The following is a 112,420-nucleotide window of genomic DNA, read 5'->3' on the forward strand; positions in this document are numbered from 1 at the left end:
GTCCAATGGGACATTTTCAGGATGTCCCTGAGGACACTACTCTGCATTTGCCAAACCAACCACTTAGTCCTGTTGTCTGTTAAAAATGCTGTTTGGAAACACTTATCATAAAACATAACTCACACACAAACCCCTTAAAAGCATTCGTTAAAAAACTAAAAACAATATTTTATGTATAATATGAATATTTTCTTGGCCGCCACATTGAAAGCTGCAAACAAAAAACCGAGTAAAGCCGACCAGCCAGAGCTTTCATTGGTCCAGTGCGTCCACGCGTTAACCTGCAGTGCCTGGCTGTGGGTCTCCAAACAGCCTCTGATGCTCTGACCTGAGGGGTCTGGAAGCAGAATAAGGGGTTAAGAGTTCTGTGTTAAGTGAAGTCAGACCATGGAGGGATTTAACAGTAATCAATGCAATCGTAAATTGAATTCTGCAAGGAATGAGGAGCCGGCGTCGTTCGGCCCAGACTGCAGTGATGTGCTCCTACGAGGCAACTGAATAATGAATCACAAAGTCGTTTCACTTTCAGGAGCAGTGCTTTGACTTTGGCAGCTGAAGCTGAGGGTGCTGATCAAAAACAGCTCTCACATTGTGCTTCGTGTCAGCTGTTGATGGTCTGAGGTGCTGCTGGGTGACGCTGTTGGAAATATGATGAGGACCAATAGCCAGTACTGATAAAAGTTTATTTTTCTCTCTTATTTTATGGTGATTGCTGTTGTTCTTCATCTGTTTTGCCCCCATTTTATTTATTTCATTTCTCATCCCACGCCTAATATTAATTGTATTAAAGCAAACACTTAGTAAATGAAGGTTACTGTAATTCAAATGGGGGTCAGCATGCAGCAGTCCAGCCTGCTGGAATCCCACATAGCACAAATCAATAAACTGAAAACAGAAAATCAAAGATTAAGGAGCAAATAAGAGAAATAATAAAATCACCTGAAAAACGTTGTTACTGCAAGCAGATACTTTGCAATATTACAAACAGGTATACATTTTTAGAAATGATAGGAAGAAGATGAATCTAATGCCTCGCTCTCCAAATTCAAGGTGCCCTGAGGCTCAAAAAGTAAATCAGCGTAATGTCAGACTTATTAACTGTAAGAAAGTCCAGATCCTGAAAACTGTTTCAGTGTGAAGCAGTTTAATTCACATTCATGTCCACACAGAGGCTGAGCTGTGTGTCATCAGCAGAATCTTGTGCTAAATGTTAAGTTTTGGCTCTTTTTTTTTTTTTTTGCTGAGTCATGATTTTTGTCCATGACGGTGGATATCTGTGAATATCCTGCAGGAAAGTTATTAGTGATCCAGCGAAGGCTCCATCTGTGAGCCACATGTCATGAAAAGGGTCGTCTTCAACACTGGAATACAACATAAGTATAAGTATAGTAATACAACATACGTATTCATGTATGAAGAGAACGCAGACAAAGACAAGCATCGCCTGACTTTAGTTCCTCACAGCTGTGCAAAGCTTTTTATTTTGCTTATTTTAAGTTACTTTAAGTTCTTTAAACTTCCTTCATGTGCTCTGTTTCACTGACTGTTAAGAAGTCAGGTTACATTATAATTCCCGACACAATCGATGCATCTTGAAATGAAGTGCAATAAGAAGCGGACGTTCAGACAGAAAACCTCAGACTCGTATCAGGCCAGTTTGTTACGCGTCTCATTACTGTTACTGGCACTCGTCCCCTCTTCTTCCATTTGCTGTGGACATATGGTCTTCTATATTTAAAAGCGCTGGACTCGAGGACTGTGGGGCACGACTTTCTTGGCAAAGCGCCATCTATCCCGCGTGTCACTCAGGATGTGCTTTCACTCAATTTGCACAACCTTGGCCGGGGATTTGATGTGAGCTGGAGGCGGCACAGTGCTGCCTCTCCCCGGAGCAATGATGACAACTCCAAATTCCACCCAAAGTTGTATTTCATGCTAATGAATTAATGTACCCTTTCCCATTTCAGCCTGAAAATATGCTCCTCTCCCATGCCAGAATGAAAAATCAAATCAGTCTTGTCATTTGCAGCTGATTTGTTAAGGTCCCAGCTCGCTTTCCTTCTTGTCCCTCGGCACGGCTGATGAGACAGCACAGCTGTGTTCCTGTTAGCGCTTCTGATAACACCAAATTAAATGCCGTCTGAGAGAGCTGGGCCAATAATATGGAATCGCAAACGTCAAGCTGACTCAGATCAATAAATTAACACTGTATAAATTCACCATCCACCTCCGTCTCACTGTCGCATTACAAACGAAGAGGCCTGACTGGCTTTAAGCAGGAAGAGCTGTGATGCTCAGATAAACATCACCGCTGTCCTCGCTTTGGTTTTTTAAAATTCATGACGCTGTTAAACAAGAAGCTGACAAATCACTGACATTATTAGAAGTTTATCCAAAAAATAAATCCGTCAAAACATCAAACTGAGGGAAGATGCTGCGAGAGGCGAAAGGTTCAGGAGCACGCTGGCATTTGAAACAACTGGAAGTTATTGATCGTGTTGATTTGATCACTCATCAACAGAATCTACAGCAGCAGGTGACAAAACCAGGGAAGGTACTTCAACCTTTGCATGAAAAAGTCAGTCAAATACACACGTTTCAGATTCACTGACACGTTCCCAGATATCGTCATCTGCCTTCTATCATGAATAACTCGCCAAGAAATTCTACCAAGAAGATGCTCCTTAACTCCAGCAGTTACCTCAGACTCATGACAATAATGCAGCGACAGCTGTCTGCACATTCACTGTAGACAGGAACAGCTAGTCGCTAACTAGCCACATTTTAATGGCACTAATTTGCTGAAATGTAAACAAATATCGGCTAAAACACACAACTCACTGACTCCATGACATCATCCCACTTCCTGTTACAGCCAGAGTGTGTGACAGGGGTGTTGACAGGATTTTGTGGGGGGGTCAGCCTGTAAATTAAACTCTGCCCAGGAAGCTTTGTAGTTTTCAAGTGAGAATCTGATGTTTTCACCTCTCAGATGGCGAACGATGGCGAGTCTTGTTATCTAGTTTAGTTACAGAGTTTAGTGTGGGGCTGCTGCTCTGCAGGTGGGCTGCACTGTAACTGGGAGGCTGCCATGAATAACACATTGGTCATCATCGTGGCTGTTTTGAAGAAAAATCCATCAGTAATAATGTTGAGTATTTGCAAAGACAGAAAAGCAGAAACAAAACAGAACCTCCACCCACGGTGCAGCCCTGCATGGTGCATATCTCCATATTAATTTGTGTTTAATCAAATTACCACACGGTGAACCTGAGGCCAGGTAATATTCAAGAATGGAAAATGCGTCCACAAAGCGCTGAGAGTGACGGGAACAAGGGGTTAATAGAGGTGCAGCTGCTCAGCGCTGCTCCGGGGCCCCTCACAGGTTACTGCGGCCCCGGTGTCGGTACAGTGCGACAACGTTTCACAGGTTTTTTAATCTTTGTTGCTGCTCATCAGCGTTCAGGGGAGGACGCCGTCGCTTGGAGGCCTCAGGCACGCCCGAGGGCGGGACCTCACTCCTGCCTTATTTTCATGCTATCGAGAATATTACTGTATTAAGCTTGTTGCTGATTGATGTGGACGCAGTTTATTCTAATTTATTCAATTAAATTGTTTTTCTCTGCTTCTCTGACATTGTCTGCTCACAGTGGTGGAAAGCAGCTGAATGCATCAACTCCACTGAGTTAATCTCATACTGCATAAAACATGTATATGAACACAGTTGTGTTATCACAAATACTCTGATAAACACTTAAAAATGTCTTAACTCCAGAAATGTTCACTAATGTTTATATAGCTGTGTTTGAATGCTAACTAGGTGCATTGTACTCAAGTCAAAGTACATCAAAATATATGCAAAATACCACAACTGAAGTACTCATTATGCAGAATGGCCCTTTGCAGAATAATATACATTATTGGACTGTAAGTGCGGATGCATTAATGTGTGAGCAGTGCTTCAATGCTGCAGCTGCTGAATGTATATTTGTGGGCAGCTTAATTTATTAAGAACTCATCAACTCATTAGATGGTTAGATTTTGTATTAATAATTTGAATCTGCAAATTAATGACGAGCTGCAGAAGTCAAATAAACGTAACGCAGTGAAAAGTTCCCTCTGTGATGTAGTGAAGTAAAGGATAAAGTAGCAGAAGAGAGAGTTAGTCTATACCTCCCCAGGTCAAAAAGTACTTTAGTGTACTGTAAATATTACTGAAGTACAGAAAAGTCATCAGTAGCATTTTATGTTTTGTGCTGAATTTAAAGTATGTGTGACATGTACTTTTAAAAAGTGTTATTAGATGTATTAAAATGAATATTCTGCAATACTTAAAGTGGTATTCCAAAGTAATAAAAGTGTACTTTATTGTACGTGGTAAGCTTAATCAAAGTGTACTTTAATTTCACTTAATTTTAAGTATATTTAAGCTTATTTCCAACATATTGGTGATATAATACAATTGTACTGCAAGCGTGTTTTGAATACTCATGAATCTCACTTGTGTACTTCAGTAGATTTGTACAAAAACTATCATTTAAGTAATATTCCAATATTTTTCACCTGGGTCAAAATTGTAAAGTACTTGAGTAAATGTACGGACAGTTTTTTGATCTGGTGAGCGGTGGAAAGCTACTGTTAGCTGGCAGAAGATATGTGATTACACTCAGCTCTACGAGTAAACAAACACAAACACTGCCGTCGGTTTAACCTTTGCTGAACAGCCCTGCGGCGTCGGTGTCGGCGTGGGCGCCCTCGCTGATTTACAGCTCCTGCAAACTTAAGTTCAAATCTTAAGTGAGTATTAAATATTCATGATTGAAGAAGCAGCGTGTTCAGTTAAAGTTTGGTGTAAAAAGTCCTCAGGTATTTTTCATTAAACATTTAACACTCCAAAACTTTGGTAATCTGCTTCAGCAGGACTCTGTGTGTGTGTGTGTGTGTGTGTGTGTGTGTGTGTGTGTGTGTGTGTGTGTGTGTGTGTTCTCATGGGTAGAAATTTAAGTTAGAATCACTGAATCGTGCTGAATCGTGGATGTTCCTCCTGCTGCGTGCAGACAGGTAGATGGGCGGTGAGTGAACAGGTGGGGGACGTCTGGGGGTCATTTTCTGGTCAAAGCTGCAGAGATCAGAGGGGCAGTGTTGGCGCTGAAGCATCCCTGAGTTAACGCTGTATCATCACGAGTGTGTTCCTGCGTGTGTGTGTGTTGCATGTTGTGTAAATCCGTCAGCGTGATCTTCTTCTTTCTGCTCAGCCGGAGCCGATTGATTCTCCACAGGCTGGTGGGCCGGGAACCACTACTTTCTGTCAGAGCCTTGAATGAGCTGGTGGGCGGATGGATTACTGCTTTGTAGCGTGGGGCACGCAGCTAGAGATTTCACATTATATTCAATTAAAACCTGTAATTAGGAAAACAATGGCCTGAAAATTGTGCAACCTATTTCATTTTAATGATTGATTTGATTTTGCGTCAGAAAATGGAGCCGTGGCGTTCGAGCAGGGCAGACGCAGTTTAGTGCAGCAGGCATCGATCATGGGAGGACACGTCAGCTGTTTATTCATGAGGATAATTCGGAGAAAACCTCCGCCCTGCCTCAAACATTGTGAATTTAATAATGAAGTGATGGTGCTGCTGAGCTGAGGAGGGGCTGCCTGGCTTCTGACAGTGATTCATATTCAGAAAGAAAGCTGGAGAAGAGCAGATAGTCGAGAACTTTGTCAGCATCTGTGTAACTGCTGCAAGCGTGAGCCAGAAAATCACCGTCTTCTTCATTTGCATGTTGAGAAACACATGAAGTTCAGTCCCTTAAATGGAAGTCACAGCACGCGCACTGAGATGTTGAACAATTAAATGTTTCCACGATGTGAAAAAGCATCATTTTCAAGCACGGAGTCTTAACGAGCTCTGAGAGGGGAGAGTCTCAGGCAGTGTTTCAGGTGGAATCAACGGTTGCTCATGAGCTTTGAGCTGCACATGACAGTCCTGCAGACGGACACTGGAGATGCAGCTCAGCTAAAGTTAGTAAAACCGGCCACGTAATGCTTATTCAAACATTGATCAGATGTGGAGCTTAATTCAGATTCTTCTGGAGTCTTTCTTGGGACCTGATGTCCTTTAGTCTCCTGAGAATCACACCTGTCTCCTGAGATGCTAAATGTTCGCTCGCTAGTCGCTAACTGTGTCTTCTTATGTGGTTTTGTGCAGCTGTGCTTCTCCTGCCATGACCTGTTAAAATGTGCACAGATGATGCGATGGAGGGTTGAGAAAGGAGGCCGACACGTGTGCTGATTGGAGGATTGGGAGCAGGTGAGGAGTCAGGTGAAGGTGGGAAAGACTGCAGGACAAGGAGGGACCTGCAGAGTCTGAAGAGACAGGACGAAGGGGAGCGATGCAGGTCTGAGCCTGTGATCCATCCGAGAGTATTTCTGAATGCAGATTTGAGATGTTGGATTGCAGCTCTGGTCAAAGACCACCACCACACACACACACACACACACACACACACACACACACACACACACACACACACTCTAACAAAGCTCCACTTTCGTTCCTTCGAATCTTATTTACACACTTCATATAACATCCTCTGAACTGAGCCGACGGCTAAAATTGGAAACTTCACTCAAGCAAGGAGAAATATCTATTTGAAAACATGAATTTCTCATTCCGATCAGTAATCTGCTGTACACGCTTCCCTCTGCAGCTCCAAAATCCCCTTGATCTTTCAGTCATTTAGTGCCAGTCCACTTCCACTCGTTCGCTTCTCTCTGTGTAATTCTCACAGTCAATAAGGAGTCCGCCATCAGATAAAATGCAAGAATTTTGACTTTTCGCTCGCGTCGGGGGGTTTGACCCTGCGTGTGATTCTCAGAAATAATCTGGAAAATGTTTTTGTGCCTGCTCTGACAGTTTGAACTGCTGATTTACAGAGTGGTACAGTGACGGCGGCCTCGTCCAACGTGACGTAATCTAAGAATGAATATCACAGCAAATCTGAGCTGCTCTCGTTTACTCGGTTCCTATATTCGTCCTTTTTGTTCTTTTCAGAGACGTTCGAGGTTGTCACTGGAAGCGTAGAGCATCTTATTTTACAATCTGTGCTTGCCGCGCTTCTGCTGACTTTACTTCTTCTTTACTCCCATTAATGTACTCAAGTACAACATAAGTACAAAGTGAAGGTACTTGTATTTTACTTCAGTATTTCCATTTCACACAGCTTCATATTTCAGCTTCATCACATCTCAGAGCCAAATGTCGCCCTTCTTGCTCCATTACATTTGTCTCACAGCTTTAGTTACTCGTTACTTTTCAGATTACGATTTTTCACACCCTTCTCATCCACTGAAAACCACGTATCTCCAAGTCTGGTGGTTCTGAAGTTTTTATGATAATCTGTGGGATTAAGCGTTACTGTGTGGGTCTCCTCCTCCTTAAACACGTTTTTAAAGGCCTCCTGGATTGGCAGGAAAATGCAGAATGTGATGCGCTGCTGTCAGATACAATAGTTAAAGTTATAGTTAAACACTGACAGGGACTATAATAAGTAAAGGATGTAAAAACTTCTTCCACTACCCTGCAGTTTATTTCCTCTTATTTCAGGACGTATATCTTTAAAAAATATCCCTGCAGATTCAACAGTGACAGGCCATGGCAGCACTGGCAATTTAATTACCCCACTTTCTAACCCTGTTTTCAGATGTGAGCAAAATGATTACATGGACATGGCTGATGTAAATGTATAACGACTGCTCTCGCCTCTCGCCAGGAGCTCTCCTCTTTATCTGCTCTCTCTCCGTCCTTCATTCTTCATATTTCTTCATCTATCCTCTTCTTGTTCTCCCTGTCTCCGTTTCTCTCTGTAACCTTGTGAGTTTGCTTTAATATTCACGGTGATTGAACCTGAGGGGAATTCAGCGTGTCTCTCTAATTTATGTGAGATAGGCTTCATTATTCACCCCGTGATTTAATATGCATCATAGGAGTGGTGAGCGAACATATGAGCGAGGAAGTCTGAGAAACCTGCTCTCAGGACGGCTTTGCTGTGGAGTTAAACTTGTGAAGAGCTGACTGATAGTTTTGCCCCCAGGCGGATGACTCTGTGCTCCTCTTTTGTCATTCCTGCCCCTTATGATGTCTCCCTCGCTTTCTTCTCCTCTTTCATTTTTTTTTTTTATTTCCCACATGCAAGCGGTGCGGCTCTATGAATAACAATGTCTGCCACTGTGCTGCAGAAGGAAACATCTGACATGCTGGACAGATTGCTGTGAAATTCTGCACGTTCATGGGTCCCAAACAACTTATCCTGATGGCTTTGGCGACCCCTGACCTTTCCTACAGCTGCACCGTGAGGCTGGCATTTCAAGTGCTGGATGTATTTCTATGAAATGTGGTCCATTCGTTCACGCCCTCCTCACATCACACGCTAAAAAGAGCTAACTGCTGTTTTTACACTTCAGAAGCTCTGGCTCTGTTACTGCTGCACAGAGCCAGGCAGTGTTCCCTGTCTTTGTGCTAAGCTAAGCTAACCAGCCATGACAAACATGACTGTAACTCACCAGGAGACCAAGGCTGTCTTCCATGAGAAATGAGATGATGTTTGAAGGCGATGAGACGTCAGTGTTTTTGCTAAGAGAAGAAGCTACAGTTAGCTCGCTGCGCTAACATGCCCTCACCTCTCGTAGACAGCAGTTGTAATGTGAAGTTAGTTGGACTGTTCTTGATTAAATGCAGACTTGGAACTGGGACAGAGCCTCGGGCCGTGATTGATGATGTTTCCAGACCATATAATTCTTACACTGTATTTCCATTATTCAGTGTTGTTATTTTTATTTTTATTGGCAACCTGGTTAGTGAAAACCTGTATTTTGAAGGTTGGTTCTTCTAACACTAAGGAAACCCGGAAGTAAGATTAGTTTTCAGTGGCCGTGCTCATGAAATAAGCACCTTTACATTTGCACTGTGCAGATAATAGGCCCACTGGCTGAAATGTTCTATTTAACAAAGTGCCAGAATCAATATCATATTTCAGCAGACCCATTTATCACCCCGACGTTCCACATCTCCTTTGCATATGTAGCCGGTCTCTTCCTTCATTGCTTTGCCATCAGGTCTACATTCATGCAGACTCTCCCCTCTGACACGTTCCCTCTGTGTTATCTTCCCTTTTTCACCCCCTATGCTAAGAAGGGCATTTGTATTCCAGAGTCAGATTGGCAGGGTACGCTTATCTTTTCAGAGGGCCTTTGAAAAGGCTCTGATTCTGCATGAAAAGGAGATTCCACAGGCAACCTGTGTGACATCTCATGACACCTTAACAGGCAGAGTTCAGAGCGGGGGCTAACCAGACAGCTATTGGCAGCAAATCCCAGGTTATGATGGCAGACAAAGTCTCTGGTGAAGCATCAAACAAAGTGCGTTATTCCTCAGTGTGCAGAGGAAGAATGTGCAGAGCGCGAGGCCTCGCTTTCAAACGTGTTGGAGCAGACTGCTGCTCTTATACTGTGACATTGTCAGACAGAGTGAACATTGAACTGGTAATTGAAGCTGTAGGAGCTCTGACGGAGGTTTATGGTGAGGAGTTGAGTTAAAGAAATACACAGACTGCAGGCTACATAGCACCCATCACAGCGTGAATTACATATGTCAAATAACGCCTGTGCTATTTCCCATAGGTTAAAAGGTTCAGGCAAGATTCAGTAGTCTCCCCAGAGAAAAGCCTACAGAGCTGCACCTTTCTTTATCAAACACATAAAAGCAGGAATCAACGGTGCCTGATCAAAGTGTTTTATTCAAATGAATTACTGTGAGCAGATTTGTTCCCAGGAACGAAGAAAATCTGCACAATTAACACGTTGGTGAACTTAGACACACAAAACAGTTGACAAACAGCAAACCATCTTTGCGTAGGTGATGTGTGAAGGAACAGAGCATCCAAAATCAAGGACGCTATCGTAGCTTATTAGCCGTGCTGTTGGAGTATTTCACACAAGATACCTGGACCATTAAGAGACAGGAGTTAGTTGTATAAATATGTCGCTTGAATGAAGTGTGTGAGTTTATTTTCCCATATTACCAACCAGGCTAACACTTCTGACTGTTAGCAAACAGGCTAACGTGCTTCTGACTGTTAGCAACCAGGCTAACGTGCTTCTGACTGTTACCAACCAGGATAATGTGCTTCACACTGTTAGCCACCAGGCTAACATGCTCCTGACTGTTAGTAACCAGGATAACATGCTTCGGACTGTTAGCAACCAGGCTAACATGCTTCTGTTAGTTAGCATTAGCACGGATAGCATCTCATCTGAGGAACAAGACGAGACAGCTCCAGGAAGATTTTCTCTTTCTGTCAGACTGTTTGTAAAGACTTTGTTGAACACAAATGTTTGAACACAACATCATTATAATACAGGAAATTCAACCAAGAAGTATTAAATTTAAAATAACACCTGTTGATATGTGCGTTGCATCATTTCCTGTTTACAGCTCATCAATATGTAGATGTCTGAGACACAGCTCAGCGTTGTGCTGATTCAGTGTCACTGAATCAAATACGTGCACACATACATGAAGCCTGTGTCCTGCATGTGCGTGTGAGTGCGTGTGTGTGTGCGTGTGCGTGTGTGTGTGCCTGTCCCTGTCCTCTGCTGACAGCACTGTTATGTGTGGACAGGCTGCAGGGCCACATCTCGTCCTGCATGCTCTCCTGGATAATGTTTTCTCAGAGATGTGGAGGCTGTCAGGGCTTCACTGCTTACTGGGGCATATATCATCTCTGAGCAGCCCTCGCTGCCTCTTTCCTCTCTCTCGTCTCTTTTCTGCTTCCACCCAATCGTTCTCTCACTCTTTTAGTCTATTAATGTGTGCGCTCTGCTTTTCCCTCTATTTCGTCTTTATAATGATCCCCCATGGGAAATTACTTTCGGAGTGAAAATGGAATTAGGCTCACACAGATTCTCTCGTTTTGAGCTATCGTTTATTCATTAGTTATTGTTTTCTCTGTGTGATTGGAGAGTTTGATTGTCGCAGGCCTGTAGTGGTTTCGCATGTTACGCTCTTTACATGCCGCCGCTCACGCCTCAGATTTCCTCAGATGGATCTGGTGTTACGCTCAATGACGGCTGTTTCCACTGGTTGGAGATCACAGTCGACCAATCAGAGCTTTTGTAGGAGGGATTAAGAGTCTTCCTACATAACCAGCAGCTACATTCATGGAAACTGTGTTTGTTTCGACTCAGCTTCTGACGGAGCTCAGACCTCATCAGAAACTCTGGATCTGTCTGTCATTACTCTCCAGACGTTCTCCGTTTTCCTCGTCACAAACATTTTCATCTTGCTCAGACGAGTCTAATCACAGCTCTCTGCTGACGTTGCTTGCCATCTGAACATCTCTGTAAATGGCTTTGTTTTCTCTGTGAACACTCAGTGAGCGCCTTTCACACCCAATCATGATCCTCTCACCTGTTACCAATGAGCCTGTTTACCTGTGGAATGATCCAAAAACATGATGCTGCATCAGATTCACAATGAGCAGATATTTACAAAAACATGTTTGTGCTGCTTTCAGATGAGTTTGTGTAAACATAAATGTCACAGTATGTTGTGTGCAAACGTCCTTCAGAACAAAGCTGGATGTTCCCGTTCAAATGAAGTCCAAATTTCAAGGAAATTGGCAAAAGAAAATGGAAATTAATGGCTGCTTCCGCCAAACTTTTGAAGCACTTTCTGATCTTACACCACTGTGTTAAAATACGGTTCATTTTAAGCACAGAAACAACTTCGAAATGGTTTAAATCTCTAAACTGGGAAACAATCACAGCTGTGGTTAAAAGAAACGTAAAGTTGATGAGAAGCAAACCGCGATCCAAGTTAAAATCGGACGTGTTGTTGACCCATCCAACCAGCCAGCCTCCTCCATCTGCGCTCTGTGCTCTGCAGCATCCATTTCCTTTCCTCGCCAAGCAGTTTGATCCCAGTAGTGCCCCTCAGTGCATCGTAACATAACACTGTACGCTGGTTTTGGGAATTTGCTGAAATTATATTTCTAAAAGAAATGGTGAAAGCCTGATCCAGACGTAAACTGTGCACAATGTGAGCGGTGCAGACTAAACAAAATAACCCCCCGGTGATGTGATGTTACCCAATGTGCACAAGAATAGGTTTATTATTACAGTTAATGAGACATTTTGAAGGAAGGCAGGATGAGCATCATGTGTTTCTTTAGACTGTTTTCCGCCGTCCATGAAGAAAACTGTAAACTCAATACTTTTATTCGTATATATTCACACATGTTGAATAGAAGCATCAGATAATGGCTACTGGCATCTGCAGTCCAGAAATAAGCAGCACTGCTAGTGTTTCTCTGTGTTGCGCCCTCCAACAGAGCTTGTCAACAAGACATGCAGTACCAGGAGGGAAAGCTGGGCACTCAATCAGATGAAAAGTGTGAAACTGACGCCAGGAAAGTGTTGTAACCGGAGGAGAGATGCCATGCACCCCTATCTCCTCTGCATACATATTCATCACTGTCAGCATCTTTAAAATGTTCGAGTCGGGCATAGAGTGAACATATCAGCCCTCAAAGACGTGCATTGATGGAAACAGCAGAGTTGTGCTGAGGGCTAATTTACCATATATTCTGATGAAATTATGCGCCGTCACGTATGAAAAAGATGAACGTCTGCTTTGCCGCTGTGAGGATGTGAGAATGCTTCCCCCTGGAGCAGAGGTTGCATTTCCGCTGAGACATGAAAAAGAGGAGCGTTTCTTCTTTTCTCCTCCTCTGCTTTGCATAACCAATAATTTGCACAACACAGAATTCAATTTATTATTTCTCTGAAGAAGCTTTCAGGTCCTAACAGGGTGGAGGAACAGAGGAAACGTAAAAAAGCAGAAGCTGCACGTTTTCCCTAAAGAATCAAAGGAGACTGGTCTCAAAGGAGGCAAACGCTCATTTTATAGGTGGGTGTACTTTCGCCATAGAAAAGTGGCTGGAAGGACGAGCCGAAGCTCACCCTGTGATCCCGACTGCATGACGAAGCATCCACCCAAAGAAAGGCGCGTGGAAAGGTTAAAGAAAATGAAAACAACACATGTACACTAACTTTCAGACCAGCTGGCACTTTTATTCTCTCCTGCTGCAAAGCAATATACACGAGCCGGTCGATGCTGACGGCTGAATGTATTTGGAAGAAAAGGGCAGCAGAGTGGGAGTGAGTCGGGGTGGTTGTCCTGATTGTGTTTGAGTGGGGGCCCGCAGTGATTTAAAGGAGTAGTTTTGGTATATATACAGACCTGGAGTTTGTTGTTATCTCAGCTCACCATACTGACTGCGGGGGGGCTTGGCTCTGCAGGGTTAAGAATACACCCACCAGCACCTCCAAAGTCCACTCATTTACATGATGTATCTCATTTGTGTAATCTGTACAAACGCTTTAGGCAACAAAACACAGCACAGTCGTTGCTGAACTCATCCAAGATCTGACCCAGAAACTGAATCCATGGAAGCTGCTCAGCTGCTCAACGCTGCAACTTTTCCACTCGGTGTTCGCGGCGCAGGAAGCAGGACTTTAAGCTCTGGGATTGGATGTTTGGGAGCCATAGTTAACGTTTTGATTTGCCTGTACCACTGACTCTTTAATCAAAGAAGCAGATATTTTCTAAAGAATGTCTTTTTTCTTTCTACCGCAGAGTTCATGTCCATCCAAGTCGTAAAGGTGCTGCAGCTGTGAGTCATCTGACATTGTCTGTGGAGAAGATGAGCAGGACTTTTACTTCCTGAACCAGGGGCCCATCATCTCTTCTATATTAGCGCTCTCTACTTACATTTGTGGTCTTTTGGCCTGAAAGTACCACATGCAGCGGTGGAAACCAGCCACCGCCTGGAGCTGCTTTCGTCTTGTGTTTTTTTTTTTTTTTTTTGATATTAACACCAGATATGTTTCCTCACAGGCGAAAACACAGCAGCTCCCTCGCGTTTAGCCACAGAAGCAGGAATCACATTTGTTCCGACTGCATTACTCAGAGTTAAAGTGCAGCCTGGAGACAATCAAAAGCTAATTTCTTCTGACTTCAAACTTTACACAGTGAACGCTCACCTGCTTCCTTGTGTTACCAGTAAATTGAACTTCGTGGGCAGATTAAGAAGGGCAGCTTGTGTTTGTTGTTTCATCAGCGGAAGGGGAGGCGAGCTTTGCACCTCCTGGACATCAGGGAGCCGGCAGCTTCAGCTGCAGCTGAGTTTTTACTTCGAGTGATCTCGTGCAGGTGCAGCGTTTTTGGGCTGAGCTGCAGAAATGAGCACGATCAGAGAAGCATGCAGAGGAGGACACACGTCTCAGCGTCTCTGAGGTATTTTTCTTACTTTTAATGGCTCACAGCAGGAAAGGTTCTGTGCGTTAGGACTGAATCAGTCATCACCAATAAGAAGCCTTTTGGATATTTTTGTCTGTTGAATCTTGTTTGAAGAGCCAACAACAATGCTTGATTATTCATAACTTCAGGGGAATTTTAAATTGAATTATTGCTCTCTTGTTGAGACTGTTCAGCTGATACTTTCTCACTGTTGCAGAAACAAACACAGAATTTCAGCTAATTGAAAAATGTCTTCTGTTCGATCAATAGTCCAAATTCAGCAGCAGAAAGCAGTTTCTCTGCAATCCGTCGCTCTCCAGACATCCTCAGTGTGTGTCCAAAGGGTCTGCGTGGCGTAAGGGAAACATACAGAGTGCAGAGTCTGAGTCAGGAGGTGGTTTCAGCCAGTTTAGCATTAATACTCTTCTTCATTGAATAAATTATGTCACCCTGACAGCGAAATACAAGAGCCAAACAAACAAGCGTCACTGCAGAGGAAATAGAGACAAACACCCACATGTCTATTATCTCATGCGATGAAAAAACAAATTCAGAGCTGAGAACGTGGCGGCGCATAAAAAGAGGACGCTGACAGAGGAGAGAGCGGCGGACCATCAGGGTGGAAGTGACACATACACACACATGCATCATATTATGCCCACACATGCTGTCGTCTCAGTCAGCGTCTCTGTAATCATGGAGACCTCTGTGTCTCCGTCCTCGGAAACTTCCTCATGATTCCCAATAACAGGTTTTAGGTTAATGCAAAACCAGGAATGTAACTGGACCTCAAGAATATAACATCTGGAGCCCAAAGCACATGTGTTTGTGTGGCTTTAGTTAACACAAGCGCGCGCGCACACATTGATTGATTAGGCTCATCAGTAGCGTGATGCTGTGACAGAGCCAGGCTAGTGTGCCCCCCCGCTTACTGTCTTTATGCTGAGCTAGGCTAATCATCACAGATATGACATCGTGTTTTCCAAAATGTAAAGCTCTTCTGATCTGAGGATTCGGGTTGTTGCTTTAATATTATCAGTGTTAATCGGCAGTTTGTCCATTTTCCCTCCAACAGGCCTCACAGGTATTTCCTCGTGTAAACACTGATATGCTAATTAGCTTTCTGACTTGCTGTATCTCTCTCATCATCACACACCACCATCAGCTGCTTTCATTTTACTTCCTGCAGTTCCACCTTTAGCTGCCGATCCTTGACTCTGTGCTCGATTAAAGCTCATCCTCTGTCTCCTGAATGCTAATGTGTCCCAACCAGGCAGCTGCTCCCTGTTTTATTCAAAGCCCCTTTGTCAAGGTGCAAATTAAAATCTAGTGCATGAATTACATTTTCCGGTGTGTCTGCTGAGGTTAGCCGAGGAGGGTCTGAAAGGATTCTGATTTTGAAGAATTACAGTTAGCTTCAGACCTCATCGTCCCTCATCTCATTATATTAACGTCCCTCGTTTTCAGGTGTTAGCTGTATGACTGGTCTGACCAGAAGTCAGAAATATATTTTCTCCCTGATGTTGATGTGATGGATTTATTATTTTCAGACTAAACTAGACAGCTCCCTGAGGCTGTGGCAGCCATGCTCGGAGTCAGATGCTTAAGTGAGCATGCTAATGTGCCTCCAATGACAATGGTAACATGATGATCATGTTAAGCAGCTTGTTTTCCACATTCCCCACCTTAGATGTGCATGTTGGCAAGCTAACATTATTAGCACAAGATACAAAGTAAAGCTGAGGCTGATGGGAATGATTCACCAGATTAAAAGTCAGTCACTGAAGTTATTCCATGACATGATTTCAGGCATCCATCCAACTCTTTCACCCAAAAGCACAAATGGTGATGCTGGTGGAGAAGTCTGGAGGACGCATAGTTTCCACAGATATCTGTGGAAAATGTCTTTCATCCCATATTTTTTGAGATATTTCATCTCGACAGACCCGTCAGCCATGCTGCTACCATGATGGAAAACTGTTTGGCTGATTAGACCTCCACCCCGCTTCCTTTAACACTCATCCACCACATCATTAACCTTTGGCCTCCACCGTCATGTCGACCCTTACGATCAGGTGCAGTGAGCCACCTGTGTTGACGGTTTCAGCGTCACGTCTGACAGGTGAAGGTTTGTCGAAGCCGAAGCAGCGACTGCAGTCGCGCCGTTGTTGGCTCAGCTGACTCAGCTGTTGCTTCGCTCCTGCTTTGATGAAAGCAGCGCTTGCTGGGTGGTGGGATTACAGTATTTTATGTGATGCCTCAGCACTAAAGCCTTCTGTACCTGGTTGCAGCTCTACTGATAATGTGTTTTTCTTACAGCGGGACTCCAGCATATCCCCAAAGACGAGCCTATTTCACTCAAATGCACTGACCGAGGATTATCTGTGGGTACGATGGAGAAATATAACCCCTCCCTGCCGAGTAGCTGCATGAGCCTCCTGAATATGCACCCAAAACGCTATCCGGGCTGTCATTAATAATTTGCATTGCAGCCTCATTAAGGTGGATATATGCTTGTGTCTCCTGGTGTACAGACGCCTCCAGCGTAGCAAATGATTTATAGTTCAGCAGCAGATTTCACACACTGATAACACGACGACAGCACAGGAGGGATCTGCTGCACATTGGAAACCAGCCATGATTAACAGCCTAATGTTTACGTTCTGTCAAACTGCGTCTCATGCAGCTGAAGAAGAGCAGCTTATTGAACTTTCTTCATGTTGTCTTCACTTTCAACAACATCCACTGACCCAGGAAATGTAGTCACGTTTGTACTTCGTACCAGTAAAAAAAGTATGAAGGGCAAAAGTGTTTAAGAGCCAAAGGAAAGAAAATGACACAACTACGTTATTCCTGAATTACCAGCCAGAGTCCATTGACTTTATAGTTATGTTGGACAGTTTTGCAACACATGATTTATGTCCATCGCAGTCATAAAATGGATGATTCAACAGTCATCCACCAATCACAAGGTTGGCAGTTAAATCCCTGACTCCTCCTGCCCACTTTGGGCAAGATGCTGAATCCCAACAGCTCCCGATGGTCCAGGCGGCCCTTTGCATGTTAGCTCGCTGCCATCTGTGAATGAGAAGTTCTTTGGACAAAGCTGCCACTTAGGCACAGTCCATTTACTGTCTACCAATGCAGGAAGTAGTGCTGATTTAGCGGCAGGGGTGGGGGGTCGTGGTGGAGTAGGACCATGTTGCACATCTGACTTTCATGCATGAAACGAGAGTCTGCAGCTCATCACAATCCACCACTGAACACATATTCAGATCACACTGATCTCTGCGATGGCTGGAGCTGCTTCTCTTTGGCGAGGCGTCTGATGTCGGCTGGTAGTGATGATGATGATGATGATGATGATGATGATGATGATGATGATGATGATGGTGTTCGCAGCTGGTTGGTGTTTGACGGGGACAGTTTGAACAGAGCTGATCTCAGTAGCAGGTTGTTTCTTTGCAGCTCAGTGATTCCATGTTGTAGGTTGTCAGACACGTCAGCTGGTTAAACAGCTTAACGTTACATTAACATTAACATTAACATTAACATTAACATTAACATTAACATTAGCATTAAACAGCAAATATGTTTCCTGTGTCGACTCTCCCTCTCACCAAACTCCTGCCTGTATAACACAGTGAAAGCTGCTTCTTGGCCTCGCAAACTCCTCAGAGGAGCGTTAACTTTATCTAAGCACATTTTCCTTGTAGCTCACTTCCCGTTTGGCATGTTTGTATCTTCTTCTGTTGAAATGACAGTCAGCGTGATGCAGTGACGTGACATCATCAACCCCTACATCCATGTTGCGTTCAGGGACCATTCGAAAGTACGTGTTATTGTCCTTTATCGCTGAAAAAGAGTAATTTCTGGAGTGATGCACAGACAGAGCAGATTTTTCAAACATTGCCATTGGATGTTAAATAACCCAATTAGGGGGCAGGTGTGGCTCACTAATCCACATGATTTGACATCTTTGGTGAAACATGGTAGGTATTATTTCACAGATGACCTCTGCAGTGATTAGATACCACATCAGACCCACAGCTAACACCCCTGTGAGCAGGGCTCTAGTAATCATATGCTTTGTGAGAAACTAATAGGATGTGCTCGCTGTCCCTAAATTACAGTCAAGGTTGCTGACCAGAGGTTGCTGACTCATGAATGAGGAAATCCCTTTTTATTGCACCTTGAATGTTTTAATTTCCTTCCATCTGTTTTTTTTCTCTCTCAGAGGGTTCCTGAGATGATTATTCATACATTTACAGCTGCTCTGCTTTCACACATTAGTTCTGCTGTGTTGTTTGAGAGTACGCAGATACTGCTCGTGGATCTCTGCAGCGCCTCGCCACAGAAGTGAGAATCACCCACACGGTGCTGCTCGGGAAGATAATGCAACACAAATACAATCAGCTGCTGCCAATGAGCAAAAATTAGCATTTGCACATGCTAATTACTAATTATGATAAGGACACAAAAATTAACCGAGAGCGCCGAGGAAGTGGGTCGTAACAATGATGACATCCTGATGGCGATAACAAGAGATCCATTGATCCCTGATGGTGACGCTGATGAAGAAAGCAATGCTACTAGAAATGACTGGATTATTATAATGCCAATATGCAGCTCTATCCAGCATATTAGCTCATCCTCCACTCTGATGAGCATGTATGAGTGCAGTGGTGGGATTATGCAAATGGAAAATTGAAGAAGCTGGCGGTTTCCCTGGCAGTCGACTTCAAAGCTTCTAGGACTGGAGATGGAATTAGTGCTCTGCCTAATCCCACTGGAGGAGGGCGGGAGGGGGGGCTGCACTTTATTAATGCACCAACAAGTTTAATCAGAGACAGGGAGGGAGAGGAAGGAGTGGAGCTGAGAAAGAAAAAAAACGTATAAAATGGTGACAGAATGAGAAAAGAGGAAGTAAAGGAGGTGAGGATGAGTGGGAGGGCGAAGAGAATAAGAGATGTGGTTGTGAACAGGGAGGGGGAGAAAAAGAAGTGCAACACAACGAGGATCAAAGAGAATTTTTATGGCAGACCTGGAACGCTGTGATTTCCCACAGACGCCCAAACACGAATCCTTCTCCTGCCAAAGCATCACACCTGAAACTCACTCCAACAGCCAGAGCCGAGATCAGGACGACGGCAGAGCCTTCAGGGCGGATCGATGGAAGCGCTGCGCCGTGTGTACGGCCTAATGTCAGGAAGCTGTTCTCAATGCAGTGACCCCAAACACACACACACACACACACACACACACACACACACACACACACACACACACACACACACATACACACACACACACACACACACAGTGAAACAGTGCAGGATCTTCCAACCAGCTCCACAGTGAATCACACAGCATGACTTTTATTATCATTAGAGATTATTGTCCAGCATCTCCATGAATCTAAGAGACCGTAGGACTTTATTAGTCACGCTTTAATTGCTTAAATTCATGTGGCTGTGACCTTTACGGACTACATGATGAACTGTAAATTACTGCTGCTGATGACTTCCTGTGACTGATGACCCTCCCGTGACTCTCCATTTCCTTTTGCTGCACATGCCTTTTCTTTGCAGCCTACCTGAGGCAGCACCTCAAGGTGCTTTCAAATGCCTCCTCTGCTGAAACACAGCGGCTGCTTTGCCACGCAGGGAGAGGGAGGGCGGCTGCTGCTGGTGTCCGAGTTGATGATGGTTCAGCTTTTTCAACTTGCAGCTGTCACAGAAAGATTAGATCGGATTAGATTAGATTTATTTGTCCTTCTGCAAGGAAAATAGTTTCCACCTTCTGGACAGCCTCAGAGTACACAAATACATCAAACCTGACAGAATACATCAGATCAGAAGAACATCAGAAACTGCAGCCAATGACGCGCAGCTCTTTTATCATATTTGATTTCCAGCAAAGACATCAGACGACCATGAGATCTCTTATGATTATTCATGGTCCTGACAGGGAGAATCGTGCCGTGGACTGAGTATCTTTGCTTCAGAACCACCATCAGGTCGAAATTTCCACCAACGGGTTGAAATGTTTTCATCGCGTTCATGTAACGATTGTCACTGTCGAGTAATCTGATGTTTGCTGTGTTGATTCTACAAACAGTCTATAACCCAAAGATATTCAGCTTACTGTTAGAAACAACAAAGAAAAGCAGCAGATGTTCGCCTCTGCTGAATTTTGACTTTTTTGCTTGAAAAATTACTAAAACAATGAATCACTCAAAGTAGTTGCCGTTTATTTTGCTGTCACATTGGCAGTCTCATAATCTGTCACAATAAGCGAGACGCAGACTCAGATGACAGATTTAGTTGAATTGAAACAAACAACAAAAGGTGGGTTTGCATTCAGAGAAGGTAGAAGGAAGCAGGCAAAAGTCTGTGAACTCGAAGGCAACAGGTCACCAACAAAAGCTGAGCAGCGAACAGACAGAGAGCTGAAGGACTGAAGGACAGGCTTAGAGATGCTGCAGCTAATAAGGTAACGAGGGGCAGGTGTGCAGGCAGGTGCAGGAGCGGCAGGTCTGAAGTGACGGGGGGGGGGATTAAACAGAAGATGCAGGTGACTGTGATGACGATGCTGCCTTCACTGACACACTGTAATCTGACAGAGAGTCTGACATCGAATCGACTCGTATCTTCAATCTTTAAGTCCCAGAACTTCATAATAGTATTACAAAAAGAAAAAAATACAAATTACATAAACAAGCTAATCCACTTGAAACATTTTCTATTTTCTATCAGAAAAACAGCCAAAGAAGTGGCCGTGCGTGAAGCCACGCAGCTCAATCTGCAACTAAAGGAACGAAACATTCACAGGGTCACATGCTGTCAGCGTAACATCACGAATAAAAGCACTAAACTCCACGCTCGCAAACACAGTCTCAACAGCACACGTTAGCATGACAAGCTACGCTTCAGCCCCATGACGAGCACGTCAACGCACCTCTCCCCTCCCCGGTTAGCAGGTGTCTGCATGAGAGGACGCCAAAGTTACATCACGTGTTTTTATGTAACTTAGCTTCACATTTACTACCAAAAACAAAACATTGGAATAAATCCATAAAAGTTAAAGTCCTAAAATTAAAGAGAAGTAAAGCCAGCTGAAGTGCAGCAAGTACAGTTTGCAGAATAAAATGCTCGTGTAACTTCCTTTTCAGAAAGGTATCATGAAACCCAAAATACTCGCCTAAATACCCATAATTATGGATAACTTCAAGCCTCAATATAGTTTAAACGAATGAGTGATACCCTTGCATAGTTGCCATTAGAGGAGAAATTAGCTAAAGAGACCAAAAGTGTTTTCGTACCAAGCTGTAAACATCCAATGTAAAGTTTGGCATTTTATGGGGGTCTATGGGGATTAACTCATTTTGGAGCCAGCCTCAAGTGGCCATTCAAGGAACTGCAGCTTTTGGCACTTCTGTGTCAGTTGCTTGGACCGACTGTGAAACAGTAAATCCTGTTTTTTCCCTTGATAAATGACACAAACGATTACTCAGTCATCAGCTAATTGATCAGTCGATTAATTGTTTCAGCACGGGTTGATTTTATTTTTAATTTCTGTGTGGATGTCATTAATGGTTGGAGCTGTCAGATTCAAGCCATTTACTTATTGGAAAAGGGGGATTGAACTGTGTGTTAATGATGGTAATTAGGTCAGATCAGTTTGTTGTCCTGCCTTCAGCTCAGAAAGAGAAACAAATTAGAGAGCGGCTCACATGTACAGCAGCATGCAGGAAACCACGGCCGGCCCCCGACTCAAAAATCAGCCCGTTTGGACTCATATATTAAAGTATAAATCAGCCCACTCTGCTGGTGACTCTTTGATATGCACCCGTCTGATTGGCTCACTCTGCTGTATAACATTATATGTGCATGAGAGCCTGGAACAGCTGCCTGTGCTTAATCAATAAGGCAGCGTTGATGAATTTAACATAATTAGAGCTGCAAATATGAAATCTGTGGCAGCATTTTCCTGCTTCCTGGCATGAAATTGATCGCCTTGGAAAACAGAAATATCGATTTTCTTGGAAAACAAGATGCTTCTCTGCATTCTGAAGAGACTGTTAAACACAGTCAGATCACCATTTTTTACAAAATGTGTGTGCAGGCGCGTTAGATATCGATAGAAAACAGCCGTGTGGAGACAAACAGCGGTGAAACTACCAGAGTGCAGACTCATTTTTCTGACAGTAGCTTTACATGATGAGATGTGCTGCAGGTACAGTCAGCTGCTGCAGTCAGCTGAAGGTGAAGCAGGGACATAACGCTGCCCAGCAGCGCCTTCACGTGGTCGTTTTAAGGTGCCGTTTAACTGCCTGCAACAATAACAAGCCCTGCTGAAACAGCCTGTCAGAGGAGGAAAATGCAGCTTTTGTCTCAAGCTTTCGTCGGTTGTGATGAATTAGAAGAGTTAAACCATGAAGAGAGGCCGTCCGTCTCTCCACCACACACATTTTCTTCTTCTGTTCATTTCTGTTATTTACTTTTTTGGTCCCTTGAGGCTGCAGGACAAGTTGTTCTGTCGGATGTGTGTAAACAGCGAGCGGCGGCTTATTTACATTCAGCACAGAGCAGCGTTCGTTTGGAGTCGTGTTTCTGTTGACATGATGAATGTGCGTCCAGATTTCACTAAACTATTTGCTCTGTTTTGGTCCCTGCCAGCTCCTGTGGAAAACAGCTTTTAGCTCTTTAGCTCTAAATGCTCCACTGTGTTCTGTCTGCTGTTTGGTGCAGGACAGGTGGTGCACAGTGGGCCTATCAGAGGCTCTAAAACAGTGAGTTTGTAAAGCTTTATAGCATCTTTCAGCTCATTGTTTCTATCCTACGGCTTTAATGTTTCGGTCTCAATACTCTCATAGCGTTATTTTCGGCTGCAGCAGCGAGCTGTTAGCAGCACAGAAGCTCTAAAAGCCCCTCGTCTGCTACCTGCTCAGCACCAAACTGACAAAGTTAGAGAGTAGCTGGTGAACATAGTGGAGCATTTAGCAGCTAAAGAGACAGATGAGCTGGTGGAGACCAAAAACAGAGTTAAAGAGAGAGAATATTGGACTTACATTCACCAGGTGGACAAAACGAGACTCCAAATCGATAATAATATGACTGCTGGATGTGTCCATAAACAGCTGTTCCTTAAAAGTTCACCATATTAACCATACGTCAATGATCACATCTCGTTTCTGTCGCCCCCCAGTGGCCAAAAAACATCACTTATCGCCACTTTAACCTTCAAATGCAGTCGGCGGTGTCCTCCCTCAGTTGGCTTCGTATCAGCGATGGTTGCTTGAAGATACCCTCCCCCACCAAGCTCGGCCAGCGATGGAGGAAAGCCCACACCCTTGAATTACCTGTCTGTCATTTCTCTTACCAAGTCTACCCAGCATGCATTTCATCTGATAGATTGCCTCCTCAGTGAAAGGTCACAGGAGAGATGTGGAGGAGCTGCAGAGAGGAGGCGGCCTGGCTCTGCTCTCTGAACTGAAATGTCATCGCTTGCATCACACTGAAGTGATATCTGCTGCGTGTAATTGAGGCTCCGCCCACACTGGGTGCTCACCTTTGACACCTGTTGAATTATTCTGAACTGAACCAAACAGGGCTGCACGGTGGCGCAGCAGGTAGTGCGCGTGCCTCACAGCAAGAAGGTTGCCGGTTCGATCCCCGGGTCAGACGGGGCCTTTCTGTGTGAAGTTTGCATGTTCTTCTCGTGCATGCGTGGGTTCTCTCCGGGTACTCCGGCTTCCTCCCACAGACCAAAAACATGCTCATTGCTCGTTAATTGATGACTCTAAATTGTCCGTAGGTGTGAGTGTGAGCGTGAATGGTTGTCTGTCTTTGCATGTGGCCCTGCAATCGGCTGGCGACCGGCTCAGGGTGTACCCCGCCTCTCGCCCATTGTAGCTGGGATAGGCTCCAGCCCCCCGCAACCCCGAAAGGGATAGGCGGTATAGATAATGGATGGATGGATGAACCAAACAGAAAGATTTAATGCAGGAATCGTCTCGTGCTTTTCATGTTTCAGCCACTGGTTTCTCTCCTTCGGCTCGCAGAGACTCGAAACTCATTTCGGTTTTGGAGAAAACTGTTTTGAAAGCAGAGTTGAGTGTTTTCGAGAGGGACTGCCCCTTTTTGGGTGTTTCTTCTTTTTTGTTTTTGATTCATGGTGTGACTTTTATTTTGGATTTTCAACTCCTTTAATATAATTAAATAAAATTATAACTAGACATTACGTGCAAAGCACCAGATGCCTCTGCCTCCTTTAACTCGTCACTGCGGACTGTTAGCACTCTCAAGCTAACGAGCAGCTTCCTCATTATCAAACATTGTGTAATTGAACAACCTAAAAGGAGTCATGTGACTTTTGTTTTTATCTTAGAGATGAGGGAAATCTCGGGTCTTCATAGTTAGCCTACTATTTCTTAAAGGACAGTTAAGTTGTGTGCTTCCTCACTGATTCACCTTTCAAAGAACATGCAGACAAGCTAGCGAGGCTAACAAAAGCTAGCTCACTGACGCCTTCAGCCATCTCTGTCGGACATGTGAGCGTCATAGTGAAGGTCATTGTGGTCCATCAGCTGATTAGACCTCAGTTCAGGCTGAAATTGAGCAGAGTAAAGTCATAGTACTTACGTGGTGTATTAGAGGGAACGATAAAGGTGTATTGAGCCCTGAAGAGAGCCTTTAACAGCAGCTTTGTGACTCCATGTCTTGAGGGCTGCATGAATAAAGTTCTTGCACTAGAACATAGAAAAACATGTTTTTGTTTGCATCAGTGAGTGCAGTTTGTTCAGGCAGGAAGCTTAAGAAGTGCTGACTAAAGCGAGGATTGCCGGCGCTGACGTCGATGTGTCAGGCTCGAGCGCTGCCCTGCAGTTTTGACTTAGCTCTCATTAGCACAGAGTTTGTCTGGAGCTGATCCTCACTAATCCACTGCTTTGATGTGATGTGCATGTGTCTCCACTCGCAGTATCAGGAGACGCCGTAGCCTCCACTCTCTCCAAACCGGAGACGCTCCTTCGTTTGCTAACATCCCTCTGACAAACTGTCAGCCGAGCGTGTTTGTGTTAGCGTGCTTGTGTACTTGTGACAAGCATTTGAGTTTTAAAGATAGAAGACTGAAAGCGTGAGCTTTATTGACAAGGTTGAAAATGTTCATTATGCTCCTGCACACTGAGGATTTTGCTGCTCGCTGAGATGCGTGCTGACACGCGGTCGAGCTCTTTGTTTGAAGCTGGAGCTTCCGTTTGAGCTTTGGGAAAATTTGATCTGCAGAAATCTGTTCAGATGAAACGCGACCTCGAACCTAAACGACGGAGCGGCATGAAAACGACGTGTCACCGCTGGAGACTAGCAGTGACAGGCGGACCAGACCTTCATCGTTAGTGGTCATGATCTTTAGATTTAGCCAACAAAACTACTTGTTAGCTTGAGATCATAGTTTATTTAATAAAATAAAATAAAATTTGGTTGAACACTTGACATGAGCTGCGTTCTCCTGCATCAGCATCTAACTAACTGTGTTAGTTTGACTCATCCATCCACCTCCTCCATAGTGACTTTTTTGCTCTTTATACTACGTCACCTGACTTCCTTCTTTGCTCCCACTGGCCACTAGAGGTCGCCACCTAACAATAAACATGAATATGGATCATAACAACCTGCGTGTACAGACGATAAGACAGGAGAGCATTTACTCCTCCACCACAGCTAACTAAGATGCTAATGACTGCACCATTTTTCCAGTCTGGCATCCATCCTCTCTGATATTTTCTGCCATGCTGGAGATTTTTTTTTTTTTGTCTTTATCTGATCTGGAGAGAGAGACAGGAAAAGGGGAAGAGAGTTGAGATGACGGCTTCAGGTTTTCAGAAGCAAAATGAACTGGATGAGCCGAAGAGCCTAAGAGCCGGGGCTACAGTGTGAACAGCACCTTCAAGTGTTCCTCCATTAGCATGAGGTCTGATCAGCTGATACAACACTGCAGCAAAATGGCAGCGTGACTAAAACAGCAGCATCCTTATTCCATCAGATACCGACACAGGACACCTCAGCGAGCCCCTGCATCGCTTTTGTTTGTTTGTTTCAGGCAGTGAAAAAAGAAAGCGTCTCGGGCTGGAGATAATGTAACATCATAAAGTCGACATTAATCTTCTTTGCAAACAGAGAGCAGCAGAGGTGGCTGAGAGCACGAAACACATGTTCAGGACTGCACTGTTTATTTTCCACATGTCATCAATTACACAGCGATAAGAGACGGGGAGCCAGCTGATGTGTGTGAGGATCCAACCAGTAAGCTTCCAAGATTAGCATCTTTAATATTATTATTGTGAGTAATAATATGACGACCCCCGAGGACAGGCAATATGAGGAGTCCATTTGTTCAGTATTTCAGTCTTTTATTGGCAAATATAGAAGCTCAAATGAAACCTCAGGGAGAAGCTGGCAGAAGTATAGTCACAGCACTAAATTAGATACCAAAAAGTAAAGATGCAGTAAGCAAAACGCTCGATCAACACCAGAAAACAGGACGAAGGGAAATATAGTCATAAAATAATTCACTGATTAACTGAAGTCAAAGACCAGAACCATCACGTTTCTGACATTAACCAGATAATAACATACAAAACGGCTACTAAAATGCTCCAATTTTAGCTCAAACTAGGCAGAAAGAAGGTCAACACAGGTAGCTCCTCAGGCTTCATCCAGGTGGACTGTGATTGGCTGCAGGACCCCAGATTCACCAGCCAATAGCAGGAGAGAGCGAGAGATGACTCTTTATTTTCACCTTTTCAAAACCGTGTGTGTCAGTCAGAAAATCTATTCAGCGATTTTACTTCTCAAACTGTTGGTGGGAGAAACTGGAGCACCTGCAGAAAACCAGTACAGACACCATGACCCTCCACAGAGCAATGAGCCCACGCCCCGTGAAGCCACGGTGTTGACCTCTGACCTCGTGCTCCTCCTTAATCCTTAGTCCTGCTGGCACTTTGCAGAAACACCAGGCTTGACACTGAGCCGATGGTCAAAGATGAGGAGAAGCCCACGACCCTCCGCTGTTGGTCAAAAATCCACCTGGTCCACGTGGGAGGCCTCCGGTGGAGCTCTTTGATACGAGCCAGCGAGGCCTTGACGGTGGCGGCGTCCACAGCTGGACTGTGGGCTCCGATCAAGAAGCCGATCCGAAACAGACTCCTTCACGCCCGGGCAGCTTTCAGCTGAAAGCCCCTCCAGTGGTCCGACCAGTCCGCCTGGCTGAGGCCGTCCAAAGCAAAGGACTTCGTGAACAACCTCACCGTCACCATGGTAACAAAGATATGGGCCTCCTTCTTACCTGCATCAGGTGTGGACTCCCTGCTAGACATGGTGATGGTCTTTGATGACTACTTTATATCCTGTTGGTGCTTTAATCTACAGCAATGCATCATGTTATATAAGATCATCATATGTTTGCAGCGTGGCCGTCCTGTGAGAACCACATATCTCCAAAAGGTTTGACGAACTCAGAAAAAAACAGGCTGTTTTCAGCTATCGATGCATTTTCAGCTGATCCAAGAGTATATTGAGCTGAAGAAGGAGGAGAATTCTTCATCCTTCAGTTTATCACAAACACTCAGCACATCTGGAGATACGAGGTTTTCACTGGACAGGAATGGGATGAATGATTGTAATCTGAAAAGTAACTAAAGCTGTCAGACAAAAGTAATGGAGTAAAAATAATCAGCTCTGAGATGTAGTCGAGTAAAAGTTGCGTTAAAGGGAAATACTGAAGTACTTTGAGTTTGTACTTGCTGTAAGCAGAGTACTTGAGTAAATGTACTCAGTTACTTTCAGTCGTTTGTTATCTGCTGTATCGTTTTGCTGCTGCAATGCGTCAAGTGTTTGAACAGGAATCACTGAAACTGTTCACCACACGCCACATGTGCCTGTCGTGCGCTGGTGTGTAAAACAAACACTCCTCATCCCGTGATGAAACGGACCCTTGTGAAAAACCGGCGAGCTCGTCTGAAACGTCCACATTTCTCCTGTCACACATCAGCGTTGACAGTTCTTCATGTGTCTGCAGCCTTCAGCCTCTCTGATGGGAGCTTACTGACCTCTGCTGTTCACAGAAACTACAGCAACGTGCCGCCATGAGTTTTCCTTCAGTGCACGTCAAGGCCCAAAATGAGGTTTAACAAAGTCCACCTGACTGTGCAAAGCCGTCCAAACCAGCTCGTATTGACCTGCACTGATCAATACTTTGATGTTGACTGATCAAAGGCTCGTCCCTGTCAGCCCAGCAGAGATCTGTGGCTTCTTTCAGCTCTTTGTTGTGATTTTAGAACATTTTTTTCTCATCAGCTTTGTTTCCAGCTGAAGCAGGAAGTCTAAAACCAACAGCTGTTCGTTACCTGCTGCCTCCAAATGGCAGAAAAACAACATGAGCAACGAGCTTTCATCTGCTCACCTGCTCAGCCAGCAGGTTCACTGTCACTCCCCTGCCAGCCACGCCCACCTGCCCACTCACCTGATCACACACCTGAGATTCGTTCAATCAGTCCAGGATTTAAGCTAAGAAAAGAAAAAGGCAAACAAATAATTAACAGTGCTTTAAATGGCAGTATTTTCAGATAAGCACACCTGTATGTCTGATTTTTTTGGGCCACTTGGAGGCAACAGAACAAGTTGTAAACTCATGTTGTCAGAGGACGAACTTGTCTGTTCGCCGCAGAGCAACATGATCGCTCACCTGGAGTCGTATTTCTGTTCAGTTTATGGACATTAGTCCAATATTCTCCCTCCTTTTAGCTGCTAAATGCTCCACTGTGTTCAGCAGCTCATTGCTGGGTTGCACACGGTGGAAACAGCTTTAAACACCAGTTTAATACCAGTTTAATGCTCATTAACTGACAGCCAAAGACTTCACAGCAATGTGACTCAGTACATACTTAAGTACAGATTTGAAGTACTTTAAGTATTTCTGTTTTATATTTCTTTATACTTCTGTATTGCAGAGGGAAATATCGTACTTTTTACTCCACTACATGTATTTAACATTAATAAATACTTTTCAGTTAAAGATTTCACAGTTAAAAAACATCTAAAGTCGACAAACTACAAGATTAAAATGCTGTTACAGAAAATTATGATAACTGTAATGAAATAACACTTTGAAAGGAGTCATTCTGCATAAAAAGTACTTTTACTTTGAATACTTTAAGTACATTTTGCTCTGAATACTTCATGGTAACACCCACAGAGTTTGTGTCAGAGGCACCGCAGCATGAATATATGAATAAATAAAGAGTCACGTGTACTTTAACTGACATTTAAGTTTTATTGTGGTCTCAAAAAGTACAGCACAGACAAATGAAGCACACAGTTACAATATCGAGAAGTTCTTCAGGCCTTAGTGAAGAATACAGATGTCACATCAGTGACAGTGAAAACATCCTCATGCAGATCGTGTGGTCTCACAGACCGTTTCAAAGCACAATGTACAGCAGCAGGTACTTAACTTCATCTACAGTATCGTGGGACACATTGGCCCTTATACTCCTAATACCACAAAGTACTGATTTATCATCATAAAGGAAACTGCATCTTCATGTTTACAATAGTGCAAAGCTGACCATAGCAAAGCGAAACAAAACGCGAGCAGGAGATGGAAGCAGCGGCGACATTCACTGAAGTAAACAGCTGCAAAACACTGACGGAGCTTCACTGCAATGGGACCAAGATATCAACACGACTAAAACACAACCAACAGTGCAAGCATGGCCGGGAAGTAAGAGCGCACGGCTCCACGTGTGCGCCGAGGACGCTCGTGAACGTTAAATCCGATGGTCACATGATCACGTGAGGCAGCACTGCCGTGAAGAACGAGGGTGGGGGTGAGGGGGTGGGGGGTCAGATTCATTTATTTTACACTGAAGCCTAAAAGTATGACTCAGAGCTGAGATAACAATCAGAATGATGCTGCAAAAGATGTTCAGTTTACTGTCACAAAAGAGCCAAAAAATTAATTTCCTTTAGTCAAACCGATGAATCGATTATCGAAACAGCTAATCGACGAATCGTTGCAGCTCTTCGGGACGTTGCTGCTTTTTAATCTTCTGTGTTCTACGAGCACACAGATTTCTTATCTCAGTGGGGCTTTGTGGGTAAAACAGACAAAGTGAATGATTAAATATGCTCTCAGTCCACAGCAGGGAGCCGACAGCGACACCTGGGTGTTGGTAAAAAGTGCTTTTTAAAAGGTGATTGTTGAAGCGTGGAGCTCTGCGTTGACTGGCTGGTCAACGTCTCTGTCTTCACTCTCGGCTCTCTGCTGTTTGTGTGAAACGCTTCATTCATCCCCTGTGCAGCGACTCTACAGTCTAATTTATTTATATTATGAGCAGCACTTTTAGCACAGGTAGGACCATGTTCATGCTCAGTCACATTAAAACTACGCTGTCCATGAACTCCCCTGCTTCCTGTCCCATCCTGCCGACAAAGACGTTCAGCAGGTTTCAGGCTGGGACGCTGTAAAATGGCAGACTTCTGAGGACATTTGTTTACTATAATTAAAGTTCACGTGGTGATATTTTACCTCCGTTAACGCCACGTGGAGCAGCTGCAAAGCGATCGGCAGTCCAGCTCTGAGTCGGACAGTAAAAGGAGACGCAGGCACGCACGGTGCAAATCAATACATTTAAAGAAATGTGCAGTGTCATGGATGTAAATTATTGCTTTGGCTGATACAACAGTGGACTCAGTGTCACATTCAATGGATTAAAACAGAATCAAACAATCGTGAGCGCGAGGAACATTCAGAACAGAAACTGTGCAGGGGTCAAATCAAAGGTCTGCAAACCTGAAAAAATGTTCATAAAATGTTCCCAGATGAGTTTTCTGCCTGTGAATGCGAGTGTAAATAAATATTTTAGCGTCCAAAGCGGGAACAGTGCTGCGTAATGCCACACCTTCAACATGTGTCTTATATACATTTCTGAACATCATTTAGCAGGTTTACAAAACTTACATCTGAGCTCACAAGAAACAAACTGCTGCCGTGATTGAAGCTTCTCCACATTCGATATTTTGGCAAGGAGAAGTCTCAGGCGTGGACGTCACGATGACATAAAAAGTACAGTACAATCTACTTCAGTGACCTAACACAGACAGAGGTGGCCTGGCCCGGCGTCCTTTGACAAATCATTGTGACTGTAGCTCTTCATCTGGAATACAAAATACTGCTTTGACACGTTTGAGCTCGACTCGCTGCGGTCTGAGAGGGGTTTTTGGCTGAGAAAGTAAATTTGGTTTGATATGAGAAGAAGCACAGGGTCCATAACTGAGGCGTAACGGCTGTGATACAATCGTCATGAATCATTAAAGCAACGCTAACGATGAGTCGGGATGGTGTGGTGCGGCCTCCTCATGCACAGCTACAATCGCTATGGTCATCTCTGATGCTGGTGGTGTAACGCTGCAGTGAGGGCGTAGAGGCAGTGTGTGTGTGCGTGTGTGTGCGTGTGTGTGCGTGTGTGTGCGTGTGTGTGTGTGTGTGTGTGGAGTGAGCTTTTGGCAGTGACGCGACATGACGTTAGCTGGGAGGAGGTGGGCTGAGCAGGGAAGGAAGAGCGTCTCCCCAGATGTGTCCAGCAGTTTGAGGGTGAAGTTTTCTGATTTCTGATTTTTACTGGGCCTACCGGACATCCGGGGGAGACCTCTGTGAGGACGTGGGGGGGCTCAGTGAGGGCCGTGGGGAGGTCACGGGGCGGGGGGGTGTGTTTAGAGGTTGACCAGGTGGAGGTCGGAGGCGGAGAAGTGGGGGCACAGAGCCATGTCCGGGTTCTTCAGCTGTCGCAGGATCCTCCGGTGGAACTTGGAGCGGACCCGGTTGAACTCCATGATGTCGCTGGGATCCTCCTCGATCCAGAAACGGTGAAACTCCTGCATCAGGTAACCTGCCAAGAAGGAAAGGTCTTTAAGTTCATGGTCTTTGAAGTGAGTGTAATTTCTCTTTCTATATTAACAATGGATCACTTGTGCATGAACGCAGTGAATCTTCAAAGAATTGTGCCTTTGTAGACTCTTTCACATCATCGGCTTTGGCTTCCTGCAGGTCTGATGTTTCAGACATTACAATCACAGGTGAACCAAAACAGGCCAACATCGGTCGACAACGGTCGATCCTGATTAATATCTGACTTTGCTGGAAAGCAAGAGAACATTGAAAACCCGTCCCGATGAGCTGGACTCACAGAAGGTCTGCTGGAAGTGCAGCAGGCTCGGCATCTCCGGGGCCACGTTGTACAGGTGTGTCTTCAGAGCTCCGCTCACCAGCAGAGAGTAGGCCAGGTCTGTGATGTTGATGCCCACGATGGCGAAAGAGTAGCTGCATGAAGACACACAGACGTTAGTTTGGAGGAAGCTGCTTCTTCCTCGTTTGATGGTTTTATTGGTTGAGTGATTTTTAACAGACCTCAGATCAGATCAGATCACAGATGAAGAGGAGAGTGTTGGTGAACGTTGTAGGTATGAACGAAACGAAACTTCTGCAACCAAACCAGGTTAGAAGGTTTCTGCAGCTGCTTTAAGATGATTAAATTAAAGTTTGTCAAAATCACACAAAACTTCAACTTCTAACAGCGACCTCTGTGACGGACGTTAATCTGTCTTAGGATGTGGAAACACTTTTTCACAAACAGTGGTGAAACAAATGCAGAGGAAGCGACTGCAATAGAAGCTGAAGGTGTTAAAATCATGGTTTCCTTGCAAAAATCTACCCTAGTCATAAAGATCTGAATGTAAAAACTAATTCTAAACATCCAAATTTTCATCAAACTTTGTGTCCCAGCAGCCACTTTTTGTGAAGGCTCGCCATCGTTTTGAGTTTAAAACCTCCCAGCTGCCCCTTCATGAACCATCCCTTTAGTTTGGACGCTGTACAGTCGTCAGACTCGACGGGACAGGAAGTGACGGGCAGTTTACAGCTTGCTGCTCTGCTGGCGCGTCCTCACAGGACTCGGTGAGCAGAAGACGATTTTCCCTAACTTTTTACAGTCAGTGCTTATCGCAGCTGCTGGAGATCAATCATCAGCTCTCGCCTGATGGTGGTGTAGCGTCCTCTCCTGCTCACCACACAGACTGTTTACCTGCAGGTAACCAAAGCCTGCTCGAACATGATTGGTCAATACTCTTGTACTGTGACCTAATACAACAAAGAAGCTTCCAGTAGCCGAGTCTCGTCTCTTTCTGTCAGAGTCTGCGTTCATAAGCAGATATCTGTTTCTGGAGATTAGATGGAGGCTGGAGGCAGAAGGACACGCAGCGTAAACACCTCCTGCCTGTTAACACACACACACACACACACACACACACACACACACACACACACATCACAGCCACATCACCCCCCCTACTGAAACAGCTCTGTATTGAGGCCAAACCTCACACAGATGCAGCAGCAGTAGCCCAGTTCTGCCTCCACCACACACACACACACACACACACACACACACACACACACACACACACACACTTACCCAATAGCTTTGTCGAAGTTCTTCTGTTCCCATTCAGGCTTGTTGATCTCGCTGTGAAGGACACACACACACACACACACACACTTCAGTCGACACGTGAGCCAACACTGAGTGCATCAAAGTTTAATCAACGGCTACGCTCACATCTCAATTAATTTACATTGAAAGGATTTTGATCTAAAAATAAACTGCAGATGAATAAGAAGTGCAGATAATTACAAGGACTTTTAATCCTCAGCTCATTGTGACTTTAAAGTTTGTACCAAAGGAGCGTGATTTAAGCACGAGTCTGTTTCTGTACATAGATTTTAATTAACAGGAAATGTTTTGTTTGTTAACTCTGTTTGTTTCTGGGCTTAATTCCCACTAACGATATGAGGCTGAACCAATTAAATAATGTTATATTTTTAGCTTTTGCAGATGTCCATTAAGAGATAAGGCCGATGTTATTCTATAATGTTCTTATTGTCCAGAAAAAGACCGTCTCAGTTCTTTCTGACTTCTCTTTCCCTTCTCAGGTGGGTTCATTTGTTCTGACTGTAGATGTTAATCTTTAAAAACGGGTCAATGCATAGTTTCACTTTAAAAACTGATCAGTAATTGACACAGTGCTGTCTCGTCCCTGTTTCAGATTAGAGCGGGTGTTTACACGTCGGTAAATTGTGCTTAGAGCAGCTTTAAAAGCATGAAACAACAACCAAAACAAAGCTATGAATGCAGTGAAAGAATGAAAGTGAAACCAGGTACCTTGGCTTTCTGTGTGTGCTCCTACAGTGCATGTGAGAGTCAGAGAGGGAGGCATGGGCAGAGGGGTGGAGGTGGAGGAGAGAAAGAAGGTGAATCTTCATTTGTGAAATGGGACAGCTCACTGAGAAGCCGATGACAAGCAACACAAGCAGCAGCGCTCGATAAGAGATGACGCAGTGAATGACATCAAGCTGTAGGAATGAATATAATCACGCAGAGTATGAATGAGTGAGTGCAGTTAAAGGGTGAGGGGATACACCACGTGTCGGCATGGATGAATAAAGCTTGAGCTCTTTAAGCTCTTCATGCACTCCACTCGTCTGCTGTAAAGCTAGTTTCAGCTAACATTTTCTCTTACCGAGTTGCTTTACATCTGCTAAAAACTGCCATTTCTTCAGAGAGACTTTCTACAAAAACACTTGGTGTATTCCTTTAATTTTATCATGCTTCAGTCAAAGTGGAGAAAAACATGGCTGCCGTACTTGTGCTTTGGTTGCAGGGAGTCGTGGAGCATCTGCAGAGCGGTGGCCTTGTCATGTTCTGCGAAATACCTGCGAAGAGACGAGAGACGCTTCAGGAAAAGGGAGTGTGATCGCACTCAGCCTTTAACCTGTGCACGGTGTAGATTATGAACGATCGATCGCATAAAACACATCAGTGTTTAACAGGGTTCACACAGTTTAAGGTTGTCTGACTGTTTGTTTGGATTATGATCGGTGTCTAAGGAGCCGAGGTGATGGGAGCTCACAGCAGGTTGTGCAGACCCAGCAGGCCCATCCCTCTGAAGTCAGTCTTAGGATCGCTGCCTTGAAAACCAATTTCACACCACTGTTTAGAGATGCGGCCGGTGAGGGGAGTGTCAGGACGCAGCTCCTTCCACAGCTACAACACACACACACACACACACGCACATACACACACACACACACACACACACACACACACACACACAGAGCTTAGCACAATTCTTGACAAGACAGCTTTCTAAATATGACGGCCAGCAGCTGATGAACAGCAAAAACATGTCAAAGAACAGTTGAAATACCTGAAAGTAATGTTGAAACTGTTTGATAAAAAGCATTGGATAAATACTTTAAACAGACGGCTAATGTTACTGCATGAACAGCTGAAGTACTCAGCTAAAAGTAAAGGTTAAATGGTTGAAAAGGCTAATGGATAAACGGCTGTAATAACTAGCTAAAGGGTAAATAGTTCAAATCATACCTACATTTAATTCATAGAGAGCTGAAATAGCTCAAATTAAATATCAGAAATACTGTAGTTCGCTTTATGAAATGGATAAATAGTTGAAATGCATCGCTAAAATTAATGGGAACTCACGAGCTGTGACTGATTAAAGAGTTTCAATAGTTAAATTAGCTTTAAGTCTTGAATAGTTCAAATCAGTGAACAGTTCACATAGTGCGACAAATCTGAAGTTAACAAACAATTAGCTAAATAGCAGAATAGCTAATGGCTAAAGGGCTAAAATAGCTAGCTATAAGTAATGGATAAATAATTGAAATGCTAAAACAAATGGATGAAGAGTTGACAAAGCTGAAAGTAATGGATGAATGTTTGGAACCACTGGATATGAAAGGCTGAGCATTTTAAATAGTTAGCTAAAAAAAATAAGAAGAAGAATAAGAAATAAATGGCCGTGTCGGTAAAGGGGTGTTTGAGGTTGGGGGCATCCTGTCAGTGGCTGGGGGTGAACCACAGGAGGTTATATATAGGGATTATTCCTGTTGTTGTTTTTGCACTTCAGACAGCCTCAGAGAGCGGCGCACCTTCATCAGTTTATCCTCATGTTCTGCGTTTTCACAGTCGTAGGGCTCCCGGCGCAGCTTCTCCACCTCGGCCACCAGGCTCCTGTAGCCCACGATCTGCAGCAGGCTGGCCTGAAGAGAGATGCCCAGCCTGGGGACAGACGGGGAGAGGAAGGCTGTCTGTTACAGGGGATTCAGGCCTCTTAACGCAGTGACCTGCCATGTATAAGAACAGTGTTTGGGTCTGGGGGGTTCACTGGCTCGCTGAGGAGGACGTATGTGTTACTTTCACAGCTCGTCAGGTGATAACCTCTAATTTACCACAACACCCTCCAATTAGTGCTGAAGTAACACAAACGAGACGTGAACTGTAGCGTCTCACTGAGGGTTGGTGTCGGGGTTGATCTTCTTCAAGGCCATGATGTCGTCGATGGTTTTCTCCACTTTGTCTGGATGGACGCTGAGGGCGGACTGCAGCAGCTAGAGACGACGGCAAGACGGCAGAAAGGAGAGGGAAGCGGGAATATAAGGAAGCGTGGAAGATTGAGCGTCACACCTGGGTTACATTGGACATATGTTGAGCTTATTCGTAGATTTAGAGACCCGTACCTCATTCTTGGAGTACCTCAGAGATGATTCTGGAAAGAAATGGTTGCAAAGTGAGACAACTGCATTTATTTTGAATATGGTTCAAGGCAGATATGGACATTCATTCACTTCATGGTCCTTCTGAAACCTGAACTACAGATAAAATAGAAGTAAACTCAGGGAATGAACACATTTACAAACAGTCAGACAGCGTGCAGGCAGGCAGGCAGCAGCGGGTCTACCTATCTTGAGGGTCCGGCGGGCGCCATGCTTGTTGTTGTAGCAGATTCGCTGCAGCTCGCAGCGGCCCGTAAACTTCCTGACGACAAACTTCAGGCCCCGCCACAGACATTTACAGTAGAGGAACACGAAGAACTGGGTCAGCACTCTGGAGAGGAGAGCACAGCAGGAGTTAGCGAGATGTTCGCACTGAACTACAGAAGTGATTCGCAGCGTCTTTAAAGCCGGCAGGGTCTCGTCTTCACTGCATGTGAGCAGATGTTCTTCTCTCACACTGTTTCATCTGAGCAGCTTTCAGACGCCTGAGAAATATCCAGTATTTCAGAAAGAAGCTGAGAGAAATTTAGTGTAGTAGAATTGGTTCTTCCTCCCGTTTCCTGTCTCGCTCATCATCTTACCGCCTATACGACTGATCTGGTCCACGAGCCTGAGACCACGTCCACGCTGTCCCTTCAAAGGTCTGAAGCCCTGCACTGACCTCTGCAATACTGAAGCTTATTATGTCTCCTTAATCTTTAAGATATCTTCAATACATTTTATAGCTGCAATGATTATTCAATGATTAATAACTGAAGTAATTTTTCAAGCAAACATGCCAAACATTAATTTTATGGGAACATTTTCAGCTTTTCTTGGTCTTATATGATATAAACTGAATATTTTTTTGTCTTTTGAACATTTGAAGACTTTTAATGACGTCATCTTGTGCTCTCAGATACAGAGATGAGCATTATTTTCTCAGATTTTACAGACCTGATAATTAATCCAGAAAATAATTTTATTATTTTAAGTATTTGTTCGCTGCAGCTCTGATACCTTTCTTCTGAAATTGTGATTGTTTGCGAAGAACATTTGACCTTTAGCACAGTATGAATGCACGCGGATGCAGAGGATGAAGTCAGTATGAAGATCACGGCGGAACAGAAGCAGGATGAACACATGAAGCCATAAAGCTGCAGCTCGTCTTGTCTGTCGGGTTCGACTTGCAGCGAATCAAAGTGTTCTATTTTTACAGGTGACACCGAGAATGAAAATGGAGATTTGCGTCTTGGGAAATGCACAGTGACCCATTAAGAGAGTGAGACTGAATGATTTCCAGCCTTCACCTGCTTCCCTCTGCACACATGTCATGTTATTTCAATGTAAAACCTTCCAGCGTCTGATTTCAGGACCCTGAAACACCAAACAGAAGAGTCAGACGCAGGTGTCATCATTTTTCACCTGTTCTCGGGGCTAACATTAGCATGAAGCTGAGAAAATACACAAGCACAAGCTGCACTTTGAGTAACGTCCAAACTTCCCTCTGAGCCACTCGAGCGGTGCCTCACTTCCCTCTTTGTTTGTTTCTGTGGAATTGAGTTTACAACCTTTTCAGGCAGGAATAAATCCTCCTGAAGCTCAGCGATCACAGCATAATATCATCTTACATCAACAAAAGAGGAGGTGTAAGTACAGTCCTGAATGATTAATTCCTCCTTCCGTAGGCCCGCGGGTGAGACTGGCATGTTAAACAGCTCATAGAGACACTCTGTCATTTTGTCAACCTTCAGGGAGGCGAGCACAAAGAGGCGCTGATGGAAGGAGGATCCAGAGGTTAGACTGAGCAGACACGTCAGGTGTCATGCAAAGAAAACGTCTGTGAGCCTCATTTTAAAGAGACGCTCCGCTAATTTTACACAATGCAGTCGTCATGTAGAGCTCAGAAAGAGTTTCAGGAGATAATGAGGATGCCCAAATGTCCTCACACGCTTCCTGTTTGTGTGATATATCTCACTTGCACAGCGCTCACTCAGAAATGCAGGACTGTTAACCAGGACTTCATCCTGATAATAATAATAATAATAATAATAATAATAATAAGAAGAAGAAGAAGAAGAAGAAGAAGAAGAAGAAGAAGAAGAAGAAGAAGAAGAAGAAGAAGAAGAAGAAGAATGTGGGTTAAGTGTCCAGTTTTTGGTGGTTATGCACATGTCAGTTTGGACTTTAATACCACTAATAGAGAAAGCCTGCGTCACAAACAGGAAGTGAGGAGTTTCTTAGAAGAGGCCGGGCGACTGTTGGCTGCATGTTGTGGGACGTTGGGTAGATTTGGACCTTCTGCTTATTTAATCTGCCTTTTGCAAGTTCTCAACTGTGCAGACGTCCATTATTAAATCACTGGAGCTCCCCTTTAAATTACTGTGAATACTCCGATCAGACAAATCTATTGAAGGCGCTGCATGAATCATTTTTCCATCAGTTAACTATTAGCAGTTCATTCCAGCACATTAGTATAATGACTGAACAAGCACAGCTGTCAGTGGGAAAAACACTTGGCAGCCTCTGCAGGACTGCACCGCTCATTAAACGCAAATGGACGTAAAAAGCTTTGAGATAAAAGGAAAACGCAGTAAAACGTCAACCATAAAATGTTTTCTAACAGATTTATTCTTTTGATTAGAAGAGCAAACCTTAATGCCTTTTTATGTCTTAATTATAAACGTCTATGTGCAAACTGGGACTGAAATAAAAATCAGTGTCTTCAGAGTTATGTAAAACCAATAACAAGGGTCATTAATGAAGATATGGCCTGCATGTTAAACACTGTGCTGCTCTGCTTTCATCAGTGCAAAATGTTTCTCATGAAAGAAATCAATCAGAAAGCAACAGGACTATTAATAGAGACACCTCCTGGTTTCCATGTGCTCCATAATGAAAAGGCCTCTTTTCTGAGCTTCACCCACAGCAAACACTTACTGGCCACATGATATCATAATCGATTGGGAAGAGCTTAAATGGGAGAACTGGGAGAAGGCAGTCAGCAGTATTTTCTGTGAACGAATCACCACCATGAATATTCTTCACCTTTTAACATACATGAATTCAGCCCCGCACCTCCTGCAGGAGCCTCTTTACCTCAGGAAATGCTTCATCTTGTCGGCTGTCTCCTCTCAGGTGTGTTCGGCGTCTTTCTGTGGAGGGATCACCTGAAAACAGATGAGATGAGTGTTTTTCATGTGTGTGGATGAGGCCGGCTCAGGCCGCGCGGCTGCGGAGCTGTCCGCGGTGCTGAACGCTCTCAGCCGCGGCTGCGGTTCCTCCGCGGTGCCGCCGCCGCGCTGCGTCCCTGCTGCCTAACACCAAACAGAGCCCGTCCTCGAGCCTTATGAACGTTTATTTCACCTTCCAGAGAGGCGTAATCCGGTAAAAGCAGGTTATTAATGCTCGATGGTCTCCGGTCTGATTAGCACAAACACGCTGCATAATCCGCAGCAACGGACGACGCGCGTAACGTCGCTGAGCAGGAAATGAACGCAATAAAATCTGTGAAATACTAAAGAATATGAGGTCTTACCGGTTATAAATGAGAGCGGTTGAAGCAGGGGGTGGATGCAGCGTCTTGTCCTCTTCACTCGGCTACAGTCGCCTGCTGCTCCTCCATGATGACAATCACTGACTGAGGTTCAGTCTAAAAGCTACAGCACAGCAATGCAGCGCAGGGAAACCTCCTCCAGCACAGCACTGGGATCAATGCGTGCATCCTCTGCTCCCCACTTCCTCCAGATAAAGCTTTAAAACGCCCTGACATCATGTGGTTAGATTGTGCCCTAAAGACCAAATCTGACAGTTTATTTTTATAGTAAGAAGTGTTTTACATGCACTGAAATGTCAAAGTGAGCAGAGGAGAAGAGTCCTGCTCAGCACCGTTAAAACACTGCTGGGTGCTGCTGGAGGTGGACCTGTGGCCTCAGAGGTGACATTTCTGTCATCAGTCTGCAGGACAGTAGATATTACTGTGTTAACGCTTTTAACCTGCATTGACCTTTTTGGCCACTTGGGGGCAGCACAACAAGCTGGAAGCACAACACCAGCTGAGTTTCTTTCAAAGGGTTGTGCAAATTTCAAATTAATTTCAAGAAAATCAGCAAAAGAAAATGTGAGTAAATGCTTGTTTTCACCCACTGCTGTGATGAGGTTATCGGGAGGTGGTTTAAGCAGTAGGTGGCGCCACCTCTCCGGGCAGGAAACCTTGATGCTCTGCTTGTATCTAACAGCCAAATATACTTTGTCTCTAAATATCTGTCATATCTCCAGCTCATCAGATGTGTGCAGACACCCTCGTTAAAGCAGCACTGAGACACGCTGACATCTAAGCAAACGCATTTAAAGTGTAAAGTAACTGAAAAACAATCAAGAGCCGAGAGAATATAAAAATTAATTTAATAGTAAAAAAGTAAATGTCCTCCTGCATGTCAACATGCTTTACGTTTGGCAATACAAGGTGAAGAATGATTTACAGGTCATGTTAAACACTATCAGGAAAAAAGCTTCGAAGGCAACAAAAGCAAAATGCAACTAACAATGAAAGCGGTTTAAAAAAGCACTGAGACATGTTTGTAAAATATCAAATATATTAATTTAAACAAAGGATTGTCCTGTCACATCGTCTGTGTTTGACACTGACTGTAAGTGCAGTAACAGGTTAATAAAGAAATAATGACGTAACAGGTAAAACTGAAGACTGTGTCGCAGATGAGGTTATAAAACTGCATTTTCTTTGATGTCCGAACAGGAACACGTGTCAGAGGTCAGATTCAGTCATAGAGCAGCGACGGCGGTGAGCGTCTCCGTTTTCAGAGGGTCTCTGTCTGCCGCCAGCAGGTGGTCCGAGGAGCTCTCGACCACGCGATCGGCCGACGCTTCAGCGGCGTCGTCCTCGATGGAGCCGGACTCCGGCAAAGCAGAGTACGTGGGAACGGCGTTGAACATGACGAAGCCCAGAGTGATGACGACGAACGAGATGATGTACAGGGTGGAAAACTGAGGGTGAGACACGAGACGCAGACGTTAGACTTTGTGGTTTTCTGTAATTATGGATCAGTTAAAATGCTGGGAACGACCTTTACTTCCTGCTCATCATGTGACATTATCTCAGCTGCTGACTGACTCCTAAAGGACCGCGATGCTTTTCAGCGACACTCACTGCGTAGTGGAAGAGGAAGATGCCGCAGAAGAGGCTGAAGAGGTCGGCGGTGAGCAGCGAGAGGTTGACCGCGGTCGCGCTGGTCATCTTCACCACGACGGGCATGAAGCTGTACAGCGCGTACATGCACAGGACGTAGACCGCGAACAGCATCGCTGCGGGACGCAATCAACGACTTCAGTCAGAGACAACGAGGGACATTTCAAGAAAACATCAGCAGCAGTGACTCTTCATCATGCTCTGACACAGAAGGTCAACTTACAAATGTGAAGGTCCCACTTGACTGCAGCCACTGCTCGAGTTTCCAGAACGGCTCTGCAATGATGCACAAAGTCAGCGAGGTGAGGAAACACTGGAGTTAAAGCAAAAACAAGCTCGAACACAAACACAGCGGCTGCAGCTTCACGCTCTGTGTGTGATGAAGCACGGATGATGAAGATGGTGAAGAGTTTGATTAACCTCACAGGATTCTTAGATTTAAGCAGCCAATAAAAGTCTCTACTGTGAGGGATTAAAAAGTGACCCACAGCTGCAGGCCGCTGATCAGGGTCCCGAAGAGCCCCATCATGCCCAGGAACTCCACTCGGCTTAGGTTCTTCACCGTGTACTCCTGGCACACGTTGGACACGGCGTAGAGGACAGCACTGAGCAGGACCAACCCGTCTCCCAGCACGACGTCGCTGGCTGCACAGAGAAAGAGAAAGAGAAAGAGAAAGAGAAAGAGAAAGAGAAAGAGAAAGAGAAAGAGAAAGAGAAAGAGAGGAAGTCGAACATGAGATGAGAATATTAATCATTTATGCAGCAACAACGAGGAGGAAATCCTCAGCAGAGAAATACAGCAGCATGAAACGATGGGTAAGTATGATAAGAGTCCTCACTGGATCCCTGGTCTCTTCCAGCCAGAACGTCGGCCCCCACCATGGCCCCCACCCCCAGCAAACACACCGTCACGGCTATGAAGTGGACCAGCCGGTAGCGGGTCTTCAGGAAGAACCAGGACAGCACCATCAGGACCGGGATCACAAAGCAGTCCAGCAGCTGAAACACGACACAGCGACAGACTGATGACGTTCATCACGACAGCGTGGACCAGGAGGCGGGCTCAGAGCGCCGCCATTGACTTCACCACCAGCTCGTCTTCAATCGACATCTGCTTCCTGCTCAAATCCCTCAGCGGCTATTCCATTCAGTCACTGAAGCCAAACGGGTCTGCTGCTCGTCTTTGTCCTCAGAGACAAAGACCAGCCAAATCTGGAGCATTTTTGCTTTGAAACAATACATAAAACATGAAATATTATTATTGAAATTATTGTTATTTGAGTGTAAAACAGAGCCAAAAATTCTGGTCTTCACTCAGTTTGGAAAAATATGTTGTTACTGTTTTTTGTTGATCACTTTGTGTTTGGTTTCCATATTTTGGTGACATCATGACGAAGAGTTACTGGAAAGAAGTTTTATCTTTGTTAACACGATGATTTCAGCTGTATGCAGTACATTACAGTACACGCAGTACATGCAGTACAGTGTGTAACACCGAGTTCAGCAGGTCTCCGTCAGGACCGCCGTCTCTCACCTGTATACTGGTCAGGGTGGTGAACTGGTACGCCTTCACAACTGCATAGTTTGCCTCCACATCCGCCAGGCCCATCACCAAATACTTCCACCACTTGGTTTTTAAAATCTGCAGGATGTTCCTCTCACCTGCGGAAAGACACAAGGTTTTCTTCAGAGAAGAAAAGGAAAAGAACTAAAATCTCAGCAGATTTTAAAGAAAAATGTGTCCGCCACATTTAAAGCTGACATAATCAATATTTTTATATTATCTTGTACGCATGGAGTCGCTCTTAGTGATGATCCCGCTGAATTATCGCCCTGAACCCTGCAGAGATTCATAGCTTCTTTCAGCTCATCGTGTCTCTAAATCACATGAAAGGTGACGATAAGTCAGCGGTGTGTTCACAGGTTGCTTCTGCTGCCCCCCAGTGGCCAGAAAATCACTAAACGCAGGTTTAAAACCCGCACTGAGCTGTAAAAAATGGTTGAGTTTAGCAATCAGGGACGCTCTGAACGTCACACATCCTGACCTTTGCGGGCGCTGAGGACCGTCGTGTAGCTGAGCAGCAGCAGGGCGTAGTTGAGGAAACTCTGCAGGACGGGCGTCTCCACCCCGGCATCGGCCAAGTACTGACAGCTCACGGCCGTCCCGCAGATCAGCATGGACAGCACCTGTCCCATGAGGATGGTCTTCAGCAGACGCCTGGAGACAGAGCGAGGCCGTCGTGTGTGAGCAGCAGAGCAAACCTCTGAATCGTTAAGAAACACGAGTCTCTCCCTGCTGGAGGCGCTGAGCCTCGACGGATGGGTCAGCCGACATTCCAGAGTTCACCTGTGATCAGGAGCTCTGCCCGATGACTCAAAAGGATCAATTCAGATTAGTTTACTTCACCAAACACTCGGAGATCACTGCCTTAAAGAGCGACTGAACACCAGGCTGAAAAACAGTGTTTCCCCGCTTCTGAGCCAAAACTTTCCAGCCTTTGTCACAAGTCACACCTGTGGCCACGCCCACCTGTGGCGTCACAATGTACTGACACACCCCAGAGTACACCCCTGCATCCTGTTACAGAGTACACAGCGTAAAACAGATCTTAAATGCTGTTAAAACACCAAAACAATTCAAATAACTGTAATATATCAAACATAACGATGGCTCTGTTTTATTTAAGTGTCCCACAAAAGCAGGACCCTGAATCTGAGGCTGCTAAATGACACATGGACTGAACGATGGCCTGTGTTTGTACTGAACGGCCGGATCAGCGCTCACCATGTGAAGACGTCCCTCAGGTTGTAACTGTACAAACCACAGGTGACCCTGCACTTCCCACACAGTCTCTCCCCCTCGCGTCCCTCCATTGTCTTCATGAGCTAAACCTAGAAAGAAAGAAGAAATGACAGATGGAAACCTTGGGACTAAATTAAAGCATTAGTGTCTTCAACATTTACTGTCTTCATCAGACTGCTCAGGCAGACATGCGCTAAATCTCTCAGGAATGTGGCTGATGAGGCTCATAGTCTGAGTCTCACTGCAATTATGGCCCATAATAATCTACATATACAGCTGTTATTCTGGTCGGTCTTAACACAATCATGAGTCTAAAAACGTAAATCGGACAGGTTATTTTGCTGTGTTTCTGCAGTCTAACGCACTCAGTCTAACGTTAACACGTTACCGTAACAGCACCGTACTTCCACTGTATTTCAAGGAGAAGCTCCATTGGCGTCGCCGCTTTTAAGGCGACCATGTAGGCACGTTTTGGAAAAGTTCTTCTATAATAAGCCACACTTATGACATCAGATATATCCCGAATTTTAATGTCCCCCATCATGATTCGCAGGATGGGTTTAATTCCGTCAAGGCCGCCATAAGCGGCTCTTAATAACCACAGTAATATTAAAATGGTCACTTTCTCAACGCGGTTTCGTGCACGCTTTCTCCGCGCGACTGACGCGTCATTCACCGGGGCTCCCGTAAAGTACAAATATCTAAATAAAAGCGAACTTAGTACAAGTCGGATTCTAATAAATAACAGCTGATGTGTGTATACATACGTTTTCTTCTTCAGTCATAGCAGGTGTGGGAAATCCTCCATCTGCGGTGAACTTCATGTCAAAAATCAGTCCTTATTGCCAAATTTCCATCCACGCGGGTCAAGTTCCCACCCTGACGGAATCAATCTAGCCTTGTGGTAGTTAGGGCCGCCTTCTGTGCTCTGATTGGCCAAAGGAACGAAATGACGTCCGCACCGTGCAGTCAAACTTGGCCCGGTGCTGATGAGAATCAGTGATTTCACCAGCAGCAGAGGTGAAATGTTAATACTTTAAAACACCGCGAGTTCAGTTCAGTGGTGCAGGAAGTACTCACACCCTTCGAATGAGTACTAATACCACGCTGTAAAATACTGTAGTACAAGTAAGAGTCCTGCAGTGAGCGTGATACAGAAGTAAAAATATGTAAGTATAATCAGTGTAATTGTAGTGTGTATGTACTTTATGTTCCATCGCTGCTCAAGATCAGTTTGAGGTACTTCACTTATTCAATTTCAATTGTAAGTTACTTTACAGGCTTCTTCTGTTCCAGTAGGGTAAATACTGTACTCTTCCTATGTACTATTCCTCCATTTCTAACTTCCATATTTCAGCCTTCAGAAATGTCTGGCCTGCCATGAAATCCCCTCTGTTTGCCCGTCTTATCCTCATATGAAGGTTAAAATCCTTCTTGTTTGTGTGAGAAAGCATTTGTCCGGGATATCCAGACAGAGGAAGAATGATAACAAACATCACACTGATTGTAAGACACAATAACCGTCCTTGAAGCTGTGCAAATGTTGTTTTCTGGCCTCCAGTATTACAGAGTGTTCTCCGTGTACATGACCTTCAGGTTAGATGATATGGGATACATTGTGCTGAAGGTTATTAAAAGGTAGAATAAAAGAGGCAACTATAAAAAATTAGTGCTTATTAATTGTCTGGGGATAATCTAATTGATTTATTGATTCATTCTGGCTGTCACGGGATAACTTTTGCTGAAAGAATGTCAACAAACTTGGGAAACTACCAAGAGTCAAGTAAATAAATAAACAAGCAAATAAATTAGGGACCAGTCAATTTGTTTATTTACAGTTCAGGTATCCTGCTGTAGTGCTGTCCAGGTACACAGAGCACAGCTGTCTGTGGCGACTCCACATCACAGCACAGAGAAACACACTGAACTTATCAAACACTCAGTTCAACACAACCTTGACTTTTTGTCGCCTCTCAGAGACAGAGTGTGTTTAGGCTGACAGTGAAATATTCAGCCTAAACAACGAATCTGACTTTCAAATAAATATGCAACAATAATAAAATCTAAAGAGTATGTTCAGTTGACAGAGGGCTACTGAACTGAATAGAGAAAACAAAAATAATGGTTTTAACAATAAAATTATTATTATTAAAATCTATTATTTTCTCGTGACGACTTTCTGTTGATAATGAAGTGAAACGCTGCTGAGGCAGCGATGAGATAAGGTTAATCTTCCTGCTGCGTGGAGCTCACGCGAGATTTTACGAGAGGATAAGTTGAGGGAACATGGCGACGTCTAATTTGCTAAAGGTAAGACCCACTCCAATTCAATTATTTGTATTTAACGCTCGATGAAGTGCTTGTCACTCGCGTGGTGCGATGTTAGCGTTCAGCTCTAACCTCGACGAGCAGCACGGGGAGCCCGGACACGACCGGGCCGTTAGCGCTGACTTTAGCGGGGAGCAGTTAACTTACATCTGGCTAACATTAGCTACTTATCAGTGATTTAGCTGGCTAAATAGAATAGCTACAACACAGCTAAATGTGAAGGAAAGAGGCAGGTACGGGGGGAGACGGATGAAGGGTCCGGGTCGTATCGTTAGCTTAATCTGCGCTAAAATTGAACTATTATCTGTGTGTGCGTTAGCTGCAAATCTCATATCATCTGTCACTGAGGGAACAGGATCTGCAGCTGAGCAGCCCTTTAACATGCATGCTAAAGGCTGCTAAAGGCAACTGTCGTGTTAGTTTGTGTGCATTAAGTGAACGTTAATCCTCAGCTGCTATCATGCTAACTAACTTTGCTTGGCAGGAGCCTGTAGCACTGTGTCTGAATCAGTCTGAGCTCATATCGTCAAACAGAGGCACAGGGGAGGTGACAGAGCAGAGCTGTGTACCGGGAATAGACGAATGGCATTTCAGTCAAAACACACGACTTCTGCATGGAAAAGAGAAACTGCATGTGCAGGATGAGCAGACAGGCTGTGCCAAAACATGCATGTTGTCTAATCTGCACTGATAGCTGGAGCATTAATTATTGCTGTCCCTGCACTGCTCCATCATGATGGCACTGTCACACTGCTGTCACCTTCATGGTCCTCTGTTTAGTTTTCACATGTGGCAGAGCTTGATTTATTATGCAAGTTTGTCTGTTTGGAAACCCTTAAATTCAGCAAACATCCAGTGATTTGAAGGGGAACTCATGCACCGCTCAGCCTGTGCAGACAGCTGTCAGGCCTGAGGAAACGAGCCCTGGTGAAGTGGTCTGGATGTCTCAGCCATGGATGAGGAAACTACAACAGAACTCAACAATATGTGAAAATGTGGCGCAACGGTAACCGTCAGAATAACCGAAGCTGCTCTGTAACAAAAGATAACTCATCACAAGCTGCACCAGTGGTGTGAAATGGTAAACAGTACCTCTCTCCAGTGGGGATGGTCGCCTCTCACCCCATCCCCAGTGGACATTTGTAACACTAAAGTGCCTCTGATGGACTATTGCTTGTCCATGTTCTGACAGTACAACACTAAATACAGCAGAAATTCAACGCTTGCACCTTATTTTGCAGCTTGTTTTAATCTGATATCGCAAAGCTAGAGTGCAGTGCAAATAAGCAAACTCTCACAGGCTTCTTAAAGAAGAAACAGAACAGATGCCATGTTAAATGGAAATGTGTGATATCGTCATTTTACTGATGCTGATTTATTGTTAGATCCCTGATAATTTACGGCATCAATTAGACAAATGTGCCTTCGTTTTAGAGAGCTGGTAGAGGAGACAGACAGGGAAACATCAACATCTCTTTACCACTGCAGTACAGCAAAGATGCTGCTAAAGTAAAAAACACAAACACAGAGGAATGTGACTCATGATGATTGAACTGTTTCCCATGGGAAAGTGTCGTCGGAGCTGGAATCGGAGAGCGAAATTGAAAATGAGGACAGAGGAGGATCTGAAGGTAAAAGGAATAGAAGTAGTTGTTCAAGCGAGTCCAGTTGGAAAATGAGGGAAAAGAGGGAAAAGAGGGCTTATCTGAGAGCGGAGACACGATCAGACGGAATATTCAAGGATCCATGTGTGGTTGGAAAGTTTGTCAGAGGAAAACTTGGAGACATGCGCTCGGTCGGAGTTACAGGAAGTGGGATGGTTATCGCTGAAGGTGCAGCAAAGCCTCAGAGAGAGATGAGCACGGCTGGAGATGAAGAGAGGGGTACATGACTGTCAGTAGAGGCTGAGGTGTGTGTGAGCTGAGGAGGAGGAGGAGGAGGAAGAGGACAGAGATGTGGTGTGTTTGACTTTTGAAGGGGAGCTGCTGCAGATGGTGTACGTGTGTTATGAGGTGAGGCCGTGTGAGAGAGCTCCTCTCAGATGTCCCTGCAGTCAGGAATGTGGACGTGTTGCTGTCGAGGAGTCAGGAGATGTGGGAAGGGTCATTGCTATGGGGAGGAGGGCAAAGCAGATGAGGAGCGAGCCAAGTGCCTGCGCTGTGAGGGAAATCATGATGCGGGGTCAGCGAAGTGTCCACAAAGACCGAGGGAAACGAGAGTGAATGAGAGCAGAGCAGAAAAGGATTTGTCCGACGCAGAGATGATGGAATGTGTCAGAGCAGGCAGGAAGTGAAGCTCACACTGGATTTCTGCCATGTAGACACACGGCCATTAACTGTGCTGCTGAGATACAGGAGAAGCTGGAAAGGTTTCAGGAGGTGCCTCACGCTGCCAGGAGATTCCTGAGAGCTGTGGACACATCTGAAGATCTATTTATATATAGGCAACAGTATTTTTATAAACTGTACTCGTTGTACAAATACACAGACATGTGCAAGTCTCTGTTCTTTCTCAGCATTCCTAAAGTGCAGTTCAACATATGCACTAAGAATATTGGCAGTTATTACCATTATCTTCACAGTCTGTGCATAATGCAGTGATGTCCCTCCTGTCTGCTTCCAGAACAAAGGCTCCCTTCAGTTTGAGGATAAATGGGACCTGATGCGTCCCATCGTGCTGAAGCTGCTGCGGCAGGAGTCGGTCACCAAACAGCAGTGGTTTGACCTGTTCTCGTAAGTTTCCCCTAATCCAGCTGCTTTCAGGGCAAACAGGAGCCGACGCTGTGAATCTGTGAGGAATCATCATTTGTCCTCTTTGCCTCCGCAGAGACGTCCATGCTGTGTGCCTGTGGGACGACAAAGGTCCAGCTAAGATCCACCAGGCGCTCAAAGAGGACATCCTAGACTTCATCAAACAAGCACAAGCAGTAAGACCAGAATCATTACGGGATCTTTGAAGTGATGCTGCTTCATGTCTAGGCTGCTGGATGTTCTCACTCTTGATTAGTAGAAACACAAATCGCCCAGAAAAGAGTGTGAAGTTGTTGCCTCCACTGACCAGAAGGTGAACGTACATAAATGTCCGGTCGCCGCTTTGCATTCTGGTCTATTGAGGCTTCTGCTGATGAAGGAAAGACGTGTTTTTTCACCTCTATGTTGCATTTTCACAGTGTCATATGGAGAAAAAATGTGATTTGTTCTTCAACGTAATGCTGTGCTGCAGACAGCAGGGTGACCATCAGACGCCCTGAAATCAATATGAATGAACACTGCAGGTCCTGTTTGACTGATGGTGCATAATGCAGATGAAAGGAAATGTATTTAGAGATAATCTGTGCACAGTGGCTGTTTCACTGCATCACCTTCCTCAGAAACGTAATAATGTAATGTCCTGCTTTTATTCTGAAAGCCTCACCCCAAAGTTTCCTCTTTATTAATCACGTCTGTCAGTTCATTGACGGCTTCGCTCAGTTTAAGGTCTGCGTGCGCGCTTCCATGCAGACATTTTGATCGTATTCATCATGTGACCTCTGGTGGCTTTGCAGCTGCAGCTCTGTCCGGGTCTTGAATGAAATCCTGATCTGGGATCGTGGCACCAAAGCTTCAGCATTGATTGATGTAGGTAGTTTAAGCAGAACGTGCTCTCTCGCTGTGTGAGCTGCAGGGGTTCAGCTCCTCACGTGGACGTCGGCCCGTTCGTTCAGAGCCTCGTTCCTGATTCTCACCGTCGTTCATGTTCCTCTGGTTCTTATCTGTGCGTTAGATTCTGCAGGTGTTGATCAGTCTTGTGTTTCCCGCTCTTTCTAAGCGTGTGTTGAGTCACCAGGACGACACGGCGTTGCTGAAGGCCTACATCGCGGAGTGGAGGAAGTTCTTCACGCAGTGCGACATCCTGCCGAAGCCTTTCTGCCAGCTGGAGATCACTCTGATGGGCAAGCAGGGAAGCAACAAGAAGTCCAACGTGGAGGACAGCATCGTCCGCAAGGTGAGGAGGAGCAGGAGCAGGAGCAGGCTTTTCTTTAGCATGTGCATGCGTGCCATCATCATACTGTGACTAACACGACGCACTGGTGTCTCTGTCCGTCCTCTCTGTGGGGGCTCAGCTGATGCTGGACACCTGGAACGAGTCCATCTTCTCCAACATTAAGAACAGGCTACAGGACAGCGCAATGAAGCTGGTCCACGCCGAGAGGCTGGGAGAGGCCTTCGACTCCCAGCTGGTCATCGGCGTGCGAGAGTCCTACGGTGAGAAACGCAGAGACATGGGTCACAGGTGGAATACCTGCGCTCTGCCAGGCTAAGAGGACCACGAGCGTCCACAGGAAGGAGCTTCTTCTGCTCTGAGCCAGTGTTCAACGCAGTAGACTCACCTCCTGTAATCCTACAGTTTGAACCCTCACAGGCAGCTCCACCAGCCGCCCTACGCACAGTAAACCTTCATTATGTTCATGAGAACAGCTCGTGTCTCCAGACTGTCCTAAAGCGTCCTTAATGACTCTGAATGGCATTTAAGGTGTTTTCAAAGAGCTAACTCTCAAAAATTCTATGCATGAAGTGAAGCTTTTATCAAGTGCTTTTGCGGCCCCCTCCACCACCGCAGCCCCTCCAGCTGCAGTAAATATGATTACGCTTAATCGCAGCAGCATGAGGACATTTAACTCATAACCCCTCGTGTCCTTCATAGTGAAAGTACAAAGGATTTAGACGGACGGCCTTGTTATATCCAGTCGTAGCTCACATCTCTCCTCCTTGCTGAGGTCTCCTAATCACCACATGTTGAACTCTAAGGAGACGCGTCTGTCCACGCAGCCTGCAGACACGCGTTGACCTCTCACGTGTCTTTGTGACCGCTCTGTGTTTTTGCGTCCGAGCAGTGAACCTGTGCTCCAACCCCGACGACAAGCTGCAGATCTACAGGGACAACTTCGAGAAGGCTTACATGGATTCGACAGAGAGGTTCTACAGAACGCAGGCGCCCGCCTACCTCCAGCAGAATGGAGTCCAGAACTACATGAAATACGTGAGTATGACTGAGGACGCATCAGAATAAGAAGCTGGAGCGGTTCTGGTTATTCCACCTCAGAGGTTTCTCTGTTTCCCTCTGGCTGCTTTGAAGAACACACAAACTGCACATGAAGATGTTTTTAGCCTTGATTAATGCTCGTTAAGTTATGACCGTTTAAAGTCATAGAGAACCACGTTTGAGGCGAGTTTTTAGGGACGGTGGTCCTTTATATCTGACGAGTCAGCAGCAGAAGGTGAAAGCAGAACTCCTCTCATGCCCGCTGACTTCTTCACACATGAATGAGATGAAACATTTGAGTCATCCGGCTCTTCTCCAGGTTTTACTGGATCAAACTCTGATCACGTGAGGAGTGATTTCAGAGTGTTCACGAGCTCAGAAAAATGCATTCAGCGTTTGTACAGCTGCTCCTTTTCTAATGATGCACGAGAAAAATGCCTTTTGGGCCGTTTTTGGGTGTTTTCTCACGATGCTGCGCTGCTGAGTGTGGCCACCATGACGAAGAGCTAATGACACATGCTAATCTCGTCAGTCATGGCCCACAAACTGAAATTTTAAGAGGCGAAACACCTTCACACATGTTCTCTGTTGATTAATGTTCTTTCATAGCCCCTCTCTCTATAAAAGGGGAAATGACGCCATGAATACAGATAGAAACGTGTTTAAAGCCTCTGCTGCTGCTCAGTTGGTAATGTTTGAAATGCTGTGATGGCCGCAGTCTGAAGTTTTTACTTGCTGCTCCCAGCATGCTCTCTGCTCAGAGAAAACACCCCCATGGTCTCCTGATAACAGACGAGAGCTGCCGTCACCTTTTACAGCACGGAGCAGAAAGTGGAGACTTCAGTCGAGGCTCCAGTTTCTGATGATGATGATGATCGTGGAAATAATCCAGCTGGACGAAGCGGCCGTGTGATCCGCTGCTGGAGCTGATCTCATGCTTCTCTTCTTCACTTCGTCTCTCTTACTCAAACAAAACCGAAGCATCGTGTCTGTTGAAGCTCAGCATGAGCCGAGCGTCCCGTCTCACTCGCAGTTTGGTCAAACCTCAGGACTTTAAGTCAGTTCAGATCAGGGGGACTGTTGCTGAATGTCTCTGCAGCCTCTCAGAGGGCTCAGCTCTGCCTCTCCTCTGCGGTTTGAAGCAGAAATAAAGGCTGTATGTTGAAACACATAACAAACACGTGACGAGTGTTTTATGTGATGGATAAATGTGTGTTTTCACCAGGCTGATTCAAAGCTGAGGGAAGAGGAGAAACGCGCGCTGCGATACCTGGAGACGAGACGCGACTGTAACTCCGTACAAGCAGTGAGTATCAGCCAGCAGGACGCCGTCTGTCCAATGGGCTTGTCTCATTTTGATTGTCCTACGATTAAGCTAAGAAAAAAGAAAGCTTTGAAATCAGAGTCCTCTGTCTTTTTAGAAAGTTTACACCCCAGTTTCTTCAGTCTTTACATTTACACTCTGTTTTAATTGTATTTATTGTATTTACCACCAATTTCCCGTCATAAGACAGCGCTGCATGATCAGAGGACAGGCCTTCTGTCTCATCAGAGAGGATCACATCCTGATGGTGGTGTCAGTGATGCATCCACACTCTAGATAACGTTTTCAAACAGTATCGTCTCCTTTAATAAGGCTAAATTTGGTCTTTTCGAGAGGAATCCAGCTGCTGTCTTCTCTCCTTTGTTTAGTCTTAATTCAAAGCATCGTGTAAATCTACAGCCTGCAGTCTCAGCTGTGTGCTATCTGCTGGTCAACAGTCTTCCTGTAGTGTGTCGTCACAGCGAGGTTGCCAGGTTTGGTCTCATCACGTCTCCACAGAGAGACCTGGACCAACACCTGTGCTCACTGTCTGTATCTGTGTCTGCTGCAGGTTGATCTGCATTTCCCAAAGTCTTCTGTCTCACGCATGTCTGCTGTGCTGTCCTCCCTCTGTTCCCAGCTAATGGAGTGCTGCGTCAACGCTCTCGTCACGTCATTCAAGGAGACCATCTTAGCCGAGTGTCCAGGCATGATCAAACGAAACGAGACAGAGAGTGAGTACGGCAGGACCGCTCCCACCAAAGGCTCAGCCAGCTCAGGTTTGCACCAGGAAATAGCCCTGACCAAACCTTCATGCCCGGCATCCGAACGCCCGCAGAGCGTCCGTGTGCCGCCACCTCTCGTCTGAAAGCAGTGTGAGATGATGCCTGAGGACGGTGCTGAATGGAAATACTCTTAATCTAACAGAAGAGGGCAAAGTTCTGCCAAAGTTGTCTAAATAAAAGTAGTTTGACAGAACTTTGCCAGAGTTACAAACAGTTGAAATTGGTCAGACGCTTAAAATGAGCTCATGCATCATTAATGATTCAGATGGAAAACGCTGTAATAAATCATCTTAAAGTTAGACTGAAGTGTTTTCTCTGTTTTTATAATTAAGACGTCTGCTCGGTGTCTGGGCTGCATAAACCACCCATTATTATCATTTAATGTGTGTGTGTGTGTATGCATGGATGAAGGGCGTCCACAGTAATGGATTTTAAAGCAGCTCTTCTTCTTCTGCTGCTTCTATTATGCAGCTGCCAAATGAAAGCTCAGCGTTAGGACTTCGGTTCAGGTCCTGCTTTGGTTTGTGTGGCTGCGCTCTGAGGAAGCCTGCAGAGTCTCTCTGAGCTGCTGCAGCTGATCATCAGCCTCGTTATTTCATATTTCAGCATCTTTTTTCACCTTTAGTGTCTCTGCTGGTTTAGTTACTGTTGTTGTAGAAGCGGTAACGTGGCCTTTCTCTCCGTGGCAGAGTTGCACCTGATGTTCTCCCTCATGGACAAAGTGCCCAGCGGCATCGAGCCCATGCTGAAGGACCTGGAGGAGCACATCATGAGCGCCGGCCTGGCTGACATGGTGGCCTCAGCAGAGACCATCACCTCTGTGAGTGTCACACACTTGATGTCTGGATGTCAAATAAGCAGTGTTTTCAATCAGACGCAGCAGTTAGCTTAATGTGGCTAACCGTTCCACTGTTTGCTTTAGCAAACTACTCCAACTATTTACCCAGAACTTTTAGCGAAAGCAGCTTTTAGCTGTCCATGCTAACTTTTCTGCTCGCCTGCTAACGAGTCTTGACACACTCTCAACGGGCGCTGTTCAGGCGTCACAGCTGTCAATCATCTGTTGTTTGATGCAGGACTCAGAGAAATATGTGGAGCAGCTGCTGACCTTGTTCAACCGCTTCAGTCGACTGGTGAAAGAGGCCTTTCAGGACGACCCACGCTTCCTGACGGCAAGAGACAAAGTGAGCTCAGCTTTAGCTAACGAGTCCACGCACAACACGTAAGACACGACCGTCACAGGATGCTCTTAACCTGACTGTTTTCAAACTTCTCTGCAGGCATACAAAGCTGTCGTGAACGATGCCACTATATTTAAATTAGAGCTCCCCATGAAGCAGAAAGGGTAAGAGAAGCTCCAGCTGTGGTTGGCAGCGTGCGCTCTGATGCTGACGCTAGAAAAGTCTGACTGCACCAGTTTCCCTCTCCTGTGTTCACAGGGTCGGTCTGAAAACTCAACCAGAGTCCAAGTGTCCAGAGCTGCTGGCCAACTACTGTGACATGCTGCTGAGGAAGACCCCGCTGAGCAAGAAGCTCACCTCCGAGGAGATCGAGGCCAAACTCAAGGAAGTGGTGCGTGTCAGGGACTTTGTTCAGGCCTTGTTTTAATCACACAGTCACGTAACGCCGTCAGTAATCACCTCTCTGTCTGCAGCTGTTAGTGCTGAAGTACGTCCAGAACAAAGACGTGTTCATGCGCTACCACAAAGCCCACCTGACACGTCGACTCATCCTGGACATCTCGGCAGACAGCGAGATCGAGGAGAACATGGTGGAGTGGCTCAGGGTAAGATCAGGTGGCGTGTGTCTGAGAGTCTCTAACGTTTACTGTTCACCTGTAAAAACTGCCCACCTGTGCTGTCGTGCGTCCTGACAGGAAGTCGGAATGCCGGCCGACTATGTCAACAAGCTGGCCAGGATGTTTCAGGACATCAAGGTGTCAGAGGACCTCAACCAGTCTTTCAAAGAGATGCATAAACACAACAAGCTTGCTTTACCAGGTGAGAGGCGCAGTGCAGCTCACACACGTCTGTGCACTAAATACGAAGCTAGAGCCAACAGGCAGTTAGCCTAGCTTAGCATAAAGAGTGGAAGTAGGGGGAAACGGCTAGCTTGGCTCTGCCCCAGCTGACACCACTCAAGCTCACAAATGAACGTGTTGTACCTCGTTTGTTAATTCCCGACACAGGCTAATTTAAGCTAACCGTCTCCTGGGTCCAGCTCCATATTTACTGTGCAGGCGCGAGCGTGTCATCAATCACTCTGCAAGAAAGCAAACATGCAGAAATGTCAAACTGCTCCTTTAATGCAGCTCTTCACAAGAACTGATAAAACTGGACAGAAGTTAAACGTCAGAGTTGTCTTTGTTTTGGACTGTCACTGAAAGACGTGCTAACCGTTAGCGGTTGTCGGGCGCTAACTGAGATGCCTTCATGTGTTCAGCTGACTCGGTCAACATAAAGATCCTGAACGCTGGCGCCTGGTCGAGGAGCAGCGAGAAGGTTTTCGTCTCTCTGCCCACAGAGCTGGAGGACTTGATACCAGAGGTGGAGGACTTCTACAAGAAGAACCACAGCGGCAGGAAGCTTCACTGGCATCACCTCATGTCCAACGGCATCGTGAGTGTCTCAGCTGTGAAACACACACACACACACACACACACACACACACACACACACACACACACAGCACAAAACTCAGTAGGTCTACGATCTCTATGAGTTTCTGTCAGACGTTAGACTTCTTGGTTTGATTGATTGAGGGTTCCGATCAATCATTTTTGGGATCACAGCGCTTGTGTTTCGGTCTCTCTGTAGCAGAACCTGAGAGCCTAAACAAAATGTCCTGTCTCCAGATAACCTTTAAGAACGAGGTGGGCCAGTACGACCTGGAGGTGACCACCTTCCAGCTGGCTGTGCTGTTCGCCTGGAACCAGAGACCCAGAGAGCGGATCAGCTTCGAAAACCTCAAGCTCGCCACCGAGCTGCCGGACGCCGAGCTGCGGCGCACTCTCTGGGTAAATGAGCACATTTGTTCAGTCGTTAGCCGCCGTTAGCTGCCGTTAGCTTGTTTTATTGATCTGATCATTTTCACTGCTTTCCTCACTCTCAGTCTCTGGTGGCGTTTCCCAAACTCAAGCGGCAGGTGTTGTCGTACGACCCCGTGGTGTCTTCGCCCAAAGACTTCGCAGAAGGAACGTTATTCTACGTCAACCAGGAGTTTTCTCTCATGTAAGGAAAAGTCAGCACGTTCACGACAGCATACTCAGTGTTTGTGCACTCGTTGATACACAGATTGTAATTTTACGCACCGGCTCGCACAGCAGGTCCCTTCATTAATCATTTAAATCCTCTGACGCACCGCCATCAAACTGTTACTGCTGAACGCAACGACGGGCTTTTACGGCTAAACACAGCCGTAAAAATGAAGCTCAAATTTTTTTCTTACCTAAAGAGGAATAAAACCTGACTGAGGTGGTTCATAGAAACATTTTGGGAAACTCTTAGTCTCTCTTTTGCTGAAGGTTGAATCATGTCTGTACAGTAAATCTGAAGCTACATCCAGCGGCTGGTTAGCTTAGCTTAGCTTAGTTTAGTTTAGCTTAGCTTAGCTTAGCACACAGACTGGACATGAGCAGACGGCCAGTCGGGCTCACAAACTGTTGCTTTAATACTTAAACTGTAAACTTGTGCTGTGACTCAACTTTACAGAAAAAACTCTAAGGTTCAGAAAAGGGGGAAGATCAACCTGATTGGTCGGCTGCAGCTCACCACAGAGCGAATGAGAGAGGAGGAGAACGAGGGCATCGTCCAGCTCAGGATACTGAGAACGCAGGTAAGGAGCACGGGCCCCTGCTGCTCCCCCCTCCGTTATGCAACACCTCCTCCTGTGAATGAACGCTCTCACCTCCCGTTTCCCATTGTGGTGCCTGCAGCCATGTTTGCATAGAGCCACAGGCTGCAGTGTAACCCATCTCTCTCTCCTGTTTCCCACGTCCAGGAGGCCATAATCCAGATCATGAAGATGAGGAAGCGCATCAACAACGCCCAGCTGCAGACGGAGCTGGTGGAGATCCTAAAGAACATGTTTTTACCACAGAAGAAGATGATCAAGGAGCAGATCGAGTGGCTGATAGATCACAAGTACATAAAGCGAGATGAGACCGATATAAACACCTTCATCTACATGGCATAGCACGGCCCGCCACGAGGACCCGTGTTGACTTTGGTTTCAGTGGATCAGGCCTGATGGACTCTCGGAAACTTCCAGGCTCCCCGTCCTCTATTTAAAAAAAATCCAATCTGTGCAGGGAGGCATGAATTTAAGACTGAGACCTACCTATTTAAAAAAAGTGGAACTTCCTGCCTTAAAGTTGTACAAAGAAAAAAATGGAGTGGGAGTCTTCACCAAGTGGTTCTAAGTGTTTTTAGTGGGAGGGGGTTTCTTTGCTGTCCAGATGAGGCTGTCAGTGTCGATGGTCTGTTGTGGACCACGTCGTCTCCTCTGGGCAGCGGCTGCGACGGCATGCTGGCAGGAAAAGTTTTAATCCACGTCAAACCCAGACCATCAGAACCAGATCGAAACGCCGCCCTCAGCGCTGGGGGGCGACGCCGTGGGCTGGTTTGGGCCCCGATGCTGTTGTGACTCTCTGCAGTTAAAGTGATCAAACACTTCATCTGGACATTCAGTGTTTATAGAGCCAGAAAAGCACTTCACAGTCTGCAGGGCTGAACCAGAAAGCAACATAGAGCCAACTCCAAACCCCGCCGAGCCTCTGTTTCTGGGTAAAAAGGTGCAAGTGGGGAAGAATCAGCACATGTCTATAATCTGGAATCGGTTTCCCTCAACCAAACGTACCCAGAGACAGAGGCGGGGTGGAGCTCGTGTTTGAGACGACTGTCCTCTCTGCAGGGAGCAGAGGCTGAGGTCAGTATTACACATGGTAAATACTACAATTCAAAGGTATGGGAGAGTGTACCGTGAGATGTGAATAATGAAATGATGAAATAAACAGCACCTTATTATAAAACGACACGCAGGCTCGTCATTCGTCTGAGTGGGAGAAGGAGCGTCCCATCGTCTCTGTTTTAAAGAGACGTAAAGGACGACGACCCCGATTCTAAAGACCTGAAGTACCGCAGAGGTAAACCTGCACACGCACTGAGTTTATGCTGATATTTTTTCACTTTAAGTGTACTGAGGTACACCAAAGAAAATCAGGATTAATCAGCATTCAAAACACACTCGCAGTACAATTGTACTATATCACCAGTGTGTTGGAAATATACTTAAATATTCTTCAAATTAAGTGAAATGAAACTACACTTTAATGAAGCATGTTTTACAAAGGACTGAAAATGAGTAGACTTATAAAAGTACAATTTATCAAAAGTATTTGTAATTTAGTACACCTTTTAAAAGTACACTTAAGTACAACTTATAATACACTTACAATAAAGTACTATGAAAAACCATTTAAGTACTGCAGAATGAGTATATTCATTGTTGAAATCTATTCAGAATTAGACTTTTTCAAAGTACATGTCAAACATACTTTAAGCACAATCAGTGACTTTTCTATACTTCAGTTATATTTCTAATACACTAACTAAACTACTGTTTGACCTGGGATGCGTAGCTTAGCTTATTTTAGCTTAGCTTAGCATAAAGACAAAACGGTAGCCTGGCTGACAAACCCGTATAACGTGTCTGTTCAGTGAGATTAAAATAGGCTGAAACTGGAAAAAAGAAAATTAAACTGGAGCAGGAAAGAACTCATTGACATGAACATCAGCATCTTGCAGTTTGACTGAAATATGAGGTAAAAGTGACGCTGAAGGAGGACCGACGACTTCAGGTGAAGTCCATCAGGCCTGAGAGCAGCCGGCTCTGACAGTGTGTGCAGTGAGGACAGAGCTGAGGACAGATGGTCCTCAACCGTCAATGGGACCAGTCATTTACCAGTTCTACAGTCTGCTGTTCTTCATCTTGCATAATTTTGTTTCTTCTTCCATTAATTGAATGAACGCTGCTCTTGTTTCAGCAGCAGGTGGTTCACAGGTGAACAGTAACCACATCAGCTGTTTCCTCAGAGACCAACAGGCTCAACGCTGAAATCTGCAAACCTTGAAGTAGAAAAACAAGAGTTTAAGATAAATTTTCATGTCAGCACGGTGGCTTGTTTACAATTGAATGCTTCCATGCTAGCGTTTAGCAGGTGTAATGTTTGCCACAGTCAACGTCTTAGTTTAGCTTGTTAGCATGCTAGCATTTGCCAATTAGCACAAACCACAGTGTAAAGCTCGGGCTGTTGGTTTGTCATCAGTTCTGCTGGTGTTGGTGGTGGTCGTAACTGGACAGACAGTTTTATCACCAAACTTATGTCATGAAAAAGACAATCGGTCCAGCAGATTTAATTCTGCACCAAAACTGTCGAAGAGGAAACTTTGACCTGCTGGTGGCAAAAGTAAGGAAACCACTAGAAGCATTAGCATTAGCATTAGCATTAATCCCCTGGGGAGCTTGAACGTCTGTAGTACTAAACATGTTGAGTTGATCCACCTGATAATTCTCATTAGTCAGCAGGATTCGTCCTCTGGGGACCACGAATGTCCGTACTGAATAGCATGACAATCAGTCCAGCAGTTAATAAGATGTTTAAGTGTGGACAGACCAGCATTGCTATGAGGCTAGTGTGGCTAATATTAACCCAAACAGCTATGGGTTCTGATGGCCTTAAAAGAGATAATTCACTTGAATAGAGTCTTAATAAAAATGATATTAATGAAACATCATCACATGACTGACTCTCTGATCCTTTGTCAGTGATCCTAGGAGTCCACCCACAGAGAGAAGAGAAGCAGTGCTCAGTATAAATGATATTTACAAGTTAAATGTTCCTCTTCATGGAGACAAGAGGAGCGTATTAACGGTGGCTGACCAGCAGATGGCGCCAGAGCAGTGCTGCACCGAACTGAAGCGGAAACGAGCTCCAGTTGTCTTTCCCTCACCTGAGCTCTGCATGGTCTCGCCTGCTGGTGTTTTTACCTGCATGTCTGAAGCTCCTCAGTTAATTCTGCTGAGTGAAGCTGCAGCTGAAGGTTCAGTGTGGAAAACATGAATATCGATCCTCTGTCAGGACTTCACCTCCAGTTAATCGATATCAATACACAGATTCCCATCAGCCAATATATTGACCTGCAATAGGACAACATTTAGTCCACCTCTTCATGATTGATGTGATGCGGTTTGATTGATAATGTTTTCATTGTAGAATTGTTCAATATTTTATTGATTGTTTGCAGAAAACCTTCAACCTGAACGGTTGTTGTTTGGGTTTCACACCTGTAGACATCGCTAATGTCTGCTTCTTTCTGCATAATGACTACTTTTACTTTTGATAGTCTAAAAGTTACATTTTGAACTTTTACAGTTAGTATTTCAATAGTATGACATTGCTACTTCTACTTAAATGATCTACATACTTCCTACACCCCTGATGGGAGGACAGAAACATCTGACCTCTAACACCTTTACATTCACTCTTATTGGTTTTAAAAGTATTATTTGTAGAATTTGAGGTTTATGATGAAAATCTCTGAGAACTTTCAGGAAAAAAAAAAAGTTAAATCATTTTTAATTTAAGGTAAACTTTTTATCACTGTCAGTGTAAAATTGGTGTTTTGCTTCATGCATTTTGAATAAACAGGTATGCCTAATTAAAAGGTAACATGTTGATATCAAATTGTATTAATATGCTTATGCACTATTTGACCAGTGTATCTTGGCCCACATCCAGAAGCTTCCTGCTCATTTTGTTTTTACTGTATTTCTCAAACAGAAACCTAAAATAAAACAGTTTATGTGTTTAATTTTCTTCATATCTTCTCAGGTGTTACGTGCAGGCAGCGCTGACTCGGGAAGGCTGTAATTAGGCGGATAGTTTGTCTTGATTACGGCACATCGCATCCTCTTGTTATTTGTGACAAAGGGGATTACAGCAGTCCTCTTGGCTCTGCGCATGCGCCGTCTGCAGCGCCCCCTTCCCCTCCCTTCCCCCCCATCCCTCCCGCGAGCGCCTCCAATCAGTCCGCGCGCATCCTCCTCTCGCGGGGGATCTGAGGACCACTGTCAGGTACAGGCATAGCAAATGTAGTGCTTCCTTTTTAAACCTTCAAAATAAAACGCATTTGTTAAGGTGTGCGCCTAACGGAAGTTCGAAAAAAAACCAAAAACAAAATGGCATCACAACACTAAACTACTTTCTACTAAACTACTACTAATTCTTATATCTACTTTAGACCTTTCCAGAGTAAGGTACGATCTTTTAATTTATCGATAACACTGTTTAATAACTGATATAAATGAACCTTTTGCCCACTTTCGGGCAGCAGAAACAAGCTGTAAACAGCAGAAATACTGTTAGCTAATACTGTTAGCTTTTAAGTTGAAAAGGGAGACTTGTTATCCAAGTTACCTGTTCATTTGCACGTCGAGTGATTACCGAATAACATTAGCATTCATTAGTGTGTTTCTGACCACCTGGTGAGTGTCACCGTTTGTTTAGCTCTGTTTTTAGCCTCTGCTAACTCCTGAGTAAAATGTCCGACTGTTAAGTTAGCTGCGAAGTGCTACACTAATAATAGGTTATCCAGTTAGCTAGTTGCTAACGTTTTCTTTTGACGGAATTTGTTGCGGGCCAGATTAAGGAGTTTTTTTGGAACTTTTTTTTTTTTTTTTTTTTTTTGCCAAAGACAGACTAAAGTGAACCAAAAGTGTAATGTGGGATGAAAAACCAAAGCAATTAGCAGAAAGAAGCTAACTCCACGGACAACAGTCTAGTGGCAGTTAGCAATCTGTATGGGTTCCTCACTGTTTTTTCGTGACGCATAATCATTGAATTTCGATTTTATCACAACACGCATAGATATAGTCGCTTTAAATACTGCGACATCGAATAGTTAGTGGAAATACACTCGTCAACATTACATTTTTTAACTACATAACTTTATTATGAAACTAGGAGCACAGCACTTCCTGTTTCCGCGCTGTATACTCCGCGGCAGCTTGACGCTGCTCGGGTGAGGAGAGGAGAGAGGAGCTCCGCCAGCGGACCAGGGAGAGCGTGGTGAGGAATCCCAGCAGCCCCAGGAGAGTGAGAGCCGGACCGGCTGGACCCCCGGAGGAGGACCCGAGAGAGAACCACGTTGGCACGGGAGAGGCCTCAGTTCAGGTAACCGTGCCGTGAAACCGGTTCATACTGCTTCCCGGTAGGCAGGTGCTTTGAAGGGCTGCCGGAGATGGGGAGGCGGCGGTCGGCGAGCCGCACGAAGCCGCTTGTTATGTCTCAGGAGATCCGAGATCCTATTACTTACTTACCGTAGCCCTGTGATTGCTGTGGCCTCTCTGTCCGGGGTTGCTGAGACGGTAACGTGAGGTGATGGTGGGGGTGCGAGGAAATATCCATCAAACCGCCGCGTTACACCGCTGTGAAAGAGACTGAACGCGTTTACTTTGCGCATAAATAGCGGCATATATAGGATGTCAGAGCCGCTGTTGACGGTCCATCTGTATGCTGCTGAGCTTGTTTTCATATTACATATTCATGGACGTCTGTTGGGTATGGCAAAGGTGGGGCTGTCACTAAACCACACTAAAAAAAAATAATCCTGGTTGCAGAATCATAACGTGCAATTAAGATATAACCACAGTTAAAGAAAAAAAAAAAAAATCAATATGGTAGCCATGTCTGAAAATAACATCAGTTTAGCATTCAGGAGCAGTGACATCTTCAAGCCCAGAGTTTGCTAACAGAAAACAGAATATAATCTGACTAAACATCGCTGTCAGGGATGGATGATGGCTCCTCTTCTAAGTTTTGGTGTCATGTGAAATCAAACAGGGACTTCTGTTGTGTTTCCTGCTCCTCTGAGGTTTCGGACCCTCCTGCCTTCGCTGCCTCTGTCTGACTGTGAGCCAGCTCTCCTGCATGCGGCTCGTTAAATGAATCATTTCAGAGGTGTATTGTTCTGCAGAGTGAATGCACATTAACAGTCTCTGCCCATGTGCAAGCCCGGTTTAGGCTGCTTACCAGGGATAATGGTGTGAAAAGTGGAGTCTTGAGACTCCAGCAGGTCTTAGGGGGTTTGTTCAGCGTCTGAAATCACGATAAATCATCAGACAACTTTCAGCAGTGGCTGCTTTATTATTATCTGATCCCCACTTCTGTACATATATAAACAGTCCAATTTAAGACTTAAACCAGAGCAGTTGTTTTCCATATAAAGCTTTAAATAAATTCTTATCAGACTAAGCTAATCAGCATCTCCATCCCTCAACTGTAGTGCACTTAAATAAGATAAATAACCGCTTAAACCTGTGAAATGGGTCATTTCTTCATCATTTCTCAATAGAAAGCAGAAGAAAACCAGTGCAGTGCTGCTGTCACGATTAAGCGTGACTCCAGTAATGAGTGCGTAGCTGCCCCCCCCCCCCCCCCCGTCTCACGATATCAAAATAAAATGGTTTGTAACTCGTCATGTGGACCAGAGCTGTTCCCCCTCACGTAAACAACTCTCACAGCGGGCAGTAATTTCCTTCAAACGCATGTGAGGTCCCATGGGAGCAGGAATTAAAGTGGAGAAATCAAGCTGAGTGGACCGTGGAGCAGAGGAAAGTGACTTTGAGAGTGTCGTGTGTCATGGCAGCAGGAGGAGATACTGCAGAGTGGAGATCACAATGCTGGAGGATGGGAAGCTGGGATAGCCCTCCTCCCTGATGCGGGGGGGGGGGGGGGTGGATGAGGGATGGTCTGGCGCACCCCTCCCTCCCGTTCTCTCTCTTTTCTCCCACTCTTTCTCTATGTCTCTCCCTCTCTCTGCTGTACTGGTGCATTACTGCTCACTGTTCACTTCTCTGAGTGTAATCAGTCTGTCAGCAGAAGCAGACTCAATCAGTCACTCCCCACCACCACCAACACCACCAACACCAACCCTCAAACACACACTTCCCTGATTTCTTACCAGAACACTGCTGTGCACATTAATGAGGGGCTGCACAGTTTGTATGAACAGTTATCATCTAATCAGGGGAAAAAATCATGTTTTTCTTCACTGTGAATCACTGTAATATTTGTTTTTGGGGCTCAAAGAGTAGATGTGGCTTCTTTTATTCCCTATCTCTGTTATGGCCTCTAATATTCATGTATTTTGTCATATTTGCATCCGTTTTTAATTTTATACTCCTGCGACCAACTTGCACCATTTATAGCCACAATACCTGCAGATGTAACCACCGCATATATCAGTTGTTTAATTAGTGTTTCACGAACACCGTAGCCACTCTTCTAACATCACTGCAAAGTCCCTGCTAGCAACAACATGGCTCCCCAGAATGAAGCAGTTAAGGTAACAGGCTCTCCCTGTGATGCCAGCGAGGGGGGAGAAAATTGCTTTAAGTATAGGTTAGCACACCGTTATCCTCCAGTGATACAGCCTGCCTTCATTTAAGCAGCGTTGACTCTGTTTCTGGCCAGTTGATTGGTTAAAAGGAGGGCTCGCTGGCCGGGGCTGAACGCTCTGGTCCCAGTCAGCGTTGTGACGAGGAGCTGTCCATGGTGCTGCAGTTTGCTGTGTGTGGGTCTGAGATCAGTGATGTCCATGGTGCTGCTGAAGTGGCTCAGTGTCAGCGGTGGTGACTCCTGGTCCCAGAACACGTTTGTCTGCTCTGCCTACGCCTGCAGCGCGTCCAGCCCCGACACAGCGTAGTGTATATCGCAGTCACGGTTGTTGAGGAGGCCATTCGTTGCTTTCTTTTTGACTGGCTTCCTGCCTAATTCCACCTCCAACAATTTCAAGAAAATATCCCAAGCCTCCTTTCTGGGGAACCCAACTAGTCATCAAGACGGCCCCCATAAGAAGGCGACACTCCTGACAAAGTCGAAGCTCCAACCACTCATGCTGCTAGCCTCCAGCCAGCTAGCACAGACCCAGCCAGTTCCCTGCCTGGTCCTGCCCTGACACCACCTTCTGGGGAGCCCCCCCAGAGGGAGGCATGGCTCCCGCCGATGTCTTAGCTCTCAGTTGTTCAGCTCCTCATCCTCACCACTGCAGCCTTGTTGTGAGCCACCGGCTCACATCTTCAGCTGCCAGCCTCCAGTCCGCAGCAGGAAGCTGTTTCCAGTGAAAAGATTTTCAGCAAAATTAGCGACTAGCTGAAGAAAGTGGCTCTGGTGGAGACCAAAACTGAGCTAAAAAGAGTCAGAGGACAGAAACGGCACATCGGCCGTGTCAGCTTTATGTCGGATATTGTGTTTGCAGCTTGTTTCGTTGACCCCAGGTCAGCTGTGCCGGTGCTGGTTAAGACTGCAGCGAGCGTTATCCAGCATTCACCGTGTTTCTGACAGTTTATCATAGAGTCGTAAACCGTGGCCGTGCCTGTTGTTGTGAAGGCATCCAGTGCAGCGGCTCCTCGGGATTCGCTCTCTGCAGGTAACTCTGTTGGCCATTGGCAGAGGCCAGATGACAGCATGGTTTTCCCCATTGCAGTCACGAGCCAAGACACCAGGCCATCTGTCAGATTTAGCTTCCAACTGCGACCTCCTCGCTCCCCAAGGAAACTACTTTATCACTCACTCAGGAGTCCGCTGGCTTTTAATGCCTCTGAATTGAGTTTACTGTAAATTTTCTTCAAAGACTGCGTTGACTCAGGTGAAAACATAGACCTGGTCTTATTTCAGACCCGTGCTTGTGGATGTTCTCCATAAGTTTGATGGCGTCTTCTCAGAGATAAGACTCTTTTATTCGTGAACATATTTCATCTACAGAGATTAGTGAATGCTTGAAGTGGTTAAATGTTTCCGGTTATCACATTAAGATGATAGTGGAATGAATCTGTGGTGGACGCTGCTCTGTAGCCTGTTTGGACATCACGAGTCCACTGAAAGAACCAAACGTTACGTCCAGTTTAATGATGTTTGAAAGGTGCCGTCGTCACATTTCACGTTGCTCCTGTTGTCCTTCTGATTTTGGCGTCCCTCCATTTTCTGTTCGCTTCATTTTCCCCAGATATTAGATGTCACTGAGCACCGCTGGAAGGTGAACAGGTCGACTCAGCCCAATTAAAAATACTTTATTTGATAGTGTGGCTAATGTGGCATCGAGAGACTTAAGCTGGATCTGGTTTCATTATTTTGCTGCAGTGTGAATTTTGGATTATACTCTATTATTATGGGTGACATTCAATAAATGTACATGTTTTCTACTTCCTTTGTACTGCATATTGTTGCATGCTGTATTCATTTGGTTCTGTGACTAATTGCTGATTAATTAGATCAGAGTAGTCTCTGTAAAGAGGTTAGTTTAGGGTTGGGGTGCAACCAACAATTATTGTCATCATCAAATCTACAGATTACTTTCTTTATTAATCATTTGGTGTCAGAAAATGGTGAAAAGTGGCCAACGTAAGTTAAGTTGACACATTGATATTGCATATTTTGTTGGACCAACAGTGAAAAATCCAAAGATATTCAGTTTACTATCACAGAACCTTTTCAGGAAATCAATAGGTAATGGACCAATGATTTCTGATTAATTTCCTGTTGTTTGGTCAGGCTTTTGTCCGAGGTGACACACAAATGAGGATGTTTCGTTAAAGCTAAGCGTCGCTGACGTCACATCAGTGCATCCAGGCAGAGACCACGTTTTGTGATGAATGAGCTAATAGCTAAGAAGCTGAAACCTCCTTCATAAGGAGAATTTGTGAAGGAGAGCTGTGGAGCTGAGAGCAGCAGACAAAGTCAAACTGTTCCACAGTGTCCGTAATAATTCATAGAGATGAAGGAAGCTGACATTGAAACTCATTGACAGGCTCAGCTTGTTTTTCTGTCTGCTAACATTATGGAAACACAGGCAGGCAGGCAGGCATCCCTCTCACCAAAGCCACCGACTCCATTTACAGAAACAGTCTTTTTATCATTGTAAAACACTAAACTCAAGAGAAACAAAATAAAACTTTATCTTTGTACTTTTCCAACAATCATCACCGACTCTGGTTTGATCCAAATAAACTTCATTCACCGGAGCGAGAGAAAGGGCGAACATCAGAGAAGCAGCACAGCCTGAGTTTTTTCACGTCTACCTGCAGTTATTTTCACTTGACGTTATGACCAGAGAGACTGAAATATGTCAGACTTCAACAGATTGTTCTGGGAAAAAATAACAGAGAGTGCAAACCCTCCTCCGTCGGCACTGATGTGGGGGCAGGGGGTTGTGATGTCTGTCATCTGTTGGAGCTGTCCAGCTGTCCATGGTCACAGCTAGCTTCTCTGCACTGGCTAGCTTGACTTGTAGCTCATCCTTCTTCTCCGTAAAGTACTTTTCACTGTGTTTAGTCACAGTAGTTCTTGATGGCACAACTTGGGTTCGAGGTACCTAACTCGCTCTTTGAATCCCTCGCCCTCTCCCACACTGATGGGCTCGGACGGGCGACCATCACCCAGTGTGTGTCTGTGTACAGGCTAACCCATAGACTTACACTCAGCAGCACTACACCACTCACCCTGACCCACCCAGCGCAGTAAATAAATGTAGTGTTTCAGTCTGCCAAAGAAGCGTTTTCTCTGAACGCAATCCAGGAAGCGTTAATACTGTCATCATAATGTAATTATAGTCATATAGAAATGTAATATCTTGGATGGAGGGTGTCGGCCAAGCAGAAGCAGCATTGCATGCTGAGAGGGCTGCAGATGGACCCAGCTCCACCCACGCCCTCTGCATCCACACACAGGCAGCAGCACAGCTCTGCGAGTGGGAGGGAACTAAATCATTTACATTTCGTGATAATTACAGATTTTGGGGCCGGCAGCAGCATTGTAATGGTCGACAGCGTCCCTCCTTCCTGGCTGGGTGAACAGTCAATCAGCGGTTGAAGCCGACAGTAGAAATGAAAGACACACATACAAACATCCAGAGTTCTTCTCTCATACAAAAAGACAACTGCAGTAATTAAAAGCAAACAACAGACCTGAGAAATAAGCCCAAAAGAAAAGTGTGACTCAACTGAAATGCAGTGGGTTTCACTTTTTTTCTCTGAAAAGCGAAAAACGCCTCCAATAATCGTCCGTCAGAAACGCTCCGACACACTCACTTCTTCCTCTGTTACGCGTTCACACACAGCCAGTGATGCAGAGAACAGGTGTGTGTTCTGTGTGTGTCAGAGCTCCACTGTCATGTCCACCCCATGAAATGAAAGTGAAAGCATCCAGGACTGACGTGGCTGAGGGCCTTCCTCCACCCGTACAGTACGAGAGCAGAGTCTGCTCTGATATCTATCAGCTGCGACAGTCAACTATTTAAAGAAGCTTTAGCCGTAGGAGGACCGCTGTGGACCAGATGTAGGCTGGAAGGAAACCAGATGAGCTGAACTGCAGTCCTGGACAAAACTGGGCGTCTGTGGTTAATGGTGCTACAACCGTCCATGTCTATGGGTGATGGTTCCAGTCCCGGCCACTCATAGCCGCGTCAGTCACACGTGAGATGCACTGTATACCCAGATCTGTGATAAGCGGCTTCAGGGGCTCTGGTTCCATTTCCAGTAAGCCTACTGGTATCGGTAACATGTGGACTGTTCAGTCCGGGTTCTGGGGTGGATTACAAACCGTAGGGAACGGGTCAGGCTCCAGTCATAGCTCAAGCCCTCCGTCAGTGTGTAGCTGCTGGCACAGAGGAGGTCTGTGGTGACCAGCCTCCAGCATCTCAGAGTCAGGTATCTGAGATGAGGATGATGAGGGGAAGAGAGGAAGGAGACACACTAAAGAGAGCTGGGGGTCTCTTCAGTGTCTGGCCAGGTGGCCGTAATGACCACAGATGTTTCAACAACCCACCCAATCACACCACGATTCACCCATTACCGCCCTGACTCATGTGACCTAACGCTGGGTGGGGCCACGACTCGCATGCGGCCCACGGTGGGAACCTGCAAGAGGCCTGGGACTCCCCACCAGTCAGTCAGGACTGAAGAAGCCTCTTGGATGAGATGTGAAACATCTTCTAGAACCTCAAGCAAGTCCAGCCGCCTCTTTAAGACACTTAGAAATCCATCCGCCAAGTTGCTTTGTGGGTAATGTAGGCACCGGGCTTTGACCAGGAAGAAGAATGTGTGGAATGAAAGAATACAACATCTCTGCTTCTGCTGCATCGATTCTTCTTACGTTGTCCAGCAGTGTTATCAAACTCTCCTCAGAACGAGGTCACGCTGTACAGATGTGCTTCACACCTGGCTGACGTCTGACTGCAGCGTGAGCCAGACCAGCTCCAGATGTGCTCTGGCCGCTCTGATTACGATGCCCTCTGCGTCTATCTGCTCTGGGATCAGAGTGTTTTCTCCCTCATCCGGGCGAGATATTGGATGAAGATAACGTGTCGACACCAGGTGTGGACGGGATCCGTCTGCGCTGCCTCACCTGTGCGCTGTTCCCTCTCAGCGGCATCACAGGAACATTTCACGTGAGAGCCTGACACGAGTTTGGAAACCTCCAGAGGAACGAAGCCTCCTACACCATCAGAGCGTCCCTCCTCCGCCTGCTGGAGAGCAGAGCCAGCTGAAAGTGCCTCGAGCAGTTGGATGATGCTGTGTCTTTAACATTCAGGAAGTTTTTTTCTTCAGCTTTAAAACCACAGCTCCTGTCGCACTGCTCTGCGTCGTTACGGTTATCTGCGGCGCTGCAGAGGTGTCCATCAGAGAGCTCCAACAAGTTTATTTTTCCTCTGTAAAATAAGCTGCTCATGGCTAACCATCTTTAGAAAAATGTGTTTGCTTAAATGTAGATAACTAAACTAATTGGTTGAGATTCGTTTTCATGGTCAAAAGAAACAAATGCTCAAGGAGTTTTGAGGCCAAACCCAACAATGATATTTGAGGGTTTAATGATTGATGCAATGACGCAATGGCTGACATGTTTTTAGCTGCTCACTCTGTAGTTTGTGGGTGATTCTTCTCATTTAAGTCCAGATAAAGCCGGCCGTCTGATTCACCTTGAGGACAGCAGGTCTGTATTGATCTGCATGTAGATGTAGATTTGTCAAGCCCTCGTCTCCTCGGGATTTAAAGAGGTGGCCTCCAGCGTCCTCAGACTCACATTATACATTCAAATTAGGCAAATCTCATCCAGAACAATTTATCATATCTTTAAGTCCCGAGACTTTTGTGCTCAGCCGCCGACCCGTGTCACGCTCAGTTTGTGTTAATGTCAGAGCTGAACAGCGTTAGGTTCGCATCAGGTCCCGCTGTGATTAAGAGGAATCCTGTTAAAGCTCCTTAAACAGGTTACCGTGACATTGAAACGCTGCTGTGAGTGCAAACAACTCATTCGCTGCCATGAGCTCATGTTGAAGAGTACGATACTACCTCACTTCCTGTTTGCTCTGGAGTACGTCTGTTTCACACAGGGAGGCTGTGAAGTGGTACCAAAGAGAGAGTTTGAAGGAATTTTACCGTAAAGAAAACAGTTTCACTCAACCTCTGATGGAGATTATTGTGATTTTTGATCAACTGATTAACTGATTTTTCAGTTTCAGCCTCTCAGTTGTAAGAATTTGCTGCTTTTCTTTGTCTTATATGAGTGACACCAAACCAGGGGTTCAAGACCTCTAGCGGGTAACGAGATGCTTGATGGGATACGTCCTTATCTCCAGTCTTTGTCTTTTTGTGTGAAACATCTGATAGTTTTGGCTTTTCATTCGTGGAAAACATGTAAAATCAGATGATGTGAGAAGTTTGGAGACACCAAAAGAAAACTTATCTACACACCAGATTTCCTACAGATAATAAAAAATCCTAAAAAGCAGGGAATCGAGTTTCCTCTAAAAAGGCCTTGAAGGCTTTGAAAAGCCTTAAATATTTTTTATTTTTTTTATTTTAAATATTTTCTCAGGCTTAACAAAACAAGTGACGTCGTGACATCAGCTGTGGAAATTTCAGATGCATTTTTCACTGTTTTCTGACATTTCCACAATTACTTGATTGATAAACTGAGAAAATTCAGAGACTAATCAGCAGATTGATTGATCATACGAAGTTAGTTGCACATTTCTGTCATACGTAACATCGTGGTCAGCCGGTACAGAGTCAGCCAGGCTTCGAGCGTTGTTATCGAGGCGGTCGGTGACCCGAGAGGCTTCCCATGCCTGTAATAAATCTCTTGTCCATTGTCAATAGTTCTGGCTTGCAGGAGTATTGATTATGAAATGACAGAGTAGTATGCAAATTGATGACCGTGAAACGTTCAGCCATGAATGATTTTTCTCTTCTGAAACATATCGACTGTCCACATCAGACCTGATTGTGACGCTCATGGTTACCTCTTTCTGACGGTGCAACTTATTAAAAAGCTTTTTTTTATGATCAGTTGTTTTGATTGATCGGCCACGCATTCTGTGAACGTTCATAAATTAAGGCAAACTCCTCGTCATCAGTGCTGAAAACAATGTCTTTGGTCCAACAGCCAGGAAATCCAAAGTAAAGGCACCAAAGATAAAGAAGCCTTCAGAGTCGATAGGCTGTTACTCGTGACATGTAACCAATCAGGTAGTGGAGTGGGCGGGACATTGAGTGAGAATACAGACTGGTGACTGCAGAGAGAAGCTGTTTTGACTTTGTGTGTATCTTGTAATATATCTGTATTCGATAAATTCAGGCTTTTTTCCACATTAGCGAAGCAGGAAATGGATCTGTGAAGGGAAAGATGTCATCAGCCACTTCTCAGCAGACAGACAGCGACTCGCGGCGGAAGCCACATATTCTCCAGAGTCGGTGGAGACCAAAACCAGAACTAAAGCATGGAATTATTAATGAAGCTTTAAACCGAATAATGTATTAATGAATATATGGAGTTACAATATGGACGACAGCTGCAGTTATTTTCACAGTGTACTCTCGAGATCGATGGCTTATAACAATGAGCAGTCACATGCTGGAGCGACGCAAGCTGATAAAATACATCTCGTGTTGAAAGGTTTGTATTTATCCAGTGTTTGGGTATTGATTATCCCTTCAATAGCTCCATCTTAGTTTGCCTCCACGCTGACTCACCAGTTCCTCTGTATGCGCTGCCAGGGCTGAGCTGATCAATGCGTACCTGGCCTTTAATGCATAGCAGTGATAATTAGGCCCCGGAGGATATCAGCGAATTGACAGATTAATCATTTTGACCCAGTGAATCCAGGCGGTGCTCAAGGCAGCGGCGCACACATCGACTTCCTTTTCCCACTGAGAGCTTTAACTGTGAAGGTATTAAAGTCTGGTGGATTCTGCTGTCAGTCAGCTTTGTGTGCAGGTGCAGGGAAGAAGACTGCTTTCACAAACGCCACAGGAAGCTGCTTGTTGAGAGAAAGCAGGTTTTGTGATTAGAAGTGTGACGATGTGATGTGTATCTGTGTGATACTAACAGCTCCGGTCTGACCGGTGTCCCCCCCCTTGTCGTCCTGGTTGTGTCCTCCAGGGCTGCAGCATGTTCACTTCAGTGAAGGCCTTCGAGGGGCAGCAGTACTCCACCCTGAAGAGGCAGTGCTTGCAGAGCGGCCTGCTCTTTGAGGACCCCCGCTTCCCCGCCACCGACGACTCGCTCTTTTACCAGGGCAACCGGATCGGACGCGTGGTCTGGAAGAGGCCTCGGGTAAGCCGGCGTCTGTCCTAAAAGAGTTTCAGCTGATAAAAGCTGGTAGATATGTGTGGTTTGAGGCTGCTGATCGCTTATAGATCTTTCTGATCATCATCAGGCCGCAAAAGGTCCTAAATATATACAGTAATTCAGTATGGAGGTAAGTTATTGACAAGTAAACTATGTGTACCAGCACAGCTGATGGGTGTCCCAAGAGTCTGGGACAAAATCACAGTGGGTGAAATGTTTTTAAATATTTCAAATATAATATATATTTAAATTTAAACAGGTTATAATCAGCCAAAGCCTGACGATATATGTGCCATAGCTGCATCAGATGATGCAGTGCCTGCCTGGTGTGTGACGTTTAAGTAAAGGGTCTGACCAAGTAATACATTCACTCAACAGAATGTTTGGAAAACAACCAAAAATATCAAAATATTTTATGTCTAAGGAAGGGTATTAAAGCAAGGAACAAGCAGCGTACGGTTCCTGTAGTCCAGCCTTTAGTCGAGTCTAAAGAGTCGAGTCACTCGATGCTTCGTGGTTGGATCTGATGGCCGTGCAGCAGTGAGAAAGCAAAGCGTAAATGCATCCGAGCGGGACTCCAGATGGATCGAAATCTGATCAGTCGAGATGCTGTGAGACGCGTTCTAGTCAGATGTCGAAAAGGTGTGAACACACATGTAATGTTTACTCTTTGTTAGTCAAACTGCGCCCATAAGCCGCTTGCAGACGAAGCCTCGGCAGCCTCCGTCCCATCTGCCGTGACGGCAGCTGAAGTGACGGTGAAGTCAGCCGTCGTTCTTCCTGTGAAGCAACAGGGATGAAAGTTACTCCAAGGATTTCAGCTCATATGGTTTTACACAATGTGGAAGCTGCTGCTGCAGTGTTTGCCTGATCTGGGATCAGCAAGACAACTGAATGATCCGTGTGGGCGGGTGAGAGGTGAACGCGAGACTGTGAAAATGAGGAAAATGAGACTCGTAGTGGATCCAAATGAATCATCCATGTGTTTGTATTAGCATTATTAGCTGCCTGACTAAGCTGTCATTGTGACTGAACAGCTGATGCCCACAGAGTGCTCTTCTTCTTCTTCTCTTCTGCTGTAGTTTGGCAGTTGTAAAATATCCCAGTGCCAGTCCTACATCTGGTGTTTCAGAGGTGAGGTATGCGTTACTGTCAGCAAGGTCACTGAGAGCCTGTTCATTAAATTTATTTTAGAATATTCTTTGATGTTCTAAAAAGTTCCTGTTCAGTGAGATGAAAGCTTGATCTTTCTTGTCTGGTACTTATAACGTCGGCTGGAGGTGGACAGCGGTCTCTGAGGCCTCATGCAGGAACTCCAGGAACAGTAATGTTCCTTCTGTCACACAGCCGATCAAAGGATCCTTCAGATTAGGTCCGGTCGGCTCATTCATGAGTCATGTGTGACAGATTGAGAGTGTCACACGTCTCTTTTAGACTGTTTGACTCATTAGTCAGCTAGTTTAGATTAAAGTCACTGTGAACCAGCCGGGTGGTCTGTACACACCCACCACATTCATTCAGTTATTACTACATAAGTCCAGCCAGAGTCTTTGTCTTGAAGCAGTAGTTAGCAGCTTTGGCTAAAAAGAAGTTAGTGGCGGGAATCGGCATCAGAAAGCAGCCGTAGAGTCAAGCGCAGTCATTCTTCTTCTGCAGCTTTTACCACCGCTCTCTGAACTGGAGCGGCGGTAAACAAAGACAGACTGATCACTTGTTGTGGGCTGAACCACTGACGGCGTAAACAGCATCTCAGCTGGTCAGTCAGTGGCTCATGTCAGTTGACCATCTTGAATGGAGAGCAGAGTCTCCACATTGAAGACGTTCACATCAGGGAGAGTCTGATGACCTGTGACTGAATAATTTACCAGATAACAGTCTGGTGCGCTGCTGCGCCCCGCTCCTCAGTCTTCGTGTACCGTACATGTGGATGTTTCAGATGATATCCGACGCAGGGCCTCAGGATTTAGCGAGCCCGCTCCCCTGCCGCCGTTATCCCCCTCATGCAGCAGGCAGCGCGAGGCTCTGGATGGAGTAACCTCCTTCTGCCTGCACGGCGACAGCCGGCGTGCACGGCCGTGGAAAGTGGGTCACACAGATTATATGTTTTGGTTTGCGCTGATGTCAGTCATGCAGACTGAAAACTGGAAGAAGTCAAGAGGAGGAAAAGCAGGAGGAGCGTCCTTTTCATTTTCAACATGATTTGTGTCCTCGCTGACGGTGGCTCATAGCGCGAGGTTGGTAACGTGAAATAGGCGCATTGTGACTCAGCACTTTTAGAGGGTCTTTATTGAATTACTGTATTGTCAGGCTGCTGTTGCTGACTTGACTTCATAAGCCGTCTATTTTTAGTGAATTAGTGAAACTTGCTTCGGTCATTCTGTGCAGACCATTGTTGAACGTGCAGTGTGTGAGGGGACGAAGAGGTTTGTCACGACTTACAGGTCATGGCCCTGGAAAGAAGTTGGGCGTCACTGCACAGGTCGTACAGGCGTCAGCATCTGTTTTTAGGTTTGAAAGTTTTGCATTGAAATCATCAACAAACTCATTTTTTGCATCAAATTCAAACTTGGAATTTGGGCCTTTGGCCGTTTTGACACGCCTGACCTTTGAGACAACACAGAGTCAGAGTCCAACATGGAGGAAGCTGCTGTAGCTCATCAGCTGCGTTGCACCATCGACTTTTCTCTACTCTCTCGTGTGGACCTATAGACTGCTCCACAGAACACACGATGTGTACATAGCTAGAAGGCAGTGTGCTTTTGAATAAATTGTATGAACTTATTGGTCATTAGCTTGGCAGCTAACAACTTTGCCAGCTGACAGTTAGCAAGTAGTAGTGAGCTGGTTAGCTTGGAGAGCTCTTCCCACCTGTTCAATTTATCTTTGTTATTGATTGAAGTGATGAACAATTCAGAGTTTTAAATGCCATTAAGGCGTAAACAGAAGCTTTGGGAGCTTCTCTGTCTTTATTGTTGGCCCTGGCTGGCTAGCATGTTAGCGGTTAGCTCGGCAGCTACACAAATGTTTTGCAAAGATAAGAAAAACAAAGCAAAGAAACATACATTTCACCAACACACTGCTTCCATTCTGCTGAAGCCATTCACTGGAAACCTGAACGTCTTCCTCCTAACAGCCACTGAGCGCTCGCTCTCAGTGCGGCGCTTCATTCAGGGGAGAGTGCACGATAATGAAGTTAAACGTCAGAGTACTCAGGGACAGAGTGGGTTTGAGAGAATGAAATGTTCAGAACAATCAAAATTTAATGAAGTTCCTGACAAAAGCTCGTTGAAAATATGGCACTCACATACAGGCTCGCAGCTAATGTTAAACATTTGAGTCCGCTTGGCTTCATACACGGTACAATGCGGTCAGATAACTGGACCCAGTTTTGATGTTTTACTCTGTGACAGAAATGCTGTTTAATTTTTATTTTATTCCCAATCCTTCCAGTATGCAGGCTTTTTTCAGTCTGTGTTTCCTCCCAGTTGAAGGTCAGACACCCTCCACACCCTTCCTGCCTTGCCACATAAACTGGTGCTGAAGGAATCGTCCAGTCTGGAGTTTTTTCTCAGGGAGGCTGAGGCCTGTTTCACTGAAGCCATTAGCACACTGTAAGTGGTGGCAGCTACGTGTTGCTCAAATTACTGCGATTTGATTTGATAAACGTGTGAAATGATGTCAAACTGCAAATTACAGCTTGCGTGTTGCAGATTTGCTGAAAGCCTCCCCTGGGCTGCAGCTAACATGTGATGCTTCAGGTCGTACTCGACTGTAGACGTGAATCTCGGTGTTTCTACAGCTGCAGAAGACTCTGGAAAATGTTCTCTTCCTTAAAAGCCTGTCAGCGGCCGTCTGATGTGAAAAACAGAATCATTTAAAGTAGTAAATGTCTGTGGATCCCAGAAAGACTTGTGCAGCGTCTGAAAGATGCTTTCTGACTTTGTTCACCCTCTTTTGTCTCACCTGACCAAACCTGAACCTGGAGAACAAAAGAAACTGGTTTAAAGTTCGCTCTCAAGGCTGAAGCCTGGAGTCCGTTTGCTCTGGCCTGAATTCAGGAAGCTTTTTGTTTCTTTGTTGAATTCAAGCAGTTTTTTAGATGCACAAATTCATGCGAAACTGGGACAGCTGATAATATATTAATGGAGAAACCGCTGGACTGAGGCCCTCTGCAACAGTTTATTAAGCAGCTGCTGAATGATTTAAAACCGACTCACCATTTCGACTTGATGTGAGAGGGATAGATGATAAAATATTCACAAAAACTTTCCAAAACTCTCCAGATGCTAAATCCATGAGTAACACAACCTCCAGAAACTCCATGCAGGCCTTTTCTTTTCTTTACAGTTCAAGATGTTTTATTGATGTTCAGCAGGCGAGCAGCAGCATCCTCACTTTGCTCGGTCGTTAGAGTCCTTTAAGACCTCCAGCTGTTGGAAATCATCTCTGCTGTATTGATAAAGAGGTCAAATGTGATTGGTTCGTGTTCATGTCATGTGCTCTGAGCCTTTCCAGGATGCCCCTTTCATACCCCATCATGGTACTCTCACCTGTTACCAATGAACCTGTTTCAAACAGGTGTCTTTGGAGCGTAGAAGGAAGAAACCTCCACCTCCTCCACTGGATCACTGTGCTCTAATGAAAATGAGACAAAAGCTTCTGTCAGGTGCAAAATCTGCCTGAATATAAAGGTTGAGGTTCAGGTCTGGTTTTTATTTGAAGGAACGTGATGAAATGTCTCTGCATGCATCGGTCATGTTGATTACAAGTTGAAATATTTGATAATATTAGTAGTCAGATTGCTCACGGTGTGAATGTGTGAGGTCGTGTCGTGAGCGGCAGGGTGAGGGTTCACAGGCTAACCCCCCCCAGAGGTTGTTGTGCTCGGTGTTATCTTTGCTCAGATGCATCTCGGCGATATTTATGGCTGCAGTGAAGTCCCAGTGGCAGAGCATGCGAGCATAAAGAGCAGGCTCTAATAAAACGTCCGTCCTCTCTGCCTGTCTCTCAGCGTCTCTCAGCCTGTCTGTCTCTCAGCCTGTCTGTCCTCCTCCTCTGCCTCTGCCTGCATCTGATTCCTCTTTATTTATGTCTTAACTAGGCGAGGGTGGAGCGATGTGACGGTGCTGTGAGACAATGGAAATTTTCAACTGAGACAGAGTTTTCATCGATGATAATCTCCATTTAATGTTTTACATTATTATTATAAACAGGGTTTTATAATATAATTCAGGGTTTTCACTCTCAGGTGTGTTGAACAATGTTCAGTTTCTATATTTGTAAATCAGTGTCAGGACTGCCGATCTGCTGCTTGAGTATCTGAATTTTTGAGGTTTTTAACAGATAATTTAGCAAATGTTTGGCAGTATGTTGTATTTGTTAGCCCTCAAAGATGCACACAAAGTATTTTCCAGAGAACAAAACTGTGTCTTTTAGCAGGCTGGTCGTGTGTTTGGTTGTGTTTTCATGTGTGGCTGATGGTTCCTCTCACGCTGATGGATGATGGATGACGTTGAGGAAGGCTGTGAGGCTGGTTGAAAGGGTCTCAGTAGCAGGCTAAATGATTAGGCTGTGCTCAGCCACAATATTCACATTACTTCAGTGTCTGCAGGGCCGGACGGGGATCGATACTCTATTACTCTTCCACCTGAGCCAATCCCGGGATGGCAGGCCACCACAGGGAGCCCTTGCCGCTGCTCAGACTCCACCAATCAATGCTGTTGCGGACAGGGGGGAAAAAAACGTGATTGGAGATCTTAACTGTGGCTCCATGAAACGACATCTAAACATTGCTTCACGCAGTCGTGCCCACTTGCACGTGCGGACAGACATTTTGGACAGGAAGTGCTCGGTGCTGGTCTTTGAAAGGTGAGAGGGGCTGCGGGTGGAGACGGGGGCCTCCGGGGAGCGCTGCAGTGGCCTCTGCCTCCGATTCGAAGTTTGCTTTTGCAGCAATCAGCTTTGCAGAGTCAGCAAATTACTGACCTTGGTTGTGTCGTGTGTGTGCGTGCTTTTGTTTCCCACACTTGAACATACGCCGTAGTGTGTGTATGCTGTGATCTGCAGTATTTCCACCCACACACACACACAAACGCACACGCACACACACACACACACACACACACACACACACACACACACACACACACACACACCGCGCCTTGTGAAGGTTGGTACTGTTCCTGATGTTTCCGGCTCACCACATTGGACGGGTTGCCAGGCTATTGCAGGGCTAACACACACACACACACACACACACACACATTCACACTCACTTTCACACCTATGAGAAGTGACTGGAAGTCGCTTCACCGCCATGTGTTCGGACGGTGGGAGGAAACCAGAGCTCTCAGAGGAGAACGATACGCAGAGCTCACACAGACGGGCTGCAGCGGGCCGGTAGCCTCCGTGGGTTTCTAACCATTGATCCACTGTGACGCTCAGATGCTACCTTTTTATTTTCCTGTGGTAACGGCTGTCTAGGACTGTGAATATTTGGACTTTCTTTCGTGGGAGTTAATCAGTTTTTGGGCGGAAATGTTTCTGAAACTGAAATTTATCCCAGCTGGACAAAATATTTATTATTAAAGTCTGGCTGCAAGCAATTATTTTAGGAGATCTTTTTAATGACTATTTGTAAATTAATTGTTTAACCTGTAGAATTACAAACAACAGCCCCCCCCCCCCCCAAAAAAAAAGAAAAGAAAAGAAAAGCAGGAAAACCTCGTACCTTCAAAGCTTTGGCATTTTCGCTTGATAAAATCACACCTGACTGAGTTGTAGCAGCGTAATTACTTTTTGTTTTCATGGACTGGTTGGACGGTAGGACCAGCTGTGACTGCAGCTTGCTAAATGCCAGAAACAACAGAAACATCCACAGGAAATCATTCTGCGTGACATCATGACCCGACCCGTGATGTGTTTTTATGACTGCTGTTTACAGTGTGAATTTTTGGTAGCTAGCTATAGCTGAACTCCTAAAGTGCAGAAGTTCTTCTGATTGGATTGGAGAAAGGCGACCGATATGTGTGTAAACAAATGCCTTAAATCACACCTGGAAACTTGATATGACAACCGTGAAAGAGCTACAACATTCAAAGCTGAGGTCATCAAATTGAGCTAGTTGCTCCCGCTGTGTGTCCGCTCTTTCCTCTTTCCCCCTTTTACTTTTCTAACCCCAGTTGAGTGCTGGAAGTGTGTAAAGATAAAGAGCTGTTAAGTGGCGCTGCGCTCTCTGCTGTCTGTTGAGTAATGGCCGAGGTGCCCATCGACCCGCCGGTGCCATAAAGCAGACAGCAGAAACAGACAGACTGTTCACACCCGGGCCTCTGCCAGCACGGCTCTGCAGGCTGCACTAAAAACTCACTTGTTCTGTACTTTATATTGGGCTGGTGTTAACCTCTCTGTTAAACTCAGACACTGGCCGGTCGCTGAAATGATGGCAGTTATTGTAAAATCAACCACTCGTGATGCGGCTTTAACGTCTGATGGTTTAGCATCTGAGTGTGGGTGAATACGTTTTAACGATGCTGTGAAGAGATGTTCTGAGCTCTCGCAGGGGTTCCCGTTTGGGTTTATGCAGAACTTAATGAAACTGAAATCTGAATCCTCCTTCTCACTTTTGATGGAGGAAACAGAAACTGAAATGTTAATGCAGCTGCTGGCACATTTTCCATTTCTCAAGAGGAGATCAAACAGTTTGTTTTTATGTGTGAAACGGTGAATCTTTGGTGGTGTGCTAACGACTGCAGCACGTTGTAGCGTTGCGTCGCCCACGATCTTCGAGTCCAGACACCTGTCCCCCTTTTTCAACCAGTATGTAGTGCTGGTTATGTACTGTTACTGGTTCTAGTCTCTTTACAGAATTAAACATTTGGGAGGACTCGTCGTGCTGCTGCTTAAATCTCACTGCTAAAGCGGAAGCTAGTTAGCCTAGCTTGCTAATGTTAAGCGTTGATGCTCACGTTACTTTTCATCCACACGTGCTGCTTTTTAAGATGCGTGGGGGTCTGAGTGTACCAGACTGAAAACTCACAGCAGTGAGTCGTGTAACCTCAACACTTACTGTGAGTGACTAAGCAACGGCTAACCACTGCTAACAACGCCGGCCCCCTCAGCTGCAGAGCGGCCCGTGTAGCTGCTGTGATATATGAGGTGATATGATGAACTGAACCACACAGATGTTGCACCAACCAAATAAAGGTACCAACACCGTCAGCTGGAAACAGAAATGCACTCCTTCTGGGGAGCATTAATGTCTGCAATCACTGCAGAAAAATGAATAAAACTTGTTTTTGGACATGACAGCTTTGACCAAATATGTGCAAATCAGAACAAGCAGCAGGGATAAAGACATACACACTGATGTGACAGAAAAAAAGTTTAATTTCTGTACAGCCTCATGTTGTTTTGTACCTGCTGAAGTGTGGCCATTGTGTGTAGACAAAGGAGTAGAGGACAGTGCGTCTCTGTAAATGGTTAGTGTGGACTCACAGCCTGCATGTAGTATCCATCTCACACATTATCACAGGAACCACGGGATGTCTGACGGTGTGTGTGTGTGTGTGTGTGTGTGTGTGTGTGTGTGTGTGTGTGTGTGTGTGTGTGTGTGTGTGTGTGTGTGTGTGTGTGTGTGTGTGTGTGTGTGTGTGTGTGTGTGTGTGTGTGTGTGTGTGTGTGTACGTGTACAGTATGTGTGTGTGTCGCATGGATGCGGAGAGGTGTGTGAGTCCAGGACGAGCGAGGAGAAGCGAGTGCAGCTCATTGAGCACCATGTTGTTAGCTGTAATAGAGGTCTGTCTGTACGCTGTGTGGCAGAAAATGGACCTCAACTCAGCAGCCACGGGAAATGTGATTTCACAAAGCACGCAGCCCTCCCACACTTGGGCAGAAGATCATGAATATGATACGTGGGTGCATAAGGACAGATGGTCGCTTTCTGATTCATGAATTTCCCTCGATAACTCATTTATGCTCCTCTGTGTCTCACGCTGTGGACTGTACACACAGTTTGTTAGCCGTAAACCCTGCTTCAGAGGCTAAAATGATTCAAAAATCACATCTTGGCTAAAGACCGAGAGCTTAAAATGCAAAAATATTAGTGTGAACGCTTTCAGTCGTCCTCTTGGGGAACATTGAAAACTCCAGCTTGAAAAACAGAGTCTGCAGATGTTTCCTAAACCAGCTGTTTGTGTGTGTTTGGGGGTGCAGGAGCTGTGTGAAGACCCTCACCTGTTTGTAGACGGCATCAGCGCACATGACTTACATCAGGGACAGCTGGGTAACTGCTGGTTTGTCGCAGCCTGCTCCAGCCTGGCCTCCAGAGAGTCTCTGTGGCAAAAGGTAAGTGTGTTTTTGCATGTTTGTGTGCGTCTGTCTGTTGTCCTGTTCTTCCTCCTCCTTCTCCTTGATGAACGCGTCCTGATCGCACAGCTTGGCGTCGCCTCCCTTCACCTGAGGCGACACAGACGCGTACTTTTCAGGAAATGGTTCAACACGTTTCCCTCTGACAGTGAGATGAGTGGAACGATATCAATCTCACATCTGCGTGCTGAGCTGGAGCCAGGATGTGGTTAGCCTAGCTTAGCATTAAGGCTGATTACATAGAAACTGTTAGCCTAGCTCGCTCCAAAGAGAAAAAACACCCCCAAAAGCACTTCCCCCTGCTTTAAGTCTCTATGCTAAGCTAGGCTAACCCCATCCTGACCCCAGCTCTGTATATGACATAAAGTGTTATCAGTCAAAATGTTGAACTCAACCCTGCAGCTGATGGTCGGTGTATGACCGACATGCTGGATTATATTCTCCGCCTGCGTTTGCTGTGTTTGTAATCCAGAACACACTGAAGAACTCCTCTCTGATGCTCACCAGACAAATTGACGGTCTGTCTCGTAGAAACTTGCACTGAGTTGTACTTTGTGTTTTGCTCTCGTGGTGTCAGCCTGCGGTTGTTCGCTTGTGGTGGAAGAAAACCACATTATACAGTTTGTGGGTGAAATCCCTGATATCCCCTCATATATCAGTCAGATGACGGCCTCGCTGCTGATTCAGCGTGCTCCAGCAGCGCCAGACATGCCACAAAGAAGACACTCAATGGCTCAATGTCACACTGCAACCACTGAGTGAGCTTTAGGGAAAAAGGCTAAACTCAAACTAGTTAAACTGGTTAACTAGCTTTTAGTTAGTAGCCTGATTGGTGGAGTCTGCCAGGACTGAGCTCATCAGCTTCATTGATTTTTGTAAATATCTGCTTATTCTGAATCTGATGCAGCAACGCGTTTCAAACAAGTTGGGACAGGAGCAGCTAAAGACTGGGAAAGAGGTAGAAAACACCTGTTTGGGACATTCCACAGGTAAATATTACTACCTGGGCTGAGGAGCACTTTGTCAAACTGTGGTCAGTAAACACAGTTTGACTGTAAATGATTGAATTTTACACAGAGTCCAGACTTTTTGGGAATCAGGGTTGTACATTTATTTTCCTGTGTGTTCAATAAATACATGATGTGTCCAAAGTCAGTGAGTATTTGTGTTAAATAATCTCATTATTGACCAAAATAATAGTGATTCTTATTTTTTGCTGTAATCGAGCAGCCCTTCTCTCAAACATGCACTTTATTACATACATGCTGTGTTTTTTATATGCTGGTTGCATCTTTAGAGAAACACCTGAGTCACTCTCTGTAAAAGTCTGTACAGGTTTACCTGGTCGGATGTAGTGACTGAGGAGATCGACTCTACTACTCTACGCGATGCTACAGCTAGTTAGCTTAGCATAAGAGCTGGAACCAGGCGATGCAGCTCGAGGGCAGTTGGGTTTAAAAGGAGCAGTGCTTCACTGAGATTTCTTCACAGGGTTAAACGTTCTTCCTTTTCTATTGGCTGGGAGTGCCAGTCCCTCTGCTAACTGTAGACAAAGGTGCATTAGAGATCTTTGAATCCACCCTAATTGTAATGTAAATGCTGTTTGAAGTCTTTACTCACTGATCGGAATAAATGTGTAAACTTACGGATGAAATTTGGCACCACAGATCCACTTTCACTCCCTTCAGGACAAAACTGGGGGTGTCATATCAACAAAAGACACTATTATTTGAAGCGTGCTGAGCTGTGGAGTTCTGGGTGTCAGGATTATTCTGAAGTGTTCTTTGGCATCAGGCTTGACAGGAAGCAAAGTGATTACTGAGGTTCAATGGGATTTGAAACAGGATGCCTCGGCCTGTTGCAGCGAGGCGCTGGGCAGTGGCAGTGTGCTCAGACGCAGTGTGTGCATATGGGCGTGCTTACACTGTGTCTTCCCCTCTGTTTACTCTCAGTTCCTCTAGTGCTGTTTCAACACACAGTCATCAGCCAGCTCCATGTCCAATGAGCAGCACGGGAAGTTTGTGGTTGATGGTTTTCTTCTAGTGTTTTGAGGGCGATGCACTCGTTGTCAGTGACTCATGTGAAGCTCAGAAGGTCTGTCAGGTCTGCAGACATATTCAGCATTTTGGGACACAGCTTTATGCCACCTTGAACTGTAGATAAGACCAGACAGGAAGCTGCTGCATTAGACTCCACCTGTGTTGGAGCTGTCTGTCCTCCAGGTCAGCCGTTCGTCTTGGTTTACAAAGAGACGTTTTGATATCAAATGTCAGGAGCTCTCAGGTAGATCAGAGCGCTCCTGTCGGCTCTGCCTTCTGTAAAGTGTAGTAGTTTGACATTTTGGGAATTACGCTCATTCACTTTCTGGCGGAGAGTTTGATGAGAAGATCAATACCACTCTCATATCTGCTGTTCATCTTAAGGTTGAAGCTAGCAGCCGGCTAGCTTACCTTAGCACAGATAATACGCATTAAAGAAACCAGACTTAGCCTGGTGAATAGTGAGCTGCTGCTAGGTGGATTTTGTCCTGTTGGACAGAACCAGGCTAGTTGTTTACCCCTGTTTCCAGTCTTTGTGCTAAGCTAAGCTAAGCTAAGCAGCTGGTGGCTATAGCAGCCTATATTCACTGCACAGATCTGAGAGTGTTATGATCTTCTCATCTAACTCTCCACCACAAAGCTAATAAATGTGAAATAAAGAGCCAAATGGTTTGCTCTGATTTTGCAGGCTTGTCTTAAAAAATAAATGATTATTCTAAATTAAAAGACTGGGGATGAATGAAAAACACAGTGTGGACCGGATCTGGTCCCCGGGGCCGGTGCTTTGATTCACCGTGTGCTGCTGGGTTGTAGTTAGAAAGTGGACCACAATTCATGTTTAGAGAGTGAGGAGCTGATGAAGTTAGATTGCTGTGTGTGTGTTTGTTACATCTGATCAACGGTGGAAGTCCTTTGTGCAGGGATGTTCGTCTGTTCGGTCTCCTGTTGGCCACCAGCTTTACTTCCTGTGAAAGCAAAACAAGTAATGGTCCAAGTCTCAGAGGAGCCGACGCTGTTCCCCAGTGGAAGTGCAGCGTTTTTACATGTTAATTACCTGCAAAAACACGGCCAGCCTGCGACGCGCCTTTCATTCAGCCCGAGAGCTGTTGTAACTTCTGATTTTGTCTTAGATCTTGTAATCACTCCTCGCAGAGTGTGTTTAAATGATAGGACATTTGTTTCCTGGTCCGTTTGTTTCAAAGGGCAGCAGGCAGCAGTGAGCAAAAGGAGACGTACCACTCAGTAATAATTTCTGTTTACTGAACGCATTCATGGCTAAAGGCGAGGTTAGTTTGAGACTCCTGGGAACATGCAGCATTCGACTCTTTATCAGAGAAAGTGAAGGTTTGGGCTCTAAAGCAGGGCTGACCAAAGTGGAAGAAATGAGATATTAACCTTTAAAGTTTCTAATATAAAATCCTGTGTTTGCAGTTTTATGTTCTGTGAGGTTGAAATGCTCTTAAAATATGTAGAATCCCTAATTATGCTTTATTTTTCATAATCTTGCCACAGTAAGTCAATTAAAGGAGCTTGGGAAGGGAACAGTACACAATAGGTGTTTGTCTTTGGCCCTCAGCCCACCATCAAGCTTCAGGTGTGGCCCTCCGAGGCACAGGGGTCAGGCCCCCCTGCTCTAAAGGAGAGATGGTTCAGGTGGCAAGTTAATTACATGCTTTTTCCCGAGAAAAGAAACGAGCCTGACGCCTCCTGACATCTCTCTTATTTTCTTTTCTTTCACACCTCGCCTGACAGTCGTCTTCTCATTCACAGTCACAGTTAGTGTTTGAGCAGCGAGTCTGCAGGAGGAGGCCGAGGGAGGAGATCCACGCGCCTCCCCTCTCTCGTTCGTCAGGGTCACCATGCAGGACGGAGACGGACGAGGCAGCAGGAACCTGCTCCTCCATCCGCTGGGGAATACTAATACGCCTACACACAAATACACGCTGTCTCCATCCGTTCGCTCATGTGGGACTCATTTCTACTAAACCCGTCAGGACGGGCTGTTTGTCACAGAGGGGGAGGGAGAATAACGCTGTGGCCCAGAGAATGATCCATGTCCAGACAAGAAGACGCAGATAAACCTTTTTGAGTTATTGGGTTTTATTTGTCATTAGCTGGATTTCAGCTCAACATCGTACGATACAGAATAACAGAAGCAAGTTCTACTGTCTGTGTAAAGGAGGTCTGTAGTCATGTCCTTACAGGCTGTCTGGTGAGATGACATCATGATTCGCTGACATTTCAGAGGGCGCATCCATAGAAAAATACAGGTTGAACCTAAAGTTAACTTTGCTTCCTCAGCTAAACACACACAAGCACAGAAGAAGAGTTTGTAGAAAGTATCTCCAAGTTTTTTGATTGGCAAGTCTCAGCTGTCCACTGTGAAGGTGATGGAGCTGTCCACAGTTTCAGGGCTGCAGCCTTCTGCAAATGCGAACAGGAAGTACATCACCTTCCTTACCTTAGCCAGCTCTGCGATCCTCTCGCCAAATTCGTGCGCGTCCGCCTCGTAGCACTGGACGGGCGCAATGCCGGCGTCATCCGGCGCCCTCCAGAAAGTCCCGGCGGGCTCCAGCAGCTGACGCGTCATCAGGTTGGTGAGGTCAGGCGTCCACAGCTGTGAGGTGGCGGTGATGGTGAGGCGTCCCGCCTGGGCCAGCTGCACCGTCCAGTGCGAGAAGCGGAGGGACTGCTTGGTGAAGTCCAGTCGGTACACGGCCTCGTTGGGCAGCAGCAGGCGCTCGCCGTCCTGCCTCTTCTGGCCTCGCTGCTGCAGAGACTGAACCCGCAGGCGCATCACCTCCGTCAGCTGGTTGTCTGGCCGGAAGGCCAGCTCCAACTCTGTGGACATGCTCGAAGCTCACCGCGGCAGCCCGAGGGTCGATGCTAACTGCACGGCTGGATTAGATTGGCAGCTGTGTCGAAGCTAAGCGTCTTCACCTTCGCTCTGCCGCTCCTCTTTCTCCTCAGTCGGCTCTCACTCTGCGCTCTCGCCTGCAGGCTTGTGCATTATGCATGCGTACATGTCTGTGCAGCATCAACAGGAGAGGGTGGGTCCTACACAGATGTACAGAAGAGCAGAGGTGCTAGGCAACAAGATCTATTGACATTTGCAACCACAGCACAGGGTTTGCCCGTAGGGAGCTGTGCTCAGTGCTGTTTGTCACACATTTGTTTGTCTCATGCTTACAGATGCTTGACTCTAACACCTGACGTGAACTATTGAATCCTCGGCTTGCATGAGCGGCAGTGTAAATGTGAACATCAGAAGTGTTTTGTAACATTAAGGTACCCTTAGTGCAGGCGAGGACAGGGCGGGGGAGGGAGGGTGAGGTGAGGTGAGGTGAGGGGAAAGCCTCCTTATTCCCCTCGGTGTGACGGACAGCAGGCGAAGCCAAGGTGCCTTCTGCTGGTGTTCCTGGCCAGTCGTCAGGTCGCTTACCTACCAGAGTTCAGCTGCTGCATAGCGACACTTGGCCCAGATGAAAGCTGAGATAGATGGAGCCTGTCCTCCCTCACCATCCACAGTGCAGACTCAGACTAAGCAGTAGCAGGGTGGAGTGCAGGGGAGATTGTCTCCCGAAGGATTACAAAATGACTCTGAGGTTTCTGTGGTGCAGTGCTTTGTTTTTTCCTCCCCCTCCTCCTCCTCCTCCTCCTCTATTTAAGGGAGCTGGTGCTGCCTCACAGAGCCGGTCCTCTGGAGAGGCCAGATTCTCTCCATCAGCAGAGTGTCACCTCCTGTAGAGAGGTTTGACAGGAACTGCTGTTCAGTTAGCGCACCTTGACATCTCCAAGGACACCTGCTGGAGCACTGTCAGGTAATCCACATGTGGTGTCGCTCACTGCATCACTTTTATGGCATATTCACGCTGGGAAAGGTTTCCCAGGTGCCCTTTCGCACGTCGCCTCTGGGCTGGGTGCTCTGTTATGACACCGAGCCGCAGTGGGAAAGCAACACTTCATAAATTTTAAAGAGCAATCACAACATGTCATAATGCAGGAAATGAAACTCTGATAAACTGTTAACAACTGGCGGGGGGAGGAAGGCGAACATTTAGCAGCCAAAGAGGCAGACGGGGCTTCTCTGGAGTTAATGCACACCAAAAGAGCAAAAAGGAGAGTGAGTTTTAGACCTTCCACTCATCAGGTGGACGAGCGAATGCTGATGTTAGCAGGGCTGGAGTGACAGCGGTTATGATAGGACAGAAACGTGTTAACGAAGGCTGTAACCTGTGATTAACGCTCACAGTCAGGACGCCCTGTCGCCCGCTCGCCTTGATTTGTGCTCCCCAGGTGATCTGACATAGCTGTCTGATGATGATTCTTTCTGCAGATAACAGAGATTTCATTCACATTTTTAATCCCATGAAGTAGGGACACGACTGACATGTAAACTCTGGATGTGTGCAGATTGAAAGCAGCTTTAAAGAGCTCTTTTTAAAAAGGTGCAGGTGGATTCATCTTATTTTTCAGCCATCTTTTATGCATCTTTGTTGGACCTCAGTCTGCTCTTCACTGCTCTGACTCTGATTCTTACGTGCGTTTTGAGATGTCCGTGAACGTGTCGTCAGTTTGTTTTGTGCCTCTCGTCGAAATGATAACTACAGTTCACAAAATGGAGGCTGGTTTAGAGTGGTTTCACTGGTCCATAGCAGACGCAGGCAGCTGAAACACACACGCACACACACACACTCTGCAGTCAAACAGTTATTACCTCTCACCCATGTCCTATTACAGCTGGATTTATGACTGAGAGAGCCGAGGTGATAAATTCTCCCCTAATCCTGAATGCATCAGCAGACATGAGGGTGCGCTGTCTCTCTCTGGCAGCCCACTCCACCTTGACGTTATTTATGTTCCACGGACCACCGGCTGTTTATTTGGCTTACCTGCCCCTCTGCTCTTCCTCCTCCAGGTCATTCCTGACTGGAAGGAGCAGGAGTGGGATACGGAGAAGCCGGACTCATACGCCGGGATTTTCCACTTTCGCTTCTGGCGCTTTGGTGATTGGGTGGACGTGGTGATTGACGACCGGCTACCGACGGTGGACAACCAGCTGGTCTACTGTCACTCCAACGACAGCAACGAGTTCTGGAGTGCTCTGGTAGAGAAGGCCTACGCCAAGTTAGTATCAGAGCCAGCAAAGATACACATCCAGGTTTAGAGAAGACACCCTGCCTGCATAAGAAAATACTTTAAAAAGCAGCATTCATGACACGTCTCACACTAAAGCCGAGTCAACGTGCAGCAACTAGACCGTCTTTCTCAGTATTCAGATGATAAATGACTCCATGGCGATGTGCATATTAATATTAGGACTGCAACTAATGACTCTTTCCTTCAGCCATTAATATTCTGATTATTTTCCTGATTAATCGCTTCATCATTTTGTCTATAAAATGTCTGAGAATGGTGAAAAATGTCCACGATGTCTTTAAGCGTTGCTCACGTTGAATAAGTTACAGCCGACCGTCCTCCTCTTCCCACAGGGTCTATGGCTGCTACGAGGCTTTGGACGGGGGAAACACGGCAGATGCACTGGTGGATTTCACAGGTGGCGTTTCAGAGCCGGTGGACCTGCTGGAGGGTCAGATGGCAACGGACGAGGTGGCCCGCAACCAGCTGTTTGAAAGAGTTCTCAAAGTCCACAACCGAGACGGCCTCATCAGCTGCTCCATCAGGGTGAGCTGAGAGCGGCTCAGATGTGGCAGCGTCCTCCTTTTCCTGTCCTTCAGTCTACCTTACTGCTCAGTTTCTTCCTTTAAAAAGCTGTTTTATTCTGTATTTCTACATGAAGACGTGGAGGAAAACATGAGTAGCTCTCTTCATTAAATGCCAGCAAATGTTCTGTATGGAGGCTTGAGAAGTGTTCAGGTAGAAGATGTTTTCCAGGTGTTTGCTGGCTCACTGATGGCTGTGCTAATCCTGATGAAACACTGACGAAAGCGTCACGCTTTGTGCTTTTTGGTTACGCTCTGCAAACATGGGAGTTGTAAGCACTTTTAAGCTAAATGCTAATGTGAGCATGCTAACATGCCGATGTTTATTAGCTTTAGTATTTACCATGTTTACAGTCTTAGTTCAACGTATTAGCATGCTAACATTTGCTGATTAGCACTCAAGCTAGCTGGGGCTGATGGGAATGTCATCCATTTTTCTGGTTTTTAGTTAGAAAGTGTGAGACAAAAATTGAAATTTTGACCCGATGATGGCGCTTTGTTGAAAAGTCAAAGGATCACTGAAGTTATTACAGTCATCCTGAGGGGAACATCGTCTGCTCCAAATCCGTCTGCGTGGCATCGTGACATTTCAGCAAACCGTAAGGATGCTCTCACTTTGCAGCATTTCGGTACCTGTTTTCTGGAAATGGTCTAATCCACCAAAGCTGACCCGCTGTGCCCCCGAGCCCTTTAATAATTGGAGCTTTTTCTGCTGCGATCTGAGAAGCCAGGGATGGAAACTCCTGCCTGACTGTGCAGACTCTCGCTGCCTGTGTCTTGCAGCAGAGATAGCAGCCCTCTTTAGTGCCAAATCTCTGCATAAATTCTCTGCAACTTCTCAAAAGCTCTTCAGTGCGGCAGTCATTTCTGTGATATTACGTGAGGCGCATACAGACGAAGAGCAAGCACTTCTGCTTTGTCAGTTTTGATGATGTACTGTTGCATGAAGCCTCAGTATTGTTGTCGGTGCTTCTGACAGGGAAGCACGTGTGCTGATGCTCGGATAATGGCAGATGTAAGTGAAAGGGGTTCAGAGGGAAGCAGCGTGTGGTGAGGCTGACGTCTTCTACAAGTACCTTCATGTGGTGGTCTATGGGAGAAGTGAGTGCCACTAGAAGAAGTTTAGCAGATGATGTGTGTGAACCTTGTGGGTTGATCTCATGGAATGAAACGATGTTGGCGAAGATTTATTAGAAATTTAAGACGAAGAGAAGTTAGTCCTTTTCTGTGACACTGTCTGGCTTTATTAGTCTAATCTAAGAGCAGAATGAAGGCTGGCCGACGCGACAGATCTGGATCATAATGCGGGTCAGACCACCTCTAGAGGTCGTCTGGCTGATCTGATTTCAGTGCATCCTGCACACATTCACTCCTGCATTAACATGTTTTTCCTTTTCCAGATACGAAGATATGTCTCTTTATTTTGCTAAATATGACAGATTTCCTTCTGTGCTGCAGACGCCTCTACCCTGAGACCCTCAGATGATCGAAACAGACCACACGGATCACTCTTCATACATGTTTCAGTCTCATTTCCTAATTTGTTTCTTTTGATTTGTGACTGTTCTCTGTGAGAAAATAAGGTTCATCCAGTCCTTTGCTCGAACGTGTGGAGCCAGTTTTGTCAAAGCTTGCAGCCTCGTGGACCCTCCTCTGCTTCTAGCTGGTGTGAGTTAAAACTGGTGCTCGTCAGACATAATGCTCCTCAGCCAGAGATTATTTCTGAAATGGCCCACATTCATTGTTTTTGATCAGCCTTTGTGCTGTCAGCATGAAGGGCTGCGTCAGGGAAAAACTGTTTTCTGGTACTTTAGTACGTTTTACATGGTTGTAGTGTTTTCCAAATAGAGCTTAATGATTAATTCTTCAGGAGTGGAGACAAAGAAATCCTGGACTTCCTTCTTTGCTCTTTTGAACTCACGTCTGCTCGTTAAGAAAACAAGCAGATGCTGTTAATCTGAATTTCACCGTTTGGTCTGATGTTTCACGCCTGTTATTCCCTGACGTCCTGCTCCAGCGACAGCGAATTCACGGTCCCTCATTGTGATTCAGAGTCAGGTGCAGTTCAATTTTTAAATGATATGGCTCTTTTATATGCATGAGTTTTTACACTGGAGGCTCTGTTATTCGATCGCAGGAGTAATGAGAGCTCAGAGAACATAACTAACACCACACAAAAATGCATTTTCCACTTTTATCCATTGTTCTTATTACTTGTGTTTCTGGAGCCTAAATTGTTATTTTGGGATGTGTGATTCCACACCTCTCCTCTGGGAGACCCGAGGCTGGCTGTTACTCTCAATTCATTTTCAACTTTCTGAGGCAGACTGAGGGAGCAGAAATGAAATGCAGGGTGGTTCTGTGAATCATGTCGGGTCCTAAACGTGGACCTGAGCTGAACCCAGCCCTTGGAAAACCAAACCCAAACCTGGAAGTTCATTCTCAAATAAGAACTGGTTGAATCTCGTTTAAAAGATGATGAACTGTGTTAGAATATTTCTGGTTCTTTGATTAAAAAGTCAAAGCTACAAGCGGTACATAAGGTATAAGTTAACTATGACTCCCAAGGTGCATTTTGGCAAGAAGCATCCAATCACAGAAGTTGAAGTTGTGTAGTGTGTGATGCCAACAGAGATGAAAGCTAAAGATGACGGTGCTGAGAAGCCTGTAAACACAGTCTGCAGCTTAAATCAGTTTGCTTTACTTACCTGATGGTTTGTTACACAGATCCGTCTGGAGAGTCATCCATGGAAACTGTTTGGAAAAGGAAAAATACTTTGAAGATGATTGGATGAACCATCTGTCTGTCATCCTCGATCATGGGCTGACTTCAACCAATCAGATCAGTGAACCATATGATGGAGCAGGAGGTTTAACCGAGGCTGTAGCAGCGTCTTTGCTAACTGCTTCAGAAGCAGATATTGTCTTTAAATCAGCAGTGGCGTTCGTCCAGAGGTGGTCTGGTTGGTGCTGTGAGCCGTGATTCATCGTGTCATACATCAGAGAGGAAGGCCGGCCACCATGACTCCCATCAGCTGGTCTTTAGGAGCAGTGGATTCGCTCTGGGGATCAGTTTTCCTTCTAAAAGCTCCTGTTTGGAACAAACCAGTGATTTAGAAATCCATTCAGCAGCACATCTGTTTGTCTGTTCCACTGTCTGTGTGCCTGCTTAATCAGCCTCTATAATAACGTATGAAATTTACAGCGTGATGTGTCTTAGAAAAGCCAAGTGCAGCGAACACGTAATTATTGGATCGAAGAAGCAGTTTTCTGATAACGCTGCTTAATGACTCTCTCTGTTTATCCTTTTACTGTCTGAAGCTTTCGATTCACGAACGGCCCGTTGTCACGTCACTTTTGTTTTCTTGGAGTGACGAGGCTGCGAGTGAATCACAGCGCTCCTGGTTTGAGGACCTTTGTTGCGTCTCTGTCTTCCCGGTTTCCCGTCCTCTCTGCTGTCTCTCATAAAGACGCTGATGTCTCTGCTTTCGGTTCGCTCAGAAACAGCTTTTTGTGCATTTTCCTCCAGCCTGTTTTTAACTTCCAGGGATCTGTGCCAGCCTTCCTCTTTTCCATATTCTAGAGATCCGCAGAAGCATCTGTTTTCAGCCCCTAAACCTCCCGCTTTCTGCTGTCCGGCAGGCGACCACGGTAGAGGACATGGAGGCTCGGCTGGACTGCGGCCTGGTCAAAGGTCACGCCTACGCTGTGACAGACGTACGGAAAGTGCGGCTGGGTCACGGACTGCTGGCTTTCTTCAAATCAGAGAAGCTGCACATGATCCGCATGAGGAACCCCTGGGGGGAGAAGGAGTGGAGCGGCCCCTGGAGCGACAGGTAACTGCAGCGCTGCCACCTACAGGCATGGATGAACTGCTGCAGCTCATCTAATCTCATTGAGGCTCATTAAGCCAACTTTGTCCAGATCTTGCAGAGTGAGTCAGGCGTGGAACATTTCCAGAGCATCACAGACAATGCATTTGTCCTTTCATATGTGACCTTCCTGTGACCCATACCAATTTAACCAATCTCACTAATTTAATTTTAGAATGACAAAGGGCACCGGTCCCCTTGGTCTCTCATCGTTTCTAAGAGACTGCGTGTGATGAATGGGCAAACAACAAACGGCTGCACAAAGACCAGCCCGTATGTAATGCCCACGACGTGGACGAGAAAGCTGCACAATGAGAAATGTCATGTAGACAATGAAAAATGGATACGCAATCAAGCTAATGGGCCCCAGAGCTAAGACAAATGAGTGAATTCAGCCCCGCTGGAGCTTGTTTTTAGAGAGCAGCACCAAACAGTGCAGCTCAGATATCATTTCCCCAGGATCCTCCCAAAGCAGGTCGGCCAAAATTAAGCAACTAACCCTTCAATTCAAACATCCAGGTGAATTAAGATGACTGGTTTGCACAAGTGGCCGTTCAATCAGGTGGACAAAGCTGTTATTTCTGCCCAGAAAAGAGCGTTTCATTGCATTACTCTGCATTTCTGCTACCCTACGCTTCTTCTGGGAGTTGGTAAAGCTGAGATAAAGTTGCCCCCACAACGTCTCTTGTCTTTGAATCGTTAGCTACCAGACTCTGTGGAGCAAACAGGGAGGTGGTAGAGCAGGATCGTGACGGAGTCTGAATTATTGATCAGGCCCAGAAGAGAGAAAGATGTTATTAAAGAGACGTGAGTCTGTGTCTCAATCACTCACTCTCTCGCTGAATAATTTATTCATGGTTTGATGAAACCTGTTCCTGTAAATGGAGTCTGACAGGCAGCGCAGACGTGGACGTTTGTCCGTGAATCATACACAGTGAGACATAAACACAGAGCTGATGCGTCCAGCGAATGCCCATGTTTCCCCCGAGCAGTGAATACAGAGCGGACCTTGATGCTTAGGTATGATTCACGCTACAAATACACATGCAGAGGTTTTTTTTACTAACTCTGTAGCATGATAGTACCCAAGAGGGATACACACACTCATCAATTATACATCTGAGCTCGATACGCTTACTGAGGATTTAAATACGTAATCACTGTGATTGTTAAGAGATTCACACTGTGCAGAAGTGATGCATGACGCAATTCCCAGTATTCAAATAAAGGCTGAGTGGTAAATTCAGCATCCTTACTGAGCATGTGTGTGCAGAGCTGTATGCAACAAGCTAAACACACATCAACAAAGGCTGAAAACTGTCACTGCGTTTACATGTAGTGTTGTTGACGATAAAACGTGAGTGAAACAAAGTTTAAATAGAAAAACAAAAACTGGATCAAAATCTGGAGTTTTATTTTGAGACAAAATATTAAAGACTGTTTTTGTTTTCATTGTAGTGGTTTCACACAATTAGCACAATTAACTTTTACAGGAAGCAAGTTAAAATCAACAACAACAGGGCAGAAAGAAATTCATCTGTGGGCCCATTTTCGTTGCAGTGAGGTTGAGGGGAAAGAAATAAAGTTTTATGTGAAGTAAGTCTGACTAAAATGGCAAAAAATGAGTAGTTTGTCCAGATTAGAGTGACTGAAACGTTCAATAACCTGATTCTTCTAAGGAGCACCTGTAACGAACCTTGGGGATCAATAAAGTATTTCTTCTGACTACAAAACAAGTAAGATGTAAACAGCTTTCATTGAATAGTTAGTTTTAATTTACTAAGACTAAAATTCCAGATTTTTCATCAACTAAAACTAGAAAGGAGAAAAAATGAAAAATTAGCCGACAGCATTAACACTGTGGTCTCTCGTAAAATACTTACGAAAAGCAGTTGTAAAGGCGGGAAACATCAGTCGCAGTACCGTCTCGTCCTGTGCTTCGTCAGACTGGAGCTGCTCTTCTTCCTCTCTCTCACGTCGTGTTTGTCTTTCTCTCTGCAGTTCGGAGGAGTGGAACAAGGTGAGCAAGAGCGAGAGAGAAAAGCTCGGCGTCACTGTGCAGGACGACGGCGAGTTCTGGTGAGAAGCAGCAGATGCTGACAGTTTTGTTGGCCCCTCATCTCAGACTCACCTGTTAACATGGTGCTGGCGCGGGAAAATGACTGATTGATTAAAACTGTCCTGGCTGTGTGTGGGAACCCTCGTCTGAACTGGCTTCCACGTTTTGGACTGATCGCCCTTTTAAAGGAATAGTTGAACATTTTTAGAAATGCTCTGATTCGGTTTTAATGAGAAGATCAATATCTGTCTAATAAATATAAGGCTTCAGCCAGCGGCCAGTTAGCTTAGCTTAGCCTGGAAACAGCTAGCCTCGCTCTGTCCAGAGGTAATCCTCCTACCAGCAGCTCTTAACTCTTCAGGCCATCGTAGTGCCCAAAATATGAATATAAATGGCCTAAATGTAGACTGCCTGATTGTATAAATGTAGATATTTATCAGGACAAATGTAAATGGCCTAAATATAAAGATATATATTCTAAATGTAAGTATAGATTGCCTGAATATAATTTATCTAGATAAATACAATAAATGGCCTTTTTTGGAGAATGCCTTGAAATACCACTTTCTCAGCCAGTTAATTAGTGAACTTTAAGAGTGCTGGTAGACACATTTTATTACCTCTGGACAGAGCCGGGCTGTTTGTTTCCACCTTTTTCTGGTCTGTGTGCTAAGCTAAGCTAAACAGCTGCTGGCGGTAGCATCATATTTACAGACGGACATGAGAGTGGCACCGATCATCCAACAACAAGGAAGTAAATAAGCTTTTCCACACTAACATGAATGAAACACCGAATGTTTGTAGATGTTTAAATGGTCAAATATGATAAGGACAGTATCAGTAAAGCTTATGCTACTGTTTTAAAAGCTCATATTGGTCAGCATTTAGTCTTATTCCATGTCAGCACCAGAAATCCGAGTCTCCGTTTAACATGCAACCCTCTTCTTTGTTCCTGATCTCATTTCCTCTATTTTTGCACCTGTTCAAGGTCTTCTTCTTTCGAGCTTTTCCCTCTAGTTGGTATCCACTCTCTCCGGTCTCTTCTCTCCTCTCCTTTTCCTGCCCTCCTGCAGGATGACGTTCGACGACTTTTGCCAGTACTTCACGGATCTGATCCTGTGCCGCCTCATCAACACCTCCTACCTGAGCATCCACAAAACCTGGGAGGAGGAGGTGATGAGGGGCTCCTGGGTGCACCGCCAGGACCCCCTTCGCAACCGGTCCGGAGGCTGCATCAACCACAAGGCCACCTTCCTGCAGAACCCTCAGGTGGGTCCAGGCGCTGTGTGTTTCCGTGTGTTTATTGAGAGATGTGTGACCGGTGATGGAGTGTGATGTGATGTCATCTCTCTCCTCCCAGTACGTGTTTGACGTGAAGAAGGTGGAGGATGAGGTGCTGATCTGCCTGCAGCAGAAAGAGAAGAGAGCCACACCCAAAGAGGGCAAAGGGGAAAACCTCGCCATCGGCTTTGATATTCACCGGGTACAAACACACACAGAACACACACGCACGCCTGCACAAACACCAGGCAGACAAACTTCTGCTGTAACGTCCTCTCGTCCTGCAGGTGGAGCTCAATCGGAAGTACCGTATGCACTCAGCCCAGCAGAAAGTAGCGGGCTCCATCTACATCAACTCGCGCTGCGTCTTCCTCAGGAAGGAGCTGAAGGAGGGGCGATACGTCATCATTCCCACAACCTTTGACCCCGGGCAGCAGGGCGACTTCCTGCTCCGTGTCTTCACTGATGTGCCTTCAGACTGCAAGTAAATCTGATGTCTCACCCATGAACACGGCGCCTGACTGTTTGAATCTCTGAAAGCATAACCGACTCAGACTCATCATCCTGCTGTTGTTTTAGCGCACTCATTAAGCACTTAGCTTCCTGAATGTATTAGTCAGTGCTTTGCAACCAGTTTAATACTATAAAAGGCATTAAGTCCAATAGATGGACTGCATTTCAACAAGTGACAGTGCTCAACATGTTCATAGGAAGGATTTACTCGGCGCTGGTCTCTCATGAACTGCCAAATTTTCACAACATTTATGACAAAGAGAAGCAGCCAATGAGACTACAAGAACTTACAAACTGTTTCACATAAGATCAAACTGCAAATATACTGAGTACAAATATGAAATAAACACTGTTTAGCAGCAAGGATGATGCTTCACACACTGAGGTGAAGTTACAGTGACGCAAAGAGGGAATTTTATACTAAAACTTTGGAAAACTAACGGCTTGATGGAACTGGACTCACGTCTCAGAGATGTCTGTTTGACTGTTGCTTCAGTGCAGACTTGAAGTGTGAACCTGTCGTCTAATGCGTTGTCCTTGCACAGCTCCCTCTAACTGGATGCATGCTCAGCCACTGCTGCTCTTTGACTTCATTTCCCAGAAGAGTTTTTCACAGAGTTTCAAGTTTTGCTCTCATTGGGGCTCTCGGGACCAGGAATTACGTTATGTTATTAAGCTTGTGTCACCGCGTGTGAAGCAGCGGTTGGGGGCACTGATGCTAAACAGAGGCCTGGATGGAGACGAAGTGTGTGAGCTTTAATAGTTCGTGTACGCTCTTTGTTTCCCAGAGAGCTGACTCTGGACGAGCCTCCTCAGACGTGTTGGACGGGGATGTGTGGGTACCCTCAGCTGGTCACTCAGGTCCATGTACTGAATGCTGAGGGTCTGCAGGGTCAGGACTCCAATGGAGGTAGGACAGTGCACGCTGAGCTGTATCCAGGCTTGACTTTGTGCGTTGTATCTGCACGTTAACGATCACCTTCCTGTTCTGTAAAGCGCCATAAACTCCTGTAAACACCCACAGAGCTGCGCTGCCTCAATCCCAATAAGGAAAGACTTCTGAGCAAAGCACGAGGTACCGCAGCACCTTCTGTTCCAGCTGTAGTCAGTGTTAGCGTTAGCCTGCAGTGCACCGTCCTAACCCGTTAAAGCTCGCCCACTGTGTGCACACACCTGTAAACTTTACAGCTTGCTCACCTTTAAAGCCACTGTGCATTTTTTATACGATTGTATTAAATTATTCTGATTTCATAAATTAAAAGTGAGACAATCCTGCTGAAAATCGGTGCAGTCCTTACGCTTATTCATCCCGTAACTCGGGGTCAGATCCTCGTGGTGCTGCCACAGTGTCCACCGGGTGGCACCAAAGTCAGGAATGTTCATGTTCTCCACATGGTGGCTTTAATACTGAGGTGTTTTTGCTAAGAGAGCAACAGTGGTGGAAGACGTGCTTTGATCCTTTAGAGAAGCAAAGAATCCATCATTTGAACTCACTTTATTAAAACCAGATTCTGGCCCTCAGTTTTCCATCTGATGGAGGTCTAAGGACTGAAATGTTGTGTTTTTAAAGTTAGTTTAAGCGATGGACAGCGGCAACATTGCAGCGTTTTGGACATAAACTCTTCACCTAATTAACACACGTGATCTGATGCAGACATGTGTAAACAAACAGATAATAATCACAGCGTCTGTCATCGGCGCAGTCGGTTAATTTAACAACCTTTCCTTCCTTCAGCTGTGGATCCCTACATGATCATCACCTGTGAGGGAGAGAGGGTTCGTTCACCAGTTCATAAGGACACACGGTGCCCAAACTTCGACATCAAAGGCCTGTTCTACCGCAAGAAACCCAAGGAGGGCATCCACATCGAGGTGAGCTGTCACTCTGCAGCCTGAGTTTGGGCTGTTGGATCGTGGTAGCAGCGAACAGGACAGAGATCGAGTTCAACACATCTCTGAAGGTGCTGTTAACTTCCTGGTGGAAGACACAGTCAGAGCTCCCTGCTGGATTCTCTGGTCCTGTCCTGCTCCCTGGTGGCCGTGTGGATCGTTTAGCTCATGCTGGAAGAGTTGTGTTTTCTTTCATGTTTGTTGTGCTTGAGTAAGTCCTCCTCGGCTGGCATCAGGGACGAAGCAGGAGGAGACGTCTGTTAGCTCCGTTTGACCAAAAACTGCCCAATCAGAGGGATTAAACTGAGGGACTGAGCTACAGGCTGGAAGTCCTTTTGCTCATTTGCATGTTTGTAACACACAAAGAAACAACAGCTCACAGTTTCCTGACGCACGACTCGGGACTTCGAGTTGGATGTAATGAATGAATGAAAAGGAGGCGTGCAGAGGAGGAAACCTTCATTAGTCTCTACAATGCTTCCCTTCAAAGCAGACGAGCTGCTGAGTGTTTGAAGGTTATTTTTTCTGCTTTACAGCCGATCGATCGGCACATTAAGCTTCATCTCTCATGTTTCCATCTCAGCTCATTCTTAAGCTCTTTCTTCGTCTCACTCTGTTTTAATCCAGTCAGAAAGCCTCGAACTTTGTCTTTAATCTTCGTCACGACTTCCTTATTTTGTGAATGAAGCAGTGCATGAGTTGGAGGCACTTCGTCGTCCGTTTTTGAACCTTGAAGTCCTTTTTTTTTTTACATCTGGAACTGAATTTAATCTTCGGTTCCTCTGGTCAGGATGGAGGTTAAGGCATGTGGCAGCACTCATTTTCATACGCAGCTCTGCGCTTCTTACTGTCTTTTTTCTCAGCTGTCCATCGCTAACACCAAATTTCTCACCGTCCTTTTCCATCCAAGTTCCCCTCCTCATCACCGTGAGAGTCGGGCTGCTAAGGAAATTTGCTGAACATCCATAACCAATCAATTACAGGCTCAATATCAGACAATATGAGTGAGGCAGTGTGTTGGTTCGGGAATGATTGTTGGTAATATGTTGAATTCACTCAGTCAGATGTGTGAAATTGCTTCATTTGTGTCTCAGTGGAAGCTGAAGGCTCTGGAGAGAAGCGACACCGATACCCAAACTCAGGCCATCGATTGATCAGAGTAGTATTTGATCATTTCTTTTTTCCTAAATGTAAAATCTGCTAACCTCTTGGTGTCGAAATGATATGTTCAGCCTGATGTGAAGCTACGACGACCGTACGACAGCATGCTTTGCAGCCTTTATGGCTGTAAAATAAAATTGATATTTCAGGGTTTTTCTGATGATGATATTCTCATCTGTTCATCTGAGTCGGGTTTGTCTGCTTGGTTTAGAGCTCACAGTAGCTTCGGCTCGAGGTGGTGAAATAACTTGGTTGTGTTGCTCCCTCTTGCTTTCATAGTCTTGCTGCACTCCTTCCATTTTACCGCAGTTTGTTGATCTTTTATAGTCAAACCACACTACTAAGCTAACTGGTCCACTGTGGAGAAGAAGCAGCGTTTTCACTTCCTGCTGTTGTTGCCGTGCGTAACATGACATCAGTATGTCAACCAGTGGGAATATTGCCATTATTGCAGTATGAATTTTCACTCTAAGAATCACACGGACATTATGGTGAACCGTGTGATGAGGCACAGCTCTGATGTGAAGAGATAAGCCTACAAACAGGCCTGAGCTGCTGTGATGAATGACGATTTGATGCAGCTCTGAGTCGACTTCCCTCAGAGTAATGACTCCACGTCTCTTCACCAAACCTCTTCACATGTTTGTGCCACAACAAAACTGACCTGAACCAAGCTCCCCGAGTCGCTCCTCCTTATCGAGAGCTTCCCACCCTGATCCCTTCAAAGCTCTGAACTCCAGCTGTTTGATTGGAGACAGATTTCGACACTCTTGTGTTTTCTAAGTGAAGTTAATTGTCTTTGAAGAGTTCTGTGTGAGTCAGATTTACTGTTTTTGCTCCTCTGCATCAGCACCTCCTCTCGTTCTCCGTTCTCCCTCTCTGCGGCTCCTGGTGTCTCTAACTTCTGTCCCTTGTGTTTTCCTCCCATGCTTTTCTCTCTTGTGATCGCTTATTGCCTTTTGTCTTCTCTCTCCTCTCTTTTCCCGCTTACCCCTCTCGCCTCTCGGAACGTCCGCCTTCCTCCCACGAGCGGCCAACAGATCTACAACAAGAACATGATCGTGGACACCTTCCTGGGTCAGGTGATCCTGTTCAGCGATCCCAACGAGCGGCAGGAGCAGCACACGCTTCACCTCCGCGACAAGGGCAGCCGCCAGGACAACGACCTTCCGGGCACGCTCACTGTGCGCCTCATCACCTCGACCACGCTCACCAACATCTGACGCCATCTTTATACGCTTACAGTGATCGGCTCTGAAGGTGGCGTCCAATCGTGCCCGCCGCTCGTCTTCACCGCCATCGTCAAACCACCGCGGGAGCTTACTGTCTTTTGTTTTTCTGCTGCTTGCGCTCTCTTCATGTCTCTTATTGTTTCCCCTTTTTTCTTTTGCCTCAGCGTTTAAATCCAGCTTCCTTACAAACGTTTAAGGACCTTTGTGGTCGGCTGGCGCCCATAGACGATATTTGGGCTCCGTATTTAGTAAGTTTGAACACATTCCTGCCAAAATTGTCCGTTATTTTTTCGCATTTGCTTCAGAAATTTGTCCTTAAAGTAGGTTTTGTAGCCAGAATCTGCATCAGCAGCTGAACTACAGCCCAACAGATCGATCGATCGATCGGTTCATCGCTCCAATGCTAACCGACACACTCCTTATTTTCTTTGTGCATATTGTTTATTCAGTCAAACACACACACTCATACATGCACAGAAAATACACATGCAGACATTTCTGCACTCTCCATGCATGTGCCAATGTTTCCAAGGGCTATGCATTGCCTTAAGGTTGAGTCTGTCTCTCCACCTTGAGGAGGCGGGGGTCGTGTTAAATCTTCTCCATCAGCCGTCCTCAGCGTTAGCACAGCCTCCATCGCTTAAACTCCACCCAGCTTTCCACCACAGGTTCAGTTTCTGTCTCCTGTATGCCGACACGCCGTCGCAGCAGCCCGCCCACCCACACACCTCAAGTCTTCACCAGTTTGCCGGTGCTTTGGAGAGCATGCAGCACTGTCTGTCACTTTTTACTGTGGACTTTACAAACGATAGCCAACAGCAGCTATTCTCTCCCTCGACTGAGAGCTTTTCTGTGTTGTCCTGTGAGCGTGCTCGTGTGAAATCTTGCCTCCCGTCTTCCATCACTAGAACCATTTCAGACTCCCCGAGACGCTTTCTGCCGGTTGCTATGGACGATCTCAAAACTGCATGGCTTAAAAACCTGAACTGTCTGCCTGTGCTGCACATGTGTCTGGTCGTAGCTTAGCAGCCGGTGCTTTGATAGAGCTGCCCTCTGACCCCCCCCCCATGTGTACACCTTCCCCGTCCAGCGGAGTGCAAAGATTCACCCTGACATAATCAAGTGCTTTATGGGGCCAAAGATGAGCCAGACCCTCCGCTCTCTTAGTCCCTTTCGGACCGCCCTGGCCCGGCCCGGCCCGGCCCGGCCCGGCCCGGCCCGGCCCAAGCCTAGCTACAAACCACCACCCCCTGTGCCACATCATCTCTTAACGGCAACACCACTGCCTGACGCTTCCTCTGACTTGAGTCTGTCGGCCCGGGCCAAAGACTCATGCCACGTGACCCGAGAGACAGCAGCAGTGCTTCTGCTGACGGCACAGAACAGGCGTGTGTGTGTGTGCGTGCGTGTGCGTGCGTGTGTGTGTTCAAGCCTTGCTCTGAATGCGAGTGTATGGGGTGAATGTATATCTGTTAATCCACGTTGTACCTGGAAGAAAACTGTTTCTGAGGAAAGGTGTGAGCCGAAAGGAAAAGAGCCCTTTGGGGGAACACACACCTTGCACTTTACTTCATTTTAAAGCGGGAAAAGGACCCTTGAGGACGAAAGAGCGAGGAGGGACAGCAGAGGAGAAGTTCTGCCTAACAACCTGTGCCATCGCCTCGGTCCCGGCTTCGTCAGCATGGGACGTGATTTGAGGAGGACTTCAGATGACTTTTGCATATTGAACCAACACTGGTACGATGTAATCTATCTCTGATGGCATTTCCTGTTTTGATCACGCGGCCATCCGATTCGACCTTTCAGCGCCGAGGCTTTTCGTGACAGGAGCCCGGACAGAAAATCACAACCTGTGTTTTGTCGTTTCAAAAGTGCAATATCATTGCAGAGACTTTTCATTCCAGGTTTTATTGACTTATTGTCTTAGTCTCCCCCTCCCGTGTTTCATAAGAAGAATTAAAAATGTAAGTCACAGTCATCATCGAGACATTTCCTTTGAATGTAAGACAAACAGTTAGTGGACGAGTCTCTCAGTCAAACTCTCAAGTCCGTTTTCCTGATTTTTCAGCGCCTTTTTCCATTACTTGAACTGTCACACACGGCATTTAATTGATCACACACCTTTGTGTACAGCATCTTTATAAATGTGTCTTGCATGGGTTATTTTCCAGTATGTTCATGGCCTTGTATTGTACTGTTCAATTGTTACTATATATACTTATTCTTTCTATCTCAGAAGTCTTGGAAATGCTAGTTTTGAGCAGTCAGCATGTCTACACTAATGCACCTCATGCCAGTCTGATCATATCAACAGGTTTGAAACAGTTATGTCTTGTAATACAGTGATGCATTCATAATGCCTCTAGCATCGATGAACATTAGCAGCAGTTGTTGACTACTATTTAGGTGCTATGTATCCTCTCTGTGCTCTTTTCTATTGCTTTCAGTCTGACAGAAGATGAGGGTTAGGGAGCACGACAACAAGGCTGAATTTGGAAAGTGTGAGACAGTGTTAGAAACTGTAGTGCCAAACAGTTTGAGGTCAGTACCGTCGAAGTGTCCTCGTGCAAGGCACTGGGCTGAATAACGGCCGGCTGTTGTGCAGAGCCTTTGCGTACTGTAACTCGAATCCTCCCCAGGTCAGGACTGTGATGTTCAGAAGAAGCCTGTGATGGTTAGCTGAGGCTGCAGTGAAGAGATGTTTGGTGCCAAAGGCGTCGGCGGCTGCTGGATTTGGTGGAACTGATGCAGAGCAGCTCGCGCCTCCCGTCGTTTAGCTTTACGTTAGAATCACCGAGCCGAGCGTTCGACTTTCTGACTTACTGCTGCTCTGAAGAATCCAAAATCCTCAAAGACTCTTTTCAGCCGTCTGGATGAAAAATATTTATCTCGCTGCACGATACAAACCGTCACGTTTCACCTCGCAGTACTCACTTACTGGCCGTTTCCGTAGTCCTGTTGTTTGGTGGTATCGAGATGCAGTTTACACTGCAGAGAGGGCATTTTCACAGTATTTCACCAAAAAAAACAAGTAACGGTAACGCTGTGTTTTCATTGGCCTAATCACAAACGCATTTCATGCCTAACTTAACACTGAGTAATGTGAATCCTGCGTGATGGTCATTCAGATGCAGATTCAGAGTTCCTTTATTGATCCCCGAGGGGAAATTGTTTTTTGTAGCAGTGCTCCATACAAGATAGAATTATAGATTAGAATAAATTTAGAGAGAAAGAACGAGAAATAAATATATATAATATATATAATATAAGGAAATATCCAAAAAAAAACCAGAATATTAATACTAAGGATATATGTAAATAAAAAATATACAACACAATAAAATGTACAGAAATAAAACAAATATATATGCTGAGCAATTGGATGTGCAAAAAATTGAATTAGGATGTGCAAAATTGAAATGAAAAATATATATTAGAATTACTAAATATACAGCAGCGTCTCACAAAAGGTAATTTAACTAATTCATCAGTTCGTCCCTGAATTACGTTCAGTAACGTTGTTGAGATAAAATAAATATTAGTTTTTCGATGAGAAATGAACACAAACAAAGAAACCTTCTTCAGACGTTGGTTTCCTCCATCGACCAGCACATTAAACTCAGTCTGAAAATGATTTTTTTCTCCAGTCGTGACTCTAATCTGAACAAAGATGGTGGCAGGAAATGACACACATTCTTGCTAAATTTGTACAACTTGACCCACATCTGTCGGTATTACTTTAATTTATATTTTCAGTCTAAGAAATGAATTCTTGTGCAGACTTATCAGGCCGGAGCTTCCTGAACAGGAATATACAGCAGCGTCTCACAAAAGGTAATTTAACTAATTCATCAGTTCGTCCCTGAATTACGTTCAGTAACGTTGTTGAGATAAAATAAATATTAGTTTTTCGATGAGAAATGAACACAAACAAAGAAACCTTCTTCAGACGTTGGTTTCCTCCATCGACCAGCACATTAAACTCAGTCTGAAAATGATTTTTTTCTCCAGTCGTGACTCTAATCTGAACAAAGATGGTGGCAGGAAATGACACACATTCTTGCTAAATTTGTACAACTTGACCCACATCTGTCGGTATTACTTTAATTTATATTTTCAGTCTAAGAAATGAATTCTTGTGCAGACTTATCAGGCCGGAGCTTCCTGAACAGGAAACCAGTGTTAGACTGAATGTTTTCTCATCCAGATGGGTCGAGGACTCTTGTAGGATTGTGGAAATTTCCTCCAGACTGTAGTAAGTTTTGTGAAACAACCTGTTTTGAATGTTTGGCTCGATGATTCAGTGAATCCTGATGAATCTGAGGGACAGTTTACATCATTATTTACACTCTGGTCCACAGATTGGACTGTCAGCGACCCAGTTAAGATGACTTTAGGCTGATAGCTGCTACATGGCACATTCATGAATATCAGTTCAAACTCAGTGTCTCAGTTCAGCATCTGCAGCCTTTATTTGTGACAGAAGGTATTTTTCAGTTATTAGCCCTGTAAATGGATGTTTGATGAACGCTGGTTTAATTTTATTTCCATACAGAGAACAAAGTGACGCCACAAGAAACTAAATATGATGAAGTTGGAGTTAGTAAGCCACCAACGAGAAGTATTTGAAAGTTAGCTATCATCATGGGCTGGAAGCCATAAGATCAGTGTTTGACAGATGTTTCCATTGCTTGGACTTGAGCTGTATGTCGAACAGCACTAAGCCTAGCCTAGCTTAGCCTCTAGCCTTGTAGCAGCATGTCACATGTCCACAGGAAGTGTGGACTGCCAACATTGTTTTTTACAAACATATTTCATCCAAGTTTGCAGCTCAGTTATTATTTAACAGATAATTTGTGGCAGACACCATGTTTCATTTACTTTAGCGGAGCACGCTGTTTATTTGGTATTACGTTCCCCTGAGGACGAATGCTAATGAGTTTGGTGATCACTTTTCTTGTAGCTCCATCACCAGGTCAAACTTTTAGATGATTTAAGAACCAAATACCTGCAAAACAAATGATATTCCCCTCAGCTTGAGCTAATGTTAAGATGCTAACATGCTAAACTAAGATGGTGAACATGTTTTTTAAACCTGCTAAACTTCAACATGTTAGCATGCTGACGTTAGCTTGTAGTTCAAAGCACTGCAGTGCCAGTGTGCTGTTAGCATAACTGTAGAGTGTAGTTATCAGTGAATATAGTCATTTATAGACATTCACAGCTGAATTTCAAGCATTGTAAAGGTAGCTGAGAGGAGAAAAGAGTGACATTGAAGGGTTTGGGCTGACGGGGAGTGAACTGGTATTCATGAATGTGCCATTTAACAATGAAAGCTTTGCCTCAGCCATCATAGATTTTATACTTGGAGTTTCTCTTCAGCTCACGCCAGAACCATAGTTTACGTTTCAGCAGCGGCCACTTGTGTTATTTCGCGGCTTCCCAAATTTGGTATTTGTCAGGATGCAGCACAGAGGCTCAGCCGCTGACACGCAGCCTGGCAGCTTTGATAAATGGACACGTTCGTGCCTCAGAGTCAGTGTGTCGCTCGCCATCCCACAGCGAGAGCGAGGAGCCCCAATCGCAGCCTGTCGAGCTCTTAGCGAGGCGTCCCTCTTCAGGCGTCTGCTCGTCTGCCACAGCAGTGCCAACAAGACGGCTGACCTGTCAACACGATGCATTGTGGGTGATGCGGTCGTACAGTAGGTTGTAGGCAGGTGTCGTTTTTTGTACCTTCTTTTGTCCTCAGCTCCGTCTTTTCTTGTTTTTGTCTTTGAGGCGATTCTCATTGCGTTCCTGTGCTTACTTCCTGTAATTGTTGCGCATTGATTCTTTGCCAAAAGTGTTAATGGCTTTCACTGTTAACCACCGCACACACACACACACGCACACACACACACACACACACAGTGTACACAACCCTCCAGCTAACAGACTAACCAGGCTCGGTTGGAGTTTACGGACCTTGACTGGTTTTTTGACAGTTGCTATGAAGCTTATCGTTTCTCTGCGTATCCTCTCCGCACGGCCATGCCAAAGCAGGTTTTCACAACACGAAACCATTGGAATGAAGCTGAACTGCTCAAAACGGTGGTGACTTTTGTACCAATCCAAAAATGCCAGTGCATGTAGCAAAACCGCTTCAGATCTGCTCGCTCCATTACGAGTCACAGAATATCTATTTTTGTTCCTCAGTGTTGTGAAACATAAGCCACTGATGCTACTTTGATAAACATACTGTGTGGAGTAAGTAGAAGGCTTCTGTTGCACACTTGCATGCGTTAAAGCAGTATCCAGTTTTCTAATATTTTCTATTCAGTAACCTGCAGTGTACAGTATGTATATAAAAGTAGCAGCAACTTGACTATCAGTTATTATTATTATTATTATTATGGGATCCATGTTTTGATGGATGTTGTTCAATATATTCTAGACATTTATTTCAAGAGGATGATGTTCTTGTTTACTGCTTCTGGAGATCAACGAGAATACTTTGAGGGATCGAGTGTATTGTTTTTCTGAGCCCAGTGATATCTTGAGTTACGGCTGGCGTCTGTAAGATTTAGCATTATGCTAAAGGTTTCTTCCCTTTTCTTAGAGGTTTTGCTGAAATAAATGATGCGGGAGCACAACCTGTCACACCTTAAAGGAAAACCTCGACATTTTTGGGGATTTTTCGCTAAAAACTGCATTAGAAGATTGAGCCCACTCTCATGTCTGTGCAGTTAATATGAAGGCTGAACAGTTAGCTTAGCACAAAGACTGTAAACAGGGGGAAACAGCTAGCCTGGCTCAGTGTAAAGCTAACAAAACCAGCTTATCAGAACCTCTAAAGCTCACTAATGAACACACCCTTTTTTAGAAGATCTGTGCAACAGATTTGCCGTTTTTACACCTTGTTTTGTATGGATTTGACAGATGAGGTGTAACATGTTAATTGCTCAGCTTTAGCGGTGCTACGAGGTGGATTTTGAGACCTCTGGACAGAGCCAGGCTAGCCGTGTCCCCGTGTCCAGTCTTTGTGCTGAGCTAAGTTTCCAGGTCATAGCTTTTAGTTCATCTTAGCACTCACACGCGTGAAAGCACCGTCGACCTCCAAATCGAACCACTCACAATGAGAGCAGATGAGTGTGTTAACTAAATTTTAAACTTTTCCTTCAAACGGGATAATGTGATATCTGCCCTCTGCTGCAGACGGATGGAAGACGACCTGAGGAATTGGCTTTAACAAAGTTAGCTTAGCTTTCTCTGAATGACGTGACAAAGCCTGAGGTCACGCTGAAACCTGTAAAGTTTCCACCAATGTGCACAGATTTTTTAGTGTTTGACACTCAGGAAGGAGCACAAAGCTGACAATGGAATAGATATGTTAGACGACACCCTGAACGACTGGACTTTTGGCAGCAGGCGACCCTCCAAACCTGAGAACGCCGATTATCGTTTCTTGTACCAAAACAAACATGGATGACGACCAGCATCTTGTGTGCTTTATGCTATAAAGACCAAAAGAAAGATGGTGGTTTTGGTGAGAGCCTGGCAGCGAATTCTTCTTCAAAGCAGCTAATTATGCTAGCTAACGTTAGCCAGGTCGTTCATCACTCGTAGGAGTTCGAGGTGCGATCACGTCATCTTGTTTGAGGTGTGACACGTGTCATTTACTCCCCTAAAACCAGCAAGAAAGGGGAAGAACTGAAGATCTGTAGATTCTGGGCGCTGAAAAGTACATTTTTTGTGATTATTTAAGAGGCTTTTCCCCCGTTTTGGACTTGTAGACAGAACAATGACACGATCGCAGCCGAGCTTTGCCCGCCTGCTGATCGTCTCGCTCGTCAGCTCAGACGCTGCTGCATGTGTCCGATGGTGATGGAGCTCCGGAGAGACTTCACCAGGTGTTACGTTTATCTCAATGACGCCATTTTGTAGACGGTGTTGACTTTGACTCTGTTGCACCAGGTCGCCGGATACCTTCTGCATTTCTGTCATTGACATTTTTATCTGAGACGGTGTCTTGTTCACTGGAGGAATGAGCTTGTGATTCTTCTTGTATTTTTCTGCTGATGTTTATTAACTGGAGACTGGAATACCTACTGCATGGTGACACTTCTAGAAGATGCTACGGTCTTTATAACAAGTATCTTTTATCAGTATTTTATAACCTTGTTAATTTTATATATCCACGTTACCCTGCGTTCCAAACTGGTATGTTTACTGGTAGCTAGGTTTCAGAGAGCTGTGCTGTATGTTCTGTACCGTGTGCTCGTCTGTGCGTTCTGTTCGGCGTGAGCTTTCTTTTTCTTTCTCAACACGTGTTCGTTGGATTTGGTTCTCGGTTACACTGTGGTTATTTTATAGCTACGATCTGAAATTATTATTTTTTCTTTTGTATTTAATGTCAACTTGTGGCATGACTTTGAAATAAAACCGGAAAACCTTTTTTTGGGTTTGTGATCATTTTGTTTTATTTCGTCTTGATGCAGCAACACGTTTCACAGACTGAAAGATGTGGAACGCTCCAGAAACACCTGGAACGTTCTGCAGGTAAACAGGCTCACTAACAGGTGAGAGGATCATGATTGGGTTTGAAAGGGGCGTCCTGGAAAGCCTCAGTCATTCACAGCGAAGATGGTGAACACATGATTGGATGAAGGAGATGAACACATGGACAGTTTGTTTGTGAATGTTTGTCTCCTGTTTTTAGTCCCAACCTGAGTTTGTGATGGACCCTCAGGTCTGATTTAGAGGCTTTCTCTGTAAACATCCCACAAATACATCTTTAATGTCATGCTGACGAGCTCATACATCTAACACATGAAAGAATAAACAAAGCCTTCATCCAGGGAGCTCAGATAGGTGTGCAGAGCCGCAGGTAATGAAGCAGTGAGACCTTTGCTCCACATTTAAAACGCAGAGAGACCTGGACAAAGAGGCAGCTACAGGTGGGTGAGAAAGTGAGTTCTCTCTTGTCATTTCTGTGAACTGACCTCTCAAATTGACTTTGTGGTAACAGAACAACAACTTGAAAATCACGACCTGGGTCATCTCCCTCCCCGCCTCCCAGCTGGTCTCTGTATCTGCCACCAACAGGCTCCGCCTCCCAACTAATCAGGATCAGCAGCCGTGAATGAGGC

General features: G+C 45.4%; 5 protein-coding genes across 9 annotated transcripts; 2 read left to right on the plus strand and 3 right to left on the minus strand.

Annotated features, from left to right (window-relative positions):
- Positions 1-29,670: 29,670 nt before the first annotated feature.
- On the minus strand, positions 29,671-40,777 carry elmod1 (ELMO/CED-12 domain containing 1). 2 transcript variants are annotated; one of them, XM_070982787.1, is made up of 12 exons: positions 40,567-40,744; positions 40,128-40,198; positions 37,235-37,380; positions 37,014-37,042; positions 36,787-36,884; positions 36,426-36,555; positions 35,384-35,517; positions 35,118-35,186; positions 34,636-34,656; positions 33,889-33,939; positions 32,605-32,738; positions 29,671-32,307 (listed from the first exon to the last, which is right to left on the minus strand). In XM_070982787.1, the coding sequence occupies exons 2-12, from the start codon at positions 40,142-40,144 to the stop codon at positions 32,132-32,134; spliced, it is 1,005 nt and encodes a 334-aa protein (XP_070838888.1). In that variant the 5' UTR covers positions 40,145-40,198; positions 40,567-40,744; the 3' UTR covers positions 29,671-32,131. The 2 variants fall into 2 exon arrangements, with proteins under 2 accessions (XP_070838888.1, XP_070838889.1); XM_070982788.1 differs by lacking the exon at positions 34,636-34,656 and having other exon boundaries at positions 40,567-40,777.
- Positions 40,778-41,797: 1,020 nt separating this feature from the next.
- On the minus strand, positions 41,798-45,930 carry slc35f2 (solute carrier family 35 member F2). The gene is made up of 9 exons (XM_070982786.1): positions 45,805-45,930; positions 45,020-45,126; positions 44,280-44,452; positions 43,769-43,896; positions 43,074-43,233; positions 42,723-42,879; positions 42,458-42,510; positions 42,196-42,350; positions 41,798-42,032 (listed from the first exon to the last, which is right to left on the minus strand). The coding sequence occupies exons 2-9, from the start codon at positions 45,115-45,117 to the stop codon at positions 41,811-41,813; spliced, it is 1,146 nt and encodes a 381-aa protein (XP_070838887.1). The 5' UTR covers positions 45,118-45,126; positions 45,805-45,930; the 3' UTR covers positions 41,798-41,810.
- A 1,362-nt stretch (positions 45,931-47,292) lies between these two features.
- cul5b (cullin 5b) lies at positions 47,293-59,507 on the plus strand. 4 transcript variants are annotated; one of them, XM_070983048.1, is made up of 19 exons: positions 47,293-47,347; positions 49,988-50,097; positions 50,192-50,291; positions 51,191-51,349; positions 51,468-51,609; positions 52,239-52,384; positions 53,613-53,693; positions 54,331-54,424; positions 55,165-55,295; positions 55,552-55,659; positions 55,756-55,820; positions 55,915-56,047; positions 56,130-56,261; positions 56,352-56,475; positions 56,918-57,093; positions 57,330-57,491; positions 57,587-57,705; positions 58,186-58,309; positions 58,475-59,507. In XM_070983048.1, the coding sequence occupies exons 1-19, from the start codon at positions 47,324-47,326 to the stop codon at positions 58,667-58,669; spliced, it is 2,325 nt and encodes a 774-aa protein (XP_070839149.1). In that variant the 5' UTR covers positions 47,293-47,323; the 3' UTR covers positions 58,670-59,507. The 4 variants fall into 4 exon arrangements, with proteins under 4 accessions (XP_070839149.1, XP_070839146.1, XP_070839148.1 ...); XM_070983045.1 differs by having other exon boundaries at positions 47,303-47,347; positions 51,173-51,349; positions 54,331-54,469; XM_070983047.1 differs by having other exon boundaries at positions 47,303-47,347; positions 51,173-51,349.
- Positions 59,508-63,577: 4,070 nt separating this feature from the next.
- Positions 63,578-106,058, plus strand: capn5b (calpain 5b). Its single transcript, XM_070983884.1, has 13 exons — positions 63,578-63,707; positions 73,971-74,144; positions 83,370-83,501; positions 90,480-90,688; positions 91,054-91,246; positions 94,927-95,120; positions 97,158-97,235; positions 98,289-98,484; positions 98,576-98,698; positions 98,784-98,980; positions 99,798-99,919; positions 100,745-100,881; positions 103,101-106,058. Exons 2-13 carry the CDS (start codon positions 73,980-73,982, stop codon positions 103,281-103,283), a joined length of 1,929 nt encoding a protein of 642 aa, XP_070839985.1. The 5' UTR covers positions 63,578-63,707; positions 73,971-73,979; the 3' UTR covers positions 103,284-106,058.
- Positions 87,930-88,412, minus strand: ompb (olfactory marker protein b). Its single transcript, XM_070983885.1, has one exon. The coding sequence runs from the start codon at positions 88,410-88,412 to the stop codon at positions 87,930-87,932; it is 483 nt and encodes a 160-aa protein (XP_070839986.1).
- Positions 106,059-112,420: the final 6,362 nt, after the last annotated feature.

Source organism: Chaetodon trifascialis, chromosome 16 (genome assembly GCF_039877785.1).
Source record: "Chaetodon trifascialis isolate fChaTrf1 chromosome 16, fChaTrf1.hap1, whole genome shotgun sequence".
Taxonomy (NCBI): Eukaryota; Metazoa; Chordata; class Actinopteri; order Chaetodontiformes; family Chaetodontidae; genus Chaetodon; species Chaetodon trifascialis.

What these genes read in the sequence shown, in the direction of transcription:
- elmod1 (XM_070982787.1), bottom strand. An exon ending in AACCCCGACACCAACCCTCA is followed by an intron (nt 36,556 to 36,786) that starts GTGAGACGCTAC and finishes GTCTGTCCCCAG; the next exon opens with GCTGGGCATCTCTCTTCAGG. An exon ending in AGCACACACAGAAAGCCAAG is followed by an intron (nt 33,940 to 34,635) that starts GTACCTGGTTTC and finishes TGTCCTTCACAG; the next exon opens with CGAGATCAACAAGCCTGAAT.
- slc35f2 (XM_070982786.1), bottom strand. Translation starts at nt 45,117, where the DNA reads ATGAAGACAATGGAGGGACGCGAGGGGGAGAGACTGTGTGGGAAGTGC. An exon ending in GGTCCTCAGCGCCCGCAAAG is followed by an intron (nt 43,897 to 44,279) that starts GTCAGGATGTGT and finishes GTCTTTCCGCAG; the next exon opens with GTGAGAGGAACATCCTGCAG. An exon ending in CTGATCAGCGGCCTGCAGCT is followed by an intron (nt 42,511 to 42,722) that starts GTGGGTCACTTT and finishes GCATCATTGCAG; the next exon opens with AGCCGTTCTGGAAACTCGAG.
- capn5b (XM_070983884.1), top strand. Translation starts at nt 73,980, where the DNA reads ATGTTCACTTCAGTGAAGGCCTTCGAGGGGCAGCAGTACTCCACCCTG. An exon ending in GAGAGTCTCTGTGGCAAAAG is followed by an intron (nt 83,502 to 90,479) that starts GTAAGTGTGTTT and finishes TTCCTCCTCCAG; the next exon opens with GTCATTCCTGACTGGAAGGA. An exon ending in GTAGAGAAGGCCTACGCCAA is followed by an intron (nt 90,689 to 91,053) that starts GTTAGTATCAGA and finishes CTCTTCCCACAG; the next exon opens with GGTCTATGGCTGCTACGAGG.
- ompb (XM_070983885.1), bottom strand. Translation starts at nt 88,412, where the DNA reads ATGTCCACAGAGTTGGAGCTGGCCTTCCGGCCAGACAACCAGCTGACG.
- cul5b (XM_070983045.1), top strand. Translation starts at nt 47,324, where the DNA reads ATGGCGACGTCTAATTTGCTAAAG. An exon ending in AGGCCAAACTCAAGGAAGTG is followed by an intron (nt 56,048 to 56,129) that starts GTGCGTGTCAGG and finishes CTCTGTCTGCAG; the next exon opens with CTGTTAGTGCTGAAGTACGT. An exon ending in AACCAGGAGTTTTCTCTCAT is followed by an intron (nt 57,706 to 58,185) that starts GTAAGGAAAAGT and finishes TCAACTTTACAG; the next exon opens with AAAAAACTCTAAGGTTCAGA.